This window comes from Apodemus sylvaticus, chromosome 6 (assembly GCF_947179515.1).
Source record: "Apodemus sylvaticus chromosome 6, mApoSyl1.1, whole genome shotgun sequence".
NCBI lineage: Eukaryota > Metazoa > Chordata > Mammalia > Rodentia > Muridae > Apodemus > Apodemus sylvaticus.
In genome coordinates this window covers 114,166,391-114,284,987 of record NC_067477.1, presented here as the reverse complement: position 1 = coordinate 114,284,987, position 118,597 = coordinate 114,166,391, and the positions used below count along the sequence as shown (strand labels likewise).

General features: G+C 52.0%; 1 protein-coding gene and 1 long non-coding RNA gene across 9 annotated transcripts; one reads left to right on the top strand and one right to left on the bottom strand.

Annotated features, from left to right (window-relative positions):
* The first annotated feature begins 12,912 nt into the window (after nt 1-12,912).
* On the top strand, nt 12,913-118,371 carry Dnmt3a (DNA methyltransferase 3 alpha). Of its 8 annotated transcripts, XM_052186195.1 has the most exons (24): nt 25,647-27,300; nt 31,563-31,760; nt 41,420-41,639; nt 55,995-56,099; nt 71,555-71,822; nt 78,410-78,453; nt 78,860-79,006; nt 100,292-100,507; nt 100,731-100,889; nt 101,404-101,511; nt 101,709-101,865; nt 102,076-102,225; nt 102,360-102,404; nt 103,774-103,853; nt 104,240-104,352; nt 104,490-104,673; nt 104,953-105,037; nt 106,028-106,173; nt 106,859-106,949; nt 107,145-107,293; nt 108,146-108,231; nt 109,613-109,682; nt 110,747-110,865; nt 111,600-118,371. In XM_052186195.1, the coding sequence occupies exons 3-24, from the start codon at nt 41,577-41,579 to the stop codon at nt 111,739-111,741; spliced, it is 2,727 nt and encodes a 908-aa protein (XP_052042155.1). In that variant the 5' UTR covers nt 25,647-27,300; nt 31,563-31,760; nt 41,420-41,576; the 3' UTR covers nt 111,742-118,371. The 8 variants fall into 8 exon arrangements, with proteins under 8 accessions (XP_052042153.1, XP_052042152.1, XP_052042155.1 ...); XM_052186193.1 differs by lacking the exons at nt 25,647-27,300; nt 31,563-31,760 and adding an exon at nt 12,913-13,024; XM_052186192.1 differs by lacking the exons at nt 25,647-27,300; nt 31,563-31,760 and adding an exon at nt 13,411-13,543.
* On the bottom strand, nt 64,249-67,916 carry LOC127687504 (uncharacterized). The gene is made up of 4 exons (XR_007978404.1): nt 67,602-67,916; nt 67,237-67,321; nt 66,282-66,339; nt 64,249-65,697 (listed from the first exon to the last, which is right to left on the bottom strand). It is a non-coding gene; the product is annotated as an uncharacterized LOC127687504 (long non-coding RNA).
* Nucleotides 118,372-118,597: the final 226 nt, after the last annotated feature.

Here is a 118,597-nt window from a genome sequence, read left to right as displayed (position 1 = left end):
AAAAGTTAAGGATAAAAAAAAAAAAAAAACCACTGGTTTATTTGGTGGCAGCTCTTGGTCAAGTTCACTGGTCACAAGAAAGTGACAAATGGGACCAGGAGCTGGGCATGGTGGCACACGCCTGTAATCCCAGCACTTGGGAGGCAGGGGCAGGCAGATTTCTGAGTTCGAAGCTAGCCTGGTCTACAGAGTGAGTTCCAGGACAGCCAGGGCTACACAGAGGAACCCTGTCTCAAAAAACAAAAAAACAACAACAACAAAAAAAAATGGGACCAGGGAAATCACCATGCAGACAGGGAAAGAGAGAGGAGAGAGAAAGAGAGAGAGAGAGAGAGAGAGAGAGAGAGAGAGAGAGAGAGAGAGAGAGAGAGAGAGAGATTATATAGGGAAGTGGGAAGTGCCTCTGGGGGAGAGGAGGCCCAGTCCCTGGGTTGGAAAGTTCAGGGGAGGGGGTGGGATATGTCAGACATGCATTGTAACAGGTAGAGACTACTGTGGGATGCTGGGGGACCCTGGATATATTAAATAGTCACCTCAGATGCTTGTCCAGGGTCTGAAGCCCAACAGGAATGCCATTCTGCTTGGTCTGTGCCCCTTGACCCAGAGGTGACATTCCAAACTGCTGCATCTCTTGTACCCAGAGTGTGAGTTAAGCTTTGTGCTTACTACCCCTCCTCTGGGAGTCTCCCCGAAAGAAAGTCTGTGTCCAGACCCTTCGGTCCCCACCCTCTGGTGGGGGTGTCCTCTAGGGTGCCAGTACCTTCTTAGTCCCGCCCTATCTCTGTCTGTCCCATCTATGACCTCAAAGCTGGACTGGACAGCCCCGTAACTTGGCAAGCGCACGATCACTGAGCCACACCCTCAGCCCCACAGTGTTTATTATTGCTTTTGTTCCTGGCTCCGTGGGTTGTGGGTTGGGTAGGGAGGGAACTTGGATGCTGAGGTCCTCTGCAGACCCTGAGTGCACATGCCTGTGTCTCTCTTAGGTGCTGGGGTAGTGGGGCACCACCACTTGCTCCTCTCTGCTCTGTCTTCTGCCCCTCCTACTCTCCAGATGCCATCTTTGCCCAGTTGCTTGGGGTAGTCTGAGATCAAATGCAGACACAGATCTCATCTCCCAGCGAGGAGCAGCTCCTGAGATGGCTCTCTGGCCTTCAGAGCCTGCATCACGCTCTCCTGTTTGAGTGATATGCTTCTGACAGACGCACAAGGCAGAGCTTCCAAGATTTGATTATGGAAGTCTCTCTTCTTTGCTGAACCCTACCTCTCCCTCTTACCTGCTTCCTCAAGTAGGTCAAGCCAGCCGCCATTGTGAACCTTCTATGGAGAGACCAACATGGCAAGGAAGCACACCAAGGGTGGCCCACTGGCCAAGAGCCACTTCTTAGTCTCTCCGCCCGGTAAGCTGGGAGATACTTAGGTTTGCCCATCCCCAGCATGTAAAGGGACTTGAAAGGGCTCCTTCCCCACTAATTCTTGAAATGGTGGCAGCCAGCAGGACACCTTGATTATAGTCTGAGGGAGACCTTGAGCCAGACCCCACGGAGCCACTCACAGATTTCTGACACAGTGAAACTGTGAGGGAAAAAAATGTGAACAGGTGGTGATAGTGCACACACTTGGGAGGCAGAGGCAGGCAGATCGCTGTGGTCTACAGGGCAAGCTCCAGAACAGCCAGGGCCACACAGAGAGAAATCATGTCTTCAAAAAAAAAGAAAAGGTAGGAGCTGGAGAGATGGCTCAGCGGTTAAGAGCACTGACTGCTCTTCCAAAGGTCCTGAGTTCAAATCCCAGCAACCACACGGTGGCTCACAACCATCCTTAATGTTATCTGATGCCCTCTTCTGGGGTGTCTAAAGACAGCTACAGTATACTTACATATAAGAAAGAAAAAAGAAAGAAAAGGAAAGAAGAGAAGAGAAGAGAAGAAGAGAAGAGAAGAGAAGAGAAGAGAAGAGAAGAGAAGAGAAGAGAAGAGAAGAGAAGAGAAGAGAAGAGAAGAGAAAAGAAAAGGCAAAAGTGCGAGGCCATGGGATCAGGCCAGCGTGCTGGCAGTGCTACACAACATGCACATAGATACGGCCATCTCTTCGGCCTTGATAATGGTGAGGCCTCTAGTCCTTGGTCTTCATTCACCCAGCTCCATAGGTGGGAGAATTTAAGTATACATAGAGGAATAAATAAATTTAGGCTTTGATCTCAGATCTCAAAATTCTCAGATCTCTGACAGGGTTGAAGAGTAGTTAAGGTCTCATAATCAAACTTAAGTTGTTTAGCATTGAGGAAGATGATGAAGATTTGAAAGGATGGTTTTCACATGGTAATGCAAGTTAAAATCAGAACATAATTCAGGTATAGAACTGTGGACTCTTTAAGTTTGGATAGATGTTAGAGTAATATACATATACTGACAAAATTGATAGACTAAATGTTGTTAGTGTATATCATTCATTATAGTTTGCATAACTCTTATAACTATGTTCAATGTATATCTGAAAGAAAAGGCCTTTTAATGGACGAAAAGGGGAAATGTAGATTTGGTTTAACACTTGTATTATGTTAATTGAGTTCCCAAAATTACACGAAAATCTTGTGTGTAAGATGCTGAGGGTCCCTGCCCCAGTTGGTTCTGAGTGGTAAATAAAGTCGGTAGCAAATGACTGAGCAGGGAGACAGAGGCAGGACTTTAGGATTCGCAGGCAAGGGGGCCAGGAGAAGAGGCAGAATCACCATGGGGCTGGGGGAGAAGATGCAGACTCAGGAGCTGCAGAAGACAGAGCATCAATCACATAAGAGCTGGGGAAGAGCCCTCCCTCCCCCGACTGGGTCTAAGGTAGCAACGATGGAATATGGGCTTCAGTAAGTAACAACTCAGGAGTATTGGAGGAGATGGAAATTAGGGAGTGGCCCAGCTATTGAACTGATAAAGGCATATTAACTATAAGACAGTGTGTGTGTGTGTGTGTCTGTGTGTCCGTGTGTGTCTGTCTGTATGTGTGTGTGTGTCTGTGTATGTGTGTCCGTGTGTGTGTGTCTGTTTGTGTGTCTGTGTGTGTCTGTGAGTCCATGTGTGTGTGTGTGTGCCTGTGTGTCTGTGTGTGTGTCTGTATGTGTCCGTGTGTGTCTGTATGTGTGTGTCTGTGTATGTGTGTCCGTGTGCATGTGTGTGTCTGTGTGTCTTTGTCTGTGTGTGTGTCTATGTGTGTGTCTGTGAGTCCGTGTGTGTGTGTGTGTGTGTGTGTGTGTGTGTGTGTATTTGTGTGTGTGCCTGTGTGTCTGTATGTGTGTGTCTTTTTTCAGTACTCCAGAACACTGGGGTGGGTAGCAAGGAGCTCAAGCTGCCAACGCCTCCAGGGCGATTTGAGTGGCATTAATTGCCTGCTATGACATCACTCCTCTCTCTTGCCTCCTGAGCCTCTTTTCTCTGTTGCCAGCCATGTCTTCTTTCCCCCAAGCTGTGGTCTCTCCATTGTTTCTGGTCTCCATGGGTTCCCAAGCATCACCCACTCATGGCTGTGGATGTTCGCCAAGAAGATTCCTTTCTCACCATCGCACGTAGCTCTGCTTCTCTGGCTGTTACTCTAGCAGCTCACATCAGTCATCTGGCCGCCATCGTCATCTGGCCACCGGCTTTCCATCAGTAGTAGAGTACGTCCTGGTAATGGGTCCACAGACTCAGGCAGTTCCCAGGCCACCTTTCAGTTCCCAAGCAGTCTAGTCCCAGCTCTCACGACATCGTACACCAACTGGTCCCAAGACTCCATATTTCCCACGGAAACTCTCTGGTCTGTTTTCACGTCTCCAGCCCTGTCTGACACTACTCAATGGACCAGGTTATGAATACTGGTTCCATATGCTCAGCCTCAAAGTCCTCTCCAGAGTCTGTGCTTCTCTGACCTCAGATTTCTACCCTGAGGAACTGTCAACAGTGAACAGTTAAAAGCTGACGACATTGTAGGTCTTCTCCAACAGGTGACCGTTTGAGGTGGTGCATCTGCCCATGCACAGTTACTTGGCAGCAGGAAGCGAAGGGCTATTGGCATACCACAGTCCAATGAACATGTAGAGAATTTTTGCAAACAGAAAAAAAAACAATCTTACAAACTTATATACTGCCCAACTCTGGAGACCAGCACAGCCGCACTAAAATGACAAATTCAGGAAATACGGAACCCCCAGGAGGCTGACCAGGTTAAGAGTGGCAGACATGGGGATGTTCATTTCAACATCATGTTCTTGGTTGAGTTACACACTAGATGGTCTGAGGCGTCACCACTGAGTGGCCCTAGACTGTGAGGGATAGGATCTATGTTTATCTTTGGGGGGGGGGGTTCAGGGTTTCTCTGTGTAGCCTTGGTTGCTTAGCTGTCCTAGAACTCGCTCTTTGGACCAGATTGGCCTGGACCTCAGGGATCCACCTGCCTCTGCCTCCTGTGTGCCCCACCATTGCCCACCTGTATAGCATTTATTTTATTTTACAATGGCATGTAAATCTATAACTATCTCAAGACAAAAAAAAATGTTAGGGCTATTTATAGTAGTGGTGGGTGCAGTTTAGGCAGGAGCCAGGACTACATAGTAAGACCTTCTCTGTTTCTGTTTCTTTTTTCTTTCTTTCTTCCTTCCTTTTTTTTTTTAAAGATTTATTTATTTATTTATTATATGTAAGTACACTGTAGCTGTCTTCAGATACACCAGAAGAGGGTGTCAGATCTCATTGTGGGTGGTTGTGAGCCACCATGTGGTTGCTGGGATTTGAACTCAAGACCTCTTCTTACCCGCTGAGCCATCTCTCCAGCCCCCTTCCTTCCTTCCTTCCTTCCTTCCTTCCTTCTTCCTTCCTTCTTTCCTTCCTTCCTTTCTCTGTCTCTCTCTCCCTCTCTCTCCCTCCCTCCTTCCCTCCCTCTCTTTCTTTTCTTTCTTTCTTTCTTTCTTTCTTTCTTTCTTTCTTTCTTTCTTTCTTTCTTGTTTTTTGTTTGTTTGTTTTTTGAGACAGGGTTTTTCTGTATAGCCCTGGCTGTCCTGGAACTCACTCTGTAGACCAGGCTGGACTCAAACTCAGAAATCTGCCTGTCTCTGCCTCCCAGGGTGCTGGGATTAAAGGCGTGGGCTACCACTGCCTGGCGTAAGACCTTCTCTATAAAACAATGATAAAGTCCTTGTCTATCAAAATAATAAATAAATAATAAAAAGGAGACAGATTCATATTGACTTCCAGGACAGCCAGGGCTATGTAGTCAAAGCTCTCAAATAAACCAACAAGCAAACATAAAGGCCTGGGCTGCACAGAGTTCAACTTACAACTTAGGGGCACATCACTCATAAAACAGTGTGGGAAAGGAGAAAGGGAGCCAGTGTGGCTGCTGCCTGTAGTCCCAGCTCTTGGGAGGCTGAGACAGGAAAATCATAGGTCAAGGCTACCCCAGCACCCCAGCTTACATGCATTCTGTTTCAAAATAAAAAAACATAGAATAAAAATGAATGTGAATGAGGAAAACCAACACTGCTCCTGTCTCACTGGACTGTTAGCATCTAAAAGCATAGAGGAACTCAGTGTTCCTCCTTTCATCACAAGAGGAAGGCGGCGCTCCCACAAGCACCTTGAGGGAGGACTGCTTGTCTTGCTCCCCTGACCCAGCTGGTCAGCCCACGTGGGATGAGGTTGAGTCCTGTGAGTTACAGGGCCTTCCTTCTACCCTCAGAGGAGCTGTGGGAAGGAACAGGGAACTCAAAACCAGGAAGGGAAGAATGGGCCTAAGGAAGGTCTCCAAGACTGGGTGTCCAAGCCTCGGGACAGTGACCACAGAAAGGAAGTCAAGGAGCCTGACCTCTGTCCTGCAGCCATGTCCTGCTCGGCCTTCTCCTTGATGTTCCCTGCACCACAAGCCTATAGTATATGTGAGTGCTGTATGTATGTTGTGTGTATATTGTAGTGTGTGTATGCATGTGTGTGTATGCATGTGTGTGCATGTGTGTGCATGTGTGTCTGTATGTGTGTGTATGTATGTGTGTATGCATGTATGTATGTGTGTGTATGTGTGTGTGTGCATGTGTGTATGTGTGTGTATGTATATGTGTGTGTGTGTGTGTGTGTGTGTGTGTGTGTGTGTGTAGGTCATTTCTGCTCTAGTTGAAGTTTAAGCATACAGTCCAAAACCATCTTCCCAGGCCCTCTGGTAGATTACTCAACATAGACACAAAGGTGTAGGGGTCACTGTCAGGGCCTGGGGTGTGCTTCCATGGTAGAGGCTTGCCTAGCCTACTTAAGACCTGAGTTCATCCTTAATGCCAGGAAAAGATGTTTTGTTGTTTTACACCAAAGTCAAAGGAACAACAGCCAGGCAGGGGGCACGGAACAGTTGCTAGTTCATAACTGTAATTTTGCTTCTGTTATGAATCATAAGGTAAATATCTGATATGCAGGATATCTCATATTTGACCCCCAAAAGAGGTTGTGACCCACAGGTTGAGAACTACAGACATCCCTAGTTAGTGACTGATTGTTCTTGGTTTCTGAATGTCAACAGACCCTGAGCATATTAGAAGTCTAGCTTTTTTGTAATGTGAGAAATGCAAAATAAAATGGGCACCTACTTCAGGGAGAAAATGCCCCCCAGTCTGTTAGCATATTAAATCCAGGAACCTTGAATCTTATATGTTCCTGGTGGGAAGGCAAAATGATGTAACTTCTTGCAATTTTGAAGACTTTCACTTCGGAGCAATCTTTAGCTTCTAAAGGAATTTTCAGTTTGGTACAAAGCCCTCTCTTGGCTCAGAACCATTGTGAATAAGAGGTCAGCCCCTGAGATTTTAAAGTGTATTACTTACAGATTGTACATTCTCTTTCTTTCTTTCTTTCTTTCTTTCTTTCTTTCTTTCTTTCTTTCTTTCTTTTTTTCTTTCTTTCTTTTCTTTTCTTTTCTTTTCTTTCTTTCCTTTTTTTCGAGAGAGGGTTTCTCTGTGTAGCCCTGGCTGTCCTGGAACTCATTCTGTAGACCAGGCTGGCCTCAAACTCAGAACTCCTCCTGTCTCTGCCTCCCAAGTGCTGGGATTAAAGGCATGAGCCACCACCACCCAGCTGATCATACATTTTCTTTCGTAGGTCTAATACAACCATCAAAATTAGGAAAGTAATATTGACTAATTACTACCACCCCATTCAGATTGTTCTAACAGTGTTTGTTTGTTTATATTTTTATGCTGAAACAGGATTATATTTTTATGTTGAAATAGGATTTATGTAGCCCTGGCTGTACTGGAACTCATGTAGAACAGGTTGGCCTTGAACACACAGAGATCTTGAATGCTGAGATTAAAGGTGTGCACCACCACACCCAGCTATTATTACTTACTTACTTACTTACTTACTTACTTTATTTATTTATTTATTTATTTATTATATGCCTGAGAGTGGGTACATACATACCACAGTGACAGAGGACCACAGTGACAGAGGGGGAGAAAACAACTTCAGGAGAGTTGGTTTTCTCTTTCCACCGTGGGTTCTGGGAATCAACCTCAGGCCATCAAACTTGTATGACAAGTGGTTTTTACCTGCTAAGCCATCTTTCACGCCCTTATTTAGAGACAGGGCCCCATTCTGTACCCTGACTCCAGCTTCAGGCTCCGCAGCCTTGGGGTTACAGGTGTAAGGACTGTTCTGGGACGCAAAGATCTAAAACAAGCCTCACGCTTTTGTAGAATTAATTTGTTCTGCTTTCTTTCTTTTTCTTCTTCTTCTTTTCTTTTTCAAGACAGGGTTTCTCTGGGTAGACCTGGATTTCAACCTATAGACCAGGCTGGCCTCAAAGTCTCAGAGCTTCTCCTGCCTCTGCCTCCTGAGTGCTGAGATTAGTGACCGGCCTTTCTCCTTTGTATTGCTGGTAATCAAAACAAAGGCTTCCTGCTTGCTGCGCAAACACTCTACCAGCAAGCTACACTCTCAGTCAGCCCTTCAGTCCTTCTTTGACTTCCATGATCTTGACTTTCTCGAAAACTTCAAGGTAGTTGGTTAATTTGTAGGATAACCCTCATTTGGGGGTTTGTCTGATGTCTTCCAAAGGTCTGATTCAGGGCCAGGGATGGTAGCACATCAGTACTTTTGGGGTAGAGGCAGCAGGATCAGAAATTTAAGGCTAGCCTCAGCTATGTCAAAAATTCAAGGGTACAGCCTGGGCTACAAGAAGCAATGTTTTGTCCTCTCTATAGTTTGTTAGGTACAGAGCCATTGGGTTGGAATGGTTCTGCTCAGGTGACACTAGAAAGAAAACAAAAGTGTACCCCAGACTTTGAGGCTCTGGGTTAGTCACTAAAAGACCCGGAGGTTTGTACCCTGGAGACATTAGGAGCTTTTGGGAAGTTCTCCTGGAATCCAGAGCCTGGAGTGTTCAAACCCAAGAGGAGTTTGCCTTTGAAAGCCGGGTGGAGCTTGCTTACAGGAGGATCTGGCGGTTTGTGCTTATAATCCTCTTACTGAGGAGGTAGAGGCAGGATACTTGCCTCAGCTACAGAGTGGCCCTGTTTCAAATCCCATCCCAAACAAAACAAACAAAACTGTAAGGCGTAAAGATGACCAAGTAGTGGGAAGGAAGGAGGGTCGAGGGCAAGTTCCCACCCTGGAGCTGGATTTGAACTTTGGATCCACCTGTCCCCAAGTCCCTATCCTTGAGCTTCCTGGGTCCTATGTTTAATTCGCTAGGTTGGAATCTCTCGGACAGCACAGCGACCGCCCCCCCCCTCCCCCCCCCCCCCGGGAAGGCAATGGAAGCATCACCATTTGGTGCAGGTGAGGAGCCAACACCCACAGTGGTTGAAGACGCTCTTTTCTTGGCTGGTGTGACTTAAGGATAGCTGGAATGGCGAGTCGCTGGGGTTGGGGTGGTGTGGGGTGACTTCACCAAGCAGGGAGGCTAGTGGGTGCAGTGTGGAGGGGCGGTGAGCAGGGAGGCTTAGGGCTTTTGAGGAGCTGACAGCAAGGACAGACACAGGGTTGGCAGTGTGGGTGTGCTGGGGTAGCCCTACCACTGCCCTCTCAGAATCAGCAGATGAGAGCTGTTTTCAGCTAAGGTCCCCGTGTAGACAATGTCAGGGGATCATGTTGCCAGTGAGAGGATCCAAAAGTCCCCATGGCTGGGCTGGAGAGATGGCTCAGTGGTTAAGACCACAGAGGTCCTCAGTTCAATTCCCAGCAACCACATGGTGGCTCACAATTATCTGTAAGGGGATCTGATGCCCTCTTCTGGTGTGACTGAAGACAGCTACTGTGCACATGTATAAATACAATAAGCAAATCTTAAAAAAAGTAAAAAGTCCACATGGTGACTTCTGCAGCTAATAATTTCAGACAGACAGACAGACAGGGTTTCAGTTAGCTCAGGCTGGTCTCAAACTTGTGGGGGCGTTGAGCTTATGATCCTCCTGCTCCTACCTATTACATGGTAGAATTACAGGTGTGTGCCGCACCAGCTTCTGGCTCTGGTACATGCTAGGTAAGCACTCTTCTGACCGCATTACACGTTCAGCCTAACATGTCTGGGTTTTGCGTTTGGTCTCCAGACTTTGTAGTTGAATGGAGCTGTATGTCTGGTTTTATCTTCAAGGGACGTGCCCATCGACAGTGACATCCCCTGGTGCTTCCCCTTAGATGGTGGCTCCTTCTGTAGGTCAAGGCGCTGGATATTCCATGGGAACAGCAAACCCACAAAGGGTTCATGACACTTACAATGACTTTACACTGTTTTATTGGAGTCAAATATGCATTAACACAAATGTCACTGTTTTAAGTTGTATTAGTGCATACCCCACCAACCCATCTCTAGAAAGCTTTCTCTTTCAGGGTGATGTTGGAGCAGTGAAGCAGTTTGCCGTGCTCCCCATCCAGACCCAGGTAGCTAAGATTCTATTCTGTGTTCACAGTTTTGAGTACTCTAGGCACCTCGTGTAGACAGAACCGTGCGACCTTTGTGTCTGTGACTGGCTTACTGTACTTGGTGCGATGCCCTCAAGGTTCATCCCTGTTGCAGCTCGCACAAGAACTTCCCTTTCAAGCGTCCATACTACACCACTGAATATACGATAGGACATTTTGGTTATCATCTGTTGGGAGTGGACATTCAGGTTGGCCCCATTTTGTGGCAACTGAAAATAGTTAGAAACATTGTTGCATAAACACTACAGGCCCCGCTTCTTACCCTGTTTGTTTGAGACAGGGTCTGTCTACATAGCTCCAGCTACCCTAAACCTCACCATGTAGACCAGGCTGGCTTGCCAGTCATCCTCCCGCCTCTGCGTCCTGAGAACTGGGATTATAGATGTGTGCCTCCACACCTGGCTTGCTTCCTGTCCTTTTAGATGCACACCCAACGGTGAGATTTCAGGGTCACATGGTGGTACTGCAGTTAGCTTTTGGAGGAATCACCAAACCACCCTAGAACTTGATGGTACTGAGGTATGGGGGTGCATGGTACCATCGGGACAACCTTTTCTATTGGAATGAATGCTGCATTTTCAGCCCAAAATGTCTAGGACCAAAGTAGGGGGTGAGAAGCCTGTACTCATTGCTTTCCTTTGTGTGACAAAAACGGCCGAAATGGGGAAAGATGTCCTTTGGCTCATAGTTTCTGAGGATTTAGTCCAGGCACCTGGGGCCAACTGTGAGGCGGAACACTAGGGTGGCAGATGGTGGGGGTGGTGGCTGGAAGAGCAGCCAGGAAGCAGGGCAGGGACAGAGAGGGGCAAGGGATATCCCCCAAGGGAATGTATTCAGTGACTGAGGGCCCCAAGCCAGGCCCCACTTCCTGCAGCTTCCAGAACTTCTCAAAACAGCACCACCACTCTGGGTGTGGTGACACACACCTTTGGTCCCAGCACTGGGAGGCAGAGACAGATGGATCTCTCTGGGTGTGAGACAGTTTCAGGACAGCTAAGGCTACATAATAGAGACTCTGTCTCAAAAATAACCAAACAATAATAACAAAACTAAAACCAAAACCTACAAAACAACAAAACCCCACCACCTGCAGAGGGCTAGCCCTTTAAAGGGCCAGCCCGTTAATGAGCAAGCCTGTCTAGAGGGACACTTCAAACTATGACAGAGCCTAAAGGCTAAGCCCATCTCAGCAGAACCCAGCACACTCTGAAGAGGGTCATGCAGCACTGACGTGCTCCTCCTCAGGACCAAAGACTCCGTGTTGGTGTCTAGAGCCAAGAGTGGACCTGCAAACGCGACACACTGGCCGAAACTCCGCTAACATAGTTACTGTGGGGCTCAGTACACTAGCAACAGACATCTCACGCCTCCGAGGAGGCTCCCAGCGACAGCACCGTCAGTCCTGAAGACAGACTTACATTTGGCTCTCTGGGTCAGTTTTGGCTTCTTCTCACTTTAATATGCTGATCTGAGTCAAAGGAACCTGGACTTAACCCTTGCTCTGCCACTTCCCACTCAGGGTTAAGCCTTGCCGGCTTTAAAAGCTTATGCGCATAAGCATGTTTCTCTTGCACCCGTGTCTGTGTACCACGTGATATGCCCTGCCATATCCTCTGGATCTGAAGTTAATAAGCAGTGGTGAACCGGCATGTGGGTGCCGAGAACTGAACCCCGATCCTCTGGAATAGCGGCCAGTGCTTTGGACTCTTGAGCCTCTCTCCAGTCTAATGGTGGGCTTTTTGTTTGTGGTGTTGAAGACTGAACACAAGACTTAGAGATTACCAAGCAAACACTCTCCCACCAAGCTCCACCCCCAGTCCAAGCATGGGCTTCTTTGCTGGAAAGCAGGGACAGTACAAGTCACTTGACAAGATAAAAGTGTGTCTGGTGGCGGGTGGCTGCTCTTAAAAGAGGTAGTGCCATAAAACTCTTTAAGTTGAGGCCTTTCTCTAAAATGGTCTTGTCCTTAGTCAAGCTGGGAGCATCATTTGGAGGGCTGTGGATTTGGACACAGGAAGCCTGCAGTTCATACAGTCATTCAAGCAACGTTTATGAGGACGTAGCATGTGTGGGTGCTAAGCTGTACCGAAGGCAAACGGTGTCCTTGTCCTCACAGGGCATGACAAGTCTTAAAACCAGCCAGGTGAATGGATATGGGTGGCGGAAATCAACGCCAGTAGCGAGGGTCAGGGGGAGCTATGAGGTGGGTGACATTAGGAAAGGTCAGGACAGTTGCTTTGGGGTGGGGAAGACTGAGGGGTAACGGTGCGGTGCCCTGCAATGTGAAGGATGGCTCTGTATTTCAACGAATTAGGCAACTGTCCCTGTGTCTCTCAAGGGGGTGATGTGTGCTAGGTAGGGTGTGTTGTATGGGGACCTGCTTCAGCATTGAGGGTCTGCAAATAACTGTGACGTGGGTGTGCGAGATGCAACTGGGGACACTGGGGCACTGAAGGGCTGGATGGATGGTGCTGTCCAGTGGCAGGAGGGAGGAGCCTGACAAGGAGGCTGGGAGTCAGGGGATCCAGCGCCAGGCTCCAGTGATGGTAGCCGGAGAGGTGAGCACTACAGACCTGGAGCCCTGAGAGCACCCCCACCCTGAGGGAGCCAGGTCTAGTGCAGGTCTGCGGAGAATCTTACAGCTGGAGGAGGCAAGCCTTCAATGTCATTTAGTTCAGCCTCCCACCTCTTCAGATCTTTCCGGAGCCCACCTGAGGACATCCAACTCTTTTTGGACCTCAAGGTACAGGAAGCTTAGTACCTTCTAGGGAGCCCACTCCATAACGGTGATGGAGCCCCTAGGATGGCCTCGAGGCGCCAGGCGCTCCGACCTTGGCCGTGTGCAGCCGTCTGGCCACCGCGGCACCTGGCTGAGGGTGGCGACGCGGCTGGGCAGGCGCTGCTGTCCCCAGCCCCAGTGCTGAGACGCGCAGAGCGCAGTGGGCTCTGGTGGAGGTCGGGAGAACTGCAGGGCGAAGGCCGCCGGGGGCTCCGCGGGCGGCAGGGGGAGGCACTTGACACCGGCCCGGGAGAGGAGGGGCAGCTGTCCCTGCCACCAGTGCTGGATGCGGGCACCCAGCGCAGAAGCCGCGCCAGGTAGAGGGGCGCCGCAAGGTGGGGAGGTTGCGGCCGGGGGACCACCCGTGGGGCACGGGGCGGCCGGGAGCGCGGCTCCGGCGGGGTGCCCGGCCCGGAGCGCTGCAGCCCGGGCGCGGCGGGGTCCCGAACCCGCTCCTCCGGCCGGGGGCGCTAGGACCGCCCGCGGCTCGGGTCGCTCCCGCCGCGGCGCCCCGGGGGCCCCCGGTGTTGCCTCCCGGGCGGCTCTGCAGCGCCCGTGCCGGAGCCAGCGCGGCCACGGGGGGCGAGCGGCGGGCGGAGGCCTGGGCGGCGGGCGGCCGGAGGGAGGGAAGGAGGAAGGCGGAGAGAAGGGGCGGGCGGGGGGGACCCGGCGGAGGAGGCGGAGAGAGGGAGCGCGACAGCGACGGAGGGAGGGAGCGCGGCAGGCAGCGGGCGGGCCGGGAGGCGGCGCGGGCGGCGGCGCGAGCAGAGGACGAGCCGGGACGCGGCGCCGCGGCAGCAGGGCGAGCCGGGCCGCCCGACCCGCCGGGCCACACGGTAACCAGCACGGCCTGCGGCCCCGGAGCTGGGAGGGCGGGCGGGCGGGAGGGCGCAGCAAGGCGGTGGGGAGCGCGGCTCGGACCCCGCAACTCGGCGCGCGGGGCTGCGAGCGCGGACGGCCCGGGCCGAAGGTTTGTTTATGTCCCCGCAGCTCGCCCGCCGCTCCTCTCCTGCGCGCCTCCTCCGCCGCGGACGCCCCTCGGCGCCCCCGCCCGGCCCGGGCTCAAGTTCAAGTCCGTACAATGCCGCGGGGGGCCTCGGCCGGCCTGCGCGCCGCCCGACGCGCGCTGCGGCAGGGCCCCGCCGCCTCCGCCTTCCGGGCTCTGCCCCCGCCTGGGGGCCCGGGCCCGGCCTGCGGCAGTGCGCTGCGGGGTGCGGACCCGAGCCGGAATCGGGCGGCGGGAGGGGGAGGGGGAAGGGGCGCGGGCGGCCGGGGAGCGCCGTGGCCACGGCAGAAAATGGCAGCCTGGCACGACCCGGGCCCCGCGCCCCGCCCCGCCCCTCCCCCGGGCCTGGAGGCTCGGCGCGGCGGGGGGACCCTGGAGGCCCCCGGCAGGGCCCAGGGGCGGCCGGGGCCCGCGCCGGGGAGCGCGGCGTCACGATCTTCCCGCGGCCACCTGTGGCTTGGGGGTGCGGGGCGCCGGCGGGCCTGGGAGGGGCGCGCGCGTGGGGAGCGTGCCCGCTCGGGGGGCGCACGCTCCCGCGGAGGCCAGGCGGAACGGCGTGGGGGGGCGTCGCGCCCGGCTCCTCCCTGCCCCCGCTGCGGGCCGTGGGAGCGGGGCGGCGGTGGCGGCGGCGCCGCAGTGTGGGGGCGGGGCGGGAGTGGGCGAGGATCCCCGGGCCCCGGCCGCGGCGGACTGGAAGGTGCGGGGGCGGGAGCAGCAAGGCTGGAGATGACTCCGGGGGGGATGCCGGGGTCGCCCCCTGCAGCAGACTCCCCCTTCACACACTCACACGCACCCCCGCCGGGCCGGTGTAGACGTGTCCTTGAAAGCTTCGCATCTGCACAGTGAAGGACGAGGCCTCGCCGAGGCTGCGGATCGGGGGTCTCAGCCCCCATGTTGCCCGCACCTCGGGAGACCCCCGAGCCTCTGATCGGCGCCGGCCGCGGTCCGTGTCCCGCCCTCACCCGAGCTCCCCACTCCACGCCGTCATGCCCTCCCTCGTTGGCGCGGACTGAGCTGGCGTGCGTCCAGGGCCCGCCCCCGGCCTCCCCCATCCCCTCTTCGCGGGGCCCGCAGCCCTATGGCTGCCAAACTTCATTTTGCTTTCCTGGAGCCTGCCTTCTTGGGGGCACCCTCTCCCTTCGCTCCCCACTCAGTTGCTCTCCCCCTGTCTCTGCAACCCCTCCTTTCCTCTTTTCCTGCAAGGCCAGCCGAGTAGGTGTGGGCACCCCTGGGTGGGAGTAGGTTTCTACTGGGTCTCAGAGCTCCCTTCCCGGGCTCCCAAGGGGAGCCTTCTGTGGCTGCACCTTGACCTAAGATGGCGTCTTGCACCCAGCTGGGCAGTTCTGGCCTGCGTAGGGCTGGAGAGGAAGGGCGGGCTAGGGACTGCACAACTGCCCCCTCTCAAACTAGAGGGACAGGAGCCTTGGGGAGGAGTATCTTCGGCCGAGTGACCCAGCTTGCCCCTCACTGCTGTGCCCAGAGACTGCCACCAGCATCCCCGGGGACAGTTCAGTCTTCATGTTTCACTGTGAGCTGCCAGCGGCTGAACCTCCTCCTGGGCAGGCTGCGCAGGGATTCTGGGATCAGGTGCTGCTCCACTGTGCCTCCTCCCTCAGGCAGATGTGACAGCTGCAACCTGGGGAGCTGTTCTTGCGTTGCTGGGGTGTTAGGAATGGCCTGTGGGATTTGGGAAGCCCAGCAGCCTGGCGGACCCTCTTTGGCCTGTCCTCTGTGCTGGCAGGGGCCATTTGCAGGTAGTTAGAGCAGTCACTTGCCTTTGGACAATTGGGTTGTGGATGTCCCTGTGGGCTTTGGTGGCAAGCTGCCTTGTCCCCTCTGCCTCTGGGGTCCATTAAAGCCGTAGTGGAGCTGTTGACAGGTAATTCTGTCGAAGTGTGTGTGTCTATGTGTGTGAGAGAGAGAGACAGACAGACAGACCAGGTAGGGGCCCCAGGGCCAACTTGTGGCCCCCTTCTCTAGGCCCTGCTGCCTCTCGGAGCCCTCCTCCTCTTGGTGCTTTATCTTTGTGCCCCTCCCCCATCAAATCTACAGCTCCTGATTCCTGGGCTCATGATGGCCCAAACTTCCTTGTTACTTGACCCAGGCTCTCTAGTGTTCGCCGGGAGCCTAACCTGAGGAAAGGTGTATCCCCGCTTTAGACTCCAGGAATGAGAATCGCCACATGCAAGGTCTGCCTTCCACAGTGGAGGAGCCTGAGAGAGGCCTCCAATGGCCATCTGTCAGGAGTCTGCAGGCAGGATTCTTCTGTGGGGTGGGGGGTTAAGTGCAGCTTGCAGGCCCACTCCAACTTTGAAATTCTATGGCTCTGATTTTCCTGATGGAATTTCAGACCCAGAATGGTGGTCTGTTTTCCCTCCACGGTCGTGGTAATGGAGAAGGTAGGGGCTGCCAGGGGGTGGGCTTTGGCAGGGAGGGGAGGGATGATGTGTTGGTGTGTCGGGTCTGACTGCAGAGGAGGTAACATACAGCCTCTCCGCTTGGTGCTCGCCTGAAGGGGCGTGTGTGGAAATGTGTGTGGGGTAACTTGCAAGGGTCATCTCCAGGCCAATCTGTTGTAAGTCCCTCAGTCCCTAAGGGTAGTTGACCGTCCTGTCTGTGCCTTGTCCACCATTCTTCTTTCCCACAAGCTAGCAGGAGACAAGGTGAGCTGGAGGATTCTTGCCCACCCTCTCTGGGTGGGGGGAACTGCAGGTGATCAGCCTTCTGGGGAGTCCTGGGTGTTCTGTTCACTCAGTGGGCTCCCGTGAGGAGGGTGGCTTGATCAGGCTCCCGGCTCTCCCAGGACGTGACTCTCTCTTAGCCCTTCAGTTGGTTAGTCCAGTGGTTATTGCCTGGTTATAGGCCTCCGGTGGCCACTACTTGTTTATAGAGCACCTGGAGAGTTCAGCTTCCCCTCAGACCCTTCTTTCCCAGATTCCCTCGAGATTTCCATTTCAGGGGGCCAGATAGAAAAGGGAGTCTTGTCACACACAGCCTTGCCTTTCAGATGGTGGGCCCTCTTCTAAGATGTCTCCAGGAGCGCTCCCTTAGGAAGGGCGTCGGGAGCTCCTGGAGCACTATGAGCTGGGTTGGGGCTCTGTGGGGGTGGTTTGGCTCTGCCCCCTGAGCACTCACTGCCGCCCCCAGTTGCTGGCCTAGGGCCCCCTTCACCACCTCCTCCCCTCCCGCCAAGGAGCAGGTCTGGCTGGGAGAAGTCAGCGCTGCACTGTGGTCCTTGGGGGACTTGGCCGTGACTCCATTTTAGAAGCTCAGCTTTCTCAGCAGGGCTGCGTTTCTGCAGGGACTCTGCTGCTCCCCACCAGGGCTTTATAGAAAATTCAAGGTGCCTGGTTCCTTCCCATTCTCCTCCTGTCCCCTCCCGCCCTTGAGATAGGGTCTTGCTGTGTAGTCAAGCCTGGCCTTCGACTCAGTTTTTAGCCTTCGCCTCCCAAGTGCTGGCGTTATAAGGGAGTTTGTGTAAACTTTAAAGGCTTATTGGGGTCATTTGTCTTTTTTTTTTTTTTCTTTTTGAAATCACACTTACCCAGTCTCAAACCTTCTTCAGCCTTCGTCAGCCTCTCTTGTATCTGGGGTGAGGCGCATCTGGCTTCGTTTGTCTTGTTGATTATGTTTTTCCCTAAGAAATGAACCAAGTGAGTTGCATTAGTACAGGTCTTTTGCTGAGATCCGTGTGGTGTCCGAGCTGCCTCCCTTTGGCTAATTGTGTGGGCGACATGGGGTCCATGCTGTGTGTCTGCATATTTGCGCAGACATGTATGGACACACAGCTTGCTTTATGTGAGTCAGGTCCTCGAGTTGTAAGCAAGGGTCTCTGAGTTAGGGGGGAGGCAGTTCTCGACTAAGCCTAGCTGTGGGACTCAGCTGCTGGTGCCAGGATCTGTGGAAGAGCCAGTCACCATCTTAGCCCTGCTCTCTGCATTTGGGGTGCCTGAGGGGGTGCGTTTTGAAAAGCCCCACCCACTTTCCTGTCTCTTTCATAAAGCCTTGGTTTTATGAGGACGGTGCTGACAATGCTTGGAAATCTTGGCAGTGTGCTTCCGTTCTCACAAATAGCTTTGTCAACAGGTTGAGGTTGTTCGAGCACCTTCAGTCCCGAGCTGCTTCCAGCTTTGTATTTTCACTCTGCCTTGCATTCCATAGAATTTTCCTTCATGTTTGCTTCCGCTTGTCTGAGATTTTATTTGCTGGGCATTTCCTGTGAGCAGGGCCCAGTGCCCGAGTTGAGGAGTACCCAACTAATTAATAATGCAGGGCGCTGGAGAGGGAGGTCACTGCTAGCTGAGAGAGTCAGGGCAGGCTTCCAGGAGGAAGGGTCAACCCCGAGAGCCTCAAAGCCCAGGAGTAGGGTAGGGGAAGAGCATCATCTAGGGCAGCTGCAGTGTGAGGAAGCCAGCTCATGGTGGACGGCTGGGGAGGTGGGGGGGCTGGGAGGTGCTGGGGTCTTGGGTAGGGCTCCCCAGTAGTTTGGAGAGAGGGTCCCTGCACTTAGTGACTCCTGTGTGTGCCCAAGAAAGGACTAAGCCTCCCTGCAGGGGGGTGGAGGGAAAGCAGGCTAGGCCAGCTGAGCCCAAGTGGTGCAGGATCCTGATTCTTCACAGTCTGTAGTCTGGGGCTTAAGAGCTCAGACTTGGGGCAGGGAAGCTGGGTTGGTTGTGTGGCCCCAGGGGGTCTTGGCAGCTGGGGGAAGGCCTACTGGAGGTCCTCGGCTGCTACCGCAAACAGCCGTGTGGATGGCAAGCTGAAGAGTCCCTGTTGTTCCGGTCTCAGGTCTCTATGTCCCCTGTTGTCCACGCTCCCAGGCAGAGACCCTCCCGCATCCAGGACAGGATTAGAAGGAAAAGAGATATAATCACAGCATCTTGCTGCAAAAGCTTTGCCCTCCCTGACCCTCCTTTCCCTGTCCCAGGGAGAGGCCTAGATGGCTAGTCTACACCAACAGGTGACAGGTGTGGGTGCTGCTCCACAGGAAGGGGAGGCACAGGGCCCTCCAAGCCTGACCTAGGGCTTTCCTGCTGAATCCTGTTATGGAGGGATTACTTTTCCACAGTGACTGTTGCTCTGCCCTGCAACTGTCCTGTGGACCCCTCTGACTCCTAAGGCTTCTTGACCTTATTCAGATACAGGACCAGTTTCCCATTTTCTCTTTGCTGTGGTCGTTCCTATTGATCCTGTTTCAAATATCAAGGTCATTTTAAATTCTGAGCATGTTAACTGTCCTGTCTCGGTACGCAGTTGGGATGGACAGGTGGCCATCTTATAGCCAGTTACTGGACAGAGGTCGGGGTCTCCTGCTCCTAACAAAGTGGGATGGTTTTTGTTTGTTTGTTTGTTTGTTTGTTTTGGAGTTTTGAGGCAATGTCTCACTTTAGCCAAGGCTAGCCCTATATTCACGGCACTCTGCCCTTAGCCTGCTGGGATTCCAACATGAACTTCCGTACGTGGTCCTGGCCTCTTCTTCCCCTGGAGGTGGACACTGGAGCAGAAGACACTTCCATTCTGAGAAATAACATGAGAAACTTGGGCTGGTGACTGTGGGACTGAGGGGGTCACACTTGTGGGCTGAACTATTGGCTGGCAATGGGCTCCTTCATTGAGATTGTCCAAGTGGCCATGACACTGAAGCATGCCTTCTCTGTCTCCAAAAAGACTCCAGGAAGTGCCCAACAGTGTAACCTGCCCAGGCCAGGCACAGGCATCCTCACACCTCAGGTGGCAGAAGCTGTGGAGAGGAGGCCTCCTGATGGAATGGGCCTGTGTGGCTAACAGAGTCCAGTGAGGGGATCTATTCTGATTGGTCGAATGTCCTTGAGGTGCTGTTGGCTCACCCCAAATTTCGATGTAGTTAATGTAATCTCTCACCTATTACAGACCAGACTGGCCTTGAATTCTCTGCTTTTCTGCTTTTCAAGTGCTGGAGGTATAACTCAGTCTTAAAACTGTTTAAAATCTTATTATCTTTGGCATGTGTGTATGTTAAACACATGTATGACAAGTATGTGGAATTTAAAAGGACACCTGTGGGAGTCTTACACCATATGGGACAAATTTTTTTTCTTTTTTTCTTTTTTTTTTTTTTTTTTTTTTTTTGGTTTTTTGGATTTGGTTCCCCCTCCCGAGGCAGGGTTTCTCTGTATAGCCCTGGCTGTCCTGGAACTCACTCTGTAGACCAGGCTGGTCTCAAACTCAGAAATCCGCCTGCTTCTGCCTCCCAGAGTGCTGGGATTACAGGTGTGCACCACCACCGCCTGGCCATGTGGGACAAATTTAATTTAAAAAAAAAAAAGTCAGGTGGTGGTGCACACCTTTTATCCAAGGTTTCAGGAGGCAGTGGTAACTGGATCTCTGAATTTTGAGACCAGCCTGGTTTATAGAACAGCAAGGGCTACACAGAAGCCTTGTCTTGGGGAAAAAGGAAGAAAGGGAGGGAGACAGACAGACAGACAGGCGAGTCTTGTGAGTTCGAGGCCAGTCTAGTCCACACAGTGAGTTCCAGGAACGTCAGGACTACATAAGTGACAGTCTGTCTCAAAGAAAAAAATTACATTTATAGGTTAATGAATGCATATGAAAGATTTCCCTCTAGGGACATACCAACCTGTCATCAAGAATAGAACCTTTTTTAATGTGTTTTGTATTCTCTGAAAAACATGACTTTGTTTGTTTGTAGTTACAACAACAAAAAATTAAAAAGACGTCCCTTAAAAGGGGGTGATATAGAGCCATATTCTATCTAGGAACTCTCGTAGTAGAGGGAGAATCTGCAGTATGGAGGTCTTCATCCTCAGTAGCTGGGACCAGGGAATCCAGGCCTCAGAGCATAGCTGCCTGTGAGGGAAAATAACCAACAGAAACCAGGCGTGGAGCTCAAGACTATGACCACAGCACTCATGAGGCTGAAGCAGGAAAACTGCTGAGAGTCTAAGGGCCAGCCTGGACTACAGAGTGAGACACTATCTCAAAACAGCTGGACTTTGTGGTACACACATTTGGGAGGTAGAGGCACGAGGATCATGAGTTCAAGGGCTTCCTCTGTCTACATAGTGAATGTGAGGGCAGCCTGGGCTACTTCTGTTGAAGGAAGGTCTCTAAAAGGAGACCTCAGGTGTGGAGCAGTTGCAGTGCAGGGTTAATAGGAGTCCTAACGTAGGTGGGGCACGGTGATTGGGACAAGCACTGGCAACAGATACTGCGTGAGGTTTTGGGAGCAATCTGCAGACACAGAAAAAAATCAAACCTTTGCGAAGCCTGTGGATAAAAATCCGGAAATGCAGCAAGACAGCCAGAGAGCGATAGCTTAGTGGATGCACACAAGCCTGGAGAGCAGAGCTCAGTCAGCCACACACACACACACACACACATATACATCCTAGTACTTGGAAAACAAGCGTGAGGCTCTCTGTGAGTTTGAGGCCCACTTGGTCTACATAGACTGTTTCAAATAAAACAAAATTCCAAATAAATAAATGATAAGATATTAATAAGTAGAAAGAAATTAGCTTAAATTTCTAGGTGACTTAGTCTATATGCAGGAAGAGGCCTGGGTCCGGAGAAGGGCAGAGAGCAGGGGATCTTGCTTGTACTCAGTTCCCAGGGACAGTGAACAAAGCTGGGACCAGGGTGGGGGAGAACTCTTTGAAAATGCCCCTGAAAGGCATCGTTGCAGTGGCTAGTCACCCAAATTGTCCCCTGGGTGTTAAAGGCATAGCTAAAGATCCAGCCAGGGGTGGAGGGCAGGTCTCTCAGCCCACATCTCTGTAGAGCACCTGGAGAGGCCACACTCAAGGATGATCGTGTTGTCAGAAGGCCCTGCCACATACAGGAGCATCTGTAGAACTTGCCTCCTATGAGGGATCCAGGAGCTCCTGAGGAGGTGGGAAGCAGCAGGCTGGGTGACAGCAGAGGGCGGGGACGTAAGCAAAGGGACATAAGCATCCCTTTCCTGGTCACCCTGCTGCCCTGGGAAGCCCATGGCCAGTTGTGTGGCCACAGTCCCGGGCTCACCTTACCTCCCTCAGTTCTCTCCCTGCCATGTCCGTGGGCCCCTCTTGGATCTGGCTGCCCTGCTGCAGATAGAACTAGAAGGGCTAAGACTGGGAGAAGAAACAAACCCAGCATGGAAGGAAGCCCAGGGCTTGTCCCTGTGCTGACCAGACCGTAGTTCCGTGCTGGTGTGTGACAAAGGGTCAGGCAGCCCCTATGGGGTTGGCACCTTCAGCTGCTGAGACTCATTTGCAGCCTGGTCCTGAGCAGCTTTGAGCTGCAGGCTTTCTCTGTAAACCGAATGAGGACAGAGTCCTCATCTTACAGCCACACATAGGTACCCAGGAAGAAAGCCCCCTTTTTATAAAGTGAGGTTCATTATACAGTGGTCCATGAATAAGGGAACCTTCATGAAGGCCTTTAGCTGTGAGAGCCTACAAAGCACCTATTTTCATCACCCCTAAGATGAAGGGAAGAGGGTCATTTATATAACGATTTATAAATTGGGGGGGGGGGGGCAGGCACATGTGTGGGGACCAGGACAACCTGTGGGATATCTGTTCTCTCTGCCCACCATACATGGGTCCTGGACACCAAACTCAAGTTAGGTTTGGTTCGACAGCAGAAATCTTCATTTCCTGAGCTACCTCCATGGTCTCTTGGTTACTCCCAATGCAAAGCCAGGCATTGGCTATAGAGACTCTTGCCCCGGCGCCCAGTCTCTTATGGGCTGTGGTCCTGCTGGCCCTACTGGCTTTGTCCATAGTCTAGAGCGTGGGAGGGTCTAGACCATAACAAGCTTGGGCGAGTGGCACTGCAATGGCTTCTGATGGTTTTATTGCCATAAACAGTGTGATCGTTGTTGCCTTCTCCTCACAGAGGCCTGTGGTTCTTGGTCTGGCTGGTAGGAGCCCGAGGGCCCTGCCTGGTACTGGAGGCTCATCTTAAAAGCCCAGTAGGGCTGGGCAGGGCCTCTGCATTTTCTCCGGTCAACACCCTCCCAACAGCTTGGCATCTTAAACTCAGGCCCCGTTGTGGTAGGTCGAGCAGCCTTTCAGCTTTCTCCGGAGGCCCTTGCTCTGTTCTTCACTTCCGAAAGGCCTCCTGGGTGCCACGTGCTGGTTATAAAGATGAAACCCAAGGACCCTGCAGCTTCGGGGAGAGATGGGTGATGAATTGCCAGCTGTGGTCAGCTTGAAAAAAACAGGAAGGGGGCGCGTGTCCTTACTGGGACTGCATAAGGGAAGCCCCGTCACAAGCAGGGAACGTCCTGAAGGGATTTCTGACGGATGTGACACCTAAGCTGAGTGGAAGGGCATGGAGCAGTTAGCTAGATGGTCAAGGGCATATTCGGCCCGAAGAGGCTAGAGGGCAGGGCCTGGCCAGGCTGCGGAAGCTGTGATGCTATCCACAGATGAGGGTGAGAGTTACACTTGGAGTCCTCCGCCCCCCGGTGACATCCAAGGAAGGTCATTCTAGCCAGTGTAGAAATGTAAGGGTCAGTGGGGTGGACGAGGAGGGTCTGCACCAAGGGCAGAGCTCCAAAGGGAGGCAGTGGTGACTTCCTGCTTTCTGCATGCCCAGGAGAGTCCATGAGGGCTCTGGGGTGCTGCTTCCTGGGAGACATTGGCGCTGGGCCCATGCCAGGCTTGCAGAAGGAGGCGAGAGCCTGCGTCAGAAGGCCTGAAGGGGGCGTCCGTGGGATGGGTGAGGAAGGGCCATTGCTTTCCTCAGTGCTAGGCAGCCCTGATGTGTGAGGGAGGGAGTGACTTCACCAGGCTGGTGTCACAGGCGGCAGGCAGTGTTCCTGGTGTTTGGGGATTTGAACTGGGGAGTCTGCTTTTTGGTGATTCCCTCAAAAGATGAGCTTTCAGGCCTAACCCTCCGCTCCCTCTGGGTAAGTAGTACTGTCCCCTGCTGAGAAGGTCCCTGGACTTGAGTAAAGCTGCCCCTCTCCCCTCTCCCTCGGGCTGGGTTTGCCAAAGGAGGAGGGGGCGATCTGGGATCAACCTTTTTGGTAAGGGAATAGAAAAGATACAAGAACCGTTGGAGAGAAAGGAGGCTTTAGTGTTCTGTGAATCAAGAGACTGCTCCCCAGGCTTTCTGGGATAAGGACGGGAGCCACCTTGGGATTGCTGAACTCAGGCGGAGGCAGTGCAGCAGCCAGAGCCATCAGACTTGGTGCTGGGGAGACGGGCTTTGACCTTGGCTCTGCTGCCTCCTTGGCTGGTGTCCTTGAGGGGATCACCCGGCCTCTGCCCACCTCGACATTGCCATCTGCAGAGTGGATGTCATCTCAGAGGCTTTTAACGGATGTTTGTTTGTTTGCCGGGTCCACGTTTCTTGCGCGAAGCCTGGCTGTTTTCTTTCACTCTTCTGAAAGACTCCTTAGGCTTCGCAGGTGTTTGAGGATTTAAATCCAACCATGTGTGTTCTCGGTTTGGCACAGAGCAGGCGAGTCTGCAGATGCCTGCTTCCCGTCCTGTGAGCTGAACAGCTGAATGGCGTCTCCTGGCCTTTGTAGCTATGATGGTCTCTGTCAGGGCCCAGCGACTTCCTTGTGCTCAGTTCTTTGCCACCAGCCTGGGTCACCCCAGTACACTTGAGAGGCTACTGAGGGTGAGAGCTGAGAGGATCAGAGAGGGAGAGTAGATGTGCCGGTCACGGAGCCACATGTGAGCTTGGGGGGGGGGGGGTGGAGTCTGGACCTGGATGGGCTGTCTTTGCAGAGCCAGCCCTCTGGAGCCAGTGGGGCCAGGTTCCCATGGGGCCATTAGCTGTGTTGTGACCCTGTGCCCCCCCCCCTTGCTATGCCTGTTGGTAGACATTTGAAGATCCTCTGTGTCTTAAAGTCTTTAGCCGAAGATGACTTCTCATCAGGGGTGTGTATGCGGATGATGTTACTCAGGCTGTCCCTGGGCAGCAGTGTAGCTGGGTGTGGCTTGCTGTGAATCTGCCGCAGAACCTTGCAAGGGCCTTGAGCCTGGACTGGCCCTGGGGAAACTGGGTCTCTATGAACTCAGGGTGTGGAGGTGTAATCACATGAAACATACAGCATAATTAATCCTGTGTGCTCTTAATGATATGCATAATTGTTCTGCATGGTAATTAGGTGTAAATGGTAAGCAGTTCACATAAATGTTTTTGTAATTGGTATTAATTTTGCAGAAGCAAACCAAGTTTATGCGGTTTTTGTTGTTGTTGTTTTTTCCTTCTTGCTCTGTTACTTTTCTGGTGCAGGCAGTTCCCGGCTTTTGGAGGGTTCTATTGCAAATGTTTGTTTCTAGGGCAATGTTTTGTATTTTCTTGCAGAACAATGTTGTGAATGGTTATGAGCTTCCCAAGCTGGTTTCCAAATGCCTCTTTGGCCCACACAGTAGGTGAAATGTGCAAACTCCCATCTGTGTGGAGGTGACGGCAGGTCCCCTGCTCCAGGTGTCCCCCAGGGTCTGTAGCTTCTGGAGGGCAAGTACTCGTGGGTCACCATGTGAGCTTTCCTGTGTGTGTGTGTGTGTGTGTGTGTGTGTGTGTGTTCCTGTGTCTGTTTCTCATCTGTGACTGTTTGTATGACTCTGTGCATCCATCTGTGTCTGTGTGCATGTGTCTGTGTTTGTCTTTTGTGTTTGTGTCACAATCTCTATGTCTATATGCCTCAGTATGTGTATCTGTGCTAATAGGTATGTGTTTGTGTGTCTGTTTGTGAATCTACGTGTATACATTATGTCTCTGTGTGACCCTGTGTACGCTTGTGTTGCTCTTGGCTTCTCTCTCTCTCTCTCTCTCTCTCTCTCTCTCTCTCTCTCTCTCTCTGTGTGTGTGTGTGTGTGTGTCTGAACTTTTGTGTGTGCTTGGTCTCCATGTGCATTTGTTGGTGTGCACACATCTGGGTCTGCGTGTCTTACAGAGATTTTTTTTGTTTGTTTTTTGGATTTTGTTTTTTCGAGACAGGGTTTCTCTGTGTAGCCCTGGCTGTCCTGGAACTCACTCTGTAGACCAGGCTGGCCTTGAACTCAGAAATCCGCCTGCCTCTGCCTCCCAGAGTGCTGGGATTACAGGCATGCGCCACCACCGCCCGTCGTTTACAGAGATTTCTAAGACTGTCCTAGAGGAAAAGCTGGGACCCTGAGTCAGGCTGCAGCAGATACACAGGAGTGTGAGCTAGTTTACCACACAGTCTAGGTGACCTGGCCTTTCATCCTGAGTCACGGAATAATTTTTAAAACAAACATCTGCTGAGCATATACCATGTGCCAGGCACACAGACAGGAACTAAACATCCACCTCCTATTCTCGTATCTGAGGCAGACTGTAAGATTCTCATTCACCTCACTTCACAGATTAGGAAACTTAACCCCACACTTCTAAATCCAACTCTTTCCACCATATCTTGGTTTGGGTAATTTCGGAGAGTATGGAGACAGACCAGGACCCGTGGAGAGTTCTAAGAACTGCTCGCTCCTGTCTTGCTATCTGAGGAAGAGTTGGGCTCGGCCCATATCTCCTGGTCCTGAAGACTCTAGGGACTTCCCAATTCTGGCCTAGGAGTGGTCAGCTCCATAGTTATTGGCATGCTCTGTGGAGAAAGAGGGTGACCTTGAACCTGAGGGAAGCATAGTGGTGGGCACTGTGGTAAAGAGGTTACAGGTAAACCAGCTTCTGACGGGGTGGGAGGCCAGACTCTTCCTGGGATCCTTATAATCTCCTCACCTGGGCATCTGTGGGCAGGGGCCCTGTGATCCACGGCAGGTGTCAGTTTGGGCCTGCAGACGGTGGGCTAGAGCCCCAGCCCCATGGCTTTCCATGCCTTGGGGCTCTGCCAAGTGACCCCCAGAATGAGAATTAGGGGCGTGGGTTGCTCTAGACAACTGCAGCACTGTGCTGGGGATGTTACAGCTGCAGGGGAGTGACTTTGCATGGTCCTCTCTGCCTCAAGGGTCACTTAGAACAGGACAGAGGCCAGACTCCCCCCCCCCCCCCATGGGATGTGCTGCCTGGATGGGAAAGAACAAGACACAAACCTTGACCTTACGTGTTTGGGCAACTAGACACATCTATATCCATGTGAGGTGTTGCATGACCACCCACAGACACTGTCAGAGCCCCTGGGTGTGTAGGTGGTCAGAGAGGGATAAAGGAAGGAGATGCGTCAGCCTGGAGGATGGCTCTCAAGAGGCTTAGGAGGGCGCCCCTTTCAGAGGAAAATGGTGTGAACAGACTGTGGAAACAAGGGGTCAGCTGGGAGAGCTGAGGTCAGAGCCAGCTGTCAGTGTAAGATCAGATCAGTGTGTGAGAACCATTGGCACCTCACAGTTGGGGGAAGTCAGCTTTATCAAGATAAATTTGCATTCTGTACAATTCAACCTTGTAAGTGGACTGTGTGGTTGTCTTTAATGCCCTCCAGGACTGCATCCATCACCAGAGTCAGTTGTAAACGTCTCATGGACATCAGGTTTTGGTTGAGGGACTCATGTGTGGACATTCTGCTGACAGGGTGGGCTGGAAGAAGAGACCAAGCAGGCCTACCCGATGCTGTGTGGTCGCCAAAGTTATTGTCCAGTGACACAAGGTCCTGGAGTGAACTGGAGGGTAAGAGACTGGAGGATTGATTGGGTCATGGGACTAAGGGGAGATAGCCATTTCTATACACAGAAAGAAGAAGCTAGGGAACAGAGCCAACTCTAGGGGCCCGGTTCCCTGGGGCAGAATTATTTATTTATTCATCTATCTATCTATTTATTTATTTATTGTATATAAGTACACCGTAGCTGTCTTCAGACACACCAGAAGAGGGCATCAGGTCTCATTACAGATGGTTGTGAGCAGCCACCATGTGGTTGCTGGGAATTGAACTCTGGATCTCTAGAAGAGCAGTCAGCACTCTTAACCTCTGAGCCACCTCTCTCCAGCCCCTCAACGGCAGAATTTGACCAGTGCATCCAGGTGGGCAGCAGAAAATAAAGACGGGCAGAGCCTTGCAGGTGGACGTCCGTCTGTCCTCATTAAGTGAAGAACTGGGGGCAGAGTGGAGGTCAATGCAGAAGGCCAGCAGTGAAGGCAGGGCTGCCTCCTCACTAGCCCGGGACACAGTACAGAGGCCAGGGCAGCAGAGACCCTGCTGTCAGATGATCCTTGGGCTTGTGAGCTTCCAGAAGCAGGGGCTCTTTACCCTGTGGCACAGCTCACTGTGGCATTCCCTCCATGAGAGCCGATGAGAGCCTGAAGTGGGGGTGGTTAGCCGGCAGGGTTGCCAACAAGCAGATGACATGAAGGACAAAGCCCTCGAGGACATGAGTGGCTGTGTCAGACTGGGTCCATCAGGAGACAGACCATGGTGTTTGAACAAGAAAAGTTTAATGTGAAGAACCATTAACTGTAACAAGACTGGATAAGAAGGCTCGGTCAGCCAGAGAAAACGAACTCTGGTGAATACACAAGGAGCAGGCGTGAGAACAGCTACTACTCCTGTGATTTCCAGAGTACCCAGGGAAGAGGCTCTCTGGGCTGAGAGCCAGCCCTCGTGGGAGAGGGTGTGGCCATCGCTCCCCTAGATGGCAGAGGAGTCACTAGTGTCATGTGGCTGAGTCTTAGTGGATGTCTGCATTCTGGACCTTTTGGGTCTAAAGAGGGCATGTTCCTTGAGGTACCCTGCTTAGCTCCCCAAGGGAGTGCTGGGAGGCTTCTGGCTGCTGCTCTCCCACCCTTTGCCCTGTGCCCTGCGGAGCCAACTGATGAAGAGTTGAGTGCCGGGAAGACTGGTCTCCTGTGTGAGCGTGATGCTAGAAAGCATCTAGGCTGAGATTTGGATGCTGTGTGATGCAGGAACCTTTATGACAGCACACAGCGTCCAGGAAGGACAGCTTCCTCCTTGAATAGCTCTCTAGTGCTGCCTCCTCCTCCTGCTCCTCCTCCTCCTCCTGCTCCTCCTCCTCCTCTTCCATCCTTCATCCTCTGTGGTTTTTGAGACAGTTTCTGGGTATATCCCAGGCTTCCTACAACCCACTCTGTAGATCAGGCTGGCCCTGAATTCACAGAGATCCACCTGTCTCTGCCTCCAGAGTGTTGGGATTAAAGGTGTACACCACCACTGCCCTACTCTCCAGTGTCTTCTACTAAGTTTTACATTGTGCCAGCCATCAAAGGAGAAATATTTAAAGGGCCCATACATATTTTTACAGAGAAGGCAATGAGGGGTACTAGCCCCTGGCACAGTTCAGTTAATACTTTGGCTACGTGGCTTCCTCGGGCACCTTTCTTATCCTTCTGACCTCCCTCAACAGCAGGACAATTGTGCATCTCCCTGTCCAGAATTCTAATCCTGGCTGGTCATGGTGGCACAGTCCTGTAACCTCAGCATTAGAGAGGTAGAGGCTAGAGTTCCCCATCAGGCCGGAGAGATGGCTCAGCAGTTGAGAGTGCTTGCTGCTTGCCCCAGAAGACATGAGTTCAGTTCCTAGCACCCATGTCAAGTGGCTCACCATTGCCTGTAACCCTAATTATAGAAAATACACAAAAGGCGCGTTTTCTGTTTGTTCACAGGCCACATTTGTGGTCTGGTTTCCTCTCATTAAAAATCCTGTATTAACTCCACTTGAAGCCAGGAGAGTGGTATCCTCAGTGGGTGCCACTTCATTAGGGACCCAAGCCTTCATCGGTCCTGAAGGAGCCAGATCCTCTATTGTCCCCCACTTCAGGGAGTGGAAATTCTAGGATACACTGGAAGGATTTTCCTAACTTCCGTTCTAATCTTCCTGGGCTCTGTTGTGTACAGAGATGCTTACTAATAGGGCCAGTCACTCCAGACATTGAGGTAAGCCAATGTTTTTAGACAGTTGAGTCAATGTCCCCAGGGGCCCCAAAAAGCCAGGCAAATGTCTCACCTCCTCACAGACCTATTTTGAGACCTCCCAGTGAGAGCTTTCTAGTCAGGACTGAGTCTCCAGTATGGTATGGGGAGGGGAGCAGGAGACAGGTGAAGGGTCTGGGGAGTGAGTGAAGAGGCTCCACAGTTGGCAAGCGTGGCCCGTTCTTGAGAGAAAAACTTCACTGTGGTCCAGGAACCAGCTCCTGAAGAGGGTAGAAGCTGCCACACAACTCCCCTGGGACCACACGCTGCCTGCCCGTGGGCATTCGTGCTTGGACACCCTGGAGACCCGGCACACAGACCTGGCTCGGGAAGCCCTTTGGTTGCCATAAGGCGTAGCCCGAGGCAGGAGCCCTCCGTGGTCCACACCCAGCAGCAGGCGTTCCTTTACGAAGTCTGTGATGGCTCCTGTTGACTCCTGAGAACAATTCCTGCTCTTTCACAGCATCTATTTTGGGCATAAACCTTTTATTCTCTCTGCGTTAGGGGCTGTGCCATGGTAACCATTAGCGCAAGCAAAGGAGTCTGTGATCCAGACTCATCCCCTCCCCCGGGGCCGCCATAGTGGCGGGAGGTGTGGCTTGCTCATGAGTGCGGCTGCTGGTGTGCTAAGGCTTTCCGGAGCGTGAGATCCTTTCGTGATGACTCCTGAGTCAGGCTCTGAAGTGGGGACAGGATGGCAGGGCTGTTGGCCTGTCACCAGAGGCTTTTGGGATTCTGTGGGCAGCTGGTGGGCTGGGTGCAAGTGACACTTCTGAAAGTGGGAGCAAATGGGCGATGACGTCATCTCACCCAAAAGTGGAAGCAAGACCTCCCCCTGTCCCTTCTACCCAGCCACACAGCCTTGTGACCCAGAGATGCTCTGGTGTGTGTGGGGGGGGGGGGGAGGGGGCAGATGTGCCGTGTAGCTTTCTGCTTCGACCACCGCGTCACTTCTGCCTCTTTCCCAGCTCAAACAGGAGACTCAGCCAGGTAGCCTTTATGCAGGAGCTGAGGTCTCTGGGGCTGCTGGTTGCAGCCCTGTTTCCAGGGCTGTGGAGTGTGCTAGACCTGGATCCGTGCTCCTTTACTGGGATGGCAGAGCTTGCTCCTTAGGACCCGCCCTTCTTTCTCTAAAGAAATGGATGACGAAATGGATGACGTGTTTAAGAAGAACATGCTTTTGAGATTTGTTACAAGGACAGAATGCAACAGCCCACACGCCCTCAAAGCTCAGTGCTTGTCACATGATAGGTGCTCAGCAAAGAGTTGAATGAATAAATGAACTCCTCCTTTGGGCAGATCTCTACATTAGAAAGCTGTGGTTAAGTCCTGGGTGGTGGTGCAAGCCTTTAACCCCAGCACTCGGGAGGCAGAGCCAGACGGATCTCTGTAAGTTGGAGTTCTGCAGAATGAGTTCCTGCACAGCCAGGGCTACACAGGGAAACTTCGTCTCAAAAAAAAACAAACAAACAAACAAAAAAAAAAACTAAAAAACAAAAAACACCACCAACAACAACAAAAAAGCCAAAACAAAAAGAAAAAAACAAAAGACAAACAAACCCACTCAAACTGAGCGGGGAAAGTAGGACAAGTGGAAGTTGTTTTCTGACCTGTCTATGCCCAAAGTGAACATAGCTGTAAACGTCCTGAGCTAATTACAAGAGATTGTGATATGGGCAGGAAGATATTTTATCCTTGGTCCTCTTGCTAATTACAACCTTGGGCAGTTTGGGAGCCTCACTTTTCTCATCTGGAAAATGGGGATAAAATTAGTCCTCACTCTAGATTGTGGTGTGGTGTGTGAGAATGAATGAAATGCTGGCATAAAGCTCTACTCACAAGCGTGGCACGTTGTGGCAACGTCCACTTGTGGCGCTCCAGGGATTTTGAGAGGGGAGAGAAATCAGTGGGTGGATGAGTCAGACTCTAATAACTGTGAAGATTTATCGATGTTTTCTCAGTGCCAGGCACTCTAGGAAGCATTTTTAATTCATTACTTTTTCAGTCTCTCCATGGTTCTGTGAGGCAAGTCCTGTTCTCCCCTCTGTTTTACCGCCGAGGGACCTGAAGCTCAGCTTTGTATCAGGCCAACGTGATCCAAAGGAAAAAAAGGTCGAGGTTTGAACAAGCCTGCTCCCTGGAGGACTTCCCAGAGCTTGATACTAGCTCCTGAGTCCGGCTCCCGGCAGCCTCCTCAGATCAGGTGGGCTAGTGCCCTACACTGACAACTGTCATCTTTGATTCCTTCTCTTCTTCCCTTGGCTCTTTGTCTTGGCCGTCCTTGTCCCGCGTGGCCCTGAGACAGTGGCCGGCAGCTCCTGACTCACTTTTGGTTCCTTTCATCCTTCTGTAGCATCAGCTTAAAAAAAAAAAAGTCCCAGGTAAGGCCTCTGATTGGCTCTATCAGATCACATGTTCACTGTGCACCAGGGTGGGTATTGGGGCAAGAATGTAAGCACAATTAAAACCTTCAGAAATCCCCAGAAGACTGGGGGTGGAGAGGGAGGGCCAGCTGGGCTCTGGCTGCGGCCCTGTTTGAGTGGACAAGTACTGAGGCCTGTGGGCGCTGACGGGATTTATTTTGGTTCTGAGCGGTGATGCCCAGGCCCTAGCTGAAGTGGGCGCGAGGAAGGAGCAGAGACTTGAGACATCAGATCTGGGGTATTGTGGAGGTTGAGCCTGGAGAGAAGGTGGAGATGGTGTTGGGGATGGAGTATGGTACCAACTTGAGGCCCCAGCAGGAGACCGGGTGAGGGGGGCAGTGGCTGGGGTGTGTTCAGCATTGACACCCCAGTTTGGGAGTGGTGAGAATGAGGTGCTGTCATGGCTGGACTGGGAGGTAATGCGTTGGGAGGGCTGGGTGGTCCATGAGGGAGCGCGCACACTGGGAGGGAGGGAGCTGGCGATGGAATGGTGTGGGTGAAAGAGTTGGGGTTGTTTGCTCTGTGAGACTTGATTTCGCAGAACAGAGGAGGACAAATAGCAGCAGCTCCTCCGTCTTCTGGAGGAGAGAGGAGGCCACACACCACCAGTGGTCACAGCGGAGGGAAGGCCTTTTCCCCAGTGCTGCTCCCTCCCAGGAAAACTTCACCGTTCTAGCAAGCAGAGGGTCTAGGAAGCAGGAGCATCTGACGCCAGCACAGTGCCTGCCAATCCCTCTGCAGCCCTAGAGGCTGCCACTTCTAATCCTCTCAGATGCTTCCTCCAGCGATCTTATTTTATAGTCCTTCAGCCCCTGCTCCGCACATAAGACTTTTATGATTCCTCTATGTAGACATTTTAATTGATTTCCTTTCTAGTAGGTCTTTTGAAAAATCTTCACACTTTATTTCTGTCTGTGTGCATGAGCACACTTACACATACCACGGCTCATGTATAGAGGACATCTTGCAGGAGTCGGTTCTCTCCCTCTACCTTGGTATTAAACTCGGGCCACCAGGCCTTGGCAGCAAGCCCCTTATCCACTGAGCCATCCTGCCCACCTCTGATTAGTAGATTCTCTTAAGGTCCGTGGGCCCTTCCCTCTCCCCAGCCATTCTAAGCAGTTTTTGTGGTAGGCTTACTATTGATCATAGCCTTCTGATACTCATTCAAAAGTGTCTGTTGTGCCTATCTTCACATATGTAAATGTCTGAGGTATAATAAATATAGTCATGTTCTCCAGACAGTGGTGGCACACCTCTTTAATCCCAGCACTAGGGAGGCAGAGGTGGGTAGATCTATGTGAGTTTGAGGCCAGCCTGGTCTACAGAGCAAGTTTTAGGACAGCCAGGGCTACACAGAGAAACCTTGTTGAGAGAGAGAGAGAGAGAGAGAGAGAGAGAGAGAGAGAGAGAGAGAGAGAGAAGAAAAAGACTATATTCTAATTTCCTGAACCTATGAATATGTTACCTCACATGAGCAGAGAGAAATTGGCAGATGTGACTAAATTAAACCTTGAAATGGAGAGATTATCCTGGGTTTTCTGAACCAGGGGTCCTTGGAAGTGAGAGATGAAGGCAGGAGCAGGGTGGTAGGGAAGGGGTGAGGGTGAGAGAGACTGGTGACTGTTGCTAGCTTTGGAGGTGGAAGGAGGATCTCCAAAGGCCGGGAAAAGAGGGAAGGTGGATTCTCCTAGCATCTCTAGGAAAGAATGCAGCCCTGCCAGCTCTCTGGCCCTGGCCTTAGGAGAACTGCCATGACTTCTAATGTGCAGAGGGGTCACCTAAGAAATCTGTTCTTTTAAGCCATGAATTTGTGTGTGTATATGTGTGTGTGTGTGTGTGTGTGTGTAAGCATCATGCTAAATCAACATAATTACATTATTAAGTCAGTGTAACTGTTATTCACAGCTGAGCCTAACAAGCTTCCCTTTTGTTTTTTTCCCTGTAGTTAGTACTTGCCTTGTTTTTTTGTTTTCTGTTTTTTTGTTTTTTTTTTTCAGACTTGTCTTCTCTACCCATTGCTAGTCCCTTCTGTAACTGTGGGTTGAAAATGCTTCTGTCCACGTTTTGAGGTCTTGACTCCCTTGCCCTGGGTCCACTGTTCTCTAGGCACGTGGCTGTGGTTGCGTCATACCTGATGTTCCTCAGTGGACCTCTGTCTACCCATTGGTTGTGCCTTCCTCTTGCTCAGTCCCTGTGGCTGCCCACTAGGACAGGTGACTGAGTATCCAAATATAGCCAGTACCTGGGCTCTGGTTTTAGAGTAGGCCTAGAGGATGTCCCTGCCACTTGCCTGGTCGATTGGCAGATGCAGAGATGGGGCCTGGCAGGCCTGTATCTTGAGTGAACTGTCGGGTGGTTACTGCATAGCCTCTTTTCAGCGGCACAGCAAAGGATCCTTTCCCTTGTCTCACGTGCTGGTTCGAATGTATCGCCGGCTCTTCTCCCAGCTTCCTCCGACTAGATCGTGAGACCTTGTGCGGCTGAAAGTGCCTTTCTTCTGTTTTCACACGTAAATGATGAAATGGCAGGGTAAAGAACTCCACCAGGAGAGGTCAGATTTACACACACACACACACACACACACACACACACACACACACACACACACGCCTGTAGTCAGTATCTTACTGTGTAGCCTTGACTGGCCTGAAACTTGCTATATAGACCAAGCTGGCCTTAAACTCATAGCAAGCCTCCTGTCTCAGCCTCCCAAGTAGCTGGGATGACAGTTATGCACAGTTATGTCAATATTTTTTTTCTTTTTAACAAACCACTTTTATTAAATGATGAATAGTCACTGGGTATCAATGGTGCACGCCTTTAATCCCAGTACTCTGGAGGCAGAGGCAGGCAGATCTCTGAGTTGAGGCCAGCCTGGTCTACAGGTCCCAGGACAGCCAAGGCTACCCAAAGAGAAACTGTCTTGAAAAACAAAGCAAAACCAAAAAATGAGGCAAATAATCATGGGGCACATTGTCAGATATTTTGGGGTGTGTGTGTGTGTGTGTGTGAGAGAGAGAGAGAGAGAGAGCGAGAGAGAGAGAGAGAGAGAGTATGTGTGCATGTTTTCATGGGTAATGCTGTTTGACCAGCCAACGGCTGGTGTTTCTCTTGTCTCTGCTTCCATCTTCTGGGACAGGGGTAAACTGGGATTACGGATTTGTGCTGCTGCCTCTGCCTGGCTTTTGCATGGATTCTTGGGATCTGAAATCCTTGTCAAGCCTGTGTGGCAAGCACCTCACCCGCAAAGCCACCTCTCCTGCCTACATTGTGCTGTTTGTGTACGTCTGTGTAATGGTCCAATCAGGTCGGGACACCAAGCAGTTTTTGTTTGTTTGTTTTTGTTTTGTGTTAGGAACAGTCTAACTCTTCTTATCATCTATTTTGAAATTTACAATTAATTGGTGTTGGCCATAGTTGCTCTCCTGTGCCACAGAGCATTGGAAGTTACTCCTTCCTGGAGCTGGAGAGTTGGCTTGGCAGTTAGAAGTGCTTACTATTCTTGCAGGGGGCCTGGATTCTGTTCCTGGCACCCATGGGTGCTGTGGGATCCATTTCTTAGAGATACAACACCTCTTCTGGCCTCTGAGGGCACCCGTACACATGTGGCATACATAGTCACATTCACATAAATTAAAAAATAGCTTGTTAAAAAAGCTAATACTTTAGCCAGTGGTGGTGGTACATGCCTTCAATCTCAGTGCTCTGGTGGGGGGCAGAGGCAGGCAACCTGGTCTACAAAGTGATTTCAAGGACAGCCGGAGCTACACAGAGAAGCTTTCTCAGACCAAAAAAAAAAAAAAAAAAAAAAAAAAAAAAAAAAGAAGAACACATCTAGAACTTGTATCTAGATGTGTCCCTGTACCCATTCGCCACGTCTTCTCCATCCTCTCCCCCTTTCTTCCCCTCTCTGCTAGTCTGTACCTGATTTCTGTGAGACCCACATTGTAAAAAGCTTTCTCCTCCTCTTCCTTCCTTCCTGAGGCAGGGTCTCACTGTGTAGCTCTGGCAGTTTGGAACTTGCTATGTAGACCAGACTGTGTTTAAACTCCTAGAGATCCACCTGTCTCTGCCTCCCAGAGCCAGGATTAAAGGCCTGTACCACTGTGCCTGGCCAGACATTTACATGCAGATGCTGCCATGTGACTTACTTCTTTTTTTTGTTTTGTTTTGTTTTGTTTTGTTGGATTTGTTTTTTTTCCGAGACAGGGTTTCTCTGTGTAGCCCTGGCTGTCCTGGAACTCACTCTGTAGAGCAGGCTGGCCTCGAACTTAGAAATCGGCCTGCCTCTGCCTCCCAGAGTGCTGGGATCACAGGCATGCGTCACCACCACCCGGCGTGACTTACTTCTTAATCTAATGTGCTCCCAGCAGCCGCACATTGTTGCAGATGACAGGTTTATTGTTTTGTAACTGAGCAATACTCAGTTGGGCATACATCCCATCTTCCCTTTACTCTGTCATCCATTGGTGGGTGCCTAGGTTAATTCCTACTGCAAACAGCATCTCGGGAAATACAGGAGTGCAGATGTCTCTGACATTGTTCGTCTCTTTGGGATTCTTATAGGTGTTGTGGTGGGCCAGTGGGATCCTGGCTGTGGTCGTGTGTGTGTGTGTGTGTGTGTGTGTGTGTGTGTGTGTGTGAGAGAGAGAGAGAGAGAGAGAGAGAGAGAGAGAGAGAGACAGAGAGAGACAGAGAGAGACAGAGAGAGAGAGACAGAGAGAGAATGTCGATACCCAAGGAAGCCAGAGATGTCACATGCCCAGATACCATGGATGGTTGTTCTGGTTGACATGAGTTCTGGGAGCTGAACTCTGCCCTCTTTAAGAGTAGTCTGCACTGTAACAGCTGTGCCATCCTTCAGCCCCTAGAAGCGCTTTCTGGTGTAAGACTCTGGCGAGCCTTAGCTTACTGGGAACCTCCTGAGTGAACAATGCAGACTTGGGAATCAATGCAAAAAGCAAGAAGAATTTATTGTTCCAACATGTTGTGATCGCCCTGCACGTGGAGAGAGAGACCGACCTTGTGCAGCCTGTCCAGGGAGCCTTTATATAGTCCTTAAGGCAGCAGCCATTAGGTATACTGTGATTGGCAGAACAGTGTGACTTTTAAATTGATTGGCCTTTGTGGGAGGTCACCGGTTACCTGGGTAGCCAATGGTCGTCCCTCCTCCTGTGGTCTGAGGAATGTAATTAGCCCCTCCCTTCCAGAGAGGAGGGGTGCCTGTGTTTTTTATGACCTTTCTCTTTCAAGAGGGGAGGGATCCGGTGGAATTTTCCAAAGTTTCTGAGATGACCTCTTCACTGTTCTCTTCTTTTTCAGTAACATCACATTCTTGTTTTGTGGCTATAGAAACCATTGCTGTGTTTTGCTACAGTTGGTTTGGTTTTATTTTGGTCTCTATTCTTGATACTGAACCCTATTCTGGTCCCAAGTCAGAGGCTCTCATAAAGTATCTATTGGCCCTTGGTTGACCGTTGATTAAGAATTATAGGAGGCAGAGGCAGGCAGAGCTCTGTGAATTCTAGGCCAGCATAGCCTAGGTAGCAAGTTCCAGGCTAACCCAGGCTACATTAGTGAGACCCTTTCTTGGAAGGAAGGAAGGAAAGAAAGAAGGAAGGAAGGAAGGAAGGAAGGACGGACAGGGGAGTGGCCATATGTGATGATTCAGACCTGAAGTCACCAATCACATGATAGAGGCAAGAAAATTTCTAGTTTAAGGCCATCCTGGGCTACACAGAGAGTTTCAGGCCAGCCTATCTCAAAAATGAAACAAAAATAAACCCAAAACAAACAACTGAGACTAACTAACCTAGAGAGGGTTATTGGAAGCTCTGGGCCCAAAGCCGTGTCAGGTTTCAGATCCCCCTGGTGAATGAACAGTCGATCGGGCCCCTTGCAGTACTGGTGTGATTCTCTGCCTTTGCTCCAGAGAGCGGGGTCTGGCTGCCAGTGTTTTACAGTCCAGAAGGGGCTAAGGAGTCACATCAGCATCTAAATGAACTTACTCCTACTGGCTGGGATGTCACCTCTGCCGCAACCATTTTGCCCTCCAGAGACTCTGAAGTGGCAGCTTCAGGGGACACAGGTGTCAGGATGGTCCTTGCTCCAGACCCTATATTTTCACACATGTGTCCTCTTCAGTTTAGTGCCACAGGTGCCCGACGATATGTTGACAAGATCTGTTAAGAACTACACGTTGAAAATCAGCTTTTACGTGCCTGGCTCTGATTTGGCCGTTAAGTTGCTTTCCCAGTCTTGAAATTTTGTTGGTAATGTTTTTTTCCTTGTTAAGCCCGTTCTTGTCATTTCACATCTTAAAAAAAAAAAAGACTGCTAGGTTGAAGAAGGTTGTAAGACATGGAGTTGAGCTGGAACTACAATCCTCTCCAGGCATGGTGGCACATGCCTGTAATCCCAGCGCTTGGGTTGGGGGAGGCAGGAGCATCAGGAGTTCACGTTCTCAGCTGCTGCATAGCAGGTTTGAGGGCAGCCTGGGCTGTGTTAGACCCTCTCAAAAAACAACAGTGCAACAAAATGGGTGTAAGGCTGGTTCTGGTAGTGGGGTTCTTGGCACGCACAAGGCCTTGAATTTTCTCTAGCACCGCAGAAACCAGGCATGTAGGACATACTGGTCAACCCTAGCTTGTGGGAGGTAGAGGCAGGAGGATCCACCATTAGGAGTTCAAGGATGAGCATTTCCCCCCTGAAGATCAGTGTGCGTGCATGTGGTGTGTGTGTGTGTGTGTGTGTGCACGTGCGCACCAGCTGCCTGTGGAGGTCTGAAGAGGATGCCATGTCCTGGAGCTAGAGTTACAAGCTGTTTTGAGGCACTGGGTGGGGATGCTGGGAACCAGGGACCTCTGGAAGAGCATCACGCACTCTTAACCACTGAGCCATCTCTCCAGCCCCGAGGATAAACACTTTTATGCTGTTGTTGCTCAGGGTTGCTACTGACATGAAGAATTATTGAGGAGATAAAAGTGCTGGTGGCGATGGCGGGGCTCAAGGTGAGGGGTTCTTTGGTGCAGCCTGGGCCTCAGTGAGAAGGATGCTGTAGGACTTGTGGGCTGCTAGCTTGGGACAGTGGCTCCCGGAGCCCCCTGCTCCCTGTCGCCAGGTTAGCTTGAGGGAAGAAGGTGGCTCTCAAGTTTAGGGGGACAGTGCTATGTTCAGCAATGTGGCCTTGGCCACTAAGTGGGGCACTGCCTGGTGTCACACTGATGATTTCAGATGATGCTAGGGCTTTTGAGGTCTCTGGAGAAACACAAGGGGACCTAGGTCTGACCCAGGACCACTGTTTTCTGTGCCGACCTTTCATGAAGCTCACGTGTCAGGAACGTGGGTGGCCTGAGACATTTCCTTCCTTTCCCTCCTTTCCTGGGTGACTGCCCTTGTGGTCGGTGCCCTCCCCTGTTCCTCCTTTCCTGACTACTCCCTCCCTTCCCCCTATGGGGTCAGAGGCTCCTCTCACCAAACTCCAGTACAGGTTCCCCTGTGTCTCTCTTCTCCGTGGGAGCAGACTGATTCCCAGCTTGCTTTGTGCCTGGTTTGTCTCCATTGTGGGGTACTTGAAGATGCCCAGTCTGTTGGCAGGTCTCCTGTTGCCTGTGAGGTTCCAGTAGCCTGTCCTGTGGGAGCTGGATGGTATGGGGGGGAGGGTCCGCTAACCCCTCAGGTCAGGACCTTATCTGCTAGCTCTGAGTCCAGCACTCCTTCCCACTGACTGAGTCTGGGCTGTCACCCACTTGTCAAGGTTTTGAGGCAGGGTGATTGGAAACATCTATGGTTACAAAGAGGAAGCTGGGATTTGGTGAGATGACTGGCCAATAGCAGTGGGAAGCCTCTTGGAGTACTGGGTCGATCAGTTTTCCTCTGGACTGTGGGGAGCAGTTTCCGTGGGGTTGGGGAGAAGGGGATATATGGTTTCCAAGAGCACTCAGCCCCTCGGAGTTCAGTCATGAGGTCTGGCTCACACCTCAGACATGTCCCAACTGTTTGAGCCTCGGCCTTAGCAGTAAACTATGGAAGAGCTTGGAGCCTTCCTCACGAGGTGTGGTGTCACAGTGCGGAGACACTCTTTGTCGCCGCCACTCTCTCAGGTATTTCGGCAGCCACCTTGAACCCAGTACCCAGACACGCTTAATGTAGGGGGTAAAGTTTCTCCTCCCTGGAGCCTCTCCTGATGGAGTGCAGCCCTTGGGCACAGCCTCTCCAGCAGGGCTTGGCTTTTAACCCCTAAGTCCCTTTCTCCTGGCTGTGCAGTCGCCCCTCCCAGCTCCAGCTTCCTCCCATCGCTGCCAGTGCAGAGCCCAAACTGGGGCACCCACCTCCCAGGCTATCCCATCTCTGGGGAAGGGACGGAGCCCTTGGGAAACCCAAGCCTAGGCAGTCTCCCGTTCCTGGTTTTCCAGGGAGCCCTGGCAGAGGGGGCTGGGAAGAAAGGCCCAACAGGGAGGGAAGCTGGGAAGCCGAACAGGGAACTGGAAGGGGAAGGGTGTGGGTGGGCTCGGATCCAGCCTACCTCCTACTCTCCCACCACTGCCAATCCCCTCCCCGGCAGGCATACGCTCAAGGCAGGGGCTTGGCGCTGTCTCTTGGGGTGGGGGGCAGGAACCGTTGTGTGTCTCCCGGAGTGAAGGGGGTTGATTTGTGGCAGTAACACACCCACCCTAAGCTGTGGCCCGAGGCTCAGGCTTTGTTATTTCACTGGCTTGCGGCCCACACCTGGAGGAGGGTGGGGAGGAAAAGCCCCTAAAATACAGCTGTGTGCGCGTTTGGTAGAGCTTAAGGCCACCAGTTCTGACGGCAACTGGGGCCACGAGAGGGGCTTGGAGAGGGTGGCTGCCATGCCTGTGCGGTGCGGCCATGGCTTTGGACCTCACCCCTTGGCACCCAGAGAGTGCAGCAAAGCCGGCATCCCAGAACAGCCTGGGTTCGGGCCTCAGCTTTGTCAGTGGGGTGCCGGTCCTGGGCAGGCTGAGCCGAATGACATTCATTTCACTACATCCTGTGGCTGCTGCGCACTTCCTCCTCCACTCGAGGAGCAGTGTGGGGGTGGGGGGGTCGGGTGAGGACAGATTAGAAGGAAAATGTAGCTGGGCTGGGGGCCTCTGGTGGTGGCTGGGGTTTCCCAGGGACTGGCTGGGGTGGGAGGGGAGGTTGCGGAAGTTTTCTGAGGGAAGAAAAGCTGAGAGAGGAGGAGCGGGGGAGGGGGGCCTCTGGAAGTCCCTACCGGGCACACCTTTGAGTTCCTGAAAGGGACGCTCATAGCCCCCAGGCTCTTAGAGGAGGTGGAGGCTGCCTCAGTTTCTCACACTCTGGGGTGCTGGCGAGACTGGGAGAAGAGAGGTCAGAGACCAGGCTGCCCCCGGGCTGGAGGCTAATCCCTGGAGGGTCTGTGCTCTGCCCTGCTGACCAACTCCTCTTCCCACAGGCAGAGCCACCTGAAGCCCAGCGCTGAGGCAGCACTTTCCGAGGGTTTGACATCAGGATCTATGTGTAAGTTTTAGCTCTTGCTCACCAAGACCACGGTAATTCCTTCTGAAGCCCTCGCAAGCCCAGCCCGCCTCCTTACTGCCCAGCTGCCAGCAATGCCCTCCAGCGGCCCCGGGGACACCAGCAGCTCCTCTCTGGAGCGGGAAGATGATCGAAAGGTGAGCAACCCTCTTGGTTCTTTAGGAGACCCTGTGGCTGGTGCCCAGGGAAGGAGGAGGGGCCTGTCGCCACTTGATGGCAGCTTAGGGGTGCTGACCCGCTGTTGTGATGGGTCATGGGTCACATAGACTGCTTGTTCCTGCCAAACAGGTGCTTGGCCTGGAAACTGAAGGTTAGAGAGGCTACATCCTGAGCTGAGGCAGGAGCCTGAATGAACCCAGGCACTCTGGTTGCAGGACCATAGCTATAACTCTGCAGTCTAGACCGTCAACTCTGAGGATTAAAAGCCCAAAATATAGGTCTGTACAGCTTTGAGGGGCCATTTTTGTAGGAGGGGCGTGTCTAAACACCTGCTTTTCTTTTGGGATCTGCCCTGTACTAGCTGTGAGACCTCAGGTATCACTGTAGCTCTGTGTTAGAGCTGCCTGTCGTCCCCCTCCACCCCTGTATTTAGTAGCTTTCTAGGGCACTGTAGACAGGAGCCACAGCCCACACAGATATTCTAGCACGTGGCTTTGTTCAGATGCTAAGGAGCAAGTGACATCATCGACCTTTGGAGATAATGATGTCCCACCCACTCAGGCTCCAAGTGGGAGTCACCGGGTAACCTTTGATGTGGCTCCAGGCCATGGAACCAGTGACTTCAGTGTTTTCAGAGTCCCCTGAGAGGTGATCTCTTCACCCTACTGCTGAATTCCAGATTGGAATCAAGTCAGTCAAAAGGGATTTCATCCAAGGGAATCCCTGAAGGGGACCACAAAAATGTCACCTTGGAGCTGAGGCCACTCACTACTGGGATTTGTGTCCCCTCTGTCAGTCTGTCTACCTCACTGTCCTGCCTCTCTGGGTCCCTGGGAGAGGTATGTGAAGTTTGTTCTCTTGACAAGGGATGTCCACACGGGCAAGGACTAGCAGCTGGGAGCCCTCACCTTCACACCCAGCCCTTTTCTGCCTCATTCATCCTTGGAGTAGGCTTCTGTGTTTCCACCCATTGTTCTGTTGTCCTGCTGGCAACCCTTGAAACAACTGAGGTGTGACAGGTGGCCTGGTTTACAGAAGGGGTCGCTGAGCCTAGTCAGCAGGAAGCCCAGCTGGGGTCTTCTCTTGCCTCCTGGATCTTACCTTATAACCACCCATGGTCCTGATGCAGACAAGGATCCCACCCCCAGTACATACACATATAGGTAGATGCGCACACAAAAGGTCCAGGGGCCCAGCCTACAACCCTGCACAGTGCTGTGTGTGTGCACGTGTGTGCGCCTGGACAGGGGCCCTTGGAAGCGCTTAGTGCCACTGCTCCTCCTCTTTAGACATAGTCTCCTGCAGTCCAAACTGGTCTTAAATGCTCGCTGTAGAAAAAGGATGACCTTGACGTTCTGTTCCTAGCCCTCCACTTCCTGAGTCTGGGCCAGGCTTGTGCCACCCTGACTGGTTTATAGAGTGTTCAAGCCAGGCGGTGGTGGCTCACGCCTGTAATCCCAGCACTCTGGGAGGCAGAGGCAGGTGGATTTCTGAGTTCGAGGCCAGCCTGGTCTACAGAGTGAGTTCCAGGACAGCCAGGGCTACACAGAGAAACCCTGTCTCGAAAAAATCAAAACCAAAAAAAAAAAAAAAAAAAAAAAGATAAAGAGTGTTCAAACACAGTCTAGTATGTGCAAGGCAAAAAAAATCTACTCATGGAGTTACATCCCCTGCAGGCCTTCTGAACTCTTTTTCTGAATTCAAGGAGTGCAAAGTCCCTGGCCATAATGGTGGGGTACTTATAGTCTCCTGTATTCTGCAATGGCAGCGGTGGCATAGCTAAGTCCCTCCTTTCCTTGGGCCTGGCGTTGTTTCTCCGCTAGGCTGGGTGACCCTGAGCCTCTTCTGCCCTGGCCTCAAGTTCTGATGGATGCTGATACACCTTTACATACTCCTGGGACAGACTCCTGTTATCAGACTGTGAACCCCACCCTGCACAGCAGCAAGTCACGTGGTCTCTGTCTGGCGATAGCTCACTTTGAAGCAGAGGAAGAAACTCTGTACAAGAAGTTAGAAGCCCCAGGCCCCAGCGCTGGGGCTGTCACTTATGGGAGATGTGACTTCAGGCCATCTGGGCTTGTGTTTGCTCAGCTGGAAGATGGGGATAGTAACTCTAGCCTGTCTTACAGGGTGCCCGTGAAGTCAGATGAGGTCACGGGCAGGGAAGTGCCCTGCAGACAGCAAAGTCTGGTCCAATTACGAGGGATTATGATTGCTATTATTATATACCCATAGTGACTGCTCTGGCTCTGGTGGCAGCAAACACACGCCCAGCCCTAGATCCTGGGACTGATAGACTGAGCGCATTCACTCACATACTGGCAGGGCCATTACACCAAAAGATGACAGCAATCTGAATAGACAGAGGCTAGAGCCTGGCTGGGCCTCCTTTCAAACCACCTACACCCACAGCACAAATGGCACACCTGGCACCCATGGGCTGGCCCCCACAGAGCCACCTGGTAAAGGCAGGTAGAGACACCGACAGTTGCCATAATAGTCCCTCAAAGCCAGCCGGGGACAGGGACATTGTGTAGTTGTATATGGAGGACATGGACATACTCTGCAGCCCACGGATCTACATAGATGACACAGACACCTGGCACAATAGAGCCATCTGCTGAGCCTGAGGGAAGGGGTGAGGCTCCTGCTGGCCCTGTGCATTCAGCAGCCCCACCTGCCTGTCGGAGCTTTCTACCTGCAGCCTCCGGATACCTTTAAGCCAGTCCTAGGTTTTCAGGCCTTTGTTTTTGCCTTACCTCACCTGCTAGCTACTTCCTTGATCTGTCCCCTCTCTGGGAAAGCCCTGGCTGTATTCTCTTGGATTATGATTTGCAGATCAATCGTCCTTAGCTGTGACTCTCAAATCAACTATTTCAGCATCACCTGTGGAGTTGAAAGGAGCAAGTCCCTGCCTACCTACAGAGTTGAGAGCTCTGGGGTTGGGACCCTGGGAGTGTCACTTGATTCCCCAGGGTCTGCAGTGGCATGCAGTGGGAGGAGTGCCACGCGTGGGAGCCAAAGGCATCACACCCCACCAGGGAGCCCAGGGCAGGCAGATGGGGTGCGGAGCTGGAGCGACAGACAAAAGGGCTGTGCTTGTCTCTGAGAATACATGAGAGAGTTGTGGAAGTGAGCTCTGCACCCTGCCATCCAGGAGCTGGGAGGCGCTGCTGTTTGGGGAGACTGAGAGCAGAGGTGGGGGGAAGGTGGGGGGGTGCTCCTTGGCCTCCATGCTGCCCTTTCCTCTGGCTTCAGAAACTTTGTGGCCAAGATGCACCTAGCATTGTCTGTTTGCTAAGACACTCTGTATGAATTATTTTATTCTTTTTTTTGTTTTTGTTTTTGTTTTTCTGGATTTGGTTTTTTGAGACAGGGTTTCTCTGTGTAGCCCTGGCTGTCCTAGAACTCACTCTGTAGACCAGACTGGCCTCAAACTCAGAAATCCACCTGCTTCTGCCTCCCAGAGTGCTGGGATTACAGGCGTGTGCCACCACCGCCCAGCCTATTTTAATTCTTATAATTTCCCCAAAAGGCACTGATTATTTTCCTGGTTCTGTCTTATTAAGGACTGAATTGAAGCTTGGAGATGCTAAGTCACTGGTCTGAAGTCTCCCCGTTTGCTGTTCAGGGCCCTTCAAGGCGGGGAGGGCGCTGTGATAGTGGCTTCCACGTGCGCTGCTCTGCAGTGTCACGTGGGTTCTCCTGCCTCGAGTTCAAGGGTGTTTGTTTAGAGTGAAAGTTGGGATCTGTGTAGCTCTTCATGTGTGGATGTTGAAGGCACATCCAGAGAAAGAGAGAGAGACAGAGAAACAGAGCAAGAGAGAGAGAGACAGAAACAGCAAGAGAGAGAGAGAGAGAGAGAGAGAGAGAGAGAGAGAGAAACAGAGCAAGAGAGAGAGAGTCAGACAGAGAGAGCTTCCTCAGTGAAGACACTGCTGTGAGCATTCAACTGCTCTCTAGCCCTCCCTTTTGGGATGTACTGTTCCCTTTCCTCCTCCCTCATCCCTGTATTTCTTCAGACTTCCTTACCTGTCTGTGGGCCTCACACACAGCTCAGTTCCATAAGCCTGCAGGATGAAACTGATGGTCCTGGAGGACTGCTGAACAACAGGGGTGGGAACTACAGGATGGTAGGCCGTGACGCACCGTGTCACTCAGGCAGGTGGCCCCTTCTGCCTTTCCTGTTGTGGGGTAGAGGAGACTGCAGTGGTGCAGATTTGTGCTAGAGAGCTCAAAGTGTGTGTGTGTGTGTGTGTGTGTGTGTATGTGTTTGAGCGTGTGCACACATGCAGGTGTGCACATGTGTGCTTGGGGCTAAGGCCCAGGCTCTCTCCTTTCCTCCCTCCTCCAAGTGCACCCCAGAGACCTGGCAAGTGCAGATTCCCCTTGGCACTGAGATCTTCCTCTGTGTGGCACAAACCTCAAGGCATCCTTGGATAAGGTCTGCACCAGCTCCCAGGTCGGTCTGCAGGAGCACAGCGTTGTGGGAGCTCTGCCTTCCTGCACTCAGATTTCCTCACATGCTCTCTTAGGGCTGGCTAGGCATTGGAGACTCCTTTGAGCTCCCAGCAGACTTTTATGTTCTTATTTTTCTTTAAAAAAAATTGTAAAATAATTTATTTCAATTTTGTGTGTGTGTGTGCACCCCCCCACCCGCGCGCGCGCGCACACACACACACACACACACACACACACACGTGAGCACGCTATGTGTTTCTGGGTGCCTGTGGAGACTGGAGTGGTGAATCCCCTGGAGCTGGAATTACAGCCCATTGCCTGATGTGGGTGCTGGGACTGGAACTCAGGTCCTCTGAAAGAGCCTGCATACACCTTTAGTCACTGAGCCATCTCTCAAATAGAGAGAAGCTGAGTTCTTTTCTTCCCACATGATAATGGCATGTACATACCTACTTAGTGGAGGCACTGAATACTTGGCACTTACTGAGGCAGGCTTGTGACGTACTCGGCCCACTAGAACTGACCAGGGCCCAGGATTGGCGTACATTGTCTAAACTTCTCTAAGTTAGATGCTCTGAGCTGGCAAGTTTAGCCATGCTCTCAGCAAGGACTCTTGGGTCAGCCAGGCCCTAGATACAGACCTGGATTTGCATCAGGGCTTCCTGCATGACTCAGCTGCAGAGCCAGCACCCTGCCCGCCTGCTGCCTGCCCTCGATGTTTCGATGAGATGGTGCGTATGAGTGATTGATTAACTTAGGGAACTGCCACCGAGTAATTTAGCCTAATTAGTTTAGTTCTGGGTCACTTATTTGTCTACCCACTTGCCTTCATACCTGCCTGCCTGCCTGCCTGCCTGCCCGCCCGCCCCTCTCTGGGCAGGGAGCGAAGGGATCCGTGGTTGGTGTAGAGTAAGGCTGCCAGAGCCCAGCATATGGAAAGAAGATCCTTTCTCCAGGTCTGCAGGCACAAAAAGCCTGAGGCCTCTTTATCTTGGAACAGAAGAGAACCCACGGCCCTACTGCCTGCTGCGGTTAGCGCCAGGAGTCTGAGCAGGGGCCACAGCCAGGCTTACAGTTGCATTGGTCTCTCAAGCTTTAAATGATAAGGGGAGGATTGGAGCCCAGCCCTGTCAGGAAATGGAATCAGCCATGCAGAGGAGACATGGAGAGCTGAGCTTAGCAAGTGTCTCTTCTGGCCTGGGCGCAGGAGGCCTGGTTGTGCCTGTTGCTTCCTTTTTACTGCACAGGACAGTTAAGGTGTCAGCCATGGCATCATACTTCACTGTAGGGTATGGCGTTAGCCAGGCATCTCCTGTACGCTGCAGTTACTGCTGCTGTTCATAGTAACCTGGGACGCACCTGCTGCTTCTGTCCCCATTCCACAGGTGGGGAACCAAAGGAAGCTTAGGAAACTTGGCAAAGGCCAGGTGGCTGCAGAGTAGTTCATCTAGACTAGCTGCTTCTGTAAATCAGGGACATCCAGAGCCACGGTGGGCTGCTGACGGAGCGGGCGTGAATGAGCTCGGCGTTCGTAGGGCTGATTGCAGGTAGGACAGGGGTGTTTCACTCAAGAACAGCCCAGCCTCGTTTGTATCTAGCACACAGTAGGTGTTCAGTGGACATTTTTGTTTGTTTGTTTTTTGTTTTTGTTTTTTTTGTTGTTGTTTTATTTTTTTGGTTTTTCAAGACAGGGTTTCCCCGTATAGCCCTGGCTGTCCTGGAACTCACTCTGTAGACCAGGCTGGCCTCGAACTCAGAAATCCGCCTGCCTCTGCCTCCCAGAGTGCTGGGATTACAGGCGTGCGCCACCATCGCCCGGCTTTTTTGTTTGTTTGTTTTTGTTTTTGTTTTGTTTTGTTTTGTTTTTCAAGACAGGGATTCTCTGTGTAGCCCTGGCTGTCCTGGAACTCACTCTGTAGACCAGGGTGGCCTCGAACTCAGAAATCCGCCTGCCTCTGCCTCCCAAGTGTTGGGATTACAGGCGTGCGCCACCACTGCCCAGCTAGTGAACATTTTCACTGTTGCCTGGCTTAGGAGTCGGGGATGAGGTCCAGCCTACTGTGTGTTCGTTCCAGAAGTAGAGGAAGCGAGCAGCTTGTGGCAACAGGATGGATGTGGATGCCCTGGCAGGCAAAAAGGAGTTCTTTTTGTTTTGTTTTGTTTATTTTTGTTTTGTCGTTTTTTTCGAGACAAGTTTTCTCTGTGTAGCCCTGGCAGTCCTGGATGGCTCTGTAGACCAGGCTGGCCTCAAACTCAGAGATCTGCCTGCCTTTGCCTCCTGAGTGCTGGGATTAAAGGTGTGCATCACCACTGCCCAGAAGCAAAACTATTTCACATCCTTTAACATTTATGAAGCACCTGCTGTATACAAGTTCCCTATGATCTGTAGGGGACCCCAAACGAGACACTAAGGCATGGCTCCTGTCTCCAGAGAAGTGGTGGCCTCTGGCTGGGAGGGATAACTTCTTTCCATTAGTAATTACCCTATGAAACCAGTGAGTGTTTGCTGACTGCTGTCAAGAACTGAAACGAAGGGCTGCTGTGCTTTCTGGGTGACTCTGGAAGTGTCTCTAGCAGTTCTTGTTATTCCCAGGACCTCAGCCTCTGTCCTTTGCTGTGGATGGGGGGTGGGGGGGGGTGGGGGGGAGTGTAAGGCATGTCTGCAGGTGCGCGTGTGTCCGTGAGAGCTGTGCATGCTGTGTATAGGTCTGTGAGGCCCTGCTAGGGCCCCTGCAGCACGGTGCTCAGGCAGCCCAGGCAGGGTTTTGCCTCCTGAAGAAGACAATTCTTTCATCAAATTCCATGGCCACAGACAGTTCCTGGGAGGTCAGCCAGCTGGCAAAGGCTGTGCGTGCTTACTGTCCTGGGAGGCCTGGGCAAGTAGCTGGCTAGATCTGGCAAGTTCACCCCCTTGACTCAAACACCAACTTGAGGCATCTGTTTAGCAGATTCTGGGTCAGTGACTTCTGCTCTTAGCACTAACGGGAGCATGGATGTCTCTCTGTTTCTGGGAAAGGGCTCCAGACCAAATATCTCTTTTGGGGGACATGGGCCTACGTCTAGGGCCGGAGAGGCGAGCATGTGTGCAAGTGCTTGCACGCCAGTGAATGAGGTGTGCTTTCAGTGTACACTGCTTGTGTTTTCACTGTGTGTGCACAGAACATGGCATAGAAGGATATAGAGGCTCGAAAGACCCACAGGCTGAAAACGAGAAGATGGAGCTCTTGGTTCTGAAGGCTTCCTTGCCTGCCTCTGCCTTAGAGAAATCTCATCATCTCTCTGAGCTTCAGTTTGCCACCTGTGTGATGGGAGAACAGGATACCCGCTGTGGTTTCTGTCAATCATAAAAATAAAGTGAAATAGAGCCAGGCATGGTAGTGCAGGCCTGTGATCCCAGCACTCGGGAGGTAGAGGAAAGACGATCAGAAGTGCAGGCAGTCTCAGCTCCCTATCGGGGCTCCAGGCACTGGGGAGCCTGTTTCGAAGCCCAGCAACAAGAACGCATTTATGGAAATGTTGTTGATTTTGCTGTATTGTACAAATGTGAGCGATTATTGTTGACATAGCCCAGCTGGTCAGAAGGCAAAGATGTGTGTGGCTTAAAATAATCCATCCAGTGAGCTGTGCTAAAATGTAGGTCAAATCATAGCCTCAGAATTTTAGAGAGAGGCTGGTGGGAACCACTTAATCTAACAGGCCACCCTCGCTGAAGGTGCCCTCAAAGCTGTAAAGACTTCCGGAAAAGGAAAGTGACGATTGTGTTTAGGGTAGAGATGATCTGTTTGAGGTTGGGTACTGCATCTTCCTGACTCTTGGGAGATGCAGCCTGGAGGACCACGTACTCGGGGACTTTGGGAGTTACACAGTGAGGGCCTCCCTCAACACAAAAGGAGAAACAAAACAGGTGTGATGGCAACTCGTGCCTATCAGCAGCACGCACCTGAGGGGGGAAGGCAGGAGGACTGTGGTATGTTTGAGCCAGCTTAGGCTACGTAATGAGTTTTAGACCAGGCTACTCTAAACCCATGGTAATCCCGTTTATGACTGTGGAGACATAGAGATCTACGTGACCTTGTGCCCTGTGCACAGGTTGTGCATTTGTCTGTGTGTCTCGTTTGTGCATGTGGACTCTTTAAGTATCTGCTAGGTGACAGTCACTCATCTAAGGGTTGTCCGGTGTCTGTCTTGTGCTGTCTGTCAGGCTAGGCTTTTTTTTCCCCTGTTGTTGGTTTTTAGATCAGAAACTCAAGTACTCCGGGCTGGCCTAGAACTTCTGATCCCCCTGCTTCCAACTCTCGAGAAGTCCCTACAGGCCAAGCACGTTAGTGCATGCCATAATCTAGGAGGCAGGAGGGTTGTGTCTGAGGTCAGCCTGAAATTCATGGGGAGACTCTGCCCCCAAAACCAAAAACAGCAGCTCTGGTTACGATTCAATGAGCTCATGGCATTACCGGGGTGGGCACTTTCAGGACCTATCCATTCCGTCTCTGTAGGGGAAGCAAGCCCGGGAAGCCCTCAGGGAGGGTGCTTCAGGCAGAAGGAATAGCTGTGCCTAGAGGCCCGGGAAACAGCTGCTTTTGCACCTGCTGCCTATATTGGGGCCCTAGGATAGAAGGAGATACAGGCAATTCAGCAAGAACCCAAGGACCGTTGCAAAGACTGGGAGCTGGGCTTGATCCTGCAGGTCCCTGGGGTCCCCCTCAGAGAGGGTTAAAGCTCTGTAGAATGACATAATCCACCTTGCAATTTGGAAAAGTCGGCCGCCCCAGCATCCGCATAGCTCACCATAGCAACGGCGGCGGCGGCAGCCAGATGTTAGGATCTGTCTGCTTGTGAGTGATGGCTGCACATGGAGGGGAGAGAGCTGGGATTTGCTGGAGGCCAGGAGGGGGCCTCTGCCGGCCGGGCAGGCTGGGAATGCTGGCCGTGTGAACCTTCCAGTCAGGCTGTATGGAGGCAGGAGGAAGTAAGCCGGTCCCCAGTGACTGTCACATGCCCGGGTTCCTCTATCGCCTTACTTATTTCTCATGCTACAGATGTGGAGCAAGCATGATTTCCATTTCATGGATAAGGAAAGCAGACTGCAGAGAGGCTTTAGTCCGAGGCGACTAGTAAACAGCAGAGTGAACTGAGCCCCTGCTCAGCCCAGCCCTGCTCTCTGCAAAGCCCCTGTCTATGATGTCTGCCCCATGACTGTTCTTGAGGGGCTAATCGAGACTCCTACCGTGTCAGATGAGGATGCCAATCTGGGCTCAAATCTGTTCCCACTAAATGTACTGCTCATTCCAGGTGCTCAGGTTACGACAGCGCAGGTTCTTGCATTTCAGAGTCAGAGATGCCCCTTCCTTCGGTGCTGCTTGCGGATTCCGGAAGCTTAGCCCACAGTCCATTGCTTAACCCATCAACATGGACACTGCATAAAGCAGCCCCCTGACAGATGCAAGAATAAACCACTTGATGGACCTTCCTGGAGTCACAGAGGGCATGGTCCAGACCATCTGCTCACCCAATCAGTGTACCAGCCCCTGCCCGGTGGTATGAACCACAGGAGGGCTCGGAGCGGAGAGCATGCCCTCCATTTTAGAATGCCGTTAGCATGCTTTCCACAAAGCTGTACTGAGCTGCATGGGAAGGTGGAGCCAAACCTGGATATGGATGCAGAAGACTGGGAGATCTGTTCTGCACATACCTTGCTTCATGCTGGCTGTGGGGTTCAGGCCTGGTACACAGATCCCTGCCTGGTACTCTGTAGGCTCTGGTAAGGTGGCTCCTTCCTCCTGGGCTGGGGTAGCCTGAATTGAACGCAGTAGGAACAAAAGTATGCTGACTGTGTGCAGCATGCCTGGACAGCGTGCTGAGGTAAGACACGTGAGCAGCACACGGAGGGGCTGCACGGCATGGGTTTACTGTTAAAGACCCTCCAGGCCTTTCCCATGGGGCCATGAGAACAGGGGTTTGTCTGTACCAGAAGGTCCAGTGTCTTTGGTTTGGTGTGATTTCCGATTTTGCTTTCTTTTTGTGATAGCCGAAGATGGTTTTGAGCTCTCCGTATAGCGAAGGATAACCTTAAACATATGATCTTCCCCGTCTACCTCCCCAGTGCTGTCAGTGCAGGCATGGATCGCCACACCTGGCTTACGCAGTGGTGGGGACCCGGGCCTCAGTTTCAAGCACACTAGGCAAGTGGTCTACCCATCTAGACCAAATGGCTTTGGGTTTTGGTCACTGCTGTATGGTAGCCACGTTTTTCTTTTTTCCTGATGAGAGACCCAGGCTGGCTCTCACGCTTTGTTTTTTTTTTTTTCAAACGAAATCTAGAAAGTCAAACAAATCCCCCAAACTGTGATAGATGTAGTTTGCTAGAGAAATAATAGTTCACATCCCAGAATTTCTGGGTAGTGGTAGCTCTAGGACCCATCCTAGGGTCTGATATAGAAACAGTGAACGGAGCAGACAATGGACCTGGTATTTGTTCACTTTAGAAACGGAAGGCGGCAGACAAGCGGCTGTGTTCTTACCCTGTCCTGTGAATGAGGACACTGAGGCTCAGGGGGAGGATCCCGTGATGAGGACCCAGGGGCTGTGGACGGGCTGTGGTCATCTCTATGACCTCACACTTTCCCTGATCTTTTCTATAAAGACAGTGACAGACTGCGATAGAATCAAACCAAAAGCAATGTCTCACTCCCAAAGTTGCCGTGCCGAGGTAACCTGTGTGCTCTGAACTGCGTGTGTCAGATTTGATCTGTGTGTCCCCACTAGTTTCTTGAAGAGGCTTCCTTAGGATGTTGGGACGCAACTCAACAGAACAACAACTGGACAGAACCAGCAGCCTGGCCTCTCGTGCACATGTGTCCTTGGGCTACCTGTGACAGGGCCCCTCCTGTGGCCCTTCTGTCTCCCTGGAGCCACCTAGCCTCACCTTGTCAGCCTCTCCTAAAGGAATGCCCAGAGGTCAGTGGTCCTGGAGGCAGCCTCTCCCTCCTCACCGGATCCTCTGTCTGCTGGCTCCCCTGGAGACCCTTCATGGCTGGGTCCTTCCATGGTCCTCTCCAGTGCTTCTCCAACCCCTTGTCCTCAGGCCGTTGTGCCTTTCCCAGTGGCAGTGCCCTCCAAAGCCAGCTCTGACCCCTAGCCAAATCTCCTTGACATCATTGTATCAGGTCTCTTGCCTACTTGCCCTTCCTTTCTCCTGTAGTGCGCTGGAGACCTCTCCTGTGCCTCTGTCTCTTCTGTCTCATTGTAAGCTGGACAGTCCCCACCAGTAGGTGCTGAGGAACGCCTGTCTGTCACCCCCACTCACATCATCTCTTCAGACAGCTGTTAGAACTTGAGCCATGACTGTCTGCTTCCTAGACATGCCTTGTGTAGATAGATGGACAGACAGACAAATAGGTCAGTATTGCACTTACTATGTGTCAGATGCCTGCGATTGGTCACAGTAGGTCTTCATTGCATGCCCTACCAATACCTGAAAATCGATGTGGTAAACCACAAACTATTTTGAAATCACAGAAAATGAAAGTTGAGTGGGATGAGGAGGACCATCGCAAACCTCCAGGAAGCATGGGCGCCCTTGCCTTCTCTGTCCATGGTACCAGTGTGTCTGTGGCTTAGCTGTCTGCACTGAGATCTGCAAAGCCATTTTCAGCTGCTAATATCATGTGAGGCTGGGGGAGCTGCCTGCTGCCCTCGGTCAAGGGCTCGCTCCCCTTCCCCAACATTGTTTCTGACAGTGGTTAGCCATGTTGGAGCCTGCTGAGTCAAAAGGGACTTGTGGGTGGTTTGTGGCCAGGCTGGAGCAGTGAGGCAGGACTTTCTAGGTTTGCAACTTTGCCCTAGAAGATAGGCCCAGAGGTCTCAGCCCTGAGCAGGTTTTGATGAGTAGGAGCAAAGCAAACAGAATTTAGTGAGAAGTGGGGTACCATGATCTCCAGACACTTCTGTGGCATGGTGACATCAGTGCCATGGCCACAGGAACCAGTCTCTGGGGCGGGGATGTTTGCAGCCTGAACAAAATGCCTGCCTTCTGCACAGTGTTGTGTGCATTTTAAAACAATGTCACTAAATTGATCATTTTAGGATATTTTGTTTTTAATAAAGATTCATTAAGTAGCTTGCTGCTTGAATGTCTGTAACTATGTAAGTTTTTTCCCCAGTTATAGAAATAAAATCAACTGTGGTCTGGGAATGTGGCTCAGTGTTGGGACCCCTATGTAGCAAATATGAATCCCTGGGTTCAGTACCCAGCATCCAAACCAAACAGACTCAGAGCCTCGTTTTATGATCTTTTGTTCATTTGTTCATTTGCTTTTTGTTTTTCAAGACAGACTTTCTCTGTGTTTCCTGGCTGTTCTGGAACGCTCTCTTTCGGTACACCAGGCTGGCCTAGAACTCAGAGATCTGCCTGCCTCTGCCTTCTGAGTCCTGGGCTAACAGGCATGTGCCACCACTGCCTGGCTATGTTTATGATCTTATAATTAGGAAAATATGGGAGTTGGAGAGATGGCTCAGTGGGCAATGATGATCCAAGGCCGGATCCCAGCCCCCACATTAAAAACCGGGTAGAGAGGATGAGCGCCTGAGAGTTCTCTGGCTGACATGTCCACGGGTGCTGCATGTGTGTACATGCATGTATACACAAATGATCTATGTAATAGTTTTTAAGGACATTTTTTGTTTATTTTTGTCTTTCTGAGTCAGAGTTTCTCTATGTAGCCCTGACTATCCTGAAACTTGCTTTGTAGGCCAGAATGGCTTCAAATTCAGAGATCACCTGCTTCTGCCTCTCAAGTGCCGGGACTTGTGTGTGCCAGTGCATACCTGGCTTAAAGAAATTATACTTTTTAAAGGTGGAGAGCAGTTGAGGAAGACATCTGAGATTGGCTTCATCTCCACATGTGCACATGCATGTACTCAGTTGCTTTATGTGTGCGCATACATGTACTCTCTGTGTACTTTACATGTGCACATACATGTACTCTCTGTGTGCTTTACATGTGCACATACATGAACTCTGTGTGCTTTATGTGTGTGCATACATGTACTCTCTGTGGGCTTAAAGCCAAGTATGGTGACATGTGCACACTCAGAGATGGAGATGGCAGCTCAAGGTTGGCTACATAGGGAGTTTGAGCCTGGTCAGAGCTAAGTGAGATCCTCTCAGGAGATGACCAGTGGAGGCAGAGGCAGATGCATCTCCAAGTCTGAGGTTAGCAGCCAGGGCTACACAGAAAAACCCTGTCTCAAAAAAAACAAAAAGGGAAGAAAGCGAAACAAACAAAACAACTACAACAACAACAAAAATAATAATATAATAATAATAATATTTTTTAAAGAGAAGCTGTGCATGGGATGTATACTTTTAATCCTGGAACTCAGGAGGCAGAAGCAGATGGTTCTTTTGAGGCCTAGTCTACATAGCAAGTTCAAGGTCCGCTAGAATTGTACAGTGAGACTCTATCTTTAATATATATACACATATATAATACATATGTGTGTGTGTGTTTGTATATATATATATATATATATATAAACATCCGCAGCGCAGTCATCAGAGGGAGTAAGACCTATCCACGGGAGTTCCCTGGGTCCCTGTAGGATTAGCTACCTAACTATTTCATTTGGCCAGTGCTTGGGATTCAACCTAGGGCGTTGTGCACAGTAGGCAGACTCTCTGCCACTGAGCTGCACCCCAGCCCTCTGGAGGTACTGGGATGGGGTTCACGTTTACCATACGGGAGGGTTGGGGCAGCATGGCACAGCCCTGGAAATGTGAACTGTGGAGGCTGCTCAGGAGGAGGCCACTGCCAGTCCAGACAGCCTCTGGGGTCAGCTCTGGCTTACAGGGTGTGGTGTGTCTGTATCCACAGGAAGGAGAGGAACAGGAGGAGAATCGTGGCAAGGAAGAGCGCCCGGAGCCCAGCGCCACGGCCCGGAAGGTGGGGAGGCCTGGCCGGAAGCGCAAGCACCCACCGGTGAGTGTCCTCTCTCACGTGACCCATGCCTGTGCTGTGGACAGCAAATGTGCATCTGCAAGGCCTTGGGGACATGAAAGCCAGCTGTGGGGTTCTGCTACTTCCTCTGTTGTTCGAACCGTCCTTTCCACACTTCCTCCAGTTTTGAACTAGAGGTCAGGGAACTTGTCTGTGGGTGTGGGAGCCAAGATTTCAACCAGGCTCTGACTCCTGGCTTCCCAATTGGAAGGGTACCAAGAAAGCCTGCCACATTCCCAGCTCGACTGAGAGCCTCTGAGTCTGGCCATGTAGGTCCCTGCCACAGAGCTGTACACTAGTCGCGGTCCTCTGCTCCCAGGAGGACCTGAGCCCAGACAGAGCCTGATTCCAGAAAAAGGAAGACTTGCTGCCCGAGCTTCCACGAGACCCAAGGCACTGCTGCAGGCCCGCAGGGTGGCTGGCGGTGGTGCAGCAGGTGCAAGCTCCTGCTTCAGGAAGCCATGCTGCTGAGGTCTGGGGGAGCTCTGGTCTGCTCAAGATGGAGAGAGCTGGGGGTGTGGTGAAGCTGCGGGCTGGAAGAGCCTGCCTCCCTCATGCCTAAGGGTGGATAATTATTTCCCAGCACAAGGCCAGCTGGTTCCTTTCTCTTAGCCCTACCAGCAGAGACCGGTAAACTTGGCGCAGGAGGAGAAAGGGCGCAGCAGTTCCAGATTGGTAACAGCCCTCCTTTGGGGCAGCCGGACAGCAGGGAGTAGCGATTTTCACACATCCAGTTAGGGTGATGGCTCCAGAGAGGTCAGAGGCTCTGGGACCCTGTGGGGAGCGAATGGGAACCACGCCAATTCTGCTTGACAAGAGAGGCCATGGCGGAAGTTAGGTAACTAGCTGCTGAGTAATTTAGGACATCTTAATAATAAAGCACACATGGATTTTTATGGCCTGTAATGAAAAATTCACCTGACAGTGGAAGAAGGAGAGTTCAGACGACTTGCCAGTTTGGGGCGGCTGCACAGGCAGATTCCGCCTGCTCTGTCCCAGTCAGTCTGTCACCCTAGAGCACCTTGAGGGGTGACAGTGTGTGAGGGAGCAGCTGGCTCCATTTGACTGCAGGCATGTCCTTGCCCCCCCCCCCCCCGAGTCCCCTCAGCTGTAATCTGCAGAGCAAATTCCTGCACTCTAGTCACCGAGGACCCAGAGCCGCCACCTGTAACAAATAAAGAGCCAGTGACCCTTTGACTCCAATTTGTCGGTCTGGAATCAAAAGGCAGGCGCAGCACCAAGAGAGGGTGAAAGTCTGGGGTCAGAGGGTAGGAGGAAGTAATTCACAGAGCGAGGCCTGGGCGGGAGTCATTCAGTCCTCGCATGGATCCGGCTTCAGTGCAGACAGGAAAATACTGTCTTTGGAGACCAGCGGACCTGGTTCGCATTCCCACTTCACAATCCACCACCTTTATGAGCATGAGCAAGTCACAGCCAGAACCACAGGCAGATGTTTTCCTTCTAAGGGTGCCTGAGATGAATTCAGTCTGCTGCAGAGCAAGGGCGAGGCTCGTCCCTGCCTAGCACCGTGTCAGTCACAGTTTGACAGGAGAAAGAAAGCCATGTTTGGTGCTTCTGAGCTCTGTGACCTTGTGCAGTTACTTAACCTCCCTGGTAAAATGGTCTGCCATGAATACCTGCCCTGCAGACCTCCTGCGGTGGTGCTTGCAGACAGCAAAGTGGAGCCCAAATGGGCAGTGCTGGCCTTGCATAATTTTAGTGTCTACAGACCAGGCTGTGGGCCTTTGGGGTGGGGCCAGCCCTGATCTCAGAGCACATCATGCAACGCATCAGTGGATGTGGTTCAGCCGGTGCCCTGGGGGACACTGCAGCCACCTGTACTCGTCACTGAGGAGTCTGGGACACGAGATAAAGGAGACCTTGGTGTCCGGGGACAGGACTTGGTTGGTAGAGTGCTTGTCTTGCATGTGTGAATCACTGGGTTGGATCCCAGTTCTGTATAATATTGGGCATGGCATGGCGGCCCTTGGGCATGGCGACAGGAGGATTAGAAGCTCAAAGTCAGCTAGGTGGTGGTGGCGCACGCCTTTAGTCCCAGCACTTGGGAGGCAGAAGCAGGCGGATCTCTGTGAATTTGAGGCCAGCCTGGTCTACAGAGTGAGTTGCAGGACAGCCAGGGCTACCCAGAGAAACCCTGCCTTGAAAAAAACCAAATAAAACAAAATAATAATAATAAAAGTTCAAGGTAATCCTCAGCTAAATAGTGAGTTTGAGGCCAGCCTTGGCTATGTGACACCCTGTCCAAAGAGTTAAATTAAATTAAAAAAAATTTTTGGCTGGGTGGTGGTGGTGGCGCACGCCTGTAATCCCAGCACTCTGGGAGGCAGAAGCAGGTGGATTTCTGAGTTCGAGGCCAGCCTGGTCTACAGAGTGAGTTCAGGACAGCCAGAGCTATACAGGGAAACCCTGTCTCGAAAAAACCAAATAAAAAAAAAAAACCAAACTTTTTTTGTAAAGGACTGGAGAGTTGACTTAACAGGTGCACCTATTGCTCCTGCAGGGGACCTTGGGTTTGACTTTCCGCGCCCACGTGGTGCCTCACAATCATAAACTCCAGGTTCAGGAGACTGGATACTCTTTCTGACCTCCAGGAGTACCAGGCAGGAATGGAACATTATGCATTGGAGGGAACAGAAAGTCAGCTTGGAAACGGAGGCCACCTGGGAGTGTCCCCCCAACGCCCCCCACTCCTGCAGGCCACCCCGCCCTCCTCTAGGCTACTAGCTCTTGTGGGGCAGGTGCCACCCAGGCGTTCCCCTATGTCCTGGCTGGCTGCAGAGCTCAGCAGGCTTCTGGAATCTGCTGCGGCCCTGGGACTAGATTCCCTAGGAGCATTAGAGCAGCCCTGTGTGTCTCCCAGGCGAGTCTGAGGAGGGCGGGAGATAGTGGAGGGGAGACCTAGAAGCCAAGTGTGGCCGGGAGAACTTCCTTCATGCAAGCTGTACTCTGCAGCGCTGGGCAGAGAAGTTCAAGTGTGCCATGGGGTCCTCCCCAGCCCCCATAGTAAGCACTCGTGGCTCCTCAGTGTGTCCCTTGGGTGCTGCTGTGTTAGTTTCCTAGCTAGGGATGCTCAGGCTAGCTCACTTCCCAGAACCTCCTACTGCTTCTTGCCCTTTACATGGGAAGAAGAAACTTACCCTCCAGTCTAATGTACTAGAGAAGACAGGCATAGGCACAGTAATATGCTGCTTGGAAGGTATCTGTTCTTGAGACTCTAGACTCTTTCTCTCTCTCTCTCTCTCTCTCTCTCTCTCTCTCTCTCTGTCTCTCTCTGTCTCTCTCTCTCTCTCTCTCTCTGTGTGTGTGTGTGTGTGTGTGTGTGTGTGTGTGTGTGTAGTCCAGGCTGTGCTGGCACTCACTATATATTAACCAAGCTGGCCTTCTGGAGTACTGGGATTAAAGATGTGTGGTGTGTGCCACTGAGTCCAGCAGAATTCCATTTCTTTCTTTTTCCTTATTTTTATCTGTATGGGTATTTTCCCTGCAAGTGTGTCTGTGTGTCCTATGTATGCCTAGTGCCCACAGAGGCCAGAGGAGTAGAGGAGGGGGTTAGATCCCTTGAACTGTAGTTACAAGCACGTGTGAGCAGCCATGTGCATTCTTGGCCTGGGTCCTCTGGAAGAGTAGCAACCTTAATGGTTGCGCCATCTTTCCAGCCCTGGACTCACTCCCTACCCCCTTCTCCCTTCCTTTCTTTCTCTTTTGATTTTTCAAGACAGGGTTTCTCTGTGTAATAGCCCTAGCTGTCCTGGAACTGGCTTTGTAGACCAGGCTGGCCTTGAACTCACAGAGATCCATCTGTCTCTGCTTCTGCTTCTGCCTCTGTGGGGCATGTGTCACCCCACCTGGCTCACAAACTCCATTTCTTTTAAGACAATATCCAGGCCATGAGAGATGGCTCAGCAATTAAGAGCACTGATTGCTCTTCCAGAGGTCCTGAGTTCAAATCCCAGCAACCACATGGTGGCTCACAACCATCTGTAATGGGATCTGACACCCTCTTCTGGTGTGCATGAAGACAGAGTACTCATACACATAAAATAAATAGATAAATCTCTAAAAAGAAGAAGTCACGCTCCAGAACATTGCCCCTGACTTCCCGGCCCCTTCTGCACTAGAGGCCAACACTTCACCTGCCTTGGACAGAAGACTCCTGTATTCTCGAAGCCCCACAGGACACTCCAGGCTCATCCTCCCTAGTGATGCGATTGGCTAGCCCTGCTCGCCTCTTCCCTCGGAACCACGGCCCATCAAGCCTTGCTTGAAAATGAAGCCCAGGGGTTGGTTCAACAAGCAAAGGCACTTGCTTGACCAGAAGTGGTCTGCACGCCTCGCCACCAGAGGCCAGAGGCATGGTGGCTGCTTGTCCGCAGGGAGCCTGGGTTTTCTAAACTGCTGTCTAGTTTATTTACTTACTTACATACTCACTGAGTGGTACTCAAACCTAGTTTACACATCTTCAGCCAAGTGCTCAGCCCCTGAGCCCCAGCTCCAGCCCTGGGAGCCCTCCCCTCCCCTACCTCCTCCCACCCCTTCTTTAATAGAGTTATATTACCATTGTGTTCATGAGCCAGTTTTCTCTTTTTTTTTTTAACAATGATATGCTTTCTTAGCAAACAGAGGTTAGACCCCAGCCCCATCACAGCTCCAAGTGCTCTCAGCCCCACCCCCAAAATCCACAACCTAAATCTTAGATTTGTAACAAAAACAAACAAAAAAAAGATAATTTTGGGCAGTGGTGGCGCACGCCTATAGTCCCAGCACTTGGGAGGCAGAGGCAGGCGGACTTCTGAGTTCGAGGCCAGCCTGGTCTACAGAGTGAGTTCCAGGACAGCCAGGGCTACACAGAGAAACCCTGTCTCGGAAAAAAAAAAAAAAAGAATACAGGGCTGTTTAAAAACGTGCATACTGTTCCCTATCCCCCCTCCCCCCCCCCAAAAAAAAACCATACAGAGAAAGCTGAGATATGAGTGTGTAGCTCAGTTGGTAGAGTGTCTGCCGCGCATGCTCCAGGTCCTGGTTTGGATTCTCAGCACCACATAAACATGCCTATAATGCCAGGTCTTGAGATAATATAGGATCAGAAGTTCAAGGTCATCCTTAGCCAGCATCAAGTTCAAGGCTAGCCCTGTCTCAAAAGTAAAAAATAAAAGAAAATTTAACTGAGGGAGAATTTGACACAAATCCCGGGAATCCAGGTACAGCTAGGGAGGCCCAAGGCGGGAGACGAGGCCGCTTCGAGGGAGGCATTGGCCTGCTGCACTGGCAGCGCTGCCTTGGTGAAAGCCAAGATACTGCCGGAAACAGGAAACAGGAAGCCAGCTGCTAGGCTAGGAGGGGCTTAGGAAGGGAGCTGGCACCTGGGCCAGGGCCCGTGGGCTGGCCAGTGCCCACGCTGGGGAGGAGGAGCCAGCCTGGCATGTGACATGTGGAATCAGGCCTGTGTGCGTGCACAGCTCAGTAGAAAGAAAGGGCGGGTTCCCTGCTCACTAGCTCCTGAAGACCCTGCACTGTGACAGGTGGAGCTGTGTAAGGCTGGTCCCTGCATGGTCACAGCCCAGACAGCTCGGCAGAGGGCTTTGTTCTTTGTAGGTGGTTCTAGCTAGGGCAGCAGGAGGACAGCTTCTGCCTTGGCCCACCAGACCCAGGGCTTAGGTGTTGGGGGTGACAGGTCCTGCAAGGTCTACACCCTGTTTGCTAGCTGCATACGTATCAGTGGGGATTTATACCCACCAACTTCCTCCAGGGTTATTTTTGCTTGGAGGGAGCATTCTGAGGTCACTCTTGCTAAGAATAACCCAGCAAGGGCGGGAGGAGGAGTGGGTGGGAGCTGGCGCCGAGCTCAGCTGAGCCAGGCTGCACTCCTTACTCCACGGCAGCGGGCTCCGGAGGGTAGTGCTGTAGGGCAGAAGGGCAGAAGCCAGGGGAGGCCAGGCGGGGCAGCGCTGGGCTGAGCCTCAGCCCCTCGGGCAGTTTTACGGCTCCCAAGGCTTTGCAGTGCGGCTTACTTTTCCAGTCTGAGAGCCCTTTGATTCTTCTCCAACAGAACTAAATCCCCTCCTTGTTTCCAGACCTGACCTGTGCTTTGCTAGCTCTTTAAGCGGAGACTTGATGACTGAGCCCCCTTGATGATGACTGAGCCCCCTTGATTTTAGGCTCTCTGAGTCCTGGGCAGCTGCTCCTGGTCACACCCCAGCGGTGGCCTTCCAGAAGGCCTGAGGAAGATAGAGCTAGGAGGGGGTATGTGCAGTTCCAGGAATTTAACTCCTCCTGAAGGTTTGCCCTCCTGAGCATGCAAGAAAATTCTGAGGGAGGCCAGTGGTGGCAGTGTGGGTGTGGGTGTGTGCCCCCAGGTGTAGACCTTGAGGATCAAGGAAGCCAGAAAAATCTACTCGGAAATGTGGGGCTTGCCTGGCCCTTAAAGGAGGGCAGGAACCAAGGAGAAAGTGGCAGGTCCTGCTCAGGCCTTGCTGAGCAGGGTGGGGCAGGCCCTGAGCCTAACAGCCTGTCAGTGGACCAAGCTTCCATTAAAAATGAATCTTACCTGGAAAGGTAGTATGCAAGAGACCTGAAGGGGTTCACTCTATATTTTGTTTTATTTTACCTTATCCTATCTTATTTTATTTTTGGGACAGGGTGTCCTGAAACTCACAGTGTAGACCAGGCTAGCCTCAAACGCGGAGATCTTCCTCCTCTGCCTTCTGATGTAGAGATTAAAGGCGTGCGTGCCACTGTACCCAGCTTTTTGATGGGCACTCACAACCACACCTTGTGTTCTCACTCTGAGTCCTTTAAGGAATGGGAATAAAGGGAGCATGGGGCAAGAAGCAAGTCTGACCTGGTGAGGGTGTAGAAAAGCAGCAGCCTCCGCTGGTCAGGGGAAGGGATGAAAGGGGAAGCCACAGCCCCACCCCCACCCCCACCCCTACCTCCTCGCCAGCAGCGGCTCAATAGGGACAGTGTGGGCCATGTCAGAGACCAAGCCTTCTGAGAGAGTTGTTAGAGACCACGCTAGATGGCTGCTCCTGGCACTGGGGGTGAAGCTCGGTGGTAGAGCACTTGCCAAGCATACTGAGTTCCCCACCAACACCGGGTGGGGTTGGAGGTGGGGATAACTGGTATCACAGGTCAGGGGAGGGAGGACTATTCCAATGAATTTAAAAGAATAACAACAACAACAACAAAAACCCACCTTGATTGCTGCCCCATCCCGACTCCTTGCTAGAGCCACAGTCCAGGACCACCTCTCACAGAGATCTCAGATGCACTGGTCTCAGCTGCTGGGTCCTCCTCGGGGTCCAGTCACGCTAGCCTCTCTTCTACCGTGCAGCACTGGCCAGTGCATGTTACCCTGGGAGAGCTGACCTGGGCTCCCTTTTCTCACCCTCACCTGGACATTGTGTACATGTGATAGTTAACACTGGCCACCAGCCTGACAGGGCTGAGGATCGGCTAACAACCAACCTCTGGATGTGTCTGTGGGAGGTGCTAGTTTGGAATGAGTTTTCCCTGAAGTTGGAAGAGCCAACCAGAATGAGGAAAACACCATTACATGCCGAGAGCCTGGCCTGGATAATGATGGGAGAGCAAGCTGGCCGCCTCCTGGCTGTGATGTGGTGACGGCTGCCTCCAGCTCCTGTGACTGAGGTGGGGGCCTCGTGGGATGAACCTTGCCTTCCTTACTTTGCTTTTTTCAGGTGTTTTCTTTGTTTGTTTTGTTTTCAATAAGAAAAGTAACAGATGCAACACAGGGCAGCTGTCCCTGACTCAGGAAAGACCTCAGCTGGGAAGGGCGGGACTGACCAAGTGTGGAGGCACAAGGCTGAGGACGGGATGAGGAGACCGTGGCTCTCCAGAGAGTGGCAGACTCTGGAGCCACACTACACGGGGCAGGATGAGCATAGTATGTTCAATCCCCATGGGGGTTGTGACCTTTGTCTTTGCTTTGAGAGGAGGCATGGCCTCACCTGGGGCAGGGTGGGTCAGAGTTACAGGGCAGCAAAGATAGCTGGGGCGTGGGGTGGGTGGCAGGGGCTTCAAACTAGTCGGAGTCCAGCCAGGCCCCTGCAGAAGGCTCCTTGATTGACCCCTAGTTCCCCCCTCCTGAACTGGGGGCTGCCCTTCCTACTGTAAAGCTTACTTTCCTGTGAGGGAGACTCAGCCAGGGAGGTGACTGTCCTCCAGATGGCTGTCCTGTACTTGGGCCACCCTGGGAGCCTTGCAGAGGAGTGTAGGGATGTGTGTGAGGCCAGCCTTGGAGCCATCCTCCTCAGATGAGCTAGGACTCCACAGATCGCCTCAGGAGCCTTGAGATAATTAAGTTTATTGATTTTATAAGAGAAAGGTTGCCAGCTCCTTCGCCGGGTGCTAGGATGCTGGGGTAGAGGAAGGAAAGGCAGAGGCCCCAGTCCAGCAGGGAGGCACACTGTAAGGAAGCCATTACTCTGGCGTGGGGGAGTGCTGGAATGGGGAGAGGGAGCTCTGTAAACAGTGGGGGCTGGGGGATGCCACAGTAGATGCCACAGTAGATGCCACCAGCCCTCTGGATGAGGCTGGACCCAGCAGCTGTCCACATCTGTCCTCTATATGGCGAGGCCGGAGTAAGACATAGGCCGGAAGTTACCATTTCAGGGGTGCAGAGCTTCTGTGTGGAGTGATGCCCACAGAATATGAATGTAGTCGATGTACATCTCGAAATAGTTAAAAAGACAAATTTTGTATATACTTTATCATGGATTTGGGGAGGTGGTTATTTTGTTTATTTTTATGTTTTGAGTCAGGGTCTCTCTACCAGACCTGGCCTTGAACTTGTAGCAATCCATCTTTTGTCTCTCAAGTGCTGGGATTACAGGTCTGAGTCACCACGGCCAGCTACTGCAGAAAATTTTTTGTTAGGTTTTTTTTTTTTTTTTTTGGTTTTTTTTTTAATGTATTCCTTAAGGCTAGATGTGGTAGATGTTAGGGCGTGTAACAGCATCCTTGACCTGCATCCACTAGCTGCCAGCATGTGACACGTGACACCAAACCAATCTCCAGCCACATTGCCAGATGTCCTGAGGGGAGCAGTGGAGTTTCCCTAGCCAGGAACCACCCAAGAACTCTGCTCAGAATGTGTTGCATGAAGCAGGGGAGAGTTGTCTGGAGACAGGGATGGGATTGTTCCTGGCAGAGGACAAAGGTTAGCACACTCTGAGAACTTCCAGTGGTGCCACCATTGCCTTCCTGGTCCTCGGGGTGAGGGTGGACCCAGCAGCTCCCCACACCTGCCGTCTGTGTGGTGAGGGCTTTCAGAGCTGAGCAGAGACTCGCGCAGCGCCTACACACCCAGGATGATGCCTGCTGGGTCGGGGAGGTGGCAGACCATGGCAAAGGGACCAGGTTTGCCCGAATTCTGGGATGTTAGCATCACAGTCTCCAGAGCACTCTCCCTTCCCCCAGTCCTGCAGAGGAGAAGTTTCTCTGATGCTGTCTCCTGCAGCTGTGCTCAGTGCCTCCTAAGATGGCCGGCAGTGACCTGTGGAATGTCTGTCTCAGGGCAGTGCTGTCTTCTTCAGAGGCACTGTCAAAGTAAAGCAAACAGAAACAGCTGGTGTGACACTCTGACCACCGCTCCCTCTGGGCTCATGAGCTCAGTGTTTGAACTTTGAACCCAGTCTTTGTCATTAATGGAGCCACTGGGAATATTTATGGAGTGATGTTGTGGTCCTGTTCTGTGATACATCCAACTGGCTTAAACCAAGCCCCTGTGTTCCAGGAGTCCAGGAGCTGAGAGACGGGGAGGGGAGGGAACTCAAGGAAGACTCGCAGGTCTGGCTGCTCAAAATGCCACCCCACCCCCCTTTTTAAAAAGGGCTATTTATTTATTTTATGTATGTGAATATACTGTAGCTGTCCTCAGACACACCAGAAGAGGACATCAGATCCTATTACAGATGGTTGTGAGCCACCATGTGGTTTCTGGGAATTGAACTCAGGACCTCTGGAAGAACAGTCAATGCTCTTAACCACTGAGCCATCTCTCCAGCTCCTGAAATTCCCCTTTTAGTAAGCCCCCAACTCCTCCCCAGAAACTGGAAGGCTACTTTGGTCCATTGGCTGCAGTCTAGATTCCTTCCTCTGGGTCGTTCCTGTAGATGGATTTACCTGTCCAGTTGCCCAGGTCCCAAGAACCCTGGGGAGAGGCCGTGCTTAGCTCAGGGTTCTGGAAGGTAAGGAAAAGCAAGAGATGCCTATGGTATAGGAGTCATGAGTTCACTTGAACCTCAGGTCAGTGGCTGACTCAAAGGAAATGGAGTGGTTTACCATGTAGAGTGCTTGCCCAGCACAGATGAAGCCTAGGGTTTCATCCTCAGCGTTGTAGAAACCGAGTGTGGTAGTGCACGTTTGTAATTCCAGCACTCAAGAGGGTAAGGTAAGGTGAGGTAAGGATCAGGAATTTAAGGTTAGCCTGGGCTGCATGAGGCTAGCCTGAATTAAGTGAGATCCAATCCTCTCCCCCCCCCCCAAACAAAACAAAACAGAATAGGTACCAGAGTCAAGCAGGAGAGGATAGGGGTGTTAGGAAGAGGGCTTGATGATGGGGGCTGGGATACAGCTCACTGGTAGCTAGCGCTTACACAATACACAGAAGAAAGGTTTAATTCCCAGCACCACAATGGGGAGCAGTGAGGGATGGTGTGGGCCAATGGGAAGGGATGGGCCTTTCAGCCATTGAGCTGATCCTAGCTTACAGCTGTGTGGTAGATTCCCATCTCTTCATCCACCTGTGTACTGGCTCCCACCTCTGGGTGTGATTGAAAGACTGTGGCCAGGCAGAGAGCTAGCACTCCGGGCTCCCTGGGCTGTGGAGTTGGTATCAACAGGACCTGAGTCCTTGGGTGAGGAGTCTGTATGATCCTCAGGCAAGAAGTGAGCCTCTGGGAGGATTTCAGGCAGCAAGGGGCTAAGAGAGAGCAGACAAGAGAGACTGCTTCTGCCGAGGTGCAGCCCGCCCACCTCCCTGTAAGACGCGTTGGCTTTGTGGTACCTGGTACCTCTGGTCCCTGGAAAGTGTCCACCAGGGCAGTGAGGCATGGCCTCCTCCTCATGCGTGACTCACCTCAACCTTGCAGAGTGACAGACTGACACAGGAAGGTGCAGGGCACAGTTTCCGCCCTGAGGTGGGTCAGACACATGCATGGGGGCTGGGGAATAAAGGAAGTGGGTGGTCATCTGTTCGCTCCTCTTTCTGCATGCAGCTGCCCCGCAGCCTGGCATGGCCCTCCCACGTGGCACTTCCTCTTTGTGCTGCAGCCTCCCGGAACCCCCAGCTGCTGAGGCATGCAGTAATGCAGCCCCTCGGCATTTTTTCTCCCAGATGAAGAGCCTGAAGCACTGACTGTCGGGTCAACTAGGCCGACTGCTGGGCCCCTCAGGAGGTGGCATAGCCAGACCCTGGGTCTGCCACCTCTCAGGGTTCCTCACCAGAGAGCAGTGAGCTCACAGTCCCCATCCCAGATGTGAAATGGAGGCTGTGAGGTGAGGGCTCAGCAGCTTGAGCCCTCAGGCTATGTGCCGGTGCTGCAGTCTTCTGAAGTGAGCTTGGCATTTCTCTCTGTACTGAGTCCCTGGGAAGGCCCTGCTGATATACTTAGCTATAGGGAACTGGAAGTCACAGGGTCCTCTACAGCAGGAAGCAGCTCAGCCCGAGAAGCCACAGTTGGCGTGAGTCACAGAGCATCCACTAGGCAGGAGAGAGAGCCGTATGCGCGGAGTGGTGTGGAGAGATGCCATTGTATCTGTCAGGGGAGAAGCGAGTTCTAGAACCTTCTGGGTAGCATCATAAAACACAGTCTTGGGTCTCGTGTGTGACGCGTAACTTACATGTGACTGTGAAAAGTCTCAAAAGGAAACCTAGTTCTTTGACACATGCCTGCTGTCCCAGCACTTGGCACACAGAGCAGGAGGATCAGGGGTGAGGGCCGGGGCTGGAGAGGTGGCTCAGTGGTTAAGAGCACTGACTGCTCTTCTTTTTTTCTTTCTTTCTTTCTTTTTGTGTTTGACTTCTGACTGCTTTTCTGAAGGTCCTGAGTTCAAATCCCAACAACCACATGGTGGCCCCCTACCATCTGTAATGAGATCTGACTCCCTCTTCTGGTGTGTCTGAAGACAGCTACAGTGTACTTACGTATAATAATAGATAAATCTTTTTAAAAAAAGTCAAGGCTCGCTTCAGACACACAGTTTGTTTGAAGCCAGCCTAGACTATATGAAACCTTGTTTTATTTTGTTTGTTTTTTGAACTATGTATATGAATGTTTTGCCAGCGTGTATAGTGTATATATGATCACCATGTGCATGCCTGGTGCTTGTGGATGTCAGAAGAGAGCATTGGATCCCCTGGGACTGGAGTTCTGGTTACGCCACCATGTGGTGGCTAGGAATTGAACCTAGGCCCTCTGCAAGAGCTGTTAACCATGAGCCATCTCACTAGCCATCTCTCTAGCCTGAGATGGAAAAAAGTCTAAAAACATGGAGTGTGGTTCCCATACCTTTAAATCTAGCACTCAGGAGGCGAAAGCAGAAGGATCTCCTTGAGTTCCAGGTCAGCCAGGCCCACATGCTGGGACCCTATTTGGGGAGGAGTGTGAGGGCTGAAAAGGATGTTTATCAAGCTGCTAATGATTTTCAGGGAAAGAATAACTTGGTATATTAATATAGGAGTTTAACCTTTTTTAAAAAATTATTTATTATTATATTTAAGTACACTATAGCTGTCCTCAGATGCACCAGAAGAGGGCATCAGATCTCATTACAGATGGTTGGGAGCCACCATGTGGTTGCTGGGATTTGAACTCAGGACCTCTGGAAGAATAGTCGGTGCTCTTAACCACTGAGACCATCTCTCCTGCCCCTGAGTTTAACCTTTAAAACAATTATTTTCTTTAAAATTTTTTGTTTGCTTTTATTTATTAGATGTATGTGTGTGTGTGAGAGAGAGAGAGACTGAGACTTGCAGAGAGAGAGACAGACAGACACTTTCATGGAGGAGGTTAGAGGATCGCTAGCTGGTTCTCTCCTTCCAGCGTGTGGTCGTCGGGCTCGGCAGCAAGCGTCTTTGCCGGCTGAGCCATCCTGCCAGCCTAGCCGTGGTTTGTGCTGTTCACATTTTTATGGGGCCAGTGAGTTGGCTCAGTGGGTAGAATACTTGCTGAAAATACAAGGCCCTGGGTATAATTCCCAATCCCACGTAAACTGGGTGTGTTGGCTCATGCCAGTAATCCCAGCACTCAGGAGGTAGAGGCAGGAGATTCAGGAGTTTGAGGCGATCCTTAGTGAGCTTGAGGCTGGCATGGGCTAACTGTAACTGTCACACAAAAATACATTATGATTTTTAAAAAGACTTATTTATGTATGTATATGAGCACTATATTTACACGTATGCCTGCATAACAGAAGAACGAATCAGACAGAAGAGGGCATCAGATCCCACTATATGTGGTTGCTGGGAATTGAACTCAGGACTTCTGGAGGAACAGCCAGTGCTCTTAACCGCTGAGCCATCTCTCCAGCCCTGTATGTTTGGGGTTTTTATCACTAATTAAAATTTCTATATCTTTGTTGAGACAGACTCTTAGTATGTTGTCCTGGCTGGCCTAGCACTCAAAGAAATTTGCTTGCCTCTGCCTCTGTGCCACCACACCTGACCCACTACTTTTATAATAGGAAAAGGTGTTAACATGCCAGCTGTCTGGGGATAGCACTCAGGAAGCAAGAACAGAGGCTCAGGGTCACCTTTATCTATATACTGAGTTCAAGGCCAGGACCCGAGAAACAACCAGCGACGGAAGACTCAGGCACAGTACCGGTTGATCAAGCATGGTCGCATTACCTTTCAAAAAGAAGTGAGCCTTTTTGTTTGTTTGATTTGGTTTTTGAGACAGGGTCTCATGTAGCTAGGTTGGCCTCAAACTCACTGTGTAGCTTAGAAGTGACCTGAGCTTCCGGGATTCCTGGCCTGTGGCAGCACGCGTGCCTCAGGTCTCACCTGGGCTCGCTTGCTGAGCCAGCTCTGCCCTTCCTGCCCCTGAAAATTTTGTAATTGTAGGATTACTGAGCACCCCCTAGAGCCTGTGAAGCCAGCAGACCCTGAGCCAATCAATCACCTCCAGTGATTGACCACTTGCCTCCAGCTGAGCAAGAACAGAGCTCATGGGAGCGTGCGCGCACACACACACACACACACACACACACAAGAGCACACAGGGTAGTGGAACAGAGCTCTGGCACCTTGTCTTGCTTCCCTAGGAAGCAGAGAGATACTGGGGGTCCAGGACAATGTGAGGACAGCCAGAGTGATCTGGTTTCCACGAGTAGGAGCCTTGGCAGGTTCTGACCTCAGGCACCAGCGGATGAAGCAGCCTGCTGTTTTTCCACGCAGGCCTGTGCGCTTGGGGCCTTGGTTAGTCTTGGTCTGAGAACCTATGGGGGCCTGAGTTGGGGGACAGATAGCTATGAGGCTAGGTCCAGAGAATAATAATTATAATTTTATAATTATAATGCTTCTTTATTTACTTACTTACTTTATGTATATTGGTACACTGTAGCTGTCCTCAGACACACCAGAAGGGGGCATCAGATCCCATTACAGATGGTTATGAGCTACCATGTGGTTGCTGGGAATTGAACTCAGGATCCCCTGAAGAGCGGAGCCATCTCTCCAGCTCCCAGAGAAAGGCTTCTTCTGGAGGACCTCGTTGGCCCCCTTCTCCCACGGGAGCACGGAAGGAAGGCTACGAGAACTGAAGTCAGCACCTCGGTGGGCGGGCGGCAGGAATTGGCTGGGTGGCATCTGAATTTCCTGAGGAAGGGCCCAACTTCAATGATGGAGCATGGGGAACGTTTTTGTTTTGTTTTAGTTTCTCGTTATGTTTTTATTTATTACATCCGTCTGTGTATGGGCACGTACACAGGAGTGTTTTGGGGTCAAAGGACAGTTTGGCAGAGTGGGTTCTCTTTGGTGTGGGAATTGAACTCAGGTCACCCAGCTTGCATGGCAAGTACCTTTTCCAATGGGACCATCTTGCTCTTAGTTTTTTAAGGCTGGGTTTCATGCAGCCCCAGCTGCCTTCAACTCGGTGTGTGGCTGAGGATGACCTTGAGCTTCTGATCCTCCTGCTTGTACCCCGTGAGTGCTAGGATTACTGTGCCTGGTTTACACAGTACTGGGTAGCGAACCCAGGGCTTCATGTTTGCTAGACAAGCACTCTACCAACTGGGCTGCATGCACAGCTGCAGGATTATTTCTTTACAAGTGGGAAGTCTGTGTCCTAGAGATGGAATGCATTGGGGTAACCTGGGGTGGTGGGATCAGGCTGGCCCATCTCTCTATCTCTTAAACCTTCAAACCTTATGTTTGTCCTTCTTCATCTTCCCAGGTGGAGAGCAGTGACACCCCCAAGGACCCAGCGGTGACCACCAAGTCTCAGCCCATGGCCCAGGACTCTGGCCCCTCAGAGCTGCTACCCAATGGAGACTTGGAGAAGCGGAGTGAACCCCAACCTGAGGAGGGGAGCCCAGCTGCAGGGCAGAAGGGTGGAGCCCCAGCTGAAGGAGAGGGAACTGAGACCCCACCAGAAGCCTCCAGAGCTGTGGAGAATGGCTGCTGTGTAACCAAGGAGGGCCGTGGAGCCTCTGCAGGAGAGGGTGAGTCCCAGCCGCAGGGAAGGAACCCTCTTCTGGCTCTTTGGAGCTCCCAAGAGGCCCAGACTCGAGTCTGTGGCAGGTTTCAGGGTGATGGGCAAAGGTGGGCTGGGCTGTGGCAATGCTCTAGAAGCTACTAGATCAAGCACAAGCATGTGTTTATTTGGCCCTCCTAATGTGCTAAACAGTTTTTTAAAAATTATCTGTCAGTATTTAAAAATCAAGAAATTCCAAATGAAAATCTGGAGTTTTGGCTCTTTGTGGGGGGGAAAAAATCTGGCTCTGGCAACAGTGGGTTTGTTTGCATAATGCCAAGGGATGCTAGACTGAGGTGATAGGTGCCCCCCTTCTTCCTGTGCTGGTTCTGAGCCTCAGTTTCCCTCCACTGGCCCATTTACTTTTGTACTTGACCTGCCTTGGCTCCTGGGGACTACGAGTGACATGTTTACCTCTCCCAGTGCAGAGGTCTTGCCTGACACACTGTAGTTTGGTTGACTCCATAGGACGCTTGGCTGTGACAGTGGACACTGAGGGGAGGACCGGAGGAGGCCCTGTGTGCACGGCCTGCTCAGACCTCTCATCTGGAGACTTTATGGCCTAGCCCTGGAATTTTGGAAAGTTGCCCACTTTTCTCTTTCAGGTTAAGCCAGAGCTTTCAGGGCCAAGCAAGCTGTAAACAAGTGAGTAACGAGGACAGCTCGAGCTTGTGTGCTCGCTCGGCTTCACAGTTTACACCGCGCCTCCTCCTCCATTAGCACATTTGATCCTCCCGGGCCCTGCCAGGTTGCTTTGCATATGTGCATTTTAATTTCTAAAAGTCTTCCGTTCCAAGTGTGTATGATGGGATGAGTAAATTGATTAATTGGCATAACTTATTTTGCATGAATCCAAACCTAATATTTATGCAGAGGAGGGAACATTTCCAGAAAAGAGGTTTCCAAACTTATTTTGAAATATCTTTCATTCATTATTCAGCAAATATTTAAGCACGCTCTGAGGCACTTTGCATTTGTTGTTCTATTTACTCTTCCAAAACGACCTTGTTCAAGCCTCTTAAGACCAGGAAGAAAGTACAACTTAGAAAGTGGCTTGTCGCCAGGCGGTGGTGGCGCACACCTGTAATCCCAGCACTCTGGGAGGCAGAGGCAGGTGGATTTCTGAGTTCGAGGCCAGCCTGGTCTACAGAGTGAGTTCTAGGACAGCCAGGGCTACACAGAGAAACCCTGTGTCGAAAAAAAACAAATAAAAAACAAACAAACAAACAAACAAGAAAGTGGCTTGTCCATAGCCTCCAAGCCTGGCCTCTGGCTTCTAATACTTGAACTTTTTGTTCGTGGATTTTTTTTTTTTTTTAAGGATCTCACTATGTAGTCCTGGCTGGCCTGGAGCTCACTGTGTAGACCAGGTTTCAAGCTCAGATATTTGCCAGACAGGGTTTCTGCCCTGCCTCCCCAGTGCTGGGATTGCATTATCAGGTACAACAATGCATATTTTATTGTTTGTGTGTGTGAGTGTGTGTGTGTGTGTGTGTGTGTGTGTCTGACACTTGAGTGTGTGTATGGCATTCAAGTATGTGTGTGAGTGTGTGTCTGGCACTTGAGTGTCTGTGTGTGTATGGCAACTGAGTGTGTGTGTGTGTGTGTGTGTGTGTGTGTGTGTGGCACTTGAGTGTGCCACAGCATACAGGAAGCAGCCAGAGGACAACTTGGATCCTCTTCTCTCCTCCCACCGTGTAAAGCCCTGGGATGGTGTTCAAACGCAGATCGTCAGGTCTGGCAGCAAGCACCTTTATTATTTCCTGAGCCATCTTGGCTACCATCCCTGTTTTTATGTGGTTCTCAGGCTTGGGCCCAGGGTATCAAACCCAGGAGGACTTCATGTATGCTGGGCAAAGCCCTGTACCAGCTGAGCGGCCTCTCCTACCCAGGACTGGTTAACCTTTGCTCTTGAGCATCTCCTCTCTCTGGTGCTCTGTACTGTGTGGCTCGTGAGCTATCCAGGCCTCACAGGAGTGTTGCAGGAGCCTGAACAGAGAGGAGAAAGCAGAGATGCCTCCCTCCTTGCAGCTCACAATGGCAGGTTTGCTGGAGAGCTCAGTGCCCTTCCTAGGCAGGTACTGTGTTCCTTCTACTCACCTCGGGTGCTGGGGTCACACCAAGGCAGGTACCAGGACAGTCCCTCCCCCTGGCAGGATGGAGCCAGAGCTCTGCTCCAAGGCTGCTCTTTGACCTTGAGGCTTTATTTAACTTCAGGGCTTCCCTGTCTGCATTCTGGTCCGCAGGCACTCAGTCAGCCAGCAAGTGTTCACTAAACATGTTTGGTGTGTGCCAGGTCCTGTGCTGGTCTGTGGAAACCATCCTGAACAGAAAGAAGCCTGGCTCTTGTCCTCAGGGACCTCATAGGTGGCTAGAGACTGTGTGACTTCAAATGTGACGTGAGGACTAGACAAGTAGCCCTGGGTTAGACCCCCAGCACTGCAGTTACTGCTAGGGTGCCCAAGTCTCTGGATTTGGGAGAAGGAGGTAAAGTTAGGAGTTCAAGGTCATCCTCTGCCTATCAATCTTTAGACCAGCCTCCTCTCTCCACAACAACACAAAATAATGACAACAGAGCCAAAAATGTGCTGTTGTGCTTGAAGGGCGGTGCTCCCGGAGCATGGGGAGAGAGACAGAGCCACGGGCAGGTAGGACTTCAGAGTTTAGGATGGCCCTGGCTATCCTGTCATAATCAAGGCATATGCTGAAGCCCATCACGGGGCAGTGGGGGAAGAAGACAGTGAGAGAGAACAGGGCGTCAGGGACCTGACGGAAGCCACCAGACTGGAGTGGAGAGAGCCAGGGGAAGGATGTGGCAGGCACTGGGTGGCAGGTGGCCAAACCAGGCCTTCCTGGCCGCCCGACTCATGGCTGACCTGACAGGCTGTGATTGGAAAAGATGCCTTTCCACCTAGATCCCCAATGGTTTGGAAGGTCTGGGGGGTGGGAAGAGAGGCTGGGAGCTGCTGCGGATGTGGGGAGGAAGCGGTCCTGCTCTGACAATTATCAGGCCAGCAAAACAGATCTGCAGAGATGGAGGAGGTGACCGAGTGCCAGAGGTCTGAGAGGTAAAGAAATGTTCAAGAGGAGGTGATGACCTGGATTGGGTGAGAGGCACCCATGATAGGCACACTCCAGTCTCAACTTCCATCTGACCTTGGGGAGGGAGACTCACTCCTGGGTGACCCTAGACATCCAAGAGAGGTGAGCAGGGACTCTGGCCTGTGTGCTGGTCTGTGGGGTCTGGCCACGACTCCAGCAGTCAGCTGACAGTGGGCGCATCTCAGCTGAGGACTTCAGGCGAGGAGGAGATAGGACCCCTAATTCCAAGGCTCTTTTCAGAGAGTTTCATCCATCCTCCCTGGAACCCCACTGTGCCTGGCTCTACTGCTACAATGTAGAGTCCTCCCCCTCAACTCCCCCCCCAGCTGCTCAGGGTCCCCTCCATGGTGCCTGGGAAGCCAAGATGCACAATCTGTGTAGCTCAACTCAAAGAGCCTCATCTTTCTGAGACCCCCTCTTCTCTCTCACTTCAGCCTTGGGCCATGTGAGGAAGACCCGCTTCTCTCCGCTTCTTTATGGGGAAGAAAGTAGGGAAGCCAGGGGTAGTACCTCACACTCGAGTCTCAGAACTTGGTAGGTGGAGGATCAGAAGTTCTTATCACGTCAGAGGCCAGATCAGGATACGTAAAACCGGTAACGGAGGAGTGGGTGAGAGTCAGCGAAAGGCTGCTCTGCTCAGACTGAGCATGAGGACAGCTATGAACCAGTAGCCAAGCTTATATTAAATCTAGCACCTGTCCTGTCGCCTGGATATTGTCCCGCTGTAAAGCGATCTTGAGGCAGTCTTTACTGCATAGTCTCTGGCCAACAGGTTAAGTGCTTGAAGCCCCTGACCTCCCCTGTCCCCAGGACCTGAGGTGCCTTGGAGTCACGTTCCTATCCCCAAACTCTGGTAGGCACACAGGCGCCCTGAGTCTGCGCTAGGAGCTTATGGGAGTGAGAGCCCTGGGGTTCAGAGACAGCCAGCTTGTGGTCTGCTGGCCAGGCTGGAGGGGGAAAGTGTGTGTGTGTGTGTGTGTGTGTGTGTGTGTGTGAGAGAGAGAGAGAGAGAGAGAGAGAGAGAGAGAGAGAGAGAGAGAGACAGAGAGAGAGAGAGACAGAGAGAGAGAGAGAGACAGAGAGAGAGAGAGAGAGAGAGAGAGAGAGAGAGAGAGAGAGAGAGACAGTGAGAAAGCTCATGTAGGCATGCACAGTCTTTCAGGGAAAAAAATTCCAGGAAGAAGCCAGTTGGAAACTTTTTAAAGAAGTCTCCATTGGGGAGACTCTGGGCCTGCAGGACAGGCAAAGGAGACAAGGAATAATGGCGGCAGTGCACTTCAGAGTCAGAAGCCCTGAAATCTGATTATAGTTCCGCTCACCGGCCTCGGTTGCCTCTTGTGAAGTATTTAGCAAACTCAACCATGTCTTCTTTTCAGGTCAAAATTTCTTATAGCCTAATGAATAAATCACTCCTGGTAAACATAGTCAAAAGCCACTGGGGTAGGAGGGGGCGGTATTCAGGAAACTCCCAGGTCTTAGACACAGTCTAACAGACTGCCAGCTTGGAGTCCTCACTCACTCCCCTCAGCTGACTGCTGCATGGTTGCTGCAGCAGCTGTTGCAGCCTCAGCAGGAGCAGGAGCCGCGATCCAGGGCCGGCGCCCCCTCCTGGCAGCCTAGGTCTTGGGCCGAGCACCGAGGTTCGAGGGAGGCTTGCTTGCCCTAGAGGTGGGAGGCCCAGGGCAGGCCTGAGGGGGAACCCCGTGGAAAGTGGGGAGCAGACTTGTGGGAGAGAGGACATGGAGGAAACAGAGAGGAAGAGACGTGGCGGGTGAGACATGCCTTAAAAGGCCAACCACGTACCCTGTCCTGGGAGGGCGTACACCCCCCACCCACACATGGGCGACAGCCGCCACGCTCCTCCCACGCACCGCCTCCGCGAGGCCCAGCGACACGCCTGCCTACCACGGGGTCCACAGCCCACGGGGTAACCAGCAGGGGCTCTGCCCTTCCCTTTTCCCTCCCTCCTCCTTTCCTCCCTCCACCCAGCCTCTGTAGATGGAGCCCCTGCACACGTGGCTGTACAGAGCGCTCTAGGCAGGTGCAGAGAGGAACCTCAGGTCCCGTCAGTTGACAGTGGGGGAAACGTCCAGGCTAAAGATTCGGAGCCATAAATGCTGCGGGTGGTTTCCGCTCCTGAGCTGGGAGATGTAGCAGGGGCTGTTTTTTCCGTTTGGGGCTCTTTGTTTTTTGCACCCCATCCCCCCACCCCATGCACACCAAACTACATGAGCCAACCTTAGTGTCCTTCCTGTTCTGGGCCCAAGCCCTGTATTTTCTCAGTCTCAAAGAAAAGAATTTAGGCACCCAGGTGAAGAAAGGCAGCCGAATTTTCCCTGCTTAATAGGAAAAGCCACACAGCTAGCTGCCGCGGGGCTGCCTAGGAGAGGGCCTGGCTAGCATGCAGAAATGGCAGGAGGCTGTAGCTGCCTTCACGTCCGGCCTATAAAAGCACAGAGTCCTTCCTAAAGATGGCGCTGTGGAGACTGCTGCTCCCAGCTCAGATGTCCCTCCCAGGAACTGGAATCAGTCAGTGCCCAGTCCCGGAACTTTGAGAAAAACCAAAAGAACCGAGAAGCTTGCGCATTGGGAAGTTCCTTAGGCAAGCGAGGCAGGCTGACACTACCTACTGTGGGCCAAGCCCTGGTCATGCACTCCCTGCTCACACCAATCCTTAGAACGTGTCACTTTGGATCCGTGAGGACACAGCAGAGTTAGTGGGTCATGGTGAGGTGATTAGAATCCAGACGGAGCTGGGTGGCTCGCACTTTTAATCCCAGCACCTGAGAGAGGCAGATCCCCAAGTCTGAGGCCTGCCTTGTCTACCGAGCAAATTTCCAAGACATGGAAAAACCCGCGCCCCGCCCCCGCCCCCAGATCCTTATCTTAACCTGAGAACTAGCCGGGAATAGAGGACAGTTTCCACGTTGATGACAGGGCCATATCATTTAGAACTGTTTGTAGTGGAACTCAGGAAAGATGGAGCTGTTTCCTGGGGTCTGTTCCTGCTGGCCCATTGTCTGTGTACCAGCACCTCTTCCTACCCCACACGAAGCAATGAATACAGCCTGGCATCTTCAGCCCAAGCCCTACTCTGCCCCTCCACCCTCCCGCTCCTCCGAGCGAGGGCTGGGGTCCAGCAGCAGATGGAGGCATTACAGAGTGCTGGGACTACGGGCGTGCACCACCACGCCCGGCTATAAGCCCCCTTTGTATACTTGAGACTGGGGTCCACAGGCCAGATACCATGGCCTGATTTTTTTCTTATTCCTGTGTCCTTGGGCCTGGAATCCAAGGGTCTCTCTCTCTCTTGCCTGGCATGCGGTACAGCCAGCGTGGGTGACACACGACCAAGCAAACACGAGGAGGACCCTGACCCCATGGAGGCCCCAGGCTCCTCTGAGCCACCCCTGTGACTTGGTCAACAGTCCTCTTGTTCTTCCCTTTCCACAGGCAAAGAACAGAAGCAGACCAACATCGAATCCATGAAAATGGAGGCAAGTGTTTTCCTCACCCCCAGGGGCTCTGTGGATCCTGACTAGAAGAAAGCCACCTCTCTGACGGACTGTGGCGAGTGTGTGTGAGGGGGGCCCGAGGGTGGGTCCCTGCCCCATCTTTGCTTGTCCCTTTGAGAGGGAGAGGAAGTGGGGGTGGAGGTTGGAAGTCCCCTAGGGAGGCAGCCAGCTCATCCCCCTCCAGAGATCAAGCACTTCCCCTCTCTGCCTTGGTCATCTGTCCCTACCAACCCCGAATCCCTCCTCAGCAGAGTCAACCCTCTGGCCAGGAGCCAGATTTCTATATGCTGTTTGGGATGAGTGACCCCTCTCAGTTTCCCCTCCAGGAGGAGCAGACCCCGCAGGGTATCTGTGCCCGCCTTAATAGCTGTCTGTCTCTCTGTCCTAGGGCTCCCGGGGCCGACTGCGTGGTGGCTTGGGCTGGGAGTCCAGCCTCCGTCAGCGGCCCATGCCAAGACTCACCTTCCAGGCAGGGGACCCCTACTACATCAGCAAACGGAAGCGGGATGAGTGGCTGGCACGGTGGAAAAGGGAGGTGAGACATCTTCTATCCTTGGTGCCAAGTGTGGCACTGACAAACCAAAAGTCAGTTCTAGCCGCCCTCTGGGACTTTTGCAGGGCCTTAGCTGAGACTGTTTCCCCCTAGGGTTAGCTCCTAGTGTTTCCAGAAAACCCCTGCTAGGCAGTATGCAGTTCAGCTGTCCTTTATGTGTTTATGGGTGCTAGCTGTGCATGAGGTAGTGTGTGCATATAGGCAGGCTCTGTGCACACGGCGCTCCAGCTCCTGTGGATGGAGTTGACATTCTGATGGGTGAGGACGACAGAACCCAGGGGAATTGGAGGCTCAGTGCGTGGACAGTGAGAGAAATGACTCAGGTGTGGTGCCAGCCATCACTTCAGCTGGATTTTGGTGATGGAACCGAGGGCATTGTTGATAGAAAGGTCAGAGAGCTGCTCCAGCCGTAGCGGGCACTGTCAGGTCTGGCCTGGGCGCAGGCGAGGACCGCTGTTTGCTCTGCTGGGAGGACTGGCTGGTGGGATGGAGAGTTCAGTAAGCGATGCCAAGGATCTAGCTGGGGGCTCGCTCGCTCGGGGCTGCAGAGACCACGCTGTGGGAAGACGGGCTGTGGAGCCTGCTCGGGAGAGGGCAGAGAGGCAGAGTCTCAGAGTTTCGTGCCCAGCGATGCCAACGTTTTGGGATGGTAAGAAAGGAAAAGCTGCAGCTGTGGGGCTGAGGTGGTGCCCAGGAGACCGGGAGAGGCATGTCTGTGAGAGCTGCTCTCTTATACAGTAGCTGCGCCTGAGGGACCTGGAAGCAGCCCAGAGCTGGGAAAGGGAAAGGGAACGCCACATAAGAGGCAGGCAGCCATTAGTCCTCTGAGGCCAGCTGTGTGTGTGTGGGGGGGGGGGGGAGGTGGGCAGCACTGCCACAGGGAGTGGGGGGGAAGCAGGGTCTTGACCTCAGGCTGTCTGACAGTGCGCTTGCTGGCCCAAGAGAAAGTTCCAAACAAGGGGAGGGAGGGGTCATGGTTCTGGCTGCCTCATTGTTTCAAGTTCCTTTGGGATCCAGGAAGGCAGAAATCACCCTGAAAGTCTGGAGAAAGGGCAGCCTGGCCAAGGTCTGAGGGGCGCCCTTAGCATGGAGACTGTGTGCTTCAGAAAGTAGACAGTTCTCTCTTCTCCTGGGACCCTGGGGCTCAGAGAGACCCTGTTTCACCCCAAATCTGTGCAGTGCCTCTGCTCTTGAGCCCTGAGGCTGAGGTGCTGAGGTCGTGACCTGGGCCTGGTCTCCCTCAAGCATCAATCACATGGAGCCCAGAGCCACAGTAAGAAGGATTTTTCCCACTCCCAAAGAAGGAAGATTTAAAAAAAAAATCACTTTTCGGTTTCCGCTAAAATTTAAAAGATTTGAGGGGTCAAGATGGCTCCAGCCAGTAAGGACACTTGTCACTGATACTCACACAGGAAAGAATTCTCCACACAGACACACACTCACTCACAGGCAGCACACATATAAACAAACTAATAAGCATAAGTAACAATAAAAAGGTTTTTGTTTTGTTTTGTTTTTTGAGACAGGATTTCTCTGTGTAGCCCTGGCTGTCCTGGAACTCACTCTGTAGACCAGGCTGGCCTCGAACTCAGAAATCCACCTGCCTCTGCCTCCCAGAATGCTGGGATTACAGGCATATGCCACCACTGCCCGGCTACATTTTAAAATTTTAAATTAATATATAAGATAGGGGATCTTGGGAAACTGGAGAAGGAAGACACAAGTTTGAAGCCAGCTTGGTCTGTGGGACACCACATAGTTCAAGCCTCTCTCCCACTATACAGCAAGACCCCAACCTCCAACAAAAATAATAATAAAAAAAATAAACTAGCAACATGGCCAGATGTGTTGGTGCATGTTTTTAAAGATTTATTTATTATGTATAGTGTCCTGCTTGCATGTATGCCTGCATGCCAGAAGAGGGCGCCAGATTTTTACTGTAGATGGTTATAAGCTGCCATGTGGTTCTGGGAATTGAACTTTGAGCCTCTGGAAGAACAGCCAGTACTTTTAACCTCTGTGCCATCTCTCCAGCCCTTGGTGCTGCATGTTTTTAATCCCAGCACTCAAGAAGGAAAGGCCAGTTGATTTCTTTGAGTTCAAGGCCACCTTTATCTATCTAGGGAGTTCAGGCCAGCCAGGGCTTCATAGTGAGACCCTGTTTCAGAAGAAAAAGAGTAGGAATATTTGCTAATGGGAAATTTATTATATAACCTGTGCATAGATCTAATGATATATATCTATATGCATGCGTCTGTCCCCTGCACCAGCAGTTATTAAAAGCTTTTCTAGTGAGTCCACTGGGTTTGAGCATTTGCTTTCCCATCCCAACCAACACAAAGGCCTCTGGGTGTTAACAGAAAAGTGGAAAAAATGGATTCAGTTTGAACTGTTAGAGGAGCCTGTGACTTGGAGTGTGGAGATCTCAAAACACAATGTACTGTGTTTTCAGTGAAGTGAACTCTGTGACTTCCAGTGCAATGAGGTCTACAGAACTTAACCAGTGACTACGCTTCCCATGATCCCTGACTGGCCACAAGCCCCTCGGGCATAGTGGGTGGGGCTAATACGTGATTTTAGGTTTCTGGGCTCTAAATGCCACACCCTGCTAGGGACAGAGAAGGACTATCTGCTGGTGAGGCAGAGTTAATTTTCTGGACTACGCACGAGAAACAGATGCTATCAGGTAACTATCCTTTGTCGTCTTTTTCTTTTTTTTAATGTGTCTGACTGTTTTGTCTGCATATATTGCATCACATATGTGCGCTGTGCCCACAGAGGTCAGAAGAGAATGTTGAGTCCCTTGGAATTAGAGTTATGGATAGTTAAAAGCCGCCGTGGGGCTGCTGGGAACTGAACCTGGGCCTTCTACCAAAACGAGTGCCCGTAACTGCTAACTGCCGTGCTGGCTTTCCAGCCCCCATCTTGGCTCTTTAACCTTTGAGCTTGTCTTCTGACACTGCTTCCCTGGCCTGCCTGGTGCCCCTGAAGTTTCTCAGCAGTATATTCAGTCCCTTAGCTAGGATATCTTCCGGTCCCCTCTTCTTGACCCACATAACCCATACTTATAGTTTTTGACTTTGTGGTTTTTTGGTTTGTCTGTTTGTTGTTTTTGTTTTTTGCTGTGTAACTAAGGCTCCTGTGAACTCCTGATCTTCTGGCCTCTACCTCCAAAGTAGTGGGATCACAGGTGTGTGCCTTTGCAACCTACCTCTATTTCTCCAATATACAGATTTACCAGAAAAGCTTTCATAGTCTACCTACCTGCCCTCCCCACTCCTGACTAGACTCCCCCCTTCCTCTCGGCTCCTGGCACCCCATCCCCCCTCACATGTCACGCCTCTGTGGCACCAGCATCCCAGGCATGACCACCAGCCAGCGTCTCCTAGCCTTGGAAGGAGGCACTCATGCAAGCTTTGAAACGTCTTCAGGCACACCATGGAGCCTTCTACCAGAAGCTCTGCCGGCTCAGTGACCCGCAGAGAACACCGGGCCCCAGGGAGGCTTCAGACCAGCTCCTCAGCTAGAGGCAGGCTTGGGCTGTAGAGGATGAACTGGGATTTCCGGGAGGAGAGAAGGGAGCATTGCAGAAAGAGATTGCTGTATTTGTGAAGTCCCCAGGCCTTTTCTGGATGGAAGTGTGAAGCTCAAGTCTGAAGGGCTTGTGTGCCCTACGGGAAGCTTTCACAAGCCCCTCCTTGCTTCTGCCTCACCTAGGAGACTCTTTTCACCCTAAAGCTGCTTTCCCAGGGCCAGGGATGCAGCTCAAAGGGAGAGCATGCACCCAGCAAACAAGGCCTTGGCCTGAGTCTCAGCCCCACAGAGAGAAGCGCCGTCCCCAGCCTGGTCCCCTCCTCCACGCTTGCCCTTCACAGCTGTTGGGTAAGAGCTGCACTTTTCACCTGTGATTGCAAAGGTGGCACATGCCTTCAATTCCAGCACCCAGGAGGTCAAGGACAGGGTTTCCCTGAGTTCAAGGCCAGCCCTGGTCTACATAGCAAGTGAGACATCTCTTTAAAAGTAAATAAATGATCATTTAAATTGCACAAAATAAAATGAAGCAATAAGGAAAAGTGGCCATTTCCTTCATCTCTGACTAGGAATTCTTGCTGGAGAGAGAAAGCTGTTATCTTGGGTCGGCTTTACTATAATAAATGACCAAACTCTGTTTCAGAACCCACAGCAGCTCCCTCATGCCCTGACACGCCCCCCTCCCCCAGCCTCCAGTCATGTATATAGATTCCGGCTATTTCCCGAGGTTTCAATCCTGTGACCTCTCAGATCAGCCCAGTGTTAGGACTCCATGGTGGACAGGAGGACTCACTCATTATTCCTTTCCCCTGACCAGGTTCTAAGTCACGTTAGTGCAGGAGTCCCAGGTTCCAGACAGGCTCTAGGATATCTGTTATCTTCCCTGACTCCTGCTAGAAGGATGGGCCCTGGCTTAAATCAAGCATCTGTACTTATCAGGAAATACTGCACAGTGATAGTAACCGTCTGCGGCCTGGCCAGAGAATCCCAGTCTCTGGCTCCCTACAGCCCTTAAGATCCTGCCTCCACCCAAGGCTGTGTCCAGCCCTGAATAAAACTATCACATTCCTGAAGGGGAGGGGGCTTTGTTCGTAGACCCTAGGAGGCACTTTGCAAGTAATACTTCATCGGTTACCCCCTCTGGGGTCTGAGACTAGAGCACTGATCGGAGGCTCTTCCCTGTGGACTGACATTCCTGACATGGGCTAGGTCAAGCAGGAATCCGAAACAAGAAGAGTGGATTAATAAAGACTGTGCAACCTTTAAAGCTGGCCAGGCGGCCACGAACGGGCTTGGTGGGTGTCCTCACTATTATTTTGAGATAAGGTTTCTCTATGTAGACCAGGCTAGCTTTAAGCTCACAGTTTCTGCCCCCCAAGTGCTCAGGTCACAGGTGTGTGCCATCAGGCAGATGATCAGTGTGTCTACACACCGGTGTGTGCTATGGGGTGCATGTGGAGGTCAGGGAGAGAGACTTCGTGGAGTCTGCTTTTTGTCTCCACATGCCCCAGGACTTGACTACATCTGGACTAGCTAGCAGATGTTCCAGCCGAGCTGGCTTGCTGGCCCCTGTTTTTACTAGTTTCTGAGACAGGATTTTGTACAATAGTCTAGGCTGGGCTGGTCCTGAACTTTTCTGGTCCTTCCCCCCCCCCCCCCCCCCCCAGACAGGGTTTCTCTGTGTAGCCCTGGCTGTCCTGGAACTCACTCTGTAGACCAGGCTGGCCTCGAGCTCAGAAATCCGCCTGCCTCTGCCTCCCAGAGTGCTGGGATTACAGGTGTGCGTCACCACCGCCTGGCTCCAATCCTCTTACCTACTTCCCCAGGGCTGGATGACGTGGGTTACCATGTCCAGCTGATTTGATCAGTTTAAAAAGTTACTTTAAATTATGTATTACACAAACACATTTTTATTTTAAAACAGTCTCCCCACCCCAGCCCACCCCCACATATTTAAGTTCAATATGCCAGCACTCTGGAGGCAGAGGCAGGAGAAAGATGACAGGTTCAAAGCCAGAATAGGTTGCCTAGTGAACTCCAGGTTAGCTTGGGCTCAGAATAAGATACTGTCTCAAAATACGCATACACACCTAGATGACAGAATCCTTTTGGAGGCCTTTGAAGCTGTCTGCTGTGTACCCGTCACAGTTTTCTGTCCGTCTGTAGGACTAAGCCTGCCTCACAGGTTTGTGCTTCTAGGACTGGAACCATTGTGGAGTTTCATTTTACAGTTTGGCTTTTCACTTACAAGCCTGGCCAGTTTAGCCAAATAATTCCTAGACTATTTCCACAGTGGGGACTGACATGCTTTTATGTAACCAGGCTCCGACTGCCACCGCTTGTGTCGCAGTGTTCTGCGTGTTCAGTCATGTTGTGGTAGTACACATCTTTGGTATGTGTGAGGGAGGCCGTCAGTAGCAGGAAAGAACTGCACAGAAATCCAACTTCCTGCGCCAGTCAGCCGGAATGGGTGGGTCAGGTCAGGGTGTCTGGTTAGGATTCTATTTGTCATTTCCCAGATGATAAGTGAGACTTGGTTATCTTTTCATATGTTTATTGACCATTTGTGCTGCTGATGCTGCTTCTGGGAGTTTTAACAAATGTGGGGTCCATTTGCTTTACAACCTGGGGTTGTGGCAGACGGCACTTCCTGTCTGCCCAGGAAAAACAGCCTGTGACTGTCCAGAGGGCCACCTCTTGCTGGGCTATACACCATTTAATAAGCAATCACCCTGCACCCCTGAGCAGGGGGCCTTGTGTGAGAGGCTGTGGATGATGGGGTGGGTAGGTGTGAGCTCTTCAGCCATTTGCAGAGGAGACCAGCAAAGTGGCGTGGGTGCTTCTTGGCCCTGATGATGCCCCTCCCTCTTGCCACAGCCAACTCTCACTTGCCCTTGGGGAGGACCTGACCACCCTGGAGAGGAGCTGAACGTTTGCAGCCGAGACACAAAGTAACTTTACCAAAAGGCTGAGTAGATTGTAAAGGCTGCAATTAGAAATAACCTCCTAGCTTGCCCTTTGCAACAGGCTGTGGAAATTGTCAAAAAGACCACCACTGTGATAAGTGGACGGACTGGGGCAGTTTCTGTTGTTGGGGGGTGGGGGGACAGGATTTCAGTTAATCCAGGGTGGCCTTGAAACTTGACTCTTGGAACCACTGTGAACTCTTGATCTCTTAAATGCTGGGATTACAGGTGCAAAAGGCCCAGCTTTGGTCTGGCCTTTTGGGTTTGTTTGTTTTGAGACAGAGTCTCCCACTGTAGCTCAGAGTGTCCTGGACCGCAGTAGATAGCCCATGCTGGTCTCAAACTCAAGGTCTGACACTGCACACTGGAGAGTTCATTCACTTCTGGACACAGAAAGAGCAGCTTTCTGAACACCTTCCACTTAGTGAGGGTAGTACCCACACCCAGGGTGCAGCTCCTGGCTACAGCTAAGGATGAGCTTGGGGAAGGGGCTTGAGATTCTTCCACCACAGACCTGAGGCACATCCTGACACTGGGTGTGTTTAGCTTGATCCTTGGGACAGAAACCAGGGAACTGTACCCTCCAGTTCCATAAGAAATATCTATATCACGAAAGCAAGATGGTTCAGGGTGAAGACACCTGCCACTATGCCTAATGACCTGAGTTTTGTCCCTAGAACACATGTAGATGAAAGGAGAGAACCAACTCCTAAGGGTTGTCCCCTGGCCTCCACGTGACCCTGCATACACAGAGACAGACAGACAGACAGACAGGCAGGCAGACACACACACACACACAGGTACAGGCACGCACATGCACATACACTCACACATGCACCCCAAAAATATGGAAGGTCTCTGGTCAAAACCAACTCCCTATCTCAGATTACTTCTCTGCCACCCTAGCCTGGCTTTCCTCATTTGTCTTCTTTTGTCTTCAAAGCCCTCACCTGACTCAGCAGGGAGACCCTTTAGCTTGCTGCCCTTCTAGGTCCTGCTGTCTGGGTTGACCCTCAGGCCTGCTTTCTCCCAGGCCTGCTTCCCTGTGCCCGCGCCCTGCCCTTGACTGGCTGTTTTCTCGGGACTGCTTGTCTGAAGTTGTAAAATTGGATTAGGATAATGTTGGAATGGAATTCTGGAAGCCTGGTTTCTAGTCTTAGCTTCTGCTCCAGATTAGTTGATCAATTCAGTTTCCTGATTTGTAGTGTGATAGAAATAGATTGCCTAATTCCAGGAATCCTAGACATTTATAATCTGGGGATGGGAAGGGCTGGAATCAGGATCCACCATTCCCTCTGTCACCTATACTATTTGAAATGTCAGTGCTGAATTAAATATCTGAGCGAAGCCTCAGAGCTCACATCTCCTAGAGATGCAAATGACGCACCCTTAGGAGAAGGAGTATAAAGTAATCTGTAGATAAGTTTTGCTTTCCCTGCTCTTTGCTCTCTGCTCTCCCACACTCTCTCACCTCTCTGCCCCTTGGGCTCTTCCCCCCTCCACATGGTCATGGCTGGCCTCCACTCCACTCTCTCTATTCTCTCTCTCTCTTTCTCTGCCTCTCTCTACCACTAACTCCCATCCCCTACTCTGAATAAACTCTATTCTATACTTAAAAAAAAAAAAAAAGTTTTGCTTTCCCTTCTTCATGGCTGTGCTCCTCCCTTCTGTGTTGTTTCAGACAGATTCTAAAGTCCCAGAGCTAAGTACAGAGGCTTGTGACTACAGTCCCAGTACTCAGGAGGCAGGGGCAGATGGATCTCTGTGTTTGAGACCAACCTGGTTTATATAGTGAGTCCCGGGGCATCGAGGCTCCATAGTCATAGGGAGACCCTGTCTCAAAAACAGAGAGATGCAGAAACAGAAAACACCACGGCATGTTGGCACATCTGAAAAGTAACTTAAGGGGTGGGGAGCGGCTCGGAAGGTAAGAGCCAGCCGACTGCTCTAGCAGAGGACCTTTTCCTCTCTGGCTCCCACGTGTGTAGGTTCGCAAGTGTTATTCCAGCTCCAAGGGACCTGCCAGCCTCAGCATCTTCTGGCCTTTGTGGGTTCCTGCATTCACCCACACAAACACACGATTAAAAAGAAAAATAACTAAAATCTTCAAAGAAGGCTAGACGGATTGGAGAGATATTCAGCAGGTAAGAGTACTGGCTGCTCCTTTCAGAGGACCCAGGTTCTAGTCCCAGCACCCAGCCAAGTGCAGCTCACAACTGTCTGTACCACTAGTCCCAAGGGATCTGGCTGGGGCACCTTGTCTGGCTTCCGTGGACACTGCATGCATGTGGTGCACGCACACACACACATACACACACACACACACACACACACACACACACACAGGGCAAAACACCCAGAAGGCTGGTGCTGTGGGCAGATGGGAAAATGCTTACCCATCATGCAAGAAGAAGCCCTGGGGTCTATTCCCAACACTGCACAAACTGAATATGGTGGTGCTCGCTTTTAACTCCATCACTTAGGAGGGAAAGGCAGAAGGACCAGAAGTTCAAGGCCAGTCAGAGTTACAGAAGACTGTATTAAACACCAGGGCATGATGATACACATTTACATGCAATCCCAGCACTCAGGAGACAGAGGCAAAAGAAGCATTGCAAGTTCTAGGCCAGCCTGGTCTACCTTGAGTTCTAGGCCAAGTAAGACTTTCTCAAAAGAGAACAAAAACAAAATAAGCAACCAGGAAAGCAAAACAAACAAAACCCACATGATTTTTTTGCCCACTAATCAGGGAGGTCCCAGTGATGTCTACTGGTGGGGGGAGAGAGCCCTCCGACTCTATAGCTCTACCAAGAACTGTTTTAGTAGAGGGAGTTAACAAACTTAACTCAGTATTGACTAAAGATGCAGCTTATTGTGCCAATGGCTAAAGAGACAAATGACATGGACTGTCCCAGAGACACATACTGTATGGCAGAGGAGGCTGACAGGCTCTGAGCAGAGCTGTCTTACAGGAAGAGCAGATCTGAGCTGGGGGGTGGGGGTGGGCACAGCTTGGGGGAGGGGCAGGGGTTGCTTGAAAAGAAAAAACTGTCCTGGAAAAGACTTCCTCAGAGAACATCACTATGCATGACAGTTCGAGGAATCGCCATGTTTGGGACAGCAAGAGAGATGGTACAGGGTTGGGAAGAGTATTCGAGGAAGCTGCTGGTCAGATCAGAGGGACCTTCCCGCCATGGTGAGAGGTCCACAGCTGTGGGCAGAGAGAACCCAGCTGCGTTCTAACGTGATTTAACATGACGGAAGGGGACTCAGAAAGGGGTATGCAGGAGCAGAGGAAGTCGGGGCACTACGGTTAGGTTAACCGTTACTGAAGGTCAGGGAGGGAGGGCAGAACTACCAGCCTGGGCTACATCAAACTCAGGACATGGTATTTCTGCTTGGCTGGGGCAGGCTGTTCTCTCCAGCCCCTGTCATAGACCATGAGTGACCATGGGGAGCAACAGAAATGGACAGACAATCAGAAAAACAGACCCAAAGCAAGACCAAGACAGCGAGAGGCTTCTGGAAGCAGATCACCAACAGGTCAGCTTCCTGAAGAACTTCTGGGCCAGCCAGAGAACTGAGAACATTTCTTCCTTTCTTTTTGCTCATTTTGAGGAGGGTCTGTCTCATGTTGTCAGTCTAGGTTGGCCTTGAACTCATTCTGTAGCGGAGGATAACATCCAACTCTCCATCTTCTGCCCTGGCTTCTAAAGTAATGGCATTACAGGTGTGAGCCGCCACCTGGGCCTGGGGCCCCTTGTCTGTGTCCTGAGCTCATCCCAACTTCAGTCCTTCACCCTGGTCTTTTAGGTTTCACATCACAACTGCAAGGAGTGCAGTTTCATTGTTTGCAGTGTCACTATGCCCTGTGTCGCCTCTTCCCAGCCTCTGTCAGCCAAGAGGCAGCACCGGTGTCAGTGTCTGTATTCGGATGGGCTGAACAAAAAGAACAATTCATTCCTCTGTATGCTTAAAAACTGATGCTATTTGCAAGGAAACGGGGTGGGGGTGGGGAAAGTTCAGGCAGCAAACATTTAGTTCAGCTTTTTACATCCCAAGGATGCTGACAGAAGCTAGTGCTCAGCTAGGTGTGCTGTCTGTCCCGCCAGCCTGAGGGGGGAGGCTCTCCTGAGCCTGGAAGTTGAAGCCGGCTTGGACAGGAGCGGAATTCTAACAGACAACAGCAACAGCATATTGGTGTTTTAAAGAGTATGTGTCGCTCTATGTCACCTGGGCAGACATCCAGAGACCTGTTCTGAGCCATGGAAGCCAGTCTCTGAGCAGCGCTTCAGCCCCGACCTGGAGGCTGGGCTTACTAATGTTTGGCTTCTGAAATGAACAGAACTGAACCTAGCCTAGAGCCCCCAAGGCTGCCTCACTTCCAGGGACGGGGCCTCACTGAGCACTAGGGTCACCAGGAGCTGTTTGTGTAATCTGCCCGGGGCAGGTTAATCACACTGGGAACTGAGTGTCAGCTCAGGTCTTCAGGTGATTGGAAGGTGCCACTGGGGTTGCAGCTCGCGCTTTCTTTCTTTTTCTTTTTCTTTTTTCTTTCTTTCTTTCTTTTTTTTTTTTTGATTTGGTTTTTTTTCGAGACAGGGTTTCTCTGTATAGCCCTGGCTGTCCTGGAACTCACTCTGTAGACCAGGCTGGCCTTGAACTCAGAAATCTGCCCGCCTCTGCCTCCCAGAGTGCTGGGATCACAGGAGTGCGCCACAACCGCTGGCCAGCTCGCACTTTCTAAGTGTGGGGGGTGGGGGTGGGAGGGGGAGGGTGGAAAGGCCGGAAAGGACCCAGGCTCTGATTTAAATTTCCCCTTCCGGATGGGGATGGAGGCCACCCCATTGTTTTCTGCAATAGCCAAGCTAGCCTTCTGGGCTCCTCCCATCTTCTTTGGACCTTGAAACTCGAGAGGGTCTGCATGCCTGAATCAGAATGGTGGTCCCTCTGCCTCTTCTGCAGAGCCCTGGATTCTGGAGAAAGGGTGGGGGAGGGGTAGTATACTGTGTTCCTCTTGGCACACTCTCCCCGCTGGGGGTGATTAGCACCTCTGCAAACTCAGGTTTTTCCAGGGTGACAACATCCACTTGAGCAAACTTCTCCAATGTCAGGTACTTTCTGTTCAAGTGTTAGCCCTCTGCTGCCTTAGACCCCATCCGAATCGTATTGGGCAGATGGCGTCTCTAGACCCATTAGACTGGTTAGAGTAGTTGGTGGTCACTTAGAATCCTGTCATGACTGTCTGGGAAGTGAGGCCTGGGTCTGTGCAGCATAACCTCCCCCACCCCCGGAGTCCCCTCAGGGTCTCTTGCCCAGGTCCCCACACAGCATCAGCATCAGAGGAACAGTGCAGGCATGGCGGGCAAAAGTGAGGCTGGTTCGGGCACTGGCTCTAGAGCTGCAGGGAAGTGGGCAGAAGATGGCTGGCCAGGGCGGTATAAGGAAGATGGAACAGGAGCCCACAGGCAGGCCTGGTGGATTGGGGCTTCCAGGTGTAGGGAGGACTGTGGTCAAGGGGTCAGCAAGAAGGATGGACGCAAGGATGGACCGGCCGGCTTTTAGCCCATCCTCTAACCTCTCTCTGCATTAGATGCTGCTAAGGAGAATCCTCTCAGGGCAGCAGGCCCAGGCCACTGCCCATCTCTAAGGATAAATGAATATGGCTTACCTCATGCTTCTCACACCTTTGCTCCTCCCCCTTGCTACCAGGAAGATAGTAGCATTGGGGGGCGGCTGCCCTAAGGGCTTGGAGGTTACATCTACTCCTGGTTTGCATCCCTGGAATTCTCCTGCCTTTGCTGGTTCTGGCAGCCTCTGGTTTCCCTCTGCACATGTAGGAAGCATCACTACCACATAATTTACCACCTAATTGCATGCTGTCTTGAGTGAGGGCTGTGGTTTCTGTGTGGTGGGTCCTGGGCACACAGTTTGGCTGTGAGTAACAGGAGCATGGCAGCTCATCTCCTCCACCTTCTTTCCCTCCCCTGCCCCCAGGGTTCCTCCCCCAGCCTGGCGACTGCAGGTACTCCAGACTCAACTGTCTTGGTGTACCTGTGTTTCAGGCAGGCTCACAATTGGGTCCAGAAAATGGATCTGGTTCGTGGGGGCAGGGCATGTGACATTAGGCCAAATAGTACTCTTAGGAGCTGGGATCAAGGTTCTATTGCAGGGCCCAGTTTTAGGCTGGCTGTGTAGAATCAGTCAGGCTGGCGCCACACAGTTGCCATGGTGACCCTTTCACTTTACCTTTGAAGATGGCTCCCTCTTTTAGCTTGAATCATCTGCGCCACTTTTCTGCACTCACTGGGAAGCAGGCTTCCCAGCCGCTGCCTGCGCCCCACCCCCACCCCAGGCAACAGCTTGCTCATTGCTTTGATTTTGACATGGGAGATGGTAGCCAGAGGTATGGTGGCCCTCCTGGGACACCTGCATTGAGATGCAGGAGTACCCCTCTTTTCTAGACCACTTTCTCCTCAGTCCTCTGACCCTTCTGCTGGGCTCAGCCCTCGGGAGGACTGAGCTTTCCAAAGCCCCCACACTTGGCTGATGTTAGAATTACCTACAGTGGCTTAAAAAGAGCCCTGGCCTCCATCCAAGCCTACTGATCCCAGTGGGCAGGGCCTGGTCATCTGTAGTTTTAAATCTCCTTCTGGTGATCCTGATGGGGTTAAAGCCCAGTGAGCGTGGGCCTCGTCTGGCAGAGTACCTGTGAAGGGCTACGGGAGAGAACAAGATGGACTGCACCCTGTGAGGACTTACTGGCCTTCCTGGGCCTCTGGAGCCCCTGGCTGCTTAGCAGGTGTTTCCTGGTCCCATTGGTTAAGCCAAGTCTTGACCCCCACCTCATCCCTTAGGAGGAGCCGGGAGGGAGAGAAAGACAGGAAAGGGAGATGTTGCCATAACAACTAGCTCCAGGCAGAGGCCTCCCTTCCAGGGGCTGGTACTTTACCCCAGCCCTGGTGGTTGCCATGGAGACAAGGTACTGAGGGACAGGGGAATATTACCCCACTTGAACAGTACTCAGAAGCTGCCAGAAGGCAGAGCATCTCTAGGTGGGAGTCTCCCAGCCCAGCCCTTGCCCTCCTGGTGAACGTCTGACACTTCCTCTTGCTTGGTCGCTCTCTCTGTGGCTGTCTCCTTAGCAACAAGTCCTGCTAACTCCAGGCTGTTGGCTCTGAGGCTATTTTTAGCTTCACTGCCAGCAGCCCAGTCCTGGTCATTTGCTTGCAGCCTCCATATGGGTTGCACAGGAATAGGAAAACGAACATTTCCTGGCAGCGTTGGAGAGCCCTCAGCCAGGACCTCCTGGCAATCATTAGAACGTCTGCTCTGGGCAGGGTCTGTGTGCAGCTGAACGTGGGGGTGCGCATATAGACAAGGAGGCTCCTGCAGCAGTGTTGCAGGCAGCTGCATTATCCTTCCACTGGTGCTAGCAAGGTGCTCCGTCCATAGTTAACTAGGAAGCCAAGGAAGATTCTGTGCCTGCCCTCTAGGGAGCTGTAATCTCATGGAGATGAGTCCAGCCCTCTTCCTAAGAGGCAAAGCCCGCTGTCTGAGATTACACAGCAGAGGGGCGGGGAGCAGGAAAGGAGTGGGAGATAAAGAACAGTGGGAGAGATGTGAGGGAGGGGGCCTGAGAAGCTGTATCCAGAACTTTCTGTCATAATGGGATTGCTCTGGATTCTGTGCATGCATCCAAAATGGTGGTTCTCCAACATGCAGCTGAGGAACTGCAGCTTAATTCTTACTTAACTTTAATTAACTTACATACTCCTAGCCTCTGCTTCCATAGACAGACCAGGGTTAGAGGAACTTTGTTGGTGGAGAAAGCCGGTAAACTAACATAAAAAAAGTTAGCCAGGATTTCCGCTGGTGGACGCCGAAAGGAAAGGGCCCTGTGGGAGGGAGCAGCAGGTGGGTTCAGAGTGCTGAGCTATGAGCTGGTATCGGGGAGACCTCTAAATTGTGGGGGCCTTGAATGTCATATGGAATGCCGGCTGCTCCACACTGAGGCTTCTGTGGACTGAGGGGCAAGTTCACAGCAGATAGCCATTCACACTGACCTCATAGCCTTTGCAATGTCCAGTGTCTGCAGTGAGTGCAAATAGGTAGAAGGAAGAAACGATGTAACAATTTCCCATGTGTGTCCAGGAGCCACGGGTGGTGCCTGTCCTGTGAGTGAAGGCACCCACTCCTTCATTAGAATTCCTCCTCCATTAGGACAGTGCACGCTACAGAGGCTGAACTCAGAGTCACCTTGTCCAGCTGTTGTGACCATCACCCTGGCCTCTTTGCTTAGTGATCTGGCCTGGGGTTCATCTTACCTCTGTGCAGCTGGAAACCCAAGTTTTCACAGCTCTTGTATGGATGGGGCTTTAATGTCCCAGGAAAGCAAGGAACAGGAGAAAGGGAGCCTCCTGACGTCACAGGACACACTTGCCCCTTGGAGCATAACCCTTGTCAACATGATGCTTTCTGGCACTTCACTGGCACGAGTATCACTGGAAAATGTAATAAAATGAAGTCGGTCTGAAGAATACCTGAAGGCCAGGTGAGGCAGTACACACCTGTAGGAAGATGAATTCAAGGCTAGCCTTGGCTATGTAATGAGCTAGAAGCCAGCATGGCTTGCACCCTAAAAGTGCAGCCATGCTAGAGAGCGATAACTTCTCTCTGAGAGGTCCGAGGTGTTGACTGAGCCTGTGGAGATTGCAGTGAGCAAGTCTTTTATAGTCCTTCCTTTCTGAAAGGTCAGAGGGCAGCATGATGGTGGTGAGTCGGTTCAGGACGTCCTTCCATTCTAGGACTGAGAGGGTCCAAGGGATCAAACCAGGGTCTGAGAAAGTGGTCTAGCCTGGGGCTATATCAGCACCTAAGCTCATGGCCTTCCTCACAGCTTGGGCAGCCTCAACAGCTGGCCTAAACAAATACCACTATGATGGAGTTGAAAGGTGCATGGCAGTAATTTCCCAGGGGCGGGGAATGGGTCCTTTTTTGTTGTTGTTGTTGTTGTTGTTGTTTTGGTTTGGTTTTTGGTTTTTGGTTTTTTGGATTTGATTTTTTCAAGACAGGGTTTCTCTGTGTAGCCCTGGCTGTCCTGGAACTCACTCTGTAGACCAGGCTGGCCTTGAACTCAGAAATCCGCCTGCCTCTGCCTCCCAAGTGCTGGGATTACAGGTGTGCGCCACCACCGCCAGGCTCTTTTTTATTTATTTATTTTGAGCCAGCATCTCACACTTGAGATGACTTACAGGAAGTGATCTCCCAATCTCTCTTCTTCCTGTGGGTGCCATGGGGGATGGGGTGCACTACCAGGCCTGGCCCCATACATTTTACCTGGAGAAAGCTTTTTCAGTTGTCCGCCTCCTCTGAAGGGTGAGCTGCAGGGTTCCCCTTTCCAGTTCGTCCCATCACCTCCTTATACCTGTACCCCCTGTGACCGTTCTAGCTGGTATGTGCCAGCTCACTGGCTGGGAGCAAGGCGGGGGAGGGTTACCTCAGTGTCTAGGATGTTGGTTTTTCTGGGCTCTAGAGGGCTGATGTGATTCATCACCCCTGTTTTGCAGATGAGAAAACCGACATCTTGGGGTTAAGTGGTCTGTGTCAAGGTCACAGCACAGGGACCAGGTCGTGCACAAGTGGGCCGAGAGCAGCGGCACCCGCTGGGACATTCTCCTTCACTTCTTTGTTCTAAGTCACCTTGCAAACTGAATCCTGGCTGATCTTCAGTAAAATACCCATTCACCTTGTTTTCCCAGAACATCTGCCATTACTGAATATCTCCATTCAATGCTTGACCCCATTCCCACTACCCAGCCCTTTAGCTTTAGTCAAAATTGAGAGGGTGGGTGGAAGAGTTCTTTCTTCCTTCCCTTCTACCTGCCTGGCTCCTCCAAATCCTGTTCATGTTCTGATCTCTCTTGTCCTATGTCTCACCCACATCCTTTATTTGATCTAGCCTCCTGCTATCTGCTTGGTGGTTTTGGTAGTTGCCCACATAGGAGTCTGCTTTTCAGTGATTTCCCCACTACCACCACTACCACCCCATCTCCCCAAGTCTAGTAGAATCTATCGACTTCCTGAGAGCAGGAACAAGTGTCCATTTCTGTATCTGATGCTTCTAATGGAGGGCCAGGAGTGGTGTGTGTGTGTGTGTGTGTGTGTGTGAAATGGCCTACACTTGGTGGTTCTAGGAGACTTCAGTACGTGTCTATTACATAATTATTGAGACAGGGTTTGGTGATGTTCAGGCTGGCCTTGAACTTGTGTTAGTTAAGGAAGATCGTAAAATTCTGATCTTTGGTCTCTGTAGTTCTAGGATTACAGGTGTACTTTAACAGCTGCAGACACCATAGCTGTGAATGAAGGCCCTGCTCTTAGTGAACAAAAAAAAAAATGAGACAAGCAAGCAAGTCCCATAGAGACCTACTCGGGGACTGGGCGGGGAAGAAGTTTTCAAAGTCTACTTGTCAACCACGCTTTTAAAGCCCCCCCCCCTTCACCTGTAGCGTGGCAGTGGGGCTTAACTCCCCCTGCAGTTATTGTCCTAGGGCGCCCTCAACCCGCGTGGGACACCTTCTATCCACTCACATCTGGGTTCCGACTTGCCCTAAACTCCGGGCTTCATCTCTAACGTGTAAACTCGCGTACGCGCTCACGCACTCGCTCTGTTTTCTTTCCCCTGCTTTTGCTTTTGCGAAACTTACTTTCTACAACTTTCTCCCGGCACTCTCAGGCTGTCTGAAGCCAGCGCTCCTGTCCCACCACCGCTGCTCTGGGTCCCCCGCGGCCGGTACGCACTTTGCCTCCCCCAGGGTCCCCATCTTCCCTATCCGCCCCCCCCCCCCCCATCCCCAGAGTTGGGGGAAGGGAGCAGAGCGGGCCGTCCGATAGAGCTGGCTGGAGGGGCGGGGCCCTGGGAACGGACTGGCCAGCCTCTCCCCCCCCCCCCGCCCCCCGCGCCCCTCGGCCGGGGTGAGGGGCTGGCCCAGCGCCAGCGTAGGAGGCCGGCCCCCTCCCCCCGGCCCGCGCGTAGCCAACCAGGAACTCCAGTGGGGCCCACGTGACCTGGAGTTCTAGACAAAGAAAATGTTCCCTCCCTCCCCCCCAGCGCCCCCTCCCCCTCCCTCTGGCCCCCTCCGCCCCCAGCCCCAACGCCCCCTGCCCCTCCCCCCAGACGGGCAGCTATTTACAGAGCTTCGGGTCGGGGCTCACACCTGAGCTGTACTGCAGAGGGGCTGCACCTGGCCTTATGGGTAGGTTCCTGGACAGAGTCCTGTGGATACCGGGGGCGGGGAGGTGGTAGGGGCGGTGGGAGGATCCCCGCAGTCCTCAGTGTTGCAAAGAGTTATGTTAGCCTCCGGCCCAACTGAGTTCCGGGGATGCTGATTTGGGTTGCCCCACTCACTCGAGTTTAGGATCTTCAAGGCCTCACTCCGTCACTGGTCTCAATTGTCACCTGGCATGCTCAGGGAACAGAACGATCAGCCCGGGTCAGCGCTTACCGCAGGCTGGGAGCAGACGTCCCGGCTGAAGACAGTAGAGGACTAGAGTTAGGCTGGAAGCAGCCTGGGCTGTCCTGGTGGCTTGATGGGTTCCTGGCAGCTCCTGATGACCTGTGTGCTTTCTTGGGGGACCATGTTGGCCTCGAGGCCCTACCAGCTCTAGGCCTATGGAGAGAGACAATTTCCTCCCATAATACACCCCAATATTCCTGTATCACTAGGTCAGCAGCTAGAAAAGTGGTGAGCTATGGTAGGGAATAGTGCGACCTTCAGGGTGTTTTGTGACACTGGGGTAGCCCCAAACCGCGTGGGTTTGGCGGCAGAGGCAATCAGACCCCTGACCTTTGGAATGGGCGTCGCTGAGAGCTGTGGTGCCGGTACAGCAGCCTGGGGAGGTGGAACTGGACAGATACGCTGTCCAGAGAGTTACCAGCAGCTTTCTTGGGCTGGAGGAACTCTAGGCCAAGTGGCTTTCTTGAGCAATGGGTATTGGGGGATGGTGATGTGCCCCTCCTGGACCCAGCCTGGTTCCAGGGCTTAGAGACCAAATGCTCGAGCCCTAGTTAACCCTTCCCTTTCTTATTGTCTGCTTGGGGAATGAGTAGAGGTAGTGAACGTGGGAAGGAGGGTGGTTATACTGCCAGGCTGACTATTCTAATGAGCCCCTCCCCCACCGGCCACACTGCCCCCTCTTCCCCTTTCCTCTGGCCTCCTGCTGCTAACCCCCTCTACTGTGCTGGTCCTGGTGGAGGCCCCTTTCCTCCTTGGCCAGCCCAAGCTGCGCTGGGCACATGTTCTTTGCTGGTGTGTTGGAGATGCTAAAGCAGCTATCAGCAGCGGCATCTGACACGCTGGGGAAGTTGTGGGGGAAGAATTTTCATGAACTGTGGTGAAGGGTGAGGAGAAAGACAAAGGAGCTGTGGGGTATAATAAGGGTGGTGGCAGGCACGACTCTCTTAGAGACCTGGCAGCTTGGGAAGGAGCCTTTGCCTACCCGCTACTCCTGGCTGTGGAAATGCTAGCAGACCCTTTCCTCTGCAAGCTGCGAGCCTGGAGCCTCGTGCTGGCTGGGGAGCCGCAGCGCAGGGTCATTGGAGGCAGCTGCCTAAGTTGGATCTGGTGTGGTTGTCAGAAGTTCTTGAAGGCATGATGGGAGGAGAGAGGCAACATCTGGGCAGGGGTGTATCTCTGTGTGTAACTTCTGCTGCAGACCATTCCAGGAGAGGAGGTAGGAGAAAGGAGGGCTCCCTCCGAAGCCTAGCTTGGTGCCCCTCTTTGGGGGAGGTGACAAGTAATTGGTGGAAGGAGGGGAAAGCAAGCCCTGCAGGTGAGGGCGGGGCTAGGGAAAGTTGAATGATTGCCTGGAGCTAGGTTCCCAGCCCTCTTTCCGATCCGGGATTTGTCGAACCAATAGCAAGCACTTAAAATGACCACCCTCTGCGCTTAAGGGAATCCCTAGAAGTTCAATTGTTGCCCTGAGGCAAAAACATGCGGATGGGAGTAAGATGGTGCTAAGTTACTCTCCTTAAAGGTGACCCTGCACGAGCCTGGCGTGCACTGACAGCCCTGAGCCACGACCTTGGAATTCTTGATACGTAAGTTTCAGGTTCTTAATTAGGTCAAGAAAAGTGACCAGAAGCCCTGCAGTTAAGAGGCTGGGCCAGTCTGCTGCTTTTGAGTTGCCGTGCGCGGGCGTGCTCTGAGTAGTTCTGAAGCTGAAGCTCCGGAGTAGCTTTCTGTCTTTTTTTTTTAAAGAGAGATTTCAAGGTAGCCCAGGTTAGCCTCCCAATTAACAGTTCTGCCTGTGCTGAGATTATAGGTGTGTATACTACACTATACCTTCAAGTTGTTTTCTGATCACTGAAAAAATATTTATAAAAAGTTAAGTTTACTTTGCGTGCACTCCCCAACCCCCATGGAACGAATGTTTGGCCTTTAAGAGTGAGTTAGCTTTCATAGCTCCAGGTTCTTGGGGAAAGATATGTGGGGAAAATGAGGTGGGGGCAGGGAGCTTTAGTGGAGCACACGTGTGGGTGCGCACCAGGCCCCAGGTTCAAAGGGCCAGGTGTGAAGATGCACGCCAGCAATCCAGCAAGTTCCAGAACAGCCAGGGCCACACAGAGAAACCCTGTCGCCCACCCAAACCACAGAAGGTCATGGTCCCTGCTCCCTGCCCCCTACAATGACGGAAGTGCAGAGCCTTGGGTTCTGGAGGACACGTGACAGATGGATGTGAACCGCGTGGTCCCCAGAACTTAGTATCAGGACTGCACTTTATAAGGATCCTTGAGCAAGGGTTTGTTTTATTTCTGTTTGTTTGTTTGTTTGTTTGTTTTTTAAAGTTAAGGAAGGTCTGCCTTATGTGACTGGCCATCTTGGACCTCACTGCAGAGACCAGGCTGGCCTCAGACTCACAGCGATCCACCTGCCTCTGCCTCACAAGAGCTGGGATTAAGGGCGTGCACTGCGTGCCTAGCTTTGAACTGACTTTGAGAAGGAATTCTGCTCACAGTGCTTTGTCTCAAGAGTGTGAAAGGTCAGGGACCTTTCCGTGAGAGAATAAGTGCGGTTTGGCTTATTGTCGGCAGAGTGACAGAGACAGCTCTTGACCCAGTGTGCTGAGCAAATCATTAGCACATGTGACCAACAGCACAATGAGTGAACTTAAAGTGGCGTCTGCGTGGGGACAGCCATGGAGAGAGCCTTAGCTAAGTCGCTCTGTCTGGAGATGCGCTCCAGATCACCTAGAAACTCTGTGGGAAGGGTTTGATTGCCAAAAAGAAACTGAGGGGAAAACTGTGGAATGGCTTACTTTCTCAGTTGGGAAGCAAGACAGGAAGAGGTGGAGCCTAGTTCCTTGCCTGAACAGTGGTGCACAATTAATATTTGAGAAGTTAGCCCTTGTGGTATATATGCCTGGAATCCTGGAATTTAAGAAGTAGAAGCAGGAGGACCAGGAAGGAGTTCAGGATCACCCTCAGTGACATAGCAAGTTTGGGACCAGCCTTGGCTATGTGAGATTTGGCCTCAGAAGGTCAGAGGGTAGCCGCTGGGTAGCTCCCAAGAGGGAGGTTTCCTCAGAGGCAGGAAGGAGAGCTGTGTAGGTGTTCCAGCTCCCGCTGTGCTTATTTACGCGGTGAGCTGCTTGGCTGTGGAGAGTAAAGCTGTCTCTCCAGACCACTGGCGAGCGGGTGAAGGCCCCCGAGCAGCTGCAGCCTTGCTCACTCCTAGAGAGGTCATGGTGCATCCGTTCGTTTCCCCAGGCTGAGAAGAAAGCCAAGGTAATTGCAGTGATGAATGCCGTGGAGGAGAACCAGGCCTCGGGAGAGTCTCAGAAGGTGGAGGAGGCCAGCCCTCCTGCCGTGCAGCAGCCCACGGACCCTGCTTCTCCTACCGTGGCCACCACCCCTGAGCCAGTAGGGGCCGAGGCTGGGGACAAGAATGCTACCAAAGCAGCGGATGATGAGCCCGAGTATGAGGTGAGCGGGTTGTTCTCTTGCGGCCTTGACCCCGGCCTGGGCTCCTTAGCTGCCATACCCTCCTCCTTCCTCCTGCCAGCTCCTTCTGTCTGCTTCCAGAGTGTCAGTCCCCCCAATGTTCTCATGGGGTTCATGCCTTCCCTCAGGTGCCCAGGTCGGGAGGTTTCAGGGTGGTTAGCCCTTAGGACTGCTATGTATTGACTTTTGCTCCTTGGGGCTCCAGGATGGCCGGGGCTTTGGCATTGGAGAGCTGGTGTGGGGGAAACTGCGGGGCTTCTCCTGGTGGCCAGGCCGAATCGTGTCTTGGTGGATGACGGGCAGGAGCCGAGCAGCTGAAGGCACTCGCTGGGTCATGTGGTTCGGAGACGGCAAGTTCTCAGTGGTGAGTTGGGCTTGGTGGTTAGGAGGTTGGGGAAGAGAAGAAGGGGGTCTTCTTGGCCCTGTGGCCTAGTGTCTGCTAGTTGCCATCTGGAATAAGGGCAGTGAAAACGTACTCCGCCTGCCCTCCCCCCCCAATGGGATCAGTGGGTGAAGCCGTAGCTAGCATAGGGTCATTGAGCCGGGCAGAAAGCCTGCTGGCCTATTGGCCACCAGAGCCCTTCAGACGGACGTTTTCCCACTCTTGATCCGGGCCCCTCTGTTACTATTTGTATGTGTTTGTCAATGCCTCTGGTCCCCCCAAGGGTCCAGTGATTCTTAATGTCCCTCATGCATAACAGTTGCAAGGCACGTGGCTTAATTGTGTAGGGAACAACTGGGTATAGTAATCCCTGCTGAAGGGAGGATCACAAGTTCAAGACCAGCCTGAGCTACATAGCGAATGCTAGGCCACGCAGGACTATGGGGTGAGACTGTGTCCCATGGAAGGGACCAACTGAGGGTGGCTTGGTCCCTAGGTGTGTGTGGAGAAGCTCATGCCACTGGGCTCCTTCTGCAGTGCGTTCCACCAGGCCACCTACAACAAGCAGCCCATGTACCGCAAAGCCATCTACGAAGTCCTCCAGGTGAGCGAGTTCCCAGAAGCTTAACTGGTGGGGCTGCCGGGATCCCTGGGTGTTGGAGCTGTGGTAGCCACGCCCAAGGCCGGCCCTTCTTCAGGCTCCCTCCTGCTGTTCTCCTACCACTGCCCGCCCACCTTTGCCGCTCTGAGTCCGGCTTCCCCCATCTTCTAACCAGTCCCCATTTTTTTGTTCCCTTCTAGGTGGCCAGCAGCCGTGCGGGGAAGCTGTTTCCAGCTTGCCATGACAGTGACGAAAGTGACAGTGGCAAGGCTGTGGAGGTGCAGAACAAGCAGATGATTGAGTGGGCCCTCGGCGGCTTTCAGCCCTCGGGTCCTAAGGGCCTGGAGCCACCAGAAGGTAAGAGTGGTCTGGCCCAGTGCAGGGCGGGATGGAAATGGCAGGTGAGGCTTCCTTCTGGTACCCGAAGAGTGTGTGCTACCCAGTCGTCTGTTGGCTCACCAGAGTCTCAGAACTGGGAGGGTGGGATGCCGCTGGGACAGTGTGGTGCCCCACTGTGGGTGCTGTGCCCAGTCTGTAACTGTGTGGTTGCCCGCCTTCCTGGTGCAGAGGAGAAGAATCCGTACAAGGAAGTTTACACCGACATGTGGGTGGAGCCTGAGGCAGCTGCCTATGCCCCACCCCCGCCAGCCAAGAAACCCAGAAAGAGCACAACCGAGAAACCCAAGGTCAAGGAGATCATTGACGAACGCACAAGAGGTAGGAGCCTGGCTCTGGAGAGAGAGTGGGGGGGCTCTAGAGAGAGAGTGGGGGGCTCTGAGGGGTGGGTATCACCTGGGAGCCCATGCCAGGCCATCTGGGCAGCCCCCTAACACAGGCTTGATTCTCCTCAGAGCGGCTCGTGTACGAGGTGCGCCAGAAGTGCCGAAACATCGAGGGTAGGTGCTGCATGGGGATTGGGCGGGGCTTGCTCCCCACGCAGGCGTAGTGCGCAGTGTGGCATTGGCGTGGGTTCTTGGGAAGGCCGCGGCCCGAGGGCCTATCTGTATACCCACCCCTCCATCCGCTGGATGCTTCCTTCCAGTCCTTTAGGGTTTACAAACATCCCAATGCCTTCAGAGAAGGGTGGCCCTTGTGGCATTGACTGAAGTTGTTGATCTCGCCTCCTTCATCCTTCACCTTCTCAAAGGCGGTCTCTAGCTCCCCTGGCCCAGTGGTAACGATCACTCCAAGGTCTTGAGATGTAGAAGAATTAGGAAAGGATAGGATTGGAGGACGGACCGAGGACTCAGTTCTCATGAACGGGTTTGTCCTCGTGGACCCTATGCCTGGGTGGTGGAGTCGCTTAAAGATGAAGGCTGCTGGGAGGGGTACCAACTGCTGCCTTTAAAAAACATGTGGGGCACTTGTGAAAGTACTGATGCCTGTGTGTGCATGTGTCTGTGGAGGACCTAGGCCGTGAGTGTGAAGAACTCACCTATCTCCTGCCTTCCTCCCCGTCCTCCTCCTCCTCTCCTGCTCTCCTCCTCCTCCCTCTCCTCCTCCTCTCCTGCTCTCCTCCTCCTCTCTTGCCCTCCTCCTCTCCTGCCCTCCTCCTATCTCCTCCCTCTTCCTCCCTCTCCTGCCCTCCTCCTCCTCTCCTGCCCTCCTCCTATCTCCTGCCCGCCCCAGCACTGGGTCACAGGCATACACTGCCATGCCTGATGGCCTTCTCCTCCTCCTTTTTGGTTTTACGAGACAGGGTCTCTGTGTGTAGCTCTGGTTGTCCTGGAACTCACTCTGTAGACCAGGCTGGCCAAACTCGCAGGGATTCACCTGCCTGATTAGACACACGGGCTCCACCGGCACCTTTTCTTTTTAACTTTACATTTTTCTTATGTGAATTCGGTGTCTCTCGATCACACCTGCCCAGCTTCTCCCGGGACTCCCGCTGGACTTCTGCAGCGTGCTTTTTCTTACCTTGGTCTGCCACCCCCCATAGCCCGTTGAGTCCAGTTGGTGCAACACCCTGACTGTTTATGTATGCAGGGATCTGAACTTGGACCCGCTCTCTTCACAGCTCTCTGAGTTTTTGATTTGTCTTGGGGCAGAGTCTCACTGACTAAACTTGCCTTAAACTCGCTCTGTAGTGCATGCTGACCTTTGATTTTTCTGAGCCTCTCGAATGCTGAGATTATGGAAGTGCGTTGTGAGTGTTGGCTGCTGTTCTGATGCCCACTTTGGTAGATCCTGGTTTAGCTGGGCTCTGGCCCCAGGGGGGCAGGAACTCCAGGGAGTGGATGCTGATTAAATCCTGCCGTCTTACAGACATATGCATCTCATGTGGGAGCCTCAATGTCACCCTGGAGCACCCACTCTTCATTGGTGGAATGTGCCAGAACTGTAAGGTAGGGAAGCAACTCACCCAAAGAGGTGACTGACCCCTTCCCTATTTCTTGGCATTGGGACCCAGCGCCTGACTGGATGTGGCGTGGACCCTCGTGTATACTTACGCTACAAAGATTGGGTCTTGTTATGTCGTGAAAGAGCCTCTCACACTTGAGTCTTGGCCTCCCATGGGCAGGAGTGGGACTTACACATGGGCGAAGGGTGGGTGGGTGGCAGAGGCAGCTCAGGCAAGCTGACAATAGATGGGTTGTCTTGCCCTTGGGAGCCCCTGTGAAGGCTGCAGGATGGAACTCTTGGTGGGCAGTTCCCTTTGGCCTTCGTCGGGTTCAGAGTGTCTTCGCTCGCTCTGCGGGACCTCCACACTGACCCTTTCCTGTCTCCCTAGAACTGCTTCTTGGAGTGCGCGTACCAGTATGACGACGATGGGTACCAGTCCTATTGCACCATCTGCTGTGGGGGGCGCGAAGTGCTCATGTGTGGAAACAACAACTGCTGCAGGTGAGGCCCCTGCCCCACAGAACTGCATCCTGGGTCCTCCTGCTCCACCCAACTGCTCTGGACCAGTGCTGCTCCAGCCAGCGCTCCTGCCAATCAGGTCTGAGTGTCAGCTCCCCCTTCGCTGGGCTTTCTTCCAGGTGCTTCTGTGTCGAGTGTGTGGATCTCTTGGTGGGGCCAGGAGCTGCCCAGGCAGCCATTAAGGAAGACCCCTGGAACTGCTACATGTGTGGGCACAAGGGCACCTACGGACTGCTGCGGAGACGGGAAGACTGGCCTTCTCGACTCCAGATGTTCTTTGCCAATAATCATGACCAGGAATTTGTGAGTGTTGGGTCTAGGCTGTCACCTCACACCTTCATGAGACTTTCTCTTCTCCTTCATGAGAGCTCTTGAGTGCAGTGGGGCCTGGGCAGGCCACAGGAGGACTGAGGTGTGTGTGTGTGTGTGTGTGTGTGTGTGTGTGTGTGTGTGTGAGAGAGAGAGAGAGAGAGAGAGAGAGAGCTTCGAAATCCTGTAGTTCTCATCTGGAAGGGCCAACACAGGACTGGGGAGCTAGGGCCACCCCAAGCATGGACCTGATCAATGGTGCTTGCTACTTAGGACCCCCCGAAGGTCTACCCACCCGTGCCAGCGGAGAAGAGGAAGCCCATCCGCGTGCTGTCTCTTTTCGATGGGATTGCTACGGGTGAGTGGCATGGGCCCTGAGAGACAGCCTGTTTTTCTTCGGGTAGTGGAAATAGTTAAGTTTATATAGCTGATAAAACAGAATGATTAAGCCGGGCTGTGGTGGCTCACGCCTGTAATCCCAGCACTTGGGAGGCAGAGGCAGGCGGATTTCTGAGTTTGAGGCCAGCCTGGTCTACAGAGTGAGTTCCAGGACAGCCAGGTCTATACAGAGAAACCCTGTCTCAAAAAACCCAAAGAACAACAACGACAAAAAAAAAAAAAAAAACCAAAACCCTGAATGATTAAGAACTAAGCATGAGCCAGACAGTGGTGGCGCATGCCTTTGATCCCAGCACTCAGGAGAGAAAGGCAGGTGGATCTGAGTTTGAGGCCAGCCTCCTGGTCTGCAGAGTGAGATCTAGGATGGCTAGGGGTACACAGTAAAACCCTGTCTCAAAAAAAGAAAGAAAAGAAAGAAAGGAGTAGGTAAGATAACACACATATTCTAGTACTTGGACAAAGGTCAGAGTTCATTCGTCTTAGGCTACAGAGCTAATTCGAGGCCTCTCTGGGTTATGTCTCAAAATAACCATAAACATGATTATTGCTTGTTAAAAAGCTGGGTATGGTGTACACACCTTTAATCCTGGCACTCAGGAGACAGAGGCAGCTTGGCCAACATAGTAAGATCTAGCCAGCTGAGGTGAGCCCTTAGAGCAGGTACCAGTCTACTGTGTCACGTGACACAGGCAACTAAGGAAAGGCCACCTCTCTGGACCTGCAGTCACCGGCAGTTTTGGTTAGTTTTTCCTGGCTTTGGCCACCGTCCACTTAGGCAGAGATGAAACACAGTCATAGGAGTGCTTGTCTGTGCTTTGGTTTGAGAGAAGATACCGGGAGCATTTCGTCACAGGTGACCCCTGGTGTGCATCTGGCAAGATAAGTCTTAAGACCAGGTATGGGGTTGGTGGCTCTGGTGACAGTGCTTGCTCTCTGCTGGCTGGCACAGGGCTCCTGGTGCTGAAGGACCTGGGCATCCAAGTGGACCGCTACATTGCCTCGGAGGTGTGTGAGGACTCCATCACAGTGGGCATGGTGCGGCACCAGGGAAAGATCATGTACGTCGGGGACGTCCGCAGCGTCACACAGAAGCATGTATGTCCGTGCGCGGGAATGTCTGTTCCCCCCACCCCCCCACCCCGGGGTCCTCAGCTCCTGGGGACACCGCCATCCACTCCTTCCATTCTGCCCATTTGTTCCTTCTTGCCCTCTCCTGGCCTTTCTTTTTCCCTCATTCTTCATTTTACTTCTGTGGCTTCTCAGGGTGATGAGCAGATTAGAAAAGGGGATTTGAGAGGCAAAGATAGAGCATAGATAGAACTCTGGCCTGGAGGGCCTGAAGGCTTGCTCTAGTCCCAGCTGTGCAGAATGGGGGGGCGGGGATAGTGGAGCTTGCTGTTTGGGGCACCAGCTGCTTCCCTGTGGCTTCAGGACTGTTTGTGTGATAATGTGTTCTGGACTGGAGAAAGGTTCCAGTCATCTAAGTGCTTCTGGAAAGTTCTTCTGGCAGTCTCCATTTCAGGGGGTTCAGGGAGTGCTGGCAGTTTCATCTGCAATCCTAGGGGTTAACTCATGACACCATAGTTAATTCCTCCCCACCCCAGGGAAGGTTGCTTGGGGGTGGGGGAGACGATGCGTGACCCTTCCTGGGCTCTGGCGGGTCTGTTTGCTCACCGAGATGATGAGCCTAGAAGTTCTGCCTCTTGGACTCGTACATGGTTCCTTCCCTCCGCCTCTGTCCCTGGACAGCAGGCCCATCACGTTACCTTTGTCCTCCCAGATCCAGGAGTGGGGTCCATTCGATCTGGTGATTGGAGGCAGTCCCTGCAATGACCTCTCCATCGTCAACCCTGCCCGCAAGGGACTTTACGGTATGTGCCCTCCTCGCTCCTGCCTTCTAAGCTGGTACCGTCTGCACTAAAGTCTTAGGAATCTACTTTGGACATTTCTGCCCTGGCAGCTCCTCCAGTGGCCCTTGCCCTTCACCCTGCCCCTGCCCATGGCCTCACCACTGTCCGATGCAGACAGCCCCAGCTAATGGCTTTTTCTTTCTTCCTACTTCTCAGAGGGTACTGGTCGCCTCTTCTTTGAGTTCTACCGTCTCCTGCATGATGCGCGGCCCAAGGAGGGAGATGATCGCCCCTTCTTCTGGCTCTTTGAGAATGTGGTGGCCATGGGTGTTAGTGACAAGAGGGACATCTCGCGATTTCTTGAGGTATAGACTGCGACCTTGGTTTGGCCAGCTCACTAATGGCTTCTACCTGGGACTGCTGCTTCACCCCTGTCTTGTCTGCATTGCGGAGCTGGGGGATTGCAAGGGGCAGCTTGAGGAAGACTTCCCATGTAGCGAGGAAGTAGTGCTAAAGGCCCACCTAGGAAGAAAGTTCTCTTGTTCTAAGAGGTGTGGTGGTCATCATCAAACAGATGGACTGCAGCCAGTCCAGTTCTTCTGTGGAGAACTCGAATCGGTTTCCTCTAAGAATGGCCTGTGCTCACTCTCTGGCACCCTTATGGGTGTTTTGTGATACCTGATATAAAATCATGGCTTATCTTTGCTTTCATTTCCTGTTATGTGAGTCCCGGTTTAGCACTGAGCCAAGGACAAGCCACACAGGGAATTGCTGCTGCCCAAGGCATTCTTGTGAGGGGCTGTCATGTCAGCTTATGGTCCCTTCAGCCCAAGCTTAGTAATACCCTCAGTTCATAAATGTGCATAGGGCACAAACAGGCGTGCTCTGCTAAGGTCTTACTTAGTCACCAGCCTTGTGGCTATTCTTAGAAGAATGAACCTCATCTTAAGCAGACAGGAGTCACCCATAGTGCTACTGGAATAATAGCTGCTCCTATCATTACAGAAAGTTCAGTTAGATCGTGCTGGTCTATCTAGAATGTTCTAGCAAGCACATGTGGGATGTATTTAGTTTGGATCTTCAGGCTATTCCGGTGTATGGCTTCCTAAGAAGGAAGTTCCCCTGGGGAGTTAAGGCTCTTGGCCAGCCCAGTTACCCAGCAGGGTTTAATTAATACTTCCTCTTTGGCCATCTTGAACCCATCTCCTTTTTTACAGTCTAACCCCGTGATGATTGACGCCAAAGAAGTGTCTGCTGCACACAGGGCCCGTTACTTCTGGGGTAACCTTCCTGGCATGAACAGGTTGGTGAGGGTTCCTGGCATGGGGGGATATGAGGGGCATGGGAGGAGGGGCTGCAGGCAGGACAGAATTGCCCAAGGAGGGAAACACTAGAGTGAGTCCAGCCAGGGTTGCCTTTGCCGAAGGACTGCTGCTCTGACGTGCTTGTTTTGCTTTTTTAAATACTTTCTCAGGAAAGTGGATCCTGCTATTTAGCTTCTTCTGTGTTGCACACAGTAGGCACGGACACTGAACTACAACCCCAGCCTGGTGTCTGGGACAGGGTCTCTCTGAATAACCTAGTCTGGCTTCAAAACCTGGGAGTTCTCAATGCTTCTTTCCCGTTCTTTTTTTTTTTTTTTTTTTTTTTTTTTTTAAGATTTTATTTATTTTATACATATGTGCGTACACTGTTGCTGTCTTCAGACACTCCTGAAGAGGGCATCTGATTCCATTACAGATGGTTGTGAGCCACCATGTGGTTGCTGGGAATTGAACTCAGGACCTCTGGAAGAGCAGTCAGTGCTCTTAACCTCTGAGCCATCTCTCCAGCCCTTCTTTCCCGTTCTTGAGTGTTGGAGTGAGGTTCCTGCCTCTTAACCCAGGGAAACCCAGTGGGTTTCGCTTCCCTTCCCCCTCCCCCGGGCTGCCCTGAAGTGATACACAGCAACACAGAACTTTAGCTTTTGGAGCAAAACTTTTGTTTTGGGCTGGCCTCTGATTTCTAACATTTTAACTTCACTTCCCTGGTGCTGGGCTTTCCTGCAGAAACAGAAGGGTTTTTGTTTTTGTCTTTTTGTAAAGGGTGCCTTTTTGAAGTTTATGTTCCAATCAGCTTCATCCAGCATACTCACCCTCAAAACAAACCACCAGAAATCAAGATGCAGGTTGCTCATGTGTACTTTATGTCCCTGGGTAGGCGTTAGCTGCCTGGTATGTGTGTGTGGGGGGGTGTTTTGGTTTTTTGTTTGTTTGTTTGTTTTGGGTGTTTTTTTTGTTTTGGTTTTTTTTGGGGGGGGTTTTGCATTTGTTTTTTTCAAGACAGGGTTTCTCTGTGTAGCCCCCTGGCTGTCCTGGAACTCACTCTATAGACCAGGCTGGCCTCGAACTCAGAAATCCGCCTGCCTCTGCCTCCCAAGTGCTGGGATTACAGGCGTGCGCCACCACCGCCCGAATGCTATGTGTTTTTGAAACCCCTTTTAAATTTTCCTTTTAAATTTTTTAATTTTAAGGATTGAGGCTTATTTGGTTGCTTATGGGCAGGCACAGTATGGAGAGGGCTATGCTGTGTGTGTCTATTTGGGGTAAGGCTTTTGACCCTCCCTGGAGTCCTTTGACTGCCAGGGCTTGGTACCTAGGTAGGGCTCTCCTGCTTGTGCTTCCATGGTGTCTTTTGCTTTCTAGGCCATTGGCATCCACTGTGAATGATAAGCTGGAGCTGCAAGAGTGTCTGGAGCACGGCAGAATAGCCAAGGTGAGCCTCAGTGCCCAGGACAGCGGGGGTGGTAGTGGGCCGCAGGCTGAGGGGCACGCAGCAGAGCTGTGCCACACTTGACCTGGGATGGCGTCGACCAGGGAAAGAGCCAGGCATTCTGACCCCTCCCTATTCGCTTTGTCCATCCCACCCTGCGTGGGCACTGGAGGGTCTTCAACAAGGTTCTGGGAAGCCGAGAGGCTTTGTTTGTATACGTGTATGGGCATTCTGCCTGCCTGTTCTCTGCACCACATCGATGCTTGCTTGAAGAGGCCAGAAAGGATGTAAAATCCCTGGGCCTTGAGTTAAAGACAATTGCGAGCCTCTGGGTGGGTACGTGGAATTGCCCAGTGTTCTCAATCTCTGAGGCATCTCTCCAGCCTCAGAGCTTTTTAAGTTGGGTGTCCCAGGTCTTCCCAGCTCAGTCCCTATGAGGGTTGCCTGGGTCTCCCCACATTCTGACTTCTGTATCTTCCCCACTTCTTTCTTTTGAATACTGACTAGAACCTAAGTGTACTTACTTTTCCTGAAACTTTGGGCTTCCATACTCTATCTCTACAGCCTTCCTCCTCACAGGAGGCTGCTGGTCTACCATGTGTCTGATCTACATGCTTGCTTAAACAGCCCTGCATTTCCCTCTCCTTCCTCCTCCTCCTCCAAGCAGCTGCTGAGATTTACAGTTTGCCTTTTCTGGAGTTTATCTCTTAAACTAATAAAATGGTTCTTCACCGAAAAGAACACTTTTGTTTAGTTCGTGTTTGGTTAGGACCTACAGGCTTGCAGCACAGAGAGAGGGCTCTTCTGAAAGTTTTTCTTAGGCTCTGCCCATACAGTCTAGCTTTCCAGCCGGCAGATCCCTGCAGTGGGCCTTGGTGCCGCTGAGTTATTGGCGTCCTTCTGCATGAAAGTTGCTTCCCTGAGAGAGTCACAGGCTTGGAAGACTTGAGGGGCGAGCTAGCCGCAGCTGCTGCCTCTAGTCCCGTTAGCCTGATTAGACCGAGTGTCCAGGTGCTGCTGAGTGAGCACGTGACGCCCGCTCATTCCTCTGCCTCTTCGTCTTCTAGTTCAGTAAAGTGAGGACCATTACCACCAGGTCAAACTCCATAAAGCAGGGCAAAGACCAGCATTTCCCCGTCTTCATGAACGAGAAGGAGGACATCCTCTGGTGCACTGAGATGGAAAGGTAGTGTGCTTGGCGCTGTCTGGCCAGGGCTGGGTTGCAAGGAAGGCACTGTGTCGGCTGCCACGCCCTCATTTCCCCCAAGTTCCTTGTGAGTGAATTGTAACAAGCATTTCCCAGCATGCCAGGCATGGGGAAAACCTGCACCTTCTGTAGCTGGTCCCTATTCAGAAGGGTCCTGGAGTCACCCAAAGAGCCCACTAGAACCCCTCGACACAGTCCATGGCCTCCCGGACTTGGATCATAGGTATTTTGAATGTGCTTTGAAAGCCTGTGAGCTACTCCAGGTGGCGCATGGCTGGGTGGGCTCCTCCTTGGGTTTGAGTAGGATTTAGACAGATAAAAAGGCTGTTCTCACAGACACCCTGAGCGACGGGGATCCCTGAGCTCACCAGGTCATGCAGAGTCTCACTCTTTGAGAGCACCTCTCTTCTCAGAGGGGCATTTAGGGATGAATGGGATTGCAGTCAGACTCAGGCTGCCTGCACCCTCCAGATCTCCTGTGCAGAGGCCTGTAGAGCACAGCCAAGGGGCATCTCGGAGGGGGGGTGGTTGCTTTGATTCCCGGAGTGGGAACCTCCACTCTGGGACTGTACTACCTGTCTTTAAGTCCAGAGAGCCCGGCACATGGCTGACTTGACACAAATATCAGGGCAGCCTGTGACAGGAATTCAGAGCACGTTAACATCCGCCGGTGCACCCCCACTCACTCCGCCACCCCTGCCTTCCTCCCACAGGGTGTTTGGCTTCCCCGTCCACTACACAGACGTCTCCAACATGAGCCGCTTGGCGAGGCAGAGACTGCTGGGCCGATCGTGGAGCGTGCCCGTCATCCGCCACCTCTTCGCTCCGCTGAAGGAATATTTTGCTTGTGTGTAAGGGACATGGGGGCAAACTGAAGTAGTGATGATAACAAAGTTAAGCAAACAAACAAAAAAAACAAAACACAATAAAACACCAAGAACGAGAGGACGGAGAGAAGTTCAGCACCCAGAAGAGAAAAAGGAATTTAAAGCAAACCACAGAGGAGATGCCGGAGGGCGTGGCCCTGCAAAGGGTGGACAGCATCTCTTGAGTTTTCAATGTTAATCTTCAGTCCTATCTAAAAAGCAAAGTAGGCCCCTCCCCCTCTTCCCCTCTGGTCCCAGGAGGCGGACTTTTTGTTTTCTACTCTTTTTCAGAGGGGTTTTCTGTTTGTTTGGGTTTTTGTTTCTTGCTGTGACTGAAACAAGAGAGTTATTGCAGCAAAATCAGTAACAACAAAAGGTAGCAATGCCTTGGAGAGGAAAGGGAGAGAGGGAAAATTCTATAAAAACTTAAAATATTGGTTTTTTTTTTCCTTTTCTATATATCTCTTTGGTTGTCTCTAGCCTGATCAGATAGGAGCACAAACCGGAAGAGAATAGAGACCCTCGGAGGCAGAGTCTCCTCTCCCAGCCCCCGAGCAGTCTCCACAGCACCATTCCTGGTCATGCAAAACAGAACCCACCTAGCAGCAGGGCGCTGAGAACACCACACCAGACACTTTTCTACAGTATTTCAGGTGCCTACCACACAGGAAACCTTGAAGAAAACCAGTTTCTAGAAGCCGCTGTTACCTCTTGTTTACAGTTTATATATATATGATAGATATGAGATATATATATAAAAGGTACTGTTAACTACTGTACATCCCGACTTCATAATGGTGCTTTCAAAACAGCGAGATGAGCAAAGACATCAGCTTCCACCTGGCCCTCTGTGCAAAGGGTTTCAGCCCAGGTTGGGGAGAGGGAAGCAGCCGGAGGGAGAGGGTGTCGTCTTCCCTCTTGGTTTTTTACAAACCAAAGGAGGAACCATATTACCCCACCCCGCCCCCGCCCCATGCCTAGCTTCTCCTGCCAAAAAGGGGCTCAGCTGAGGTGGTCGGAACCTGGGAAAGCTGAGTGTGGAGTTTATCCAGACTCGCGTGCAATAACCTTTGAATATGAATCTAAAATGACTGCCTCAGAAAAATGGCCTGAGAAAACGTTGTCCCTGATTTTTTAATCCATCGGCCACATTGAAGGCCCCTCGTGGGATCAGAAATAATCCAGAGTGAGGGAAAGTGACCCACCCTTAACCCCACCTGGAGCAAATAAAACAACATACAAAATGTACTGGTGCTTTCCGTCTAAGTTGCCTTCAGTGTGTTCTTTTATGAGGCCCCCACCATCCCTCTGCACACGGCAGCTCTGGTCCTGGAATGTGATGTTTTTGGTCATCTCTAAAGACTGCAGTTTCATACTTGGGAGGCTGATGACACCTTTATTATAATTATTCTTATCGTTCTGGCTATAATGTTTGTTTTAAGATTTTCTTTCAGAAAACAAAGACCCAACACCTTCCCTTTAGGTTTCAAACCAAGGTGCAGGGGGGGTGGCAGGTGCTTTTTTTAAGGACCAGTGGCTCTGGTGCCCTGGCTCCCACCCCTTAGGCCAGGTGGGCCACTGGGCAGTGCAGCAACAAGCTAGGCAGCCAGGGAGTTCGCGGCCCGCCCTCCGGGCCAGGCGCTCTTCTCTTCTTCTTCCCCTCCTCGTGAGTCCGGTGTGTCAGGGCTGGAGGGAGGCCAGGGCAGCCTCCCTCCTTGTGTGTGTGGTTGGAGTGGCGTGTGTTTCTTTTCTAGTGTTTGGTCTGATAGCTGTGCTCTTACCGAGTCAGCTCCACCTGGGGCCCGCGTGCTCGCACTTTGTTCTGCTTCCTACCCAGGGCGGGCAGCCTGGCCTTGGCAGTGGGAAGGGAAGGTGTTGTCGGCCCCGGGGTGAGGGCTTGCCTGGATGGATGGAGTGTAGATATGTGGCATATAGAGATATATATTTTATAATGGGAGGGGGGACGGCACCTCCTGGGACCAGCAGAGGCTGGGGGGTGTGCTGTCAAGCACATGGTCCCAAGACCGCATCCCTAGAAAGACGGGGCCTATGGTAGGCCCTGTATAAATACATAGATAGGGTCATGTATAAGAAGTATACACAGTGGGGGTGGGAGGGAGTGGGCTCTGTGTTGAGCCTGGGTCCCTTCCACAGACAGCCCCACAAACAGTATATCAGTCTAACACATGCACAGGAACCTATTTCTGTCTGGATACACACCAGGGAGCCCCCAGCACACTTCTCCCCAGGGTCGGGATGCTGGAGTCCGCCGCGCAGCTCTCGGACATCTGTTGCCCTGATGAAGGTAGACTCAATCCCAAAGGTTGCTGGGTGCTGAAGTCAGGAAGGGAGGAGGTTTGATCCAAGCAGGTGCTTCCTCTAGCAGGTCTGTGTTCTGTTCCCGTTTTCCCTGGTGATGTCAGATTCTTCTGTTAGCAGCCTGTGGTTACTGACCTGCAACTCTTGGCACCAGTCAAGTCAGCCCTCAACTCCCCCTACCTATTCTCCCCAACCAAAGTCAAACTGAAATCTGTCTTGGCCATTGGTCTTCCATTGGGAAAATAAAATATTAAAAACAAAATTCAAATGGGACAGGGAACCTCACTTTCAGAGTAAAGCAAATCAGTAATTAGTGGTAAAACTAACCAGAGGCTTTGGCCCCTTGCTCACCGCTCAGGACGAAGCTTAGCTGGTAGCCTGTCTCACCTCTTGGGCTGTGCAGTCCTGCCCACCTCTGCTCATTTTCTCTGGATAGAGTTTTAAGATTACAGCTAGTTTTCCCTGCTGTGGCTGGGGCTGCAGCATCCAGGAGGAAGTGCTTGCCGCTCGGAGTCCCTGTACTAAATGTGATGTTCTCCCTTGCTCCAGCAGGGCTCCATTCTGACCTGGAGTCCACCAGCACCATGCAGGAGGACTGGAGGGGAGGAAGGCTGCTTTAGGCAGTCCAAGGTGCTCCCTCCCCCTCTAGCAATGGCAAGGTCTTCCCGGCTCCTGTCAGGACTGTCTTCATTGGCCTTCTCCCACCTCTGCCCACTGCTTATGTGAAGGAGCTAGCCTTTCCCAGGAGCCTAGTGCTGCTTCAGCTGGGCCTGGTGCTCCCCAATGCCTGGGGTTAGTGTGAGGGCTCAGGGGTAGGAGCCTCGGTGTCAAAGGATGTGACGTTGCCAAGGGACCGAGTAGAGGCTTTCAGGTGACTGGCCGAAACGGGATCTAATGGATTCCTCAGGGGCACCTGGCGGTCTTCACTAGCCTTCCTTCCAGCCAAATCTGTGGACTTAGTCCTGCCATAGTGTGTAGGCACCAGTCAAATTAGCCCCCAATATCTTTTGGGGGGTCTTTGGGACTGTGCCAATTTGGCTATCCATCCATCTCTACCCCAAGGGAGGCTTCTAGGGTCACCTCTGAGGAGAGCCTCTAAGATGCTATGGTAGCTGAGGGGAGGTTGTGGGGAGCTGGCAGTGCATCTGGGAGCTAGCTCACTGTAGGTGGAGCTGAAGCTGGAGTCAGGTCATGGGAGGGTCCCCAAAGGTTCCCTGTAGCTTTCCTTTCCAAAGAATAGGCTTGTTTCCCCTGGAAACCAAGGTGCTGGGGACTGAGTGACAGCCACCTCTCTGCAGGTACCTTGTGAATGTGAAGCCTCAAGCATGCAGAAGATCTGTGGCCCTTGCCTAGGGGAGGTAGCCGGTGCTAGCCCCAGGGTCATCTTGAGGCGCATATACCAGCAGGGTCCCAAGCTGGTGCTAATTCCTCTCCATAGGACCCAGTAAGCCTGGGAGCCTGCAGTAGGCTGTTCCTCTGCTATCGAATACCCTGTCAGAAAGCAAAGGTCCCCTACAGAGCCGCCAGGCTGGGTAGGGCAGCAGGTAGAGATCCCTGTGGCTTTTGGCAAATGGCTGAAGTGTGGACGCAGGAGCGACAGGTGGAGTTAGTGGCCCCTGTAGGCCAACATGGAAAGCATCTCCCCTCCCCAATAATGTCTCTGTTCTGAAGATGCTGTGGTCATCACATTCTGGCATAGGAATTGGAGTTAGGCTGAGCCACTTTGAAGGAATGTGCTTACAGGAAGATACAGATGTTGACGTCTCTATTCTTTACAGTGCATCCAGAGAGTAAAAGCAAATTCCTGGGCCTGTCTGGCAGGTGCTGAGCTGTTGGCACTACATGGTCTTCAGGAACTGTCACTGTAGGAGCCCAGGCCGTGAGCTGGGACTGTGTGACCGTTGCGACTGAGTTTGTGAGCAGGCCTGTTTGAATCTGAGTGTGGCCATTGCCTGCTCCCGGTGCTTGTGATGAAGTGGTGCTGACTTGTCCACTTGGCAGAGAACAGCGGAAACCTGTCACCCTGTGGTGAGGTGGACTTAGTGGCCCTTCTGATTGATCCTGTCCCATCCAGTCAGAATCAGCACTAGGAGCAGTGCTGGGTCAGAAGAACCCCTAAGGAAAGGACTCAGGCTGATCAGGGTCATTGTGAGCTTGTGTGTGTTTGTGTGTAGAAAGCTGAGGTCTTTGGGAGGAGAGGCTTCCAAGACACAGCTCAGGTTGGCCTTTGGTTGGAGACAAGTCTCTAGCCCAGACACTGGAGCTTTAGCATTTAGACCAAGAAGCAGGCCAAGATGAAGCTAGATGGAAGACCTTTTGTTGGTGAGGATTCCCAGCTTCTCTAGGGGACCCCAGAAACTCCAGTAACTGGCTCCCCTATTGGGATGAGCTCCATTTGTGGGCTCGTAGAGTGGCCCCCTGAACCCACCCAGCCCCGAACCTGAGGATGTGAGCAGTGGTCTAAAGTCTCACCTAGTCCCATTTTTCAGACTAATTTGATTGCCCGGTCCTAGAATTCTACAGAAACAACAATAACGAAAAGGCGAAATTCCTTAGAATATGCAGAGGGAGGAGATGACTCAACACGGTGCTAAACACATTTTATTAAAAATATATATTGTTAAATTAAGTCTGCTGTCTGGACAATGATGTTCTGTTTTGTTTTCTTGTAGTGGAGTTTAAAAGAGACTATTATTTTACTCTGATATATTATTATTAAAAAGGCATTTTAACTTTGTACTTGAAAACTAAGTGAGCGATTTCACGTGTTTTAGCTGAGGCATCGAAGTAGCGGGTGCTTACTTACTTGTGGGAAATCATGTATTCATACTACAAAATAAACTCCGTAGCTGATTTGGTAATGACTTTTACTGTTACAGACGATTTCGCTTTGACCCCGGTGGCAGAGCGCTTTTACTCCACATTCCAAGCAGCTAAGTGCAGGACCCTCCAGAACCTTCCCCCAGCCCCCTTGATCTCTTCGGTTCCTCTTCCTATCTCTCTTTCCCTAATTTTTTTTTTAAAATTGTCGTTTGTTTTTCCTGGTCCCGGCTTCCTTCTACCACTGTATTTTTTGTTAGGGTTGCTTCTCTATTTATTGACAGTAATAATGTACATTTCACAGTCTGGTTCTGGGACAGCCAGGAGGGATGTGGGGGCTGCACACAGCTTGCTGCGTCACCCGGTGTCCTGTTGTATCTCTGTGTACGTGATGCTTGTGACATAGCTGTTGAAGAAATATTAAAAGGTCAATGCGTACAGCAGGTGTAGAGAGTCCGTCAGTTCCGCTTTCATCACCTTTTTTTTTTTTGTGCCCAGAAGGATATAATAAAGCTCCTTTCTAATGTACTTGTGCTGGAGAACACTTGAATAAATGGACTGTTTTTGTGCAAAAAGAAAAACGGAGAAAAAAAAAAGCACCGTCATAATGTCCTTTTGTCCTGCGACTCCTTTCCCCTGATGTGACCACTCACAGTCCTCCAGCGGGCTGAAGTGGGTACAGATAATGTTGGGGGGGGGGGGTCTGGGGAATGGATTTCTAAAGTATCTCTCATATGGATGTTAACTAGGGCCTGGGACCAAAGGACAGAGGGAATTTGGTTCAAGATAAGTTAGACTAAGAGTTGTCTAGTTGACTTCCAGAAACAGCAGATGTCTTGAGACCAGAGCAGGAAAGAGATCAGAATCCTGGCTAGGTGGCAGTAGGACCAGCGGGGACTTAGGAATACCAGAGTCCAGAAGGAAGAAGTCAGGAAAGGAGGGGGAGACAGCTGGGCCTGAGGGAAGCCTGGAAGAACCTTGGGTTTAAAGGAGATATTGACAAAGACTTGACAGGTGACCCAAGGGCTAGGTCCAGCGGCCAGGAGGGCGACTGCTGGTCCGAGTAGAGGCCGCCTGGCAAGGCCTTGAGGAGTTGCCTACAATGTCTCTCTCATACCTATCTAAAAGGGTTGTCTGAATGCAGGGTCTGTCTGTCCTGCATCTCTCTGGGGGTAGCCAGCAGGCTTTTGAGAGGGTTGGGATGTGGAGATACTGCGTGGGACCCTGAGCAGAAGGGACAGCTCAGCTCAACAGCTTTTCTCATGGGCACTTTTTCTTGCTTTTTTTTTTTTTCTTTGACAAGGTTGTAAATGTATATTTGGCTTTTACGCTACTTTTTTTCTTGATGTTTTTCAATGTTGATGTGGAATCTTACTTTCAAATGGCTGCATGGCATTTTCTCGTTGAATGTTTGTTTATATATATTTTATTTTCGCTATAAATAGAGCTTCAATAAACATCTTTATGTTTTGGCTTCCCCCTTTTTTGTATTTTTTTTTCCTTGAAACAGAAATGAGAGACCTATTGGAGAGAGTTACAGTGGACATTTTGGTTTCTGCCTGATTCCTTCAGAGAGACAGCAGGCAGGCTTCAGGTCTCGGCTCAGAGATTCTGGCAAAACAAAACAAAACAAAAACAAAAAACAAAAAAACCCTGGGCCCTTAGGGAGCAGTTCCCATGGGTCTCCGCCTGTTCTCTATAGCATC

What these genes read in the sequence shown, in the direction of transcription:
- Dnmt3a (XM_052186193.1), top strand. Translation starts at nt 41,577, where the DNA reads ATGCCCTCCAGCGGCCCCGGGGACACCAGCAGCTCCTCTCTGGAGCGG. An exon ending in TCGAATCCATGAAAATGGAG is followed by an intron (nt 78,454 to 78,859) that starts GCAAGTGTTTTC and finishes TCTCTGTCCTAG; the next exon opens with GGCTCCCGGGGCCGACTGCG. An exon ending in TGCCCGCAAGGGACTTTACG is followed by an intron (nt 106,950 to 107,144) that starts GTATGTGCCCTC and finishes CCTACTTCTCAG; the next exon opens with AGGGTACTGGTCGCCTCTTC.